General features: G+C 45.3%; 3 protein-coding genes, 1 long non-coding RNA gene and 1 pseudogene across 7 annotated transcripts in view; all 5 read right to left on the bottom strand.

Moving 5' to 3' along the window:
• Positions 1-12,877: 12,877 nt before the first annotated feature.
• On the bottom strand, positions 12,878-84,739 carry efnb3b (ephrin-B3b). The gene is made up of 5 exons (XM_071916263.2): positions 83,456-84,739; positions 48,199-48,488; positions 19,878-19,970; positions 16,312-16,380; positions 12,878-13,317 (listed from the first exon to the last, which is right to left on the bottom strand). The coding sequence occupies exons 1-5, from the start codon at positions 83,602-83,604 to the stop codon at positions 12,878-12,880; spliced, it is 1,041 nt and encodes a 346-aa protein (XP_071772364.1). The 5' UTR covers positions 83,605-84,739.
• A 9,059-nt stretch (positions 84,740-93,798) lies between these two features.
• wrap53 (WD repeat containing, antisense to TP53) lies at positions 93,799-105,922 on the bottom strand. Its single transcript, XM_071916264.2, has 11 exons — positions 105,733-105,922; positions 104,782-105,250; positions 104,474-104,660; positions 104,211-104,306; positions 103,285-103,393; positions 101,877-101,965; positions 99,258-99,481; positions 98,236-98,447; positions 96,750-96,853; positions 96,466-96,609; positions 93,799-95,652 (listed from the first exon to the last, which is right to left on the bottom strand). The coding sequence occupies exons 2-11, from the start codon at positions 105,062-105,064 to the stop codon at positions 95,427-95,429; spliced, it is 1,674 nt and encodes a 557-aa protein (XP_071772365.1). The 5' UTR covers positions 105,065-105,250; positions 105,733-105,922; the 3' UTR covers positions 93,799-95,426.
• A 315-nt stretch (positions 105,923-106,237) lies between these two features.
• On the bottom strand, positions 106,238-111,865 carry LOC144543561 (uncharacterized). Its single transcript, XR_013507996.1, has 2 exons — positions 109,126-111,865; positions 106,238-108,966 (listed from the first exon to the last, which is right to left on the bottom strand). It is a non-coding gene; the product is annotated as an uncharacterized LOC144543561 (long non-coding RNA).
• A 462-nt stretch (positions 111,866-112,327) lies between these two features.
• On the bottom strand, positions 112,328-136,662 carry gigyf1a (GRB10 interacting GYF protein 1a). Of its 3 annotated transcripts, none has more exons than XM_078291755.1 (25): positions 136,461-136,662; positions 133,667-134,272; positions 133,491-133,554; positions 129,931-130,060; positions 129,343-129,438; positions 129,037-129,154; positions 128,140-128,248; positions 127,565-127,764; positions 125,807-126,036; positions 125,288-125,408; positions 124,312-124,497; positions 123,064-123,218; positions 122,089-122,257; positions 121,279-121,445; positions 119,339-119,439; positions 119,074-119,174; positions 118,902-118,975; positions 118,081-118,218; positions 117,060-117,278; positions 116,688-116,908; positions 116,134-116,291; positions 115,633-115,796; positions 114,088-114,132; positions 113,727-113,871; positions 112,328-112,471 (listed from the first exon to the last, which is right to left on the bottom strand). In XM_078291755.1, exons 3-25 carry the CDS (start codon positions 133,523-133,525, stop codon positions 112,404-112,406), a joined length of 3,150 nt encoding a protein of 1,049 aa, XP_078147881.1. In that variant the 5' UTR covers positions 133,526-133,554; positions 133,667-134,272; positions 136,461-136,662; the 3' UTR covers positions 112,328-112,403. The 3 variants fall into 3 exon arrangements, with proteins under 3 accessions (XP_078147881.1, XP_071772362.1, XP_078147880.1); XM_071916261.2 differs by having other exon boundaries at positions 121,222-121,445; XM_078291754.1 differs by lacking the exon at positions 114,088-114,132 and having other exon boundaries at positions 121,222-121,445.
• A 257-nt stretch (positions 136,663-136,919) lies between these two features.
• The window catches only part of LOC139925017 (interferon-induced very large GTPase 1-like), a 10,542-nt pseudogene continuing 3,282 nt past the window's right edge, over positions 136,920-144,179 (bottom strand). The window contains exons 5-6 of the transcript XR_013507986.1: positions 140,692-144,179; positions 136,920-136,978 (exon numbers count right to left, since the gene is read on the bottom strand). The exon at positions 140,692-144,179 is cut by the window's right edge and continues 771 nt beyond it. The product of XR_013507986.1 is annotated as an interferon-induced very large GTPase 1-like (transcript). The remainder of the gene's footprint in view (positions 136,979-140,691) is intronic.

The following is a 144,179-nucleotide window of genomic DNA, read 5'->3' on the forward strand; positions in this document are numbered from 1 at the left end:
TTTACTGGAGCGGGAGGGGGGGGGAGCGAGAGCTATCATTGACCCCCCCCTCCAACACACACACACACATACAAACTCTCCACTCAACTACCAACACCCCCGCTCTCTTCTGCCCCTCCAACTGTTCAAACACTCAACCACACACACACACACACACACACACACAGACACACACACACACACGCACACACACACAGACACAGACACACATACACACGCACCCTTGCACCCGCATCTCTGAAACAAAGCGTGACGAACACCTTTGTCTGTAGCCAGCTGCAGAGTGTGTGCAGCTACCGTCACCCTCACACACTGAAATGCGCATAGTTTGAACGCAAAGCACGCACGCACACACAAAAGCACACACACATACACACACACACACACGTAAAGATAAACTTAATGAGGACTTGGTGAATGTAAAGCACTACCATTACTGATGTCATTGGTACAGTGAGTAGAAGGGCCCCTTTGGTATGCTGGCCACACACACACACACACACACACACACACACACACACACACACACACACACACACACACACACATACACGTCCCAATACTGGGCCTTGTGTTCTGTTTCCTTTGGCAACGGAAGTTCAGTGTTAAAGAGTGCGGCTAGACAAAACAAATACCCCTCTGCTCTCTTCTGTCTCTCACTCCCTCTCTGCCATCACTCTCTCTCTCTCTCTCTCTCTCCTTCGTCTCTCTCTCTCCCTCTCCATCTCCCTCTCTCTCTTCCATAATCCTGATTTGCTGCCTTTCTCTTCCATATTTTCCCTCTCACAGTCTTCTGTCATTCTCCCTCGTCTCTCTCTCTCTCTCTCTCTCTCTCTCTCTCTCTCTCTCACCCTCTCTCTCTCTGCCCGGTTTGCACGCTAACACGGCTCAGTGCCTCCCTGGACACACACCATTCTCCATGCTTATTGTTCCCCCTGACAGCTTTTGTAGTGGGGAGAAAAAGCGACCCCTCCCCCCTCCCCCACCTCTCACCCCCCCCAATTCACCAACAACACCCCCCCCCCCCCTTCCCTGCCTGCCTTCACCCCTCCGTCCCCCCGTCCCCCCTTACCATCGGCCCTCACACACACACACACACACACATACACACAACACACACATTCCACAAGCGTAAAGGTCAAAGGGTGCAGCTGCCTCAATAAAGAGACGGGGGGAGGGAGATAGGGGGGAGAGATGGAGAGGGAGGTGGGTGACTCATTCACTTTCCTCCCTTTTCTGCAGTGGACAGAAAGAGAGAGTTAGTGCATAGAGGGGTACGTTGGGGTGGGGGGGCATTTTTTTGGAGGGGGGGTTGGCTCGTTCTTTGGCTTGTTTTGCAGCGTTTGGAATAGCGGTTATTGTACCTCTTTCTCACACTCTGTTTACTCTCTTTGGCTGCAGCAGATGTAAACACAAATGGTCGGTTACAGCCATTTACCAGAAAAAAAAAAAATCCTTGGCCGTGTCTTCTTTGTATTTATGAGGACACATACCAACACGCTGGATCAGATGTAGGCTAATGGTGAAAATCCACTCCTGCTGGGTGTGTGCTGGAGACCGGAGATACTGGCATTTTATTACATATAGTGATATCAGCCAGTCATGTCGTCCATTTCTGATATGATGGAGGTTCCTGCTTGACCACAGCTACATAAAAACAGTCCGTAAAACCTGCAATGATTTTTTATTTTCTTTGCACTTTTTAATTTTGTCATTGAATTGTTTTTCCTGTATTAATTCTTCATTTAAAGGCAGTAGTGTATCCCAGAGTTCCCCTGCCATTGAATAGTTGGGGTGCCTCACCCTGCCTTAAAGAGCCGCTAACCCTAAAAAAATGTCATTGGTCTGGTTATGAATGGAGAGTTTTAGAGTCCCATGATGGTCTATATGTTGTTTCAGAAGCTTTTCCAGCCTGACAAGCACCAAATTCTGGGGGAAAATGGTCAATTTTAAAGATGTTGACTATCAGAACAAAATGTCAGCTATTGGCAGCTTCAATACAAAAATATTGGATTTGGTATCAGCCTTCAAAACCCCTAACTCTATTCCTAGTGTGTTCTTATAAGGGCAGATAACCAAGCTTCTTTGCAGGTTATCAAAAAAGCGTTTCATGCCAGTGTCACCTACTAGCTTCTAGGAAAAGGAAACCAATCTCTTATCAGTTAGTAATGCTATGTGTAGGCTGTGTCAATTGGGAACCATGCCATCTCTCCCAAAATGATGTGCAAGCATTTTCCCTTACTAAAAGTCACTATAATATCCCTATAGGGACTTATAGTGTATCTGTGGTACTCAATAGTGAGTTTAGAGTGACCTTAGATTACTTTATGGCAATTTTTATCTCCTATGGTATCACTATAATATTCTTATGATATTCCTCTTGGAATTTATAGGTTTGTTGTGACATTTGTATGGTAACCTTGTCAAAATTTTTATAGGATTACTTTGGTTATTTTATGTGAGGGTACATATAGAAAGTTATGTTTGAAAATGACATATATCCACCATTTGATTGATGGCTTTAATATCAAAAACCACTATGGAATATTACTGAAGGTAAGATGAAGTTGATCCAAACTATACCAAGCCCTTTGAATATCAGGTAATAGCTTTTTGTAACACGTGGGCCTGAATCTCAGTAGTTGTCCAAGGGATTATAAATTCCAAAATGAGAGAGTGAGCTAGAGAAATGTGAGGATAGGCTGACATTTTGAATGAATTTAATGGTTTTGGCCCTCGCTGACAACCACTACCAGCAAAAGCTAATGGGAGGCTGCCACAGCAACGCCGGTGTGAAATCCCTCTGGATGGAAGAGTCTTTAGCGGTCCAAAAGCGCGTCTTCCTGGACATCGCTGAGGGTTGGGGGGTGCTGACCAGGATGACTTTGGTGTGATCACATTTAGACTTGACTGAAGAAAAAATTAAATCAGATTTCCTTTGAACAGGATTTGCTTTGAACTCTGCTCAGGCATCATTTAGAGAAAGGTCTCATGACACAATTTGATCGCGGAAATGTGTGCAGGTAGAAATCCGCCTCCCTGTGGTGAATCCTAAACCTTGAACCTGACATGAAAAAGTTCCCAGCTCTTCATGCAACCACTCAACTTGTTATGCACACGCTTCCTTGCGGCAATGATGATGCATTAAAGACTTGAAAGAAGTGTGATGCGCACCAATAGATATGATGAAAACCATTCTGTATCTTGCATGTTGCACACTCCTTTGCAAAAGGGAAAGTCTTTCATCATTAGTGATTAGTTTGGCTTTACAATACATAAAGTTCTAGCAAATTCCTGAGTACTTAAAATGAGAAAAATATACATGCAATGAGCTGGTAATCATAATGTGATGCTATCCCCGTAAGGAAATCCTCTTCTCTCTTGCCCTCCTCCATGGAGGTCAAAGGTCAGGCTCAGCTACAGAACAGCGGCCCCGGAGCTGGTGGGGATTCAGGTCCAGATTCACTGTGTTGTGATCTGCGTGTATTTTCTTGCACTTCAGCTGCTTGAGCTAAGAGCAGCGAGTTCTCGTCTTATTCACGAAGAAATGTATGCAAATCGAGTTGTGGCACAAACAAGCCCACAAAGCCCGCAAAGAGCACTGCACGACCCAAAAGCCCCTTCATCACCAATTACAATAGCAAATTGTGTGCTTCAGCTCTAAGACTAATCCACCGAGGTTGGCACCCTGGCACCCTGGCACCCTAAAGCCCCTTTGTAATTGGAGTGCTCTCTGATCTGACTTGAGATTCCAGGATGGAAAACCCTCTTCCTTGCTGGACTGACTTGCTGGTGACGGAGTCTGCATCTTGCAACAATGATAACAGTCATTCAAAAGATCGTATATGTGCTACAATAATTTGGGGGAGTTGGTGTTGCAAAGCGTTAGTGAATTGGGTGTAATCTCGATTTGCATGGCCTCGCCTACAAATAAATATTATGTGGGCAAAATAATGAGAAAATAATGGGACTTATATATAATTTACATATTATGCATGGTGCTAAGAGATTTTTGGACCAGCACTATTAGACATGCTTTCCGCTCGTTGTGCACAGTTAGTGAATAGAATGGCTTTCTGACTTGGTCATTTTAGTGATATGGCACAGTGATTCTCAACCTTTTTCATATCAAGGAACCCTAATTTATTACACATTAGGCCCACAAACCCCCATTTTATGAGATTTTGTCTCTCAAACTCAAATCTGAGAATATTTTAATGTTAGATACAATTTTGTCCAGAATTCTATGACTATCTGGAGAGATAACAGTGAAACTATGACCAAAACAGTCATTCTTCTACATTCTCTTATTGTGTTAACTTCCAGTAAATGAAATAATGCTGAAGTTTAACAATTGATAAATTTGCTGGGGACCCCCTGGAACCCCCTCAAGGACCCCCGGTGGTCCCCGGACCCCACGTTGAGACACATGCTCTTCCATGCGCAAACCTTTAGTGAATCAGCGCCTCAACGTCTTGCTCATAGACACTTCAGAAGAGCCGTCAGAGGAACCTGAACCCAACAGTCTCTCTAACCACAAGGCCACCCCGACGCCAGCAACAGCAACTCCTCTGCCAGAAAACAGGTCCGTTCCTTTTAGATCACAATGAAGGTGAAATCCAAGTCGATTTTTTTTTAATAAATGAGGCCCCTGGTACACTGGCAGATGGAACAATAGACGTGTGTTTTGGAAACAGACTTCAGTCATGACACGGCCGCACATCAGTACGTGGCGTTTGTTTTGGTGGGTTGGATTGGAATTTCTCTGAGAATGTGGTTTATGTAAAGTATGCCTCGGTTTGTTTGGGTATGTGCCGTGTGTGTCTGCGTGTGTGTGGAATGTGTTTGTGTACAGTATGTTGTACTGGAAGGCTGTATTGTTCTATGTGTGTGTGTGTTATAATCCGATTACTTTCACAGTTACTTTTGGATTACTTTGCCTCCACATTATGGAATATAAAGTTAAACAATTCTTCTTCTTTAATTTATAAATTGTATTTTGAAGTGTTATTATCATCAACAGCTGTTTTTAAGCTAAGAAAAATATTTTTTTTGCCCTTCAAACATGTTTTTTCCTATTTCTCTTATGTAATTAGCTATTTTTTTTAGCATCTCTGATCCAGTTACTGTGTCCAATTATTCTTTTTGTGGTTTACTGTAGTCCTGTTACTCATATTACTACATATTACCACCTGTAATCTGTCACTATCTATGTGTGAAGAGCTATAGACAAAATAATGGAGACAGGGAAAGATGAGAAAGACATTAAAAACAGTAGTGGGATCTTTCCAGAGCAGCTGAGGATCAGATTTAGAGGTAAAGATCTGTAATTGAACACAACCTTGCTAAATCTTTCCCTGCGGCTTCAGTGTGTGTGTGTGTGTGTGTGTGTGTGTGTGTGTGTGTGTGGAGAGAGAACATCGGGGGAGTTGTTTGCGTGACAAACGGAGGCATTACAAAACTTTTGCGTGTCTGCAACAAGAGGAGGGGCCGCAGCGGCGCTATCCACTCAGGAATATTAACAAGTTAATCATCTGAAATTAACGGCTCTTATTCCCTCCAGCCACACGCACACACACACACACACACACTCACCCCACCCCACCCACTGTGCAAACCAAGCTACTTTCTAACCGTTTTCCCATCCCTCTCCCCCCCCCCACTCTCTCTCCCTCCATCAGCTCTGTATTTGCAGATCCCAGCTGCACTTGTCATCAGGCCTGTTATTAACTGTTACAGTGGAGTTTGTTTTTCTCACTGCGAGAGGGAGGGAGAGGCGGAGGGAGAGTGACAGATCCGGGGAGGAGAGGCAAAATATTAGGAGAGACAAAGAGAGGACGGGTAGAGCGTCAGGTGGTGAAAGACAGGAGAGAGAGAGAGAGAGAGAGAGAGAAGGCAGCGAGAGGAATCTTGAGGCATGGAGGAATAGCTGCCAGCATCAATACTGTAAAATCGTGGATTTTCTCCTGATAATTCCTCCTCCGCTGAGTTTTAATTACTCTCCGCCTGGGCTATCTGTCTGCCTCCAGGTCTGGCCGCGCGGAGGAAAGGCCTCGGCATCCAATCACACGGCTTGACCTTTCGACCCCTTCCCTCTCCTCCAATCCTGACATGACATTTCAGATCTGTCAGGTGCGGGCCGCCCCTCCGCCCCGTCCCGCTCGCCTCCTCGGGACGTGGAGATGCTGCACTACATTAATCACTGTGACATTGCAATCACGCCGCTTTTACCCCGGCCGCGCCGATTCAGTATGCAGATTCCTGGGTGTATTTCCTTTGATTTAGAGCGCTAGTCTCTCCGTCACTCTCCCTCTCTCTCCTCTCTCTCTCTCTCTCCCCACTTATTCCGCGCTCTCCTCCTATCCTTGACCTTCGCTCATTCCCATGGTAACTGCGTCTTACTCGAGGATTGTTCCGTTGGTAAGTCAAGTGGGCCAATCCTTGGGCTTTAAGTTGCGCAACGGCGGCGGAGCTTTTCAAAATCTAATTTAGAGGATTATCTCTCTATTGATTTCACTTAAAACTGATTCTTTTCTCTTTCCGTCCTTCTGCTGCTGTGATAAAGTATCGGGGAAGGAAGCGGCGCGTGCGTGTGCGTTTGTGTGTGTGTGTGTGTGTGTGTGTGTGTGTGTGAAGCTTCCCTTCCTCCGTGGAGTTGAGGAGGAGGCTCAGCCCGTCGCGCCTGGCAAAGCAAGAGCGCGCGTGTGTTCGTCTTTGTGCGCTTGGGCGTGCGTGCCGTTCCAACTTTTTAGCGCCTATCTGCATCTGTCTGAGTGTGTTCATGCGGCACACACGCGGCTATCATCCTCCCTGGCATTAATATTCATCTGTGTGCGCATTGAGCAGAACAGATTAGCAGGAGTAATGATGAGCATGTAATGATAAGGGGACCACAGCAGTCCCGATAGTCTAAACAGGCCTCCTATAAACCCTACTGGAAAGAAGCAAGCAAACTCATTACGGCTTAACAGCCATTAGATTAGCATTAGTTCCTCTTTGAAGGGAATATTGCTGGTGGTTTCCATGGATTAGCAACAGTGGTGAGCCATTCGAGGAACATTATCACTAGTGGTTTGGTATTAGAGTTAGCGATGTGTCGGCAGCTAGCTTCCGCTTCACTTCTACTGTTAGCTGTAGATTATAAATGCATACAGAGCATCCAGGTGCTTTGCAGGTAGAACTAATCGACTAGTAGCCCACTGGCATGTTTTCCCTGCTTCTTATAGTGATACCATAGGAGAAAAAAATAAGTATAATAAGGTCGGTATGAGCTCACAATTGAGTACCACAGACACACTATGATTCCCTATAGAATATTATAATGATTTTTTTGAATTAGCGGTTATTTTTAATTGGAATATCATTCGAATTTCCCAAAGGTTAAGGAGTCATATGCTGCTCTGGGTGGTTTTCACTTAATTTTGCATTCCAGTAAGGGAAAGACGAGCTTGTTGGCCACTTGCACAAAAGCAGCAGTGTTGCTCATGTAAATCCCCGTAGGCTTCGACTTGCTATGGACAGACGGTGTCATAAACAACCGGTTTCATTTACAATCAAACCAAGTAGATTACCGTTGAAGACTTCAGCCTTGTAGTTAGACTGGGAAACTGCTAATTATGCAGGATGTGGATTTAAGTTCGGCTCCCTCGGTAGGAAGGAGGCAAAATGGCTGCAGAGGGAAGCAGTGACATGGGCTGAGGGCATCAGACAGATTAGCGTCAGCAGCCTTAGCGGTGCGCTGCTGAATGGATGCGGTGTTTACTGTTTGCCAGCCTTCATTGTACTCGGCCTCCATCACAGCGACAGGTTGTCATGGCAGAGGCAGTGACAAGTGTCTACCAAGATCAATGCCGGTGTGTGTGTGTGTGTGTGTGTGAGGAAGTGCATCAGATTGCATTTGTGTGCGGTGGTGGTTTGTGTATTTGGAGTTGGGGTCAGTGCGCGTGTGTGTGTGTGTGTGTGTGTGTGTGACGGCATGTAATCTACTCTCACACACCACAGATCAAAGGGCAGAGGCAGCTGCCCGGTCAGCTCACCCTGGGCCACCCTGATGGCACACCGTGATCTGGAGAGGCCTGGACGGACACACACACACACACACACACACACAGAGGACCGGATGAAACAAATTTGGTGAGGAAGCAAAAGACGCTAACAGTTGCCATGGAAACGTGCCACAAAGCCAGAGGGAGAGAGGGGGAATGAGAGGGGGAAAGAGGAAGAGAGGTGCAGAGAGAGAGAGGGAATGAAATCAGCTCTGTCGATACGTTGCCAGGCAACACTCAACACTAACGAAGCCAGGTTTGATAACTTGTTGATAACACCACTGGGCCGGTGTGTGTGTGTGTGTGTGTGTGAATTGGCAGCATTATTAGCAGAGGCAGTGAAAGAGCCCCTGCTGAGACAAGCCCAGAGCAGAGATAAGGGGAGAGACCTTCTATTAAAGACAGGGTTACCAGTGGGCCTCTGGAACACACACACACACACACACACACGCACACACACACACACACACACAGGCAGAACAAAAGACCTCCACACACCCTTACACAATAATGAATCACACAACGGGACCAAAAGAGTGGTGCTTAAACATGTTTGTTTTTGTTTTTTTTATTCAACCTTTTTTTTTTTTCCAAACCAGGAATGTACTAGTTTTTTCCTCTCTTTAGAGGTGTGTTGGGGGAGGGGGGGAGGAAGGGAAGGGAAGGAGGGGGAAGGGGTACAGGGGGTCATCGTGATGAGTAGATGGGACAAGGGAGAGGGGGGGAAAGGAGGAGAAGAGGAAGAGGAGGAGAGGACACAAAAAAAAAAAACCTTCTCAACACAGAGGTGTCCTGAAATACAAAGTCTCAACACGTCACGTACGAGAGCCACCTCGCTCCGCGGCCTCCGCTCGCTGGCTATTGGCACAAAGAAACACACACACACACACACACACACACACACATACACACACTCGCAACCAACGGAGAGGTGAGGGAGGAGGCGGTGGCCGCTTTTACCCCCCACCCATCCCGCTTCCACAGAAAAACAGAACACTTTCTCTATTTTTTGAAATGACAACCAGCGGCTGTGTCCATGGGTTTTTTTTTTTTAAAAAAAAGCCGACACCAGTTGAACAAACCAGTCAGAAACAAACAGTGAGAGCCAGAGACACAACGTTTGAAATAACACCAACATGAAAAACAAACTTCCAAAAAACCAAAAAACCAAAAAAAAGAAACACGTTGGAGTCCAAGAGATACTTGACATTCTGCAGAGAAAGGGGGGAGGAGGGGGGGGGAGAGAGGGAGAGGAGAAATGGACTGAAAACAGGGGAGTGGCTTCTTCTTCTTCTTCTTCTTCTTCTTCGGAGAACGGCGCCGTGAAAGTCCGAGAAAGTGGCGTTTTTTTTTGTTGTTTTGTTTTGTTTTTTCACACTCGTGGCAGCGGACATTTGTCAATAAAATACTGTCAGTTTGGCAGGTTGGAGCGTTCCAAAGAGCGGTCGAAGGTGAGAGAGTGGACAGACAACGGCATTTGGCTTGGAGGATATTTTAGGTATTCTGAGCATGTTTAAATAGACACAGACTTACAGTATACATAAAAATAACACAACTCCGCAGTGGTACAAAAAAAGAAGAATTTGAGGGATTTTTTTTTTTTCCCCCTCGTTTCATCTTTGAAATCAATTTTCGATACACTCAAACACAGTCCCAACTCCTCCATGGTATAAAAACAGATCGTCATGTGTTGAACAAATTCATTTAGGAACGAATGTAACACTTAAGTATGAAAGATAAGCTCGTCCTATCATGTTAGATACGGGTACGAAACACAGCTGAGAGGTGGCGGAAGGTCCGGTTTTAGCGTTGGCTTTACACACACAACCAGGCTACATCACAGGAGGCCTAATGAACGCGTGTGTGTGTGTGTGTGTGTGAAAAAAAAACAAAAACACAAAAAAACAAAGCAGTTTCTAAGCGCTCCATAGCCACCCGGTTTACACGTTTGCCATAAACAAGTTTGAGCGACACAAAATAGCTTTATTAGTATGCACATGTGAACGTATTGCGCCTCTGAACGGAGCTTTGTGTTATTGCCCTCCATGGTTGAGGTGCTGGGGGACTGTCAGGTGTGTGTGTGTGTGTGTGTGAGAGAGAGAGAGAGGAGAAAACACACCGCACACAATCGCGCTTTTCATCCCTCCCATGTTCACCGAGCTTAATCAGAGAAACAGTCATATGAAAGCAATCAGCGTTTTTGTGAGTGTGTGTGTGTGTGTGTGTGTGAGAGAGAGAGAGTGAAAGCCAGAGCGAGAGAGAATGTGTGCCATTCAATGCAATCAGTAGGCATTTGTGACAGTCATTAAAAGGTGTGAAATTTGTGTTAGGGTGTGTGTGTGTGTGTGTCCAACAGAGAGAAATATAATGCAAAGGCTGCCTGGGGGATTTCCCTCACTGTGTGCTTGCGCAATCAGTGTGTCTGCGGGTAGCGTGTGTGTGTGTGTGTGTGTGTGTGAATTGGAGTGTATGCCATTATAATCAATGAGAGAGCGTGTGTGTGATATACAGAGATGCATTTCAACTCAAATTTGGGTGGAGAAAGAGGAGCAAATCTGAAATGCGCCACCTCCCCGTAAAGAAAAGTGTGTGTGTGTGTGTGTGTGTGTGTGTGTGAGATGAGATCTCTTATTCCACGGTCAGAGTTCCTCTCCTCAGAAAATCCGTTTCAGCCGCTCGTCCATCCCCCCCCCTCCTTTTTTCGGGAGGCGTCCCGAAAAAGAAAAGATTCCTCTCCTTTTTTCGCCCAGCCACTCTTTCATCTGCTCCCTCCATCCTTCCTCGGGATCCTTCATCTTCCTCACTCCTGCCGCTCCCCATCCCATCCCATCCTCCCCCCCCTCCTCCTCCTCCTCTCGTCTCTTTTTCTTTTTTAGTGTGCAATTCCTTCACAGTCTTTTCTCCTCGTCGTCTCTCTCTCTCTCTCTCGTTTTTCTTTTTTTGAAAGTTCTGCATTCAGCCGCCGCTTTATTCCTCCTCCCCAGACAGCGCTCTCTCTCTCTCTCTCTCTCTCGCCCCGTTCTTTTTCCTTTATTCTTCTTTTTTTCATTTCATCCCCTCCCGTACCTCATCCCCCCCACCGCCTCGACTCACCCCCACCCCACACACACTCCCACCCCCACCCGCCCCTCGCTTCTTTTCTCTTCTTGCGTTTTTTGACGGAAAAAAAAAGCGTTTGAAAAAAAAAAAAAGAAGAAAAAAAAAAAACTTTCATAGATGGTTCTACCTCAACACTTTCCACAAACGAGGTCTAAACTTCAAAACTACAGCATAGTACAAGGAGCTATAAAAATATACACAGAGTTCAGGGACCCTAGAGGGGGAGGGGGGGAGGGGGGGGAAGGGGGGAGCGGGGACGGGGACGGGGGGGGAGTCAATGAGCGAGGGAAGAGAGGGAGAGAGAAACAACCTCTGTTCACCAGGAAAATAAAAAAAAGAAACAAAAAAAACAACAAAAAAGGGATTAAATTAATTTACAACGCAAAGGGAGAAAGGAAAGGAAACAAGGTCGTTCTAAGTTGTGAAAAACAAAACAGCGGGTAACAAAAGGTCTAGCAACAGAAGTGTAGTTTAACAGAGTGGGTAAAAATAATAAAACAATAGAAAAAAAAAACATCTAGAAATTATTTACTGGATATTCATATATATAATCTATAAGTGTTGATAGCGATAAAAAATCTCACTTTTTTTTTTGATATTCGCTCACTATTTTGTGTTTTGGTATTTAAGACAAGTCTAAAGAACGCACGCATACGCACAGGCACTCGCACGAAGCTTACACACACACACACACACACACACACACACTAACTAAAACCCACACGCGCATATGCAAACTCATATGCAAACTTGCTGTACTGAAGCACACTAGCTGCACACACACATTTTGGTGTGGAGCAGCAGCGCCATAATTAATTATCCAGCTCATATGCACGCTCGCACAAACAGTCACACACACACACACACGCACATTATTAAAATATACAAGATTCTGAGTGTCACCATGACTCGATTGGTCAGACCTCCTCAGGCGTGGCGCTCGGTCATGTGACCGCCGCCCGGCTTGTTGATTGGCTGAGTCCGAGGCCCCTGTTTTCTTAGGAGAAACCGTACAAACACAAACAAACTAGAATCCTATTGGTGAGTTAGTGTCAGGGGGGCCAGTCTCTGGTTGGCTGTCGGAGCTCTGAGGGGCGGGGCTAGGCAGACAAGGGCCTCTGGGAAACAGAGTTCTCCGGCACAAGGTGGGATCGGGTTTGCAGTTTTTGTTTTTTCTTTCTTTTTTTTTTTTTGAAACATGATAAGTCCCGAAGCCAGGTCCGTATTTCTAGAAAAAAGACAGAGAGTGTGTGTTGTCGCACACGTGCGCGCGCACACACAGGTTTTTAACGGCGTTGTAGAGACGCCTCTTCAATTCAGCTCTGGTGGGGGCTCGTTTAGCTCTGAGTAACGAGTGGGGGTGGGTGGGGGGGGGCACTCAGAGTCTCTTGCCCATTCAGGAGGGCCTTGTTAAGAAGGGCTATGCACTGTTAGGACGCCCCCGTAGCCCTCACACACACACTTAGTGGCCCAGTTGTGTGAGAATGGGGTGGGGCGGTTTATTCAGCTAGACACACAACTGTGGACTCGCGGGGCAAGGAGGTGGAGGGGAGGGGGGAGGGGGGACAATACTGGTGGTATCGAGGGGTTCGGGGTCGGGGGCCGTGATGGCTAGCTTTGCTGTGGTTGCGTTTGGAGGGAGAGGGGTTGGGGGGCGAGGGAGGGGGCGGGGTGTTTGGTGGGTAGTGGGTGCTGGGAGGTGGGCGGGTCCGGTCGGCCGGGCGGCGGCCGACTCATACTTTGTAGTAGATGTTGGCCGGGCTCTGCGGTGGCATCTCCTGCACGATGTAGACGGGGTGTCCGTAGTCCCCGCTCACCTTCTCGTAGTGCGGGCAGTAGGCCGAGTCCGACGTCCGCAGCGGGATGATGATGTCGCTGGGCTCCGAGCCGTTGTTGTTGGAGCTGCCGATGCCGCCGCCGCCGCCCCGCTTGGGGCTGGTGAGCGACGACAGCGACAGCGGCGGGTGGTGGGTGTCCGAGTGCTTGGCGTGCCGCCGCCGGTAGCACACCACGCAGATGACGGCGGTGACCAGCAGCAGGAAGGCGGAGCCCCCCGCCGCGCCGGCGATGAGGGCGATGTTGGAGGGCTGCAGCGGCCCGTTCTCCCCGCCGTTCCCGCCTCCGCCCACGCCGTTGGTGGGTCCCCGCGGCTGGGTGGAGTTCCCGGCGCCACCTGAAAACAAAGCACAGGATGCTTTCACAGCGTTCCTCCACCAACCGCTGCGTCGCGAGCCCCTATTACAACCTGTTTTCCTTCGCTTTGCATACGCATATCAATCATCGCGGGTATACCAGAGCAATAACACGGCCTGCTTGCACAACTTGTGTTTTCATGAGCTTTTATATACACATACCGATCCTTATGGCTCTATACCACAGTCACATGAGTAATGGTGCTGGTGCAGCTCTGCTAGTGAGGGCTGCAGAGACTTAACCCTGAGGAATGCAGTAAGTATGCAGCAAATCTCACAGAGGCTTATATGCGGTCTCTTTATTGATGTGACTAAGTGGACAGCGTTGCATATAAAAGAGTGAGGAATGTCCGAAGGCTCTGTGTGTGTGTGTGTGTGTGTGTGTGTGTGTGTGTATATATACACTCCTGCGGACAGCCCAGCAAGGCCACAGTGTGTATCAAGGTAACGCACTATATTTCCCTAACCCTAACAACAGTATTTACTTAGCATTACAGCCGGCCACATGAAGAGAACCCCACCGCTCTGCTCCTACCAGCGGACCACACACTCTTTCTTTCCGCCTGCCTGTCTGTCTCTTCGCGTCCGTTTATCAGACCGTCTGTCGTTCCGCACGCCTGTGTTTGTCAGGCGATCGGTCCCTCTGTCTGCCTGAAACCTAAGATCTTCACAGCCTCCGAGCTCACAGTTTTCCCCGCAGGAGGCCGGGTCAGAACTCAGCAGGTGGACGACGGTCTAGAGGTGTGTGTGTGTCTGTGTGTGTGTGTGTTTATAGAGTAGGGGGGGGGGGCTACGGCTGCGGTATTGGACCGTGTGAATGTGTGTGGCGAACTGGTTAAGGCCAGTAATGCGAGTCTCTGCTATACAGAGTCTTTGGATTGGGCTATCATTATTCTTGGCACACATCCCTTTCTTTTTCTCCCCGTCTGTCCGTCTCGCTTTCGTCTACTCCTCGTTCCTCACCCTCCCTCGCTCCGTGGTTCTCTCTATCTCCGGGTTATTGTAGACGTAATGACCTACCTTGCTCTGGGCCCGGCGCCCTGCAACATGCACACACACACACACACACACACACACACACACACACACACGGACATAGACACACATACACAGGCAAAGACACACACGGACGAAGACACACGCAGGCAAAGACAAAGATACAGACATACACAACCATGCAGGCAAATAGACACCGACCACACACACACACTCACACACACACACACACACACACACACACACACACACACGTCTTCCCCCATGCTGCTAGGCCCCCCGCTGCGCCGGACTGACTGAGAGCAAAGCGCTAATGCCGGACGTCGATTACACTCCCTTCTCCTCCACCCGCTTTCTTCCTCCCTCCATTAACCCAACATCCCTCGCTCTCCATCTCCATTACGGCCGCCGCCTTTCACCAGCTCTCTTTATTATCCTCCTCTCTCTTACTCTTCCTTCACTTCTCCTCCTCTCCTCCCTCTCCTCCCCCACCCACCACCCTTCTCGCCCCCCCCCCCCTGTGCTCGACTTCCCATCTTTTTTATCGTTCAGATTCGGAGGCCTTCTTTTTAATCTTCCTTCCTTCCTCCCTTCCTTATTTCTTTAGTCCACCCTTCTCCTCCTCACCGTGGAGAAAGAGACGTCCAGAAAAGGTCAGAAAATAAAGAATAGGTCATGGTTATATCATGATCTTCTCCTCCTCCTGCTGCTTAACCCAACTCTCCTTCCCCCTTCTGTTCCTTGAGGGTAATTCATATTTCAGGGAGAAATACTTTGCCTGGTATAAAAAAAGATTGTTTGCTGTATCTTTTTGGGTTAGTTTCATTCATGGTCTGTTGTTTTGATCGGATTCATGTAGGAGATTAGCGGTTGTGACGTCATCAGGATAATCTCGGTTATATGGTTATATATGTGATTCCACGTCTTCGCCTAATCGTCTAGTGTGAGCATGTTTTACGACCGAGAGATAAAACAACTGGTGAAATTCGTTATGTGTTTTCAAAATTAGGATTTCACATGTTGGTCCCCTAGTTGTTTTGTCTTGCACAATGCGCATTGTTCTCGCTGATTGGACACTTCACACCTACCGATCTCATCTAAGCCAGCCTTTCCATTCAGAGTGATTGGACAATGTGTGAATGCCCAATTCACACGTTTTGTATACTATACGACTTCACAAAAAAAAAGAACGAGACCCCAGAATGAATAGTGGGGAGAGCGAATCGTGTTCTTTCTCTTCCGCTGAATGACTTTGAGTATGAATCCGGCCTCTCTTCCATTTCCATCTCCTTGTTCTCGCCGCTATTCCCTTCCCCTCTCTGCTTTTCAATAATTCTTTTCTTTCTCCTCCTCATGTGCCTCCCGACTCTACCCGCTCACTCAGTTCCATCACTCCTCTACCTCTCTTTCTCTCTCTCTCTCGCTCCTCATCTTTCCGCTATTCTCATTTCTTCCTCTCCCTCAGCGGAGCGACAGAATCCAGGCCGCCCAAACTAATGACAATAATAACTCTTTGAAACGTCGCCGCCGGTCTAGCCCTCTCTCCTCCTCCCCTCTCTCTCTCTTTTCTCTTTCCTTCCTCCTCCTGTCTCTTTCTCCCTCTCTTTTTCTTGTCCTTCTCCCAAGGCGGCTATTAGCCATCCATTCCCCGCCTGCAGCACTTAGCTCTGAGGGCCGGGCGCAGAGACGGGGAGGAGAGGAAAGAGGGAATCAACGGAGGAGAGAGAGAGAGAGAGAGAGAGAGAGAGAGAGAGAGAGAAAGAGGCGAAGGAGAGAGAGAGAGAGAAAGATATGGAATTAAATAGAGAGATCCACAGATGTCACCGCTGCACATTCTCCATCTGTCGCACAGCGTCGCTTCCTCCCTCCCTCATCCCCATCGCTTTTCTTTTCATCTAGCAGCCTTTGCTTATTCTCTCCATCCATTTTGCGGGACGGGATCGGCGGGCGGATTATCTCCGTTCGGTCTCCCCGCTTACCTGAGTTTCTGTTGGTGGCGCGTCCCGCCGGCTGCTCCGGCTTGTTCTTCGGGGGCAGTCCATATGGGCCTGGGGAGGGAAAAAACACGGGGTGGAATATGAGCGGCGCGGCAGAAATAGCAAGACAGCCTCCGGGTTCCTCAAACAGAATAAGCAAACTCCTCTCCGAACTGGAACAAATAAGTGACAGCGGCAAAGAGAGCGCCCGCCAGAAGAGAGAGAAAAGAAGAGACGGGAAGAGCTTTAATACAGGCGTTCCCCTCCCGCTCCATTCCCATTATAGGGAAAAGCACATATTGATTGTGCTTCAGTGTCCCGCGTATGAGCGCTCTTCAATTTGTTTGAATGGGAAACTAAAGAGAGGTCGTTTGTTGTTTGGCCACAGTGAATTTACACAAGGCCATAACGGCTTGTAATCTGTAGCCGCTAAATCAGGCCATCTGTCTAGCAGGCCCTCTGTAATGGCGATGGCATTAAAGTGCGTTTATGTCACACATGCGCGCACACACACACACACGCGCGCGTGTGCACACACATACAAATGAAGCCATTGTAGAAGTCACACTTTTTTTTTACTGCGTGCTTGCTGCACGTCTGCTGCTTCGCTGCTGACAGAAATTGTTAGGAAAATACTCATTTGGTTCGCTTTGAAGCCATTTGTGAAATTAGAGTTTTGTGTTGCAATAAGCCTGTTCAGCTCTGCACCACATATAACATTTGAGGAAGAACAGGCTGCAGTGGCTGTTGCAGTAGTGGGGGACAGGAGTGTGATAGATGCAGGATGGGGGATGTGTTTGATGGCTGAAGCTGTACATGCGCATGCACACACACACACACACACACACACACACACTTACAACATCATAAACCCTGCATCACGCCATGAACACATACACAATGTACATACTGGTGTGTGTGTGTGTGTGTGCATGTGTGTGTGCGCCCCGCCATCATCCTATACGTACTGACATTTAGAGAAGTCTATAGCTATTGGCTGAAGAAAGCCAGCCAATCAGGAGTTAGGGAGTGGGGCTGTCTGGATCAATAGGAACTGCTGTGTGGTCAGTAGGGGCTCAGTGGAGGGAGGTTCAGTGTGTGTGTATGTGTGTGTGTGTGTTTCTGTGACAAAGAGACAGAGTGAAAGCAAGACAGATAAAGAATAAAATAAGAGAAGACAGGTCAGTGTGTGTGTGGGGCATGAGTGCAAGTGTGTGTGTGTGTGAGTGTGTGTGTGTGTTCCTCAGAGCGAAGCAGAGCTCCATATCTCATCAGAGATCTCCATGAGGCGGCACGCTGCTTATTTAGACGACAAACAACACAGACGTGACCTTTCAGCCACAAAGCAGATAAGACAGAGTGAGAGAGATAGGGAGAGGTGGAGAGACAGAGAAAAAGACAGAGAATGAGAGAGAAAGAGAGAGAGACAGAGAGAGAGACAGAGAGAGAGAGAGAGAGAGAGAGAGCTGTAAGGAGAGATGGCCAGCCTGCAAAGTCAAAGGGAGGTGATGAGGACAGGGAAAAAGGGAATTTGAAAAGGAAGTGAGCAATGTTGCTTGAATAAAAAAAGGGGTAAAAAAAAAAAGACAGAAAGGGAAAAAAGCAAATACAGAGGGGAGAGAGAAAGAGAGACAATGAGAGACAGAGGAAAAGGGAGAGAGAAAAGAGAGATAACACGAGAGAGAGATGAGAGTGTGTGTGTGTGTGTGTGTGTGTGAGGGCTGGAGGAGGCACTTCTATAGAGTTGCGTGGCCAGAGAGGGAGGAAAGTGTGTGTGTGTGTGTGTGTGTGTGTGTGTGTGCGTGTGGTCGCACTTGTATGGAGTTGTGTTTTGAGAGAACGAGGAAAAAGAGTGTGTACGTGTGAGAGAGGGAGGTAGCATTTCCATAACGTTGTGTGGTGAGAGAGGAAGGAAAAAGTGTGTGTGTGTGCGTGTGTGTGTGTGTGTGTGTGAGAGGTGGTATTTCTATAGAGCAGAGCTGACTATGCTGATGGTATGGGCTGATAGAGCCACAGCAGCGCCACTTGGCTCTCAGCTGGAGAGGACCTACAATACACAGGGCCAGATAACACTGGGGCTAAAGAAATAGAAATGGGCAAGTGTGTGTGCGTGTGTGTGTGTGTGTGTGTGTGTGTGAGGGGGGTCGTGTGAAGGACAGGTGCCCATTATGTGTAGGAATGTGCAGGTCAGTGAAAATGCTTAAATGGACCGTTTCTTTTTTTTTTTTTTTCACTGCTGCTTTTTGAAAAGATTGCATGTGAGGGTCATTACCTGTGAATATTTTCCCCAACAAAATTATGAGCGTGTGCAGCTATGAGTCATTAAAAATCACTGACTGTGTGCTTTAACGCAGAATGCAGTCATTTTGTTATCACGCTTTGGCTGGCAGGTTTGCTGCGTGGGTATGTGTGTGTGTGTGTGTGTGTTCAGGTGTGTGTAAGCGCATGTGTGCATGTCTATCTGGGTGTATGTGTGCTTGTATGTGTGTGGGCCCATGTGTATGTGTCTATATGGGTGTATTTGTGTTTTTATATGTATGTCAGTGTGTGTCCATATATATGTGTGTGTGTGTGTGTGTCCAGTACCAGTCAAAAGTTTGGACACACCTGATTGAATGTACTGTTTTCTATTATCTTAAAGCCGTTTTTATCTTTATGCGTAAGTGCTTGAAATGTGTTTCTTAGACAAATATAATATTATAATATTATAATCATAATATAATAATTCCATTTGTGTTATTTCATAGTTTTAATGTCTTTACTGTTATTCTAAAATGTGGAAAATAGTAAAAATAAAGACAAATGTGTGTGTCCAAACTTTTGACTGGTAGTGTATTTGTCCATGTCCTTGAATGTGTGAGCATATGTTTGTGCTTGTACATACCTGAGTGTGTGTTGGTGTGTGTGTGTGTGTGTGTGTGTGTGTGTGTGTGTGTGTCTGTGCGCGCGTGTGTGTCCAGCATGAGTCAGTAGTACTTAAAAGGCAGAGTGAGAGAGAAGTCAACAGGCCTCATTAGAGCTGACTGATCCTACACCTCTCCGCTGTTCTCACCACTTAATGAGCTCTAATATGTTCAGTGAGGAGATCACACACACACACACACACACACACACACACACACACACACAGCAGTAGGCAGGTGTGTATGTGTGAGAAAGTGGAAGACAAGAGAGAAATGCTTGTCAGATAACATATGCTGTAATGAATGCGTATTGCTCTGTGCTGTATAGATGGGAGATTATGTGAGATAAGGTGTACTGTAAACAATGTATGGTATTCATACTGTATGTAAAGTGAGCAACTGTGTGTGGTGCATGAGTAACAATGTGTGTGTGTGTGTGTGTGTGTGTGTATGTGTGTGTGTGTGTGTGAGAGAGAGAGAGAGAGCAGAGAGAGAGAGAGACAAGACAAAGTCCATGTGAGGTGAATTCCAGCCATTGTGTGTATGAGAGAGTTCATGAGTGGGAGCCTGAGTATGTACAGTATATGTGTGTGTGTGTGTGCGTGTGTGTGTGTGTGTGTGTGTGTGTGTGAGAAAAAGAGAGTAGTGTGAGGTAAGAGGACTCACTCTGTCCCACTTTGAGGACCACCTTCATGCCTTGCGTGGCACACACTCCGCCTCTCATGCTCTCCAGGCCTTGGCGCGTCCCATCTGACGTAGCTAGAGGAGGGGGGAACACACAAAATCACACAATTAGCAGGGTGGTACACACACACACACACACACACACACACACACACACACACAGGAAACCCATGTGTTAAAGTCACACAAATTCACCCCTCTCTCTCTCTCTCTCTCAATCTATAGCCAACGCCAACAATGGCTTCTATTCATATGGTCGGCCATTCCAGAGAGTCAACGAGTGACATTTGCAGAGGCAGCGATTAAAAACTCCACCAGAAGCTCTGAAATGTCAAACTACGCGGCGGCGGCTCTTTAATAAGTCCTCATTTAGCAGCCCGCTGGAATTCATTAACACCCCCGCCGCGCCGCATGGACTCAACCAGCTTCAATCAACTGCAATTGCTACTTGGGACTGGACAAATATCAGGAAGGGTGGGGGTGGGGGGGTGGAGAGGCACAGACTGGCCGATGGAAAAGGGGATGGTAATCCAATCAAGGGCTCATATGAAATAAATAGAGCCCCAGAGACACAAGAGACTATGTGTAGAAAGGAACTGGACCTGAATAGTTGGAATACAGACTCCGTTGAATGAACACTGTGTGTTCGGTAATGCCCCATTACTGGCTTTGTTTGTGTTTCAATTAAGTGAATTAAAGAGATTTTTTTTTTTCATTTTCAATTTGATTGACTGAGCTGTTGATACAAGCGCCGAAAGCATAAAAACAGATTTTTACATGCATTTCGAGGTTATAAAAAGGTTTGCTTACATTGGAAATGAATGGAGACATTAAGCAGAAACTGTATTTGGAGTAAAGATGGGTTATGAAAGTTGTTCTCCATCTTCAAGCCAAACTCTGTGTGAATGCACTTGACATCAATATGGTCAAACAAAGTCAGGATTGTGCCTTTATGTATCTAAATGTTTTATTTACACAGTGTTAGATTGAGAATATTTACACTAAATTTACATTATATCCAGTTTGCCTTTGGTATTCCTGTTTGGGAATCAAACCCACAACCCGAAAGAACAAAGAGGTGCTGACCAAGAGCATAGGCAAGAGGGTGTGTGTGTGTGTGTGTGTGTGTTAACATGAATCCCTGTAACAATCTCACACCTCCTCTTACATAAAGCATGTCAGAGAATGTATTATAGATCACAGGTCTGCAGGTCAGAGAGGCTGGAGGAGGAGGAGGAAGGAATACAGAGGGCGAGAGAGAGAGAGAGAGAGAGAGAGAGAAACATGAAGCAGGAAAAATAGAGACGTAGGGCGGAGGGATGGGAATACGGAGATGCGGAGAGGCAGTGTGAGAGGAGAGACAAAGGGAAGAAGCACGGAGGAAGAGGAGGGCGAAGGGGCGGAGGGATAAGAGGAAAGCCGGATTCACACCTCCGCCGCCGCGGCGCCGCCAACCTCAAATCGTTTGTGAGCGTTAGGCCCAAAGTACACAAACTTCCAGACGATAAGATGACGAGATTTGAAAAACAGGCTCTCTTTCGAAAACTTGAAACAGACTTCCATCTTTGTCTTTAAAGCTTCGGCGGATGATGTGAAGCATGTTGGCTGAAAAAAAAAAAAAAAAGCGGTAAACGTATTCTTCCTCTCCCTCCTTCCTTCCGCACACCACCCGCCTCTGTCTATCCTTATTTTTCCCCGTTATAGCCTCCGGGGCTAACCCTCACCTCGCCTCCTTAAAAAAAAAAAAACATTTTTCCCCCTGCTCTTTCCCTTCAGGCTATAGATTAGCCTGTCTGAAGCTACGCAGAGAGGGAGGGATGGCGGATGGCGGATGGCGCGAGAAAGAGAGAGAGAGAGAGGGAGGTGTCAGAAGTAAAGCTGCCTCTCATTCACACCTCCCTCTCTCTCTCTCTCCCTCCATCCCTCCAGGACAGAGAGTGTGAAAGCAGGAGGAGGAGGAGAAGCAGGCGGAGGTCAGGGAGGACAGCAGGATGGAGGGAGAGCGGGGAGAGCGGGGATGGATAGAGAGATATATGAAGAACGTAGAAATATACGTAAAGGGGAAAAATATACCAAAAGTGGTACCCATATGGAACAAAAATACATTTCCCACCTATTAATGTTTAGAGATATCCTTCAAAAATGTATTTGGGCTTGTCGATGACATTCATTCAAAATATATCTTGACTGACTGAAATATATTTTGGATGTAACTGCAGAAAATGTATATTTCTAGTGTCCAAAATATATTCTCAATGCTGTTTTTAAATGTGTTTTTGTTCAACTCAAGCATATGTAAAATTGATTTTTTTTGCAGTATGCTTACTCTTCATTCACCTGCTCATAGGTTCCCATCAAAACTGCATATATTTAGATCCTTGCTGAACCAAATCTAACCATCTAAACCCTTTTGCTGATCATCATCAGGCCAACGACCATTATTATAAACAAAAAACCCTAAAAAAGTAAGTAATTAATATGTTATTTTTCTTGAAAAGCTCCTATTTTCTTGTAATTTACATCAGTCTCATTGTATTTACTAAAATATACACAGTGAATTTTCATCACATCTAAATATCAGCCTAAGCAGGAGGCTAAACACTATTTCACAACTAAAAACGCTGGTAGTTTAGGTGGTTTTCCCTCTACTACATGGAGGATGGAAAGATGTACAAACAGAAAAAAAGAGGGATGTGGTGAATGAGAGGATAGGGGGATATATGGCTAAAAGTGACCTAAACCGGAGGGCTAGCAGCGCTGATCGTTGGAACGGAGGAGGAGGAGGAGAAAACTAGCCTGAACTGGCCTGAAAGGGAGAGACGGAGAGCTGTGAATTCGGAGAGAGTAATATCGCCTGACACGCGAAGGAGGACAAGAAGGTGACGGGAGACGAGGGAGGTGAGGAAGAGGAAGCGGAGGAGGCGGGAGGAAGGGGAGGCGGGAAGACTGATTGCCCGTGACAAGCTGTTGCTGATATGATGGCGGCGGGAGGCGATGCGAGACGATGGAGATGACCCGCGGCCCGATTGGACGAAGAGAGGGGAGGAGAGGGGAGAGAAGAGAGAGAGAAAGTAGAAAAGTTAAAAACAGAAAGTAAAGACAGAATCAAAATGATTTGATAGATAGCAGGGAGATAAAAGACTCTAATGTCTCCATTATGGAAAAGTGGAGCGGTAATGGATACAAAGAACAGGGAGACAGAAAGAGAGAGTGAGAGAGAGACAGAGGGAGAGAGAGAGAGAGAGAGAACAAAAGCAGGAGAGCCAAATTGAACCGAGAGAGCCTCTGCGAATGTGATTTTGCAAATGCAAGCTATTTTTTTTTTTTTTAACATCATAATCAACAGGTCACAAATATCACAAAGGCCGGCAATTTCTGTTAAAACGGTGTACTATAACACCATAAATCCCCTTAAATCCATTAGAAACGTTACCGGGGGCAACAATTTTCATGAATCTTTCACCATTTTACTGAACAAAAGCGAACAAAGAGATCATCGCTGCTTTGTCCTTGAATTGAAAAAAATCCCCCCCCCCCCATCTTCCTTGTTCAACAATGAAAACACTGAAAATTACCTTGCACTTTGGGAAAAAAAAAAAAAAAAAAAAAAAAGATGCCACCAAATCGAGGTCGCAATAATCACAGGAAATCTGTGAAATCCTGGAGGCACTGATGAGAGAGAGAGAGAGAGAGAGAGAGAGAGAGAGTGATGTAGGAACGGCATGCCTCAAAATCTTTTCCCACCTCACTTTGGGAAGAGAGAGAGAGAGAGAGAGAGAGAGGGGAAACGAGAGCGAGAAAGAGAGAGAGCGCGCCGAGCAATTTGGGATGAGATGAGAGGAGAAAGAGAGAGAGAGAGAGAGAGGAGGGATGGGAGGAGAGGAGGGATGAGTAATTGAGACAATGATCAGCAGTGATGGGGGGGGGGGGGGGGGAGAGATTTGCGGAGCGCCAGAGGACAGGAGGAGAGGAAGGGCGTCGCTCCGCCACCCTCGCTCGACGGGAAGACAGGAGGGAGAGGCGGAGGAAGTGGAAAAACTTAATTAATGAAATAATACCGCAGTCAACCTCGATCAGACTGCACAGCGCCGAGCAGGCGGGGGGGCGGGGGGGCGGAGTGTGTATCTAGTCTGTGGAGAAGATCCTGGAGTGTGTGAGCGTCTCTCTCTCTCTCTCTCTTTCTCCCCGTTACACCAAGGTCAGTGTCGGGGGGGGGGGGGGGGCCGCGCTTCTCCTCCGCCTTCGTTATGTTATGTAAAATCACATCCCTACTTTTTTCAACTTCTTACCTTCTCTCTCCATTCCTCTCCCCCCATCCCTCCGTACAAGATGAACGGAGAAACAGGAATTTGTGTACATTCGTGTTTTGTTATGTTCAACTCATCCTTGAGTCTCGTTTGTCTTTTGCTGCTTTTTAAAGTCACATTTTGTTCCGTAATTTGACTTTCTTCAAAAATGAATCAGTTCCAGCCAGCGGGATGCAGCCATGGTGTCTTAGGAAGAGGCGACAGGGTTTTCAGGGGTGAATGCCTAAAAATACACCGCTGTCCCATGTTGAGACTCGCTGTGGAAGTTGTGTAGTTGCAGGTTTTATACGATGGGAGGAGCAGACGGGCGGGATTGTTAAAAAAATCTGTGATGGTGTTATTAGTTGGAATTGTTATGTAGGCCTCCTGGTATGCTTGAAGTAACCACTTAAAATGACGCATCCTTTTTCAGAGTGTACAAATGTGTGTGTGTGTGTGTGTGTGTGTGTGTGTGTAGCAGACTGTATACATAAACTGCATTGGCATCCCAAAGTTTGTTTCTACAGAATGTGAATCAGACATTAGCGGGTTAGACTGTATATACACAGTTATAAACAACATTTCACTGTGCATCTGTGTGTGTGTGTGTGTGTATGCTATACATACACTGTGTGGCAGCGGCCCTGCATCAGTCCAAGCTAGCCACCGCACACACACACACACACACACACAGACAGACACACACATGCCTTGAGCGCGAAGTGGGAACATCTTTTCCGATGACAGCTAGATTAAAGGGAGCCAAGACGGGAACGTGGCGCGGAGCGAAAGAGCAGATTAAACGACAAATGGAATAAATAAACAAGCAAACAAGGGCCGGGGAGGAACAAAGCTCGCTCTCGCCGCCGTACGAGCGCGGCGGCGCCCCCGCTCGCCTCTGGTGTGCGATGGCGTGTTCGCCGCGTCGCGTGTGTAAGGTTAACGAACGCAGTATCACATATGCAAATGGAACGTGAAAGACAGAAACGCAAGTGGGTGTTTTGTTTTGCCCCCGGCACCCTGGTGCATGCTTAGGCTGGAGTGGTTTGAATGTGTGTGTGTGTGTGTGTGTATTCGTGTCAGTGTGTGAGTACGAAGTGTTCCCATCTGTGCAAATCAAGTTAAAACCAATGCATTGCTTCACAGTAGCTTTGCCTTTAAAATCCCCCTTTTAGTTCCACTTGTTTGGCTTTTGGACCACACTCTGCAAAAACAACCAAGGAACTAAGTTTGTCACTTGGGCTGACTCAGGGTGTGTGTGTGTGTGTGTGTGGGTGTGTGGGTGGGGCAGGGTGTGGGTGGGGGGGCACGATTTACAGTCGCCTTCCTGTTCAAATTTGTAGTCCTCACTCTCCAGAGGGTCTATGAGCTACGCCTGTGTCATCGAGATGATGAAGAGCATATAACTTGATCCCCTCTCCCTTGAGGGAAAGCTGAAGGATTCATTTGCTCTCACCTCCCTCTCCCTCCCTCCCTCCCTCCCTCCCACCCAACCCGGCTCCTAAAAAAAAAAAAAAAGAAAAAAAAAATCCTGGATCTAGCCCCCGAAATTTCCTGTAACTAAAAACGTCTTCATAAATCTCCTATGACGCTTTTATAACCTGGCTATGACGCATTAACGAAGCTATCGCGAGCCATTACCTCGCCGCAGCGGCTTGGGTGTGTGTGTGTGTGTGTGTCTGTGTGTGTGTGTGGGTTAACTTGTGTACCGAAACAGAACGGGCATTATTTTAGCTCCCCCTCCAAAAAACACAGCGGCCGAGTATTATTTTCACTTACATTCCACCTCTGAATACACAACGCACCATTACTTCCAACATAGCATGAGGTTTTCCAAACTTGTTTTTCTGCAAAGGGTGCAGGAGTTTTTTTTTTGTTTTTTTTTGTTTTTTTTCGTTCCATTGTTGCAGACAAAGGCGTATTGTTGACGGTGTTGTGGTAGCACTGGATCCACGTTGGGGCCGAGTACAAACAAGGACAAGACAGAAATGTCTGCGCTTTTGGCGCCTCTGTTGCACGCCGACATGCTGGTATGTGTGTGTGTTTAGGACGTAGGATGAGTGTGTGAGAGTTAATGCAGGAGTGGAAAGAGTATCACACTCAAGGATACTGTGGTTACTTTGCAGGTATTTTACTTAAGTAAAAGTAAAATGACTGGTGTAAAAATCTGGTTGAGTAAAAGTAAAAAGTAGCTCATTTGAAATGTACTTAAAGAATAAAAGTCTCTTAGTCTCTTTTTTTGCAGTGCTAAAAGGGCACGAGGACAGAGAATTCAAACTAATAATAATAAAAAAAAAAATTACAAAATAAAATAGATATGGTTAAGTTAAATTACTAACTAATGGCATCACAACTGGTCAAGTTACAACTACCATAAGTGCCTATGGAGAATCTAGAATATTTGCACCATGTAATGGATGCGATTTATAACATAGTTAAGTACAATTCTTCAGTCAAACCATACTTAAGTAAAAGTACAATTTCTAGCCATAAAAATTCTCAAAAAAAGTGAACAAAATAGCTACTTGATTACAGTAAAGAAGAATGAAGTCATTTGTTTTTTTTTTGTTTTTTTTTAGTAATTTGTTTTCCCTAATGGATGCAATTTAACATGTAGTGAAGTACTTCAGTCAAAACATACTTATGTAAAAGTAAAATTAATGTCAAGAAATACTCAGAAAAGTACTAAAAAGCCACTCCATTCCAATAACTAGTGTAACTGTAATCTGTTACTTCCATGCTTGAGTATATGAATGTGTGTGAGAGATAAAAGAGAGGCAGCGGGTCAAATTACTGCAGAACTGGACAGACTTATAGGTAGACAGTCATGGTCACAGGTTAAACTCACATGATGGGTCACACACACACACATACAGAGACTCACACGTATGGACTGACACACACACACCCGCGTGCAGTCGCAGAGAGGAATCTCACGCAAACACCCAATTTCACACATGCCTCCATAGAAGAGACACCATTACCTCAAAACCCAGACATCAACTCACACACACGCAACTCTCTCTCTCTCTCTCTCTCTCTCTCTCTCTCTCTCTCACACACACACACACACACACACACACACACACGATGCGACAGGGGGAAAATGATCTCAGTGTCTCTGCTTGCGTGCGGTTGATCTCTCCTCTGTGCTCGATGACATTTTAATTCTCTGCAGTTATTCGCTTTCCATCCATCCTATTCTATTACAATCATTCTGCCCTCCCCCCCCACCTCCCCCCGCCCCTTTTCCCTCATGGACTCTCCCTCTCTTCTACCCCTCCCTCCCTCCCTCCATCCCTCCCTCCATCTCTCCCTCCATCTCTTCGTCATTCAACGTCCCTGTGCTTTGGGGGTGGCCGACTCAGAATCACATCGTATTAACCTCCAACACCAAAAACACACACACACACAGTCACACACAAACTGGGCCACAGCAGCCGCCCCCCTCCCCGTCTCCATCGACCCCTGAGTTCAAAACAGGAGGACTAGAGTGAGGAATGCACCTGCGTTTGACACACACACACACACACACACTGCTGAGAGCCTGATTGCATGTGACAGATCCGCTGCTATTTTGTAGGTTAGTTCTGAGGCAGCGAATATAAATATTGTCGGAGGCCTGAACAATGCTGCTGCCTGCTGCTGTCACGTTTGTTGTTCGCCTCGGACTAAATCCAGATCTAGATTTATTACACAGCATTGTGTTTGGGCTATAGCAATAATCCAGTTGTGTATATTGTCATGTTCTACGCGTGTGTGTGTGTGTGCATCTGTACATGTGCTGCCCATGTTGCACGTGTCTGTCTGTGCGCTCTCGTATGTGTAGATGTTTCATATAGAGTATGTGTGTGTGTGTGTGTGTGTGTGTGTGAGAGTGAGAGAGCGAGCCTACAGTCGATAATCCGGTGTGATGCACTGGGGGTTAATCATGGCTGACCGCTGCAACATTAATACAGTATGGCCGATGTCTGTCCGCATCAACAAACAATCTACACACAACCTCCTAAAGCTGCTTATAGCCTCTATACTAGAGAGAGAGAGAGAGAGAGAGAGAGAGAGAGAGAGAGAGAGAGAGAAAGGAAGCAGTAGACAGAAAAGCAGAGTCTGATTTCGACTGATTTATTCGCACGTGAAAAAAAAAAATCACTCTCATAATTAAATGACGAGAAACAAAACAAGGCCGAGCGAAGGTGAGAGCCTTTATCATAAATTTGGGCCGGCGGATCCAAAAATAATACACGGCGAACGACATGCAAGACATGCATAATGGACCGAGAGAAAGACAGGCAGGCACAAAGCGAGGGAGCGAGGGATGTAAAAAGACGGCGAAAAAAAAAAGCAAAGAAGAAGAAAGAAAGGAAAGAGGGAGCCGGGCCATTAAAAAAGAAAAAGAGGCCTAGTGACTGGGCGGACGAGCCTTGTGTAACGTCAGTAAAGTGCTAGCCATGTAGGACAGTCACGACCAATGTTCCTAACAACTGGGTCAATGTTCCCATCCCGGGGCAGCGAGGGCATTCTGTGTGGTTTTGTGTGTGTGTGTGTGTGTGTGTGTGTGTGTGTGTGACAGAAAGAGAGCGACTACAACCCAATCCAACCGCCGACTTTACACGAAACCTACGAGAAAACTGCTATCCCTGCAATCCCTGTCAAGCGCGCTGCGGAGTGGACCTCCATGCATATTGAATGAATACTTGAATGGCTGCTTATCAATACTTAATGACTACTTATCAGCGAATCCCTGAATGACTTCTGCAGCACTGATTTTTTCCCCCTTAAACTGTAAACGCGAGCTCTCCGAAGGCAGGGAACGCAGCGTGCTTTGAAAGAGAAGCGGCTGAGCGGGTGGTGCGTTCGCGGTCGCGTTTTGGATGCTGGTATTTCGCAGCGCCGTTTGTCGGTTTCGCCGCAATCGCAAGGAACGAAGAGTGACACTTGAAGCTATCGGTGTGAATCTGGCTGTCTGCAGGCCCCGCTCTGTGTGTGTGTGTGTGTGTGTGTGTGTGTGTGTGTGTCTGTCTGTCGGTGTGTGTCCTTGTCTGCCGGTGTCTGGCGGCGTGTGTCCGTCTTAAGGTTCGTGTGTGTGTGTGTGTGTGTGTGTGTGTGTGTGGGTAGCCGTTCCCCATTATATCAGCCACTAGATTGGAGGCCTGGAGAAATGGGTCAGCGCCAGCCTCGTCGTTCCTCCATGTCTCTCTCTCTCTCTCTCTCTCTCTCTCCCCCGCTCTTTGCTCATGTTTTTTTTTTTTTTTCCCAGCCTCTCTTATTCCCAAGTCGCTCCCAGAATAAAACCGAAACACCTCCGGTTGTCCACTCCTCCCGCGGCTGCCTGGATCTGGGTTAAACCGGCGAAGTCCATCACTCACTCTCTCTCTTTCTCCCGTTCTCTCTCGCTCTGTCTCTCTCTTTTCTTTCCCCTTGTGTGTCTCTCCCCTGTCTGGCTCAGGGCCTGGCTCACGGTGACCGGAGCTAAGTGTTTCGTCAAGGTGGCCACACACACACACAGACACACACACACACACACAGACACACACACCTGTTGCAAAACCAGTGGAAGGGGGCGAGGGTGAGGGAGAGGCAGCACAGGTAACAGGATACCATGATGGTTACCTCATGACTAATAGGACTGGAGGGATCTCTCTCTCTCTGTCTGTCTGTCTCTCTCTCTCTCTCTCTCTCTCTCTCTCTCACACACACACACACACACACACACACACACACACACACACACACACATTAATGCCCCCATTAGCTCATCATTCGTCCTGTTGTCGTTTTTGGGCCAGTAAATCCCCCCCAATCCACCCACCCACCCCTCCGCACTTTATCCATGACATCCCATAGGCTATGCCACCCACACAAACTGATGTTCTCACACACGCGCAAACCCTCACACACACTTACACGATCGTTTCGTATGTACATGCACACACACGCACTCACTAAATCCAAGCTCGCAGTCTCACATTAGCCTGATTTACTGGTGCAATTACAGTCTGAATTCCAGCTCTGTGCAGAAAGAGGGAAAAACAGGAGAAAGATACACCTAACTCGCCGTTTCACGTCTCCCATCACTTTGTCATACTTTAATCTACGGGAGAAAAAAATAAAAAAGGAGCCTCTTTCGTCAATCACTCTCTCTTCTGCTCCTCCTGCGGTATCTCATGCCTTCCCTGTTCTCCCCAGCATCTTTCACTCCTTTCAATTATATAATGTTTCCAGCTTTCCCGCCGTCCCCTCTTTGTAGGGGCTTCCTCTCAGGCAGAACCTGGCTGTGACATTGTCTGTCCTTGCAGGATTACAGCGCCCGCGAAGACGCGGAGGAGGGCGACCCTCGCCGCATGCGTTCCGCTCCGCCGGAGGGTTCAAACCCCGCGACTAGAAAGCGACCCGCGAAACGCCGCGTGTGTCTGAAACCAAAACTTCCCTTTGGGACAGTGAGCTGTCTGATCTTCCTATTGTAAGTGACTTTGAGTCAACTTTGTAGCAACGCTGCTGATGGTGACTTTCAGACGATGCGGAGGTAATGCTGAAAAATTGGCAAAATAATGTTGAGAGAGTGGAGGCTAGGGTTCGACCTTTATTGGGTTTCGGAGGCCAATATAAATATTTATGGATTGAAGCTGCCAATTTTTTGTGCTGATATTCAATATCTTCAAATTTGACAATTTTAATGCCAAAAAAGTTCAAAAAATTTCAAAGTAGACTGGATGCTAAAACTCACTTAGGGCAATAATAATAACATATTCCTGTATACTTTTGTGGAATCTGATCAAAATATCAATCACAATGACAATCAATTCAGGCTAAGGGTTTCCATCAATCACACAATAAATATGTAATTAAACAAACTGCATCATATCCATCATATTGGAGACAACACTGATCCATTTTTTAATAAAAGGCCAAATCAATATATCAGTCCAACCACAGTTGAGACAGTATTGAAGCTCTATTTCGATAACATTGAGACCTCTTTGAAGAAATACTTGAAACATCACAGGTGAAGTAATAGTGAAACAAACCTCTTTGAAGGACATACGGTCAAACAATGTTGGGCCTATTTCTCGCTCTCAGGTTCGATATGTAGGTTACACGTCTTTTGGAGAAATGGAGAGCAGAGGAACAGGGGGGGAAAAGGGAAGGGGAGAAGTTGCTGGAGTGAAGGACGAGCGTCTGGTAAAACAGGAAGCAAGGAACGATGCAAAAAAAAAAGAGGGAAGTGGGTCAACGGTCTGAAGGGAGGAACGTGACAGCGATCTGTGACACGTAGCGAGAGAGAAAGAAAGTGAAAAGCGAAAGGGAAGATGGCGAGGGGGGAGAGAGAGGCGGGGTTTCTAAATTAAGAAAAAGGGAAGCGGAGGGGTGAAAAAGGAGGAGGAGGAAGAGAGAGCGAGGGTGAAAAAGAGAGAGAAAGAAGGGAAGAGGCAGAATCCATGGGAGGCAGGAGTTGTTGGAGGAAAGGGCCTCTTAAATGTCACTCCTTTCTGGGTGATATTAATGGCAAATGTCAAAGACTCAGAACTTATAACAAGTTTAGTTCTCCTAAATACACACATACACACACACACACACACACACACACACACACACACACACACAATGTTTTTCCCTTAAGAGGGTGACTTTTGGAAGGAGGCAGTGAGCGAGTGGGCCTGCAGAGCGGCAGAGGCGCTGTACATCTTAAAGACTGTAATTACACATAACTGTCAGTCTAATTAAGGCTTTTAATGAACTCTATGAGAGCTCAGAAAGAACAAAAACCACCAGCCACTGGGACCATGTCGGTGCACGTGCGTGTGTGTGTGTGTGTGTGATAGATGGGTCTCAAAGAGGCATGCGCACATACAAGCCAACACAATCACACTTTTGTGTGAGTGTGTGTGTGCATCTTTGAGACCCACCATGTAACACAGATGGACACACACACACGTGCATGTGTCCCCCATCTCCTAGTGAGCAACCCGCTCCACATACACACACTTCAATACCCCTCTCTCACCCTTTCTGATTGGTTCGTTCCTTGTCTTATACAGTACTTTGTAACTTTATTAAGAAATGTGCTATGCAAATCTAGTCATTTGTGTATTATTGTTATCATTATTATCCCCCTCTCTTATCAGCAGTAGTTGTAGTACTACTAGCAGTACTGTAGCAGTAGCACAAGTAGTGGTGGTAGTCATATTAGTATTAGTAGTAAATGTGGTAGTAATCGTAGTAGTAGTAGTAATAATAGCAGCAGTAGTAGTAGTAATAACAATAGTAATAGCAGTAGTAGTAGTAGTAGTAGTAGTAGTAGTAGCAGTAATAGTAGTGCTAATAATAATAGTAGTAGCAGCAGTAGTATTAGTAATAGTAATAGCAATATTAATGATAGCAGTAACAGTAGTAGTAGTAGTAGTTATAGTACTTATAATAATAATAGTAGTAGCAGTAGTACTGTATTAGTGATAGTAGTCATCTCCTCCTTTCTGTACTTCATACATCCTCTCTCTTTTCTTCACATAGATCAGACATTCTACATTTTTCAGCCCATGACCCAAGCTGGTTAAATTTAGTGTCACTGTGGGATACACTACTACTCCTTTCATGTCGGGGGACCACAAGAAGGACGCCTGCGGTCCATTCTGGGCCTCCAACCCACAGTTTAAGAAACACTAGAGACATAGAAAACACTCTGTCTTCTCTCTTTCTCATCTCTTCCCACTTGCCTTCTCCCGCTGCATGCCATTTTCTCAACCAACGACTATGTCATATGGACAACGGGCACACACACACACACACATACACACACACACACACACACACACACACACACACAGAAGCACTTTAAACCTGGCACAGTTTTAGTGTTTAAATGCACCAGCCAAGACTCGACTATAACACAATCCTGACTAGCATGGAGGTCTTGCTAATGGATCAACAGAGAAACAGTACAATGCAGGAGTGTGTGTGTATGTTTGCCTTAAATGTCCTTGAACCATGACTGTAATACTTGAGTACTGAATCATGCTTGGGTGAGTGTGTATGTGTGTGTGTGTGTGTGTGTGTGTGTGTGTGTGTGTGTGTGTTCTCTGTATGCATAGGCCTGCAGTATATGTGCCTGTGTGCTGGCATTTAGATGTTTTTTTCCTCATCTTTAACAGTACAACCCCGTCCTCTTCCTCACCACCCCCCACCATCACTCTTGTTTCCAAAAGAGGAAAGCGAGAGAAACGCACACACACACACACACACACACACACACACAGAACATGGGAGCCAGCCAGCCGAAATAATACATCTTGACATCTGTGCCTGCACACTGCTCGAGGGAGCGATCGGAGAGAGAGAGAGCAAGTGAGAGCAAAAGAGAGAGAGAGAGAGAGAGAGAGAGAGAGAGAGAGAGAGAGAGAGAGAGAGAGAGAGATTGAGAGAGAGAGAGAGGGCGGAGTGGAAAGAAGGAGAAGGGTGAGATATGAAGGGTAAAATGATGGACAGCAGAAGGCATAGGGCAATTATATGGGGGGATGTGTGTGTGTGTGTGTGTGTGTGTGTGTGTGCGTGTGTGTGTGCGTGTACACGTCTACATGTGTGAAACTGAGTGAGAGAGAGGAAGAGAGTGATGACAGATCTGTTTGTTTAGCTCCTCTGTGATTAAGGCAGCCTGCTAGAAGCTGTGTGCTTAGCTGTATGCCAGTCTGTCTCTATTTTACCCTGTGTGTGTGTGTATGTGTGTATGTGTGTGTGTGTGTGCGCCTGTCTATGCTTTTCAGAAACCTGGGTGTGTTTGTGCTCTGTATGCGTCAGTCTGTCTTAATTTCTGAAGTGTGTGCGCGTGTGTGTATATATGTGTGCGTGTGTGTGTGTGTCTTAAAGCGTGTTTGCCTGTCATGAGCCTGTCTTACTTTTGATGCATGTGAGTGTGTGTGTTTCTGCCTTGTCTGCATCTCCTCCCCGAATGTGTGTTTACCGTCTGATCTCCCGGTCTAGTTTGCTTAAGTGAAATCATCTACGGGTGTCTGGTGCAAGTGAGACTGGAAAAACCTGTGTGTGTGTGTGTGTGTGTGTGTGTGTGTGTGTGTGTGTGTGTGTGTGTGTTAGGTTGACTGAGGGACACGCTCATTAGTAAAATGTTTCTCTAGGTGCTGTCCTGAGGTTTGTTTGCATTCTTGTCTGTTTGACTTAGAGTTTATTTCATCTGCCAGCTTACATCTCTCTCTCTCTCTCTCTCCCTCTCTCTCTCTCTCCCTCTCCCAACTTAATTTTCAAGTTCAACAAGATTTATTGGCAAGATACGATCACTCTTATACTGCCAAAGCATAAGTACATAACGCCAAAATATGTAGAGGTAGATAAAAAAAAAACACGGGTATACCAGCTGTAAATGTGACTCATACTAAAAATACAGAAAACCATTACTATGTGATACTTTATTGACTTTACTGATTGATCCAATCTCACCGTCTAACCATCTATTTTCACAGATAAGTTGCTTTCCAACACTGAAAAACCAGTACTGAAGGACTGTGGACTTCCCATTCTGCTTTAAATAAGCGATACATTCAAAACCCAGGGAGGCCTATTGGTTAGAGACTGTCCCGTAACAGAAGGGTCACAGGTTTGATCCCTGCAGCAGCCTATGTGTGTCCACCAGCATCCATGTGTCCTGTCAAAGTGTCCTTACGCAAGACACTGGACCCACTGAACCCCTCCCTGCTCACTCACTGTAAGGAGAGGATCATCAGCGAAATGTGTAAATAATGATGTGATGCTTCACTGATTCCTATGAGGAAACTCTCTCTTCTCTTGCTGGTAGGGATTCAGTATCGTGCTCAAGGTCCTCTGGTTGAACATGGCCTCTCTCAACACTAGGAGACCCTGCTGCCCAATCGCAATCATGTTGCGTTCGGGTGCTGGTGGGACGGTTCGACATACGGGACTTCCAAGCCGGCTGCTCAACAGAACTGCATTCACATGCTATTTTGTCGGAAAATCAAACCCGGAAGACGAGTGATGAACAAACACGGACGTCTAGAAAAGGATGATGTGTATTTGAGTGCTTCTTGCTTGTAAAAAGCACTTGCTACAATGCTAGCAGTTTCTTCATGAGAACAATGAGGAGATAAAGCATGTCAGGTATGTGAGAAAGTAGGGTTTTTTTTGTTGATTTTCCCACCATGTTGAGGCGGTTAAAGGTTATCATTGTGTCATAACTCAGCTTTCTTCATTATCTGCCTTTGAATGTCATTCATGTGACATTTCCAAGCAGGAAAGCTGTTTTTTCCCATACATCCGATAGCATGTGAAAGCAGGGTGAACCATAACATAATACTTCCCTGTGTCTCTCTTTTCTCATCCCTCCTCCACTCGCTTTTTCCTCGCCGTCTAGAACTTGGTGCAGGAATGCGAGGGAGGAGAGAGAGAGCAGCTCAAAGAGACACAGAGAGTAATAAATGAACAATACAGAAAGAGAGAGAGAGAGAGAGAGAGAGAGAGCCAGCCGGAGACAGAGCGACAGACGCGGAGAGTGACAGAAATAGAGAATGAGACGGAGGCGCAGAGGAGGGAAAGTGAGAGTTTCCCACCTGGGTAAAACTTTTAACAGGGTCAAGTGTGAGGTCCCAGTGTAAAAACAACCCGGTCTAATTCATATTTTAAATGTGCCATTCACACGCAGCGCTGAACAGCACTTCTCTGAGTACAAACACACACAAATATATACACACACAGCTCCCACAGGATCACAGCCCACTGCTCTTACCTCCAAGGACTGCTAGCAGCTCTTTTAAAGGCCTGATGCTTAAACCAAGCGGAAAACACAAGAGCCACGCCAAAACATTGGAAACGGGAGACATTTCTCACTCTCAGATTGACTGACAAAGCCCGAGATAAAAAGAACTGATTCTCCGGTTTAAGGATTGATAGAAGAGTGGTGTACCTCTCATAATCCAACACTGCTCGCACTCGGGGAGCAAAAAGAGTGCACTTCAACTACAGTGTCTTCAATGAGGGGCGCTTAGCTAAAAATATCATTTCCACAGGAGCACTCGAGATAAAAAGGTAGCACAAATCCCACAAAAACAGGCAGAAACGTGTTCGCGTCTCGTATAACGCGTGAGCCCTAAATAAACTATGACTAATCTGTCACTTTGTGTCTTATATTTGAGGGTGGAGCGACCTTCTTCTGTCTGAGCGCTGCCATTACATCTTCGATTACTTAATCAGTAATCCGTTTAAAGCAGACTGCTCCAAGTGCCATAAATCTGTCCCGCTCATCTAATCTTCAATTCATCACGCATTTCCTAATCATACTCCAAAAATAACAAACCTGGAATTACTTACTCGTCGCTTTTTGTGCTGCGGCGAGGCAGGCCAAATGTAATCTATCAAAAGGTTTATGCTGTGTATATGAACCACTAAAGACTAGCAAACTACCCCGTTAGCCTTTTTATATTGTCAAAAAAAAAGAGAAAAATACAGGACTTTACTTTTAATTAAAGCTTCAGATAATGTGAAATGTAACAGCAATAATGTAATGGTGCTTAATGTAATAGCGCTTTCCTGGCCAGGTCAGCATTGTAAAACCAGATCCTAAATCTTCAAAAGGGACAAACCTGGATAAATAAAGGTTAAACCAATAAAACAAGCCGGCCCATTCTCCATTAAACCTCGTCTTTCCTCCCAGGCGGCCGGCTTCCAGAGGCCATGACAGTGGAACTGTTGCTAGAGATGAGGTAAGAAGCCACTGGCCCGTTTACCGCAACAGGGCCCTCTTCTCTCGCGGAGCCACCAAGAGAGCAGCCGAGCGAGGCTGGAGGTGCCAATGAATTAGTCCACTGTTTTCACTCATTATGCCAGACTGACTGCCTCACTTTTTCTCTGTCTTTATTTACACCCTTTTCTTCATCTCCGACTTCTCTGGCACCGCACACACACACACACAGCCAACAAAGACCCCGCTCATAATGAGGGCACAGGGGTGTGTGAGTGTGTGTGTTATTCTGTGTGCAATTAGTATGTGTGTGTGTGTGTGGAGGGAGGAGGATTATGGCAGTTCCAAAGCCATGAATAGGGGCCAGGCTGGGCCTTGGCCCTGGCTGAATTAATTACTCTAATTAGCTTCTTAATTGCATATATTAAACCAGTGGTTAGGCGCGCTGGAGCCACAGTTAGGGCCTGGATCTGGATCTGGAGCTGGTGTTGGGGGTGGGCATGGGCAGACAAAAGGGTATTACAGACACACACACACTCACACACACACACACAGAACCGACAAGCCAGCCCCACCCTCCCCCACCCACTCGAGGTGGGCTGAAGTGGAGAAACGAGACCAAGCGCTCCCCTCCATGGTGGGGCTATTCAATTATCCCACCCCCACCCCACCCTCGCCCCTCCTCATCAATATATAATCAGCGCATACAGCAGCAGCAGCAGATGTGTGGCACTAATATGGACTGTAAACCCCCCAAAGGGAGCAGAGAGGATTAATATTAGAACTACAGGGAGCAGTTGAAGCCGTCTTCATTCACTCTGGTGGAACTCTCCGCTGTATCGGTTACACGCGGCCCGGCGCAGCGCTCCCAGTGTCATTCAAGAAGCCAAGCCCCGGCCCGCACTGATTTGCGCCCCGATCCGCCCTCTGGCCCCCCGTCTGTGGCCCCCGCCGCCACGTCACATAGACTTACACGGACGATGACAACATCAGGGCCATTAGTTCCACCCCCGTTACCCTGCCCGGCTTTTTTGGCTCTCGCGTTTTTGTGCATTCTCAACGATTATCAAAAACTTGGCTCGCCGATGCGGACAACATGCATCAAATTAAGCTTTTTGGCTTGGGTTGACCCTGGAGGAAAAGAAGCCAGGGAGAGAGAGAGAGAGAGAGAGCGAGAAACAGATCCTCTAGCCAATGAGAAAAAGGGGGGAAAGGATGGAGGGATTTGGGGCAGGACGGTGGGAGGCGGAGGGGGTAAAACTGCCGAAAATGCCTTGTTGTATTTGTGAAATGCACCCAAAGTATCTCGCAACAATGTTGATTAGTTGAGAACAAGTAAACAGCCAGTCCGCTAATGACTCTATCTTCAATAAACAAGTGGAACACGCACGCGCGCACACACACACACACACACACACACACACACACACAGAATAGCGCACACACACAGACACACTCAGTGATAATGATGTTCTTTGTGCAGTTTTTGGGGGTAATTAGGGCTGCTTAAACGCTGGTTAAAAAGGATTTGTGGCTGATTGTTTGTCCTCGGGTCTTTGAGCCGCGGGCCCTCCTGTTCAGCCAGAGTGTCAACGCCTGTCTTCTTCTACTATCTTCTACCATCTTCTTCTACTCCTTTCCTCCTCGCAGCCCGCAAACATCCCTCTTTCACCAGCCCCGGCCCACTCCATCCCTTCCTCCGCTTCCCTTTCTCCCTCTTGCTCCAATTATCCTAGCATGTCTGTTTCCCTATAATTTACCCTTTCTCTCTCTCTTCCTCCTCCTCCTCCTCTTCCTCTCTCTCTCTCTCTTCCTCTGGTGAACAGCTGCCGGCTCCAATCCTTCTCCAACACTATAATCTCTCTCCTCACACATGGCAAAGATCACGCCTGTCTACTTACAGACAAGCTTTCCCCAAAAACAACACCAGCGCTGGCTTTCTGAGTGATGATTTATAAATGAGTGTAGTTTACACACAGGGTCTGTCCACTTTTCACACACTTTCCACACACACACACCATTGCTGTGTGTGTGTGTGCGCAGCTACGCGTCTGTCCGTGTGAATGTGTTCATTATGTTGATCAGGGGTCATGTTTGCGTGAACCTAGACACTAAATCAAAGCTATATTAGCAGGCTAATGCATTCTACCCATGGCAGAGGTCAGCCGAGAGGTGCGCTCGTTTTAAACTCCCCCATGTCTGATTGCCGGGAAACACATCTTTCTGCAAAAGGTTCCTCGGCAGAAGGCAGTGGCACAATGACGCCTTTGTCTGTCAAGCTGCGATGGGGAGCGAGAAAAGTTTATGTGTGTGTGTGTGTGTGTGTGTGTGTGTATGTGTGTGTGTGTGTGTGTGTGAGACAGAGAGACAGTGTAGGAAGGTTAAATGAATCATACAATGTTAACCAGGCCCAATCCAATTAGGGAGGGATTCTTCTTGTCTGACCTTTAACAGGAGAGACGCATTCACACTCACTCACGCAATCACCCCACCCCCCACCATCAAACACACACACACACACACACACACACACACACACACACACACACACACACACACACACACACACACAGCCTTCACAAAATCCCACACAAACACACAAACATGGCACTCACGCAAGTGCACACAAACACCCACAAATGCACCCCCTGCCCTCACACACACACACACTCACACACTCAAACACAACATCACACACTCACTCATGCAAGCACACACAAACACACACACACACACACACACAGAGCCAATCTCACAGACAGTAGCACGGCTCTGGCTGCTGACCTAAATCGGCCAGGCGATCTGTCACTTTCTCTTACTCACACTCAGCACACATCTTTTTTTCATCTTTTTCCCTCTTCCTCTCCCTTTCTTTCTCTCCCTCCCTCTCTCTTTTCTTGCCAAAATATCCCTCGCTCTCTCCCAGTGTCACTTTACATCAGCTCATCCCCGTCCCCATCTTCTCTCCTATTTCTCTTTAACAGAAATGCCTTGGCCTCTCTCATAGCAAAAAGCAATATTGGTGTCAGCATATGTTGCATGTTGACAGTGGCTTTGCAGTGATGTGCACAAGAAAAAAATCTCTATATATTAACTGAAACTGTATGTCAGATGCATCTCTGCCTTGATCAATTTAAACACTTATTTTGTCAATTGGCCTGGTATTAAGGTTGTAAATGCATGTATGCGTGTGTGTGTGTGTGTGTGTATTTGTGTTGTTAAAGTACAGTAGAATTATATGATACCTTTAATATCTAATATATCCTTCTGATTGAATGTGCAGAGTTGTTGAATGTATATATGTAGTGATATGCATTTTCTACTTTCTAGCATCTATCTATAGAGGTGCAGGTAAACTTTATTATCCATAGAGGAGAAATGTGTTTGATCATATGCATTAAACAACATCCACATGAAAAATATACATATATATACAATAGTATAAGACAACAATATCATAAAATACACAGGTTAGTTAGGCTGTTCTGGACCTGTTCTTGTATTATGTGCCAGCATTAAAGGTGTTGATATATGATATAAGACCAATGCCTGCACATTTACTATACTAGATCAATAAAGTGTCTCTGATTCTAATTCTGAACTGCATCAATATGAATATGATATTAGTCCTCCATCCAATAATCCACTTCAGTGGTTCTGGAAGCGGGGGTCCGTCAGGGGGTCTCTGGCAAAATGAGGAACAGTTTCATTCCACTGTAATTGAATTTACTTGCAGTTGGAGAATGTATAAGAACGACTGTTGTAAGCATAGGTTTCACTCTCACTGCTATTCTCTGCTCATGTACAGCTGTACAACTCAATACTGAATCAACAACAACTCAAATCTTCCCATATGGGTCCCTGGGACAAACTCAAATGGGGGCTGGTGGCGTAAAGTGTGTCTATTTGGGGGTGCGTGACATGAAAACACTCAAGAACGCCTGATAGAGTTCACACTGCTTCCCTCCTCCTTCACCCCCCCACTCCTCCCATCCCTCTTCCCTCTCTCCTTGCCTCGTATTTACTCCTATCTGCTCCCCGTTGACTGTGGTTGCCTCAGCGCCTGGCGGGAGACTCGAATCGCAGGGCTTAAACTTCCTCAAATATTCAGCAGATATAGATTTCTCCGAGTCCCTGGCTCCCCCACCTCTTCGACCCGGCTCCTCCCCATCTATCCCTCCCTACATCCCTCCATCCCTTCCCCACCCCTTGCTCACTGCAGTCACAAACAAACTTGTGCGTGCGCACACACACACACACACACACGCAGCCACGCACGTACGCACACGGGGAATCATAAACTAACGCAGAGTGGCGGAGGAGTGCAGCTCATTTAGGCTGCAGTGCAGCGTTTCCTTCCGCTTCCTCTCCTCCATTGTCTTTTCTCCCTCTCTCTCTCTCTCTCGCCCTCTGTTTCGCTGTCTTTCCACGTCTCTCTCTCTCTCTTCATGTCTGAATTTCTCACTTTCTCCTCCCTCTGTCCTCCCTCCCTTCCTCCCATCTGGATTCTGTGCTGAATTCTGTGTCGTTTATTTCAGCTTAACCCTGCTAAATAAACCAGTGACTACCTCTGCATTATTGAACACTTCGACACTGCTGTCTGCACGCACTGCGCTGGCACCGCGCTGTCCGACAATTAGACCACACACACACACACACACACACGCCCCCCCACACACATCCAGACACAACCACACACACACACAGGAGACCCAACAAGTTGCACACAGAGACACAAACACACAAAACAGGCAAAAACCAACCAACCAACAAAGACCGAAAGGGTTACACACAGATGCAAGAACATATATACACACACACACACATACACACACACGCATACACAGAGACCAGAATAAAGACAGAGACAAAAAACGCAGAGGAAAAGAGACAGATGGATAGAGGAGAAAGACAAACAGAGGGAGAGAGAGAGAGCGAGGCACAATGCAGAGAAAAACAATAGTGAGTCAAAGAGAGAGAAAATAAAGTTTGCAGAGAGGAGATGCGAGATGCCGTGGTATGCAAATGACTACCATACTCAGGCAGGCTCTTTGCAAACACACCCATATGCACAAACACACCATTAACTTTCTCCAAAACTCATAAACTTATCCCCAAAACACACACACACGCGCGCACGCACACACACACGCCCAAACACGCACAAACACAGAGAGTTACTTCTCTGCGTGTAAAGGCTCCAGTCAGCTCTTCTATTATTCATATTAGTGGGGGTTGTTTATCTCTGCCATTGTGCAACGGCAGCACCAGGCTCTCCGCAAAGCCCCGGGGGCCCTACTCCCTAAACACACCACTGGGAGCCATTCATACACACTCACACACAGACACACACACACACACACACAGACAGTTGCACACATGCACAATTTAAGCCAACACAAATGGTCATAGATGGACACACACACAACGCCATACCTGCAGATATCTGCACCACACACACACACACACACACACTAACCCAAGTGACATCATACCATCTGTCTCAGTATGCAGCAACAACAACACTGCAATCCCACTGCTACTGCCCCTTATACCACCACACAACAGACCAAACTCTGAGTGTGTGTGTGTGTGTGTGTGTGTGTAGGTGTGTGTGTGAAGCTTGAGCTATTTTGAGACCGTGTGTGTGTGTGTGTGTGTGTGTGTGTGTGTACAACCACAAGGCTGCTTGTACGCCAATACGTGTGTGAGTGCATATATTTGTGAGAATGCCCCTGTGTATGGCTATGTGAGCATGCATATGTTAGTGCGTGCACCAAGGAAGAGTGCTGATTGAGTGTGTGTGTATGTGTGTGTGTGTGTGTGTGTGTGTGTGTGAGAACGAGAGCGATCACTCACATATGTGGAGAAATGAGATCATATATATGTTGCCTGTAAGCATGTGTGAGCCTGCAATCATTCACTGGTGCGTGTGCCAGTTGGGATCATGTCTGTGTTCTCTGTGTTCAAACATGTATGTGAGCGTGTGTGTCTGCATTCATTCATTTGTGTGTGTGCATGTGTGTGTGTGTGCGTGTGTGCCATTCCCCTGACAGCAGCAGCGGTGATTGAAAGTGACCGCAGTGTTTCAGTGTCACCCGGTAGACGAGAAGCCGTGTCTGTGTGTCAACTGACACTCACATCCCATTCACATCAACCACACACATCATGACAAACTGACCCCTCTCTCTCTCTCTCTCTCTCTCTCTCTCTCTCTTTCCTATGTCATCTTTCATCCTCCCCCTATTCCTCTTTCTCCATCTTTCTCCATTTTCCTCCTCCCTCTCTGTCTCATCCTCTCTCTGTCCCACCAGCCTTCACTTCCATCACTCAATCTCCGAGGGAAAAAGACATCAGCTTGACTGCCTAGCCAGCCTCGGGTCAAACGGGATTCACAAATACTTTTAATGATTTGTTTCGGCCCACTTTAGCACCAGATGGGCGGTGCTTACCACACGGGACGCTACACTGAGCCCCGGAAAGATCAGACGATTACAGGAAAGTATGTGAAAATCAAGAGTATACGTTTCAGTGATTAGACAATTTACTGGATGCTATCTGAATTGTCCCAGAGCAGTAAACCCCACCCGTCCGACACTCCACGCAGCTTAAAACAAACATGAATTATTTGCAAAACCTCCTCTCTTTCATGCCTCTGTCTCTCAGACATTTGTCAAACTGGTTCAGAAGTTTGGAGATACTGAGCGTTCTAGTTTTCATATGCCATCTGGCAAATCTCATGTATACGTCTTCTCAATTTGCATTTTACACCCACTTAAATAAACATATAAAAAAGTCTATGTCCTGGCACATGTGAGGACCCATCTGCAGAGCTACACTATATAAATAACTCACTTTTATCTTGGATATCAGAGGCTCTACATATTTTCCCACTGATCCCTTGCCCTCCCTTCTCCTGTAATTGTCTGCAACTTTGTTTAACAAGTTATTGATGCGTGGTGAGTGAATATGAAAATATGACGCAGACTGCCCCTTCAACTGTGGATCAATAGGAACCATCTGATCTTTGAGGGTCTGCTTGACCTAACCAGCTGACACCGGATCAGTTTTAATGAAGCAGTCAGCCCTTCTTTTCTTCTTGTGTGTAAGCCTTCCGCTAAGCTGCCAGACTGAATCCAGATCAGCTGCATGGGAGATGGTTTCATCCCGCAGCTCTCGCTATAAAGACTCACGTCATCAAGACCGCACTCTGATTGTGTGTGTATGTGTGTGTGTGTGTGAGGGGTGTGTGTTACACAAGGCCCTGGCGCCTGCTTTCAAAGGATTCATTAAAAGCAGTGAAAGGCTTGATCTGCGGTTCGGGTTGATGTACTGTGCCTGTAGATTTGAATGGTGAAAAGAAAAATAGGGAGAGAAACTAGAGTGGAGAGACAGAGAGGGAGAGGGAGAGAGAGAGAGAGAGAGAGAGAGAGAGAGAGGGAGAGAGAGAGAGAGAGAGAGAGAGAGAGAGAGTAAAAAGGTCGGAGAATGTGAGAAATATAAGAAGGTTTACATAAACTTTTGACCTCTTGCAGTGAATGAAAACAATAATCAATGAGTAGAACTAATCAATTTCCTCTCCCTCTCCCTCTGTATATCGCTCTCCCCCGGGGTTCGGAAGTGAAGGATTACATATAATGAGATTCAAGTAATCTGATTACAAAACAGTGGTAGCTATAATTCATTAGTTACTGTAAAAACACAGTAATCACATTGGAAACGTTTTTAAAAAATAAATTACGTTTTTGGATTACTTGATAGATTAACTTGTCTGATGGGATAAAAAACACATTTAGACTCCAAGACACAAACATTATATTATATATTATATTACTTTGTCTTGAAATTATGAATGATACTGCTTGTAGATGAGGATAACACAAATTTAAAGAAATTGTTCTTTAGCAGCATTTTCTATGGATTCTCTCTCTTTCTTTCTTTCTTTCTCTCTCTCTCTCTCTCTCTCTCTCTCTCCCTCTCTCTGTGTCCTATCAGTGTGTGCTTGGTCCACAGTGAATGAATTAAATCATGCTAAGCTATAGGTTAATTAGAAAAAGATTTCCCCGAGGCAAACGCTTGTGCATACATCGGTGGCCTCACACACACACACACACATGCACGTAACATGGCCAAACGTACACACATTCACACACACTCTCTCACACACACACACACACTGCTCAACATGCACGCTATCCTCCCTATAGAGCCGGTTAGCACGCGCAGGCTGGATATGTTGCTCCAAATGAACAGTAAGATTAAGAGTTATTAATTATCACACAGCCTCATTAAGTACACAGAAGCGCTGCTGAGAGACGGAGGACAATTCTTCATTAACTGCATGTCTTCCTGGGCTCAGTGTGCATTATCGGCATGCTATCCGCTGAAGGTATCAATAAGTTATCAGCCCCAAGCGCTCCCTACAATCAGCTACTCCGCTGTCTCTTCACCTCGCCAAGTCTCCCTCTTCAAATGTGTGTGTGTGTGTGTGTGTGTGCGTGCGTGACCTTGTGCTGCAGCCCCTCATTGATCGGGCTGGAGCTGTCAATCGATCAGTCTGGTCTGTGTGAGGAGATAAAGGTGTTTCTATCTGTGGACACTCCGGTTGCCAGGTGGGACTGGAGAACGGCGATGCCCAAAATAGAGCCTGTGGGGCCAAAATCTGGCCCTCTGCTGAACTCTTTTCGGCCCTCCAGAGTGTTCAGAGAGTGGGGACATATTCTGTTTGCTCTATTGCGATGCTATTTTAGACTGATGTTAAAATAACTTGCTGATTGCTTGTCATATTAACAAAATACCATGGTGATGCCTGCTATGTTACATTTCTAAATTGTCAATGTGCAGTAGCATGTTTTTTACCTATAGGCAATTACTCATGTTATGTTTTGGCCTAAAGAACTTTTGGCCTCTGTGCTGTAAACACTATGAACTGTGTCTAAGAAATAATTAACAGCTAGATCTGGCAACCCCCAAATTTTCTTACGGATATTTATAACTCAAAGTTCTGTGGTGGAGAGCAACACTTGGATAGACCGCTTCGGTCTATGCAAACTAGCGCGCTCGCATGCAAATACACTGAATGAACAAAATATCATGGACACTTTTCATGAAGGGCACTGATGGAGTGAATCCAGGTAAAAGCCATTGTCCCTCATTGATTCCCATTATTAAATCTCTACCAATCACAAAGGAGGAGATGTACAGTAGATAAAGAGAAGCAGAGGAGTTAGAGAAGGATTGTGAAGCTTTGAGACAACTGAGATGTGGATTGTGCAAAAGTGGCTGCAACTCAATATGAGGAAGATGCACCAATATAACTGAAAGATCTTGGCATTTCACAGAGAGATGTTGTATGTTTTCCACTGATAAATATCCACCATAACACACAGCACATTTGAAGCAAACACTGGCGTATTGGCATTATTTCACATTTATACTCTTAACACTGACCAAAAATAGAGAATAACTCAATATATGAGTGTATTTACATGCTGATAAATTGAATTTATGTGAGCTAACAGTTGATTTTAGCTATCAGGTGATCTTTAATGTAGCCCGCTGATCTCAGTTACACATTTGAAAGAGCTGTTCAGGCTCTGTTGTTCAGCATCTGTCATTCACGTAATCAGCAGCAGGTATCGGATAGCATTAATTTTCCTCCCTAGTTATCAGCATCAAACCCTAAAATTCCTGTATTCATTGGGCCCTGAGGTGCACACACACACACACACACACACACACACACACACACACACATATACTGTACATGGTGGCTTACTGAGCTAAGCCACCTCGCCATATCTAATCTGAGAGAAATACTTGTATGCTGATAATGTTGCAGGGCGCAGGCGAAATATGCCCCGCGCCCCACCCCTCTCTCCACAAACACGCCGGGTACGAGGAGCGATAGGGAAAAACCAAGCGCACCTGAAACCGGCGAACAAATATAGAACACAAAAAAGGCATGAGGGACCGAGTTCGCTTCACAGACTTCGAGAGATCTTCTATTCCCTTTGTCTCTCTCTCGCTATCTCTCTGTCTCTCGCTCTCTCTATCTCCATCTCTCTGTCTTTCCATTCACTCCCCCACTTCCTCCTCCTGGCTCTGCTCGTTCCATTGTTTTTTTTTCTTCTTTTTTTTCCCCCCACAGATGAAAAGAAGTGAAAAGAGCATTTGCACACCTGAGTGAATAAAGCTTGCAGGTGCGTGGGAGGAGAGCTGTGGGAATCAAACAGGGTCTCTCTCTCTCTCTCTCTCTCTCTCTATGTTGCTCTCTCTCTCACTCCTGGGGTGTTTTTACAGTGCCGGTGTTTGTATTGGAAGCTCGTGGGTGTGTGTATGCATGCAGGCGAGCGTGTGTGTGTTTTGCGTGTACGAAAAGTGTGCATTATCCCAATTGTGCGTGTGAGTGTCGAAGGCTCTCGGCTCCCTGGCTGTATTTAAAAACAACCCCCAGGTTTCGGCTGACACGACCTTTACTTCCAGATTGTTCCGTGCGATACCGACGCTTGGCCCGGTTCGCCTTGATGACCTCATCAGGTCTTCACACAACCTAACTCCAAACAAACCTCCTGAATAAACCAAAACAAACTGTGCTTTGCCATTCGCGGTCACTGCAAGGCTGGCAGTAACAATAAACAGGCCCGGGGCCAGCTGAGCTGCCAGGCAGGACAGAGACACAGCAGTGATAGACACACACACACACACACACACACACACACACACTTACACAATGACACCGAAACACACATGCAATCACACTTCACTGAACACTAAATCCCACACAAAATGGACAAAGGAAGGGACACACTGCAAAAAATGAAAAGTAAAAGTAATTTTATCTTGTATCCTGACATATAAAGCTTATTTTTAGTCAAATTATGTCACTGCACTGGCAGATCAGTTGGCTAGTTTCAATAAATGTGACTATTTTTCAACTGAAACGAGGCACATGGTCTGAAATTAGTGAAATCATCTAACCGTGCAGTAAGATAATTTGCCTGTAAGTATCCTGCAGTAAGGTCGATGAGTCAGGACACAAAAAAAAAAAAAAAGACTTACCAAGCTTAGGATTTTTTGCAGTGCACACAAGTCGCATATGTGCCCGCGCACCGGATCACACACAATCCTCAAACCTAATTACCCTAAACACACACACACGCCCAATCATCGCCATCATCACCGAAATAAACAAACACACTCAGCCACAATCAGAAATCAACCATGCAATCATAACAACCCCCCATCCTCCCTACGCTCACCACAATAAAGCTCTCTCTCTCACACACATACACACACACAGACACACGCGCACTCGACTCACCGATGATGTAGTAGTCGTGCATGCTCTTGAACTCGTGGCCCCAGAGGTTGGGCGAGAACTCCTGGAACTTGATGGTGAAGCGGCGTTCGCGGGTGGGCTCGTCGCAGGTCAGCACGATGTTGGGCGCGCCCATGACCTCGCAGCGGTCCGCCTGCTCCCGCGACGACACCAGGTACAGCTTGTAGAACTCGTACTCCGGCGTGGACCTGGCGCTGTCCTGCGGCGGGCAGATCAGGTCCAGCCGGTCCCCGATCTGAGGGTACAGGACATAGCCCTTGTCGTCCCGGAACCTGGAGGTACGGAGAGGTGGAGGGAGAAGGAGGGGGGAAGAAAGAAAGAGGAGAGAAGGAAGGAAGGAAGGAAGGGAGGGAGGTTGGAGGGAAGTAATGAAAGTCATGAAAAGTCATGAAAAAAGAGGAAAGAAACGGAGAAAGAAAGGAGGCAAGGAAGGAATGAAGGAAAGAAGGAAAGATGGAAGGGAGGAAGGAAGGAAGGGAGGAAGGAAGGAAAAACAAAGGAAGGAAGAGAGGAAGTAAGGAAGGAAGGAAGTAAGGGAGTAAACAAAAGGAGTAATGAAAAGGAAAGAGAAAAAGTGGAAAGAAAAGGAAAGAAAGGAAGAGAGGAAGGAAAGAAGGAAGGAAGGAAGGAAGGAAGGAAGGAATCCAGGCAGAGGATGGAGGGAGTCGGGGGAGGGAGAGAAGGCAGAGAGTCATTAGTTAGTGTCATTTGCTTCCTACAGCGGCCATATAAACCAGTTCAGAGCCACCTGTAGTTCCTGCTGTAGGAGCCAACAGATGGTTCCTTTACCTCTCTTGTCCTCTCTTACTTCTCTCTCTCTCTTTTCTCTCCTTCACAGGAACAGGTGCTTTTACAGAGGAACTGCTGCTCGCTCAACTGTACAAATAGATTTCACCAGACAAGCTCACGCACTCCCCTGTCGACCCCAGTGATGTGGTGCTAAATCAAAAAGGCAGGGAAACTATGACCTCCGGTTGATGATCATCATAAGGCAAACCACCGCCAGTGTGTAAACAAAAATTGATTAAATTCACAGAAAAGCAATAATTTATGCTTTTCCTGCTTAAAACACCCTATCCTCATACGACTTCCATCAGTTTGATACTACTTACTATGATGTGTACTATGAATTCATGCCATGAAGATTTGTGTCAGCCTCAAAAAGTGGGTAAACTCTATTCTGAAAATAAAAAGGTTGGCAAACTGAGGTAAACTAGACATAAGTGTATCAGGTTCACACATTCTCATATGCTCAAGTGCATAAACAACCTACATTGTATAGTAGCAGAATAGAACAGAATAGAATATGTTAAGAGATATATTTCAAAACATACAAAAATGTATTTGTACATGCAGATGACATTCAGTCGAAATATATTCTGAGTGACTAAAATCTAGTTTAGGAGCTTGAAGCAGTGCATTGGAAGTTAAAGTATTTCCAATATTCACAATATATTTCAAATGAATGTCACGTACTAATGTATAAATACATCGTTTTGGTCATTTTTGTATATTTTGTAACTCTAAACATATTCTGAAGTGGTTTGACAAAATATAGGGCCGGGGTTTTATTAAAAATTGGATATCTGTCACATCGTCCACCTCAGATGTGATGGATGATGCACTGTGTTTGATTACATATTTATTGTATACTTGATCAATGCTACACTGGGGGAAAAACAGAATTCTTGTAGTTTTGGGAATATTTTTGGCATGAAAATGCGCAAAAGATATCAAATATCAACACAAAATATTGGCTATAAGCAGAATCCAAAAAATATTGGTATCGGCCTTAAAAACCCATATCAGTCAAACCCTAGTTAGAAGTATAAGTGAAATGTATTTTATGCAGTATGGAGGGTCTGTAATTACAAGATGTAATGCTCGGCTCACTGTGGCTGCACAGCAACGCTTTTAAAGGTCTTCTCAGAGCGCAGAGCGTGAAACATGGCGGCCAGGGAGACATAAAGTCACCAAATGACTCAGACACTCAGTCATTCCCCTCACAGCACAGGGCCATCTCCAGCTGACAAGGCTAAATGCTATCAGTTAGCGAGTTAAGCTAGCTCAACGCACCTGAGGCCTACGATGACTTTAACGATCCGTGCTAGCATGCTTGGCTAACAGCAGAAAAAACAGAAAACAGTCTATGCGCGCTCACGGTGACCTTATCTCAAGTGCAGGGTTAAAATAAATGTCAGTACTGATAGAGGGAAGGAAACTGCTAACGGTAGCATTCACCTGACACGGATGGGGAGATTTGTTATGGGTTTTCTGTAGCGTTAGCATACTGCCAGCATGTTAAATGGCGCTCCAACTCAGAAAGCGAGGGGAAGAGAAGCCCACTTTCTGTAACCTCAGACCCTAATGTTGAGTTTCAGTGAAAGATAATGACATATATTTCTGTTTCCAACAAAACCATGAAAAGACAAACGCATTATTTTTTTGTTGTAAAAAATGACATGATTCAGGGTCACAAACCATGCAAGGAATTATGATGTAGCTACAGTTGGAATCTCAAAAAGACACAACAATAGCTACCAAGCTAGCATTAGCACCAAGTAACATTTTGCAAGATGTTGTCTAATTTTGAAAATGCCAGAATTGCTGTGAAACTTTCTAGCTTTAACAAAACTCCTCAAAAATAGATTCTAGGTCTATATACATAAAATACAGCATATGCTTTACATCACAGTATGCAAGTTTAGCTGCTAGCCAGTTAGCATTTTAGTGGTTTAAGACAACCAGATTTTACTGGGCCACACATTTGTTTCTCAAAAGCAACAAGGAACAGTTATGAGGCCAGGAAAAGTTATGAGAGCTTCATTTGGAAAAGATAGGTGAATTTTAACATTGGTGTAAATGGGGAGTCTCTGCTTCTTTTTCTGCTCGCGTCCTTCCCCTCAGTGTAGGCTATATCTATCTTTTAGGACTGCGAGGGAACGGCGTGCGCCCGTGGTAAATTGAGATGTAAGCTTTATCTGTTGGCGTGTTTGGCTGGCGGCGAACACCGGGGGGAAACGGAGACTGGAGCACGTCGAATGAATGGCGGAGGAGTTTTAACCGAGGCGGGCCCAGAGGCCTGCTGGGAAGCCGCTGTTCCACTTCTCATTACCGAGGTCACCCGGGGTTATCACCGAATACTTAGACTGGAGAGGAAGGCACTCAGCCTCACTCAACACACACACACACACACACGCTTCACCTTTCTCTCAGTCCCAGACAGGCAAGCGCATGCACTCGCACCATTTATAGAATATGAATTGTAAACATTGGTGGGGGTTGCTGAGGCTTCTCCAGCGAAGCCTAAACAGAAAGAGCTATACACACACACACACACACACGCAGGCCCATACAAATACCTTCCTGCTGACACAAAAGGTTTGCCCAAACATATCCACCCACATCCAAACACACGGGTTTAGCTTTCCCTAAACATGCACCCTGAGACACACCGACACACACGCACCGGCAAACACATGCACACACACTCAAAAAAAACAAACACCTTTTGCTTCCTGCATGACGCATTTTTTGAGTGGTATCTGACAGCAGCCTGAGTCACAGTCGACCTGCACTGCAGAATGGCAGAGCAAACAGAGAGAGAGAGAGAGACTGAGTGTGTGTGTGTGTGTGTGTGTGTGTGTGTGTGTGTGTGTGTGTGTGGAAGGAATACGTTTTGGAAAAATGCCACTGGGCAGGTGCAGTGGTCGACACAGAGAGAAAAGAGGGGGAAAATCGGCAGCGCGAGGGAGGGAGGGAGCGGGGAAAAGGCAGAAAATATTGAACATGTCAGGCAAGGTATGTAGCAACAACAAAGAAATACAGCGAACAAGCTCAAGGAAAACAGACAGAGAGAGAGAAAGAGAGAGAGACAAAGGGAGAACACTCGGCAGAAAGAAAAGACCTCCAAACATAACGTGCAATAGCAAGGGGAAAAAGACAAAGACCGACAGAGAGACGGGGAGGAGAGAAAGAGCCGAGATTAACAAAGAGAAAGGAAGGAAGGAAGGGAGAAAGATTATAGAAACTAATAGTGAATTCCAACACAAACAGCGTTCCCGGGACAGAATTCAATTTTCTGATAGGCCCCATGTTCACAGTGTCAGATCTGCCACGTTAACCCAAGTTAACCTAGCGTGTGTGTGTGTGTGTGTGTGTGTGTGTGTGTGTGTGTGTGAATGAGTGTGTGTGTGTGTGTGCGCTGTAAACAGGGGCAGGTAAGAGGGAGCTCGTCCCAATCTAATCGTATGGTTGAGCAGGAAAAATAGTGTGCATTTATCTCAAAATTCACATTCTCCCCCCTGCTGCCTGTGTGTCAACAAACCTGGACTGCATTCAAACGGCCAGCCGTTACTGCACACACGCACGCACGCACGCACACACACACACACACACACAGCTTTGTCTGTAACTTGGTGTGTAACAGTCTACCTAAAGATTCTGTCCCGATAAAAATTGCAGGACAATTTGTGAGCCTATAGCGGACGCCGTAAAACCCGGAGATGCTATGATGCTATGAAACTGCACTTCCAAGGAGGAGGAGGAGAAGTGGAGCGGAGGGGGGGGGGTGGAGGATGGAGAGAGGAGGAGGAAAAAAGTGAAGTGAGGTGAACTCATAAACAACTTTATGGAGTTCGTCTGCGACCGCGTCTAAATAAATCATCCCATTCAGACGTACACAGCCCAGAGCGACATTACGTTCTCTCTTTACTCTGTCTTTCTTTCTTTCTGGCCACATCGCTCTCTCGCTCTCTCCGCGCGTCGGCCCGTCTCTATCTCTCTCTCTCTCTTTTTTCTCTCTCCCTCGTCTCATTTGCTGTCCTCTCTCTCTCTCTCTCCCTCTCTCTCTCTCTCTCCCCTCTTTCTCGGCCGTTAACAATAGTGCCATTCATGTGGCCACACTTTGAAACATGGCGTTCGGGGGGGGCTCGGAGGGGGCCAGAGGTGACGCCGAGAGAAGGGGGGAGGAGATAGAGGGGGAGGGGAGAGGAGAGGAGAGAGGGAGGGGGGGAAGCTTTCCTCTCTCCTTTCTTCTCCCCAAGCCCTTTTATGAGGGCAGAAACATCATTTTCTCAACCCGAGCGTCGCCCCGCCGCGACCCCGGGGCCGAGCTGAGAAGACTCAAGTGTCAGTCTCCCTGACCCCCCAGCCCCCCCTCCATCCGACCCCTTACACCTCCTCCTTCTGCTTCTCACCCTCCACTCCTCCACCTCCCCCTCTACCTCCCCTCCTCTCCCTCTCTTTCAGCTCAATTCATTTACTTTATTGGCATGGCTGTTTTATCAGGAACATTATTATTGCCAAAGCAGTATACAAAATGTTCACTTTAAAAGCCAACGCACAACAGTTTATCCATTCAAACCACAGTGGGATGGGTATTTTTTTGGTTTGAAAACATGTACTGCATAATAGTACATAATCATCAATATCCATAATAACACATAACAACTCCAAATGTAGTTATGTAGTTATGCAAACCATTCAAAAGCCAGTAAGGGCATATTGGGCATTGGCATAACAACTGTGAGTGTTCTCTCTCTCTCTGTCTCTCTCTCTCTGTCTCACTCTCACTCTCTCTCTCTCTCCCCCTCTGTGTGTGTCATCCATCTGTGTGTTGTCTACCTGGTTTGGGCGGCGCATTGGACGGCCCAAACATTTCCCAGATTCCACAGCGGCAACCCGAGCCGTGTCCAGACCAAAGCCGGGCACACAGGTGCAGCCGGCGGGGAGACAAGGGAGGGTGTGTGTGTGTGTATGTATATGTGTGTGTGTGTGTGTGTGTGAACATGAGAATATGAAAGGGGGAAAGGGGGGTTGCGGGAAGGAGGGCAGACGAGTGCCGAGGCTCTGAAAGCATTGATTCCATGAGAGAGAAAAACCCGAAACGAGAAGCACATACCGAGTAACAACTATGGAGAGAATGAAGATGGCAGAGAGAGACGGACAGAGAGAGAGAGAGAGAGAGAGAGAGAGAGCGAGAGAGAGACCTCAAAATGAAAAAGTTTAGAGGCACCAAAAAACCCCCAAAACTAGACAACAGCAGAAGGACAAAGACGGACCCAGAGGGCAGAGAGATAGCGAGCGAAACAAAATGTGGCAAAATAAATACCAATGCAAAAAATAGAGCGAGAAGGACAGAGGAGAATAAAAGAGAGAGAGAGAGAGAGAGCGAGAGAAGGACAGCGAGGCTTGGGATAGAGGGAGCGCGCGAAATAAACCGAAACGAAAAACCAGCGGAGAGGATTTACTTCAAACTCCTCCTCAACTTTGACCCCCTCCATCCTCGGTGGGGGTTTTGTCCTTGAGCTAACCACAACCTGGTGCTGAGAGAGAGAGAGAGAGAGAGAGAGAGAGAGAGAGAGAGAGACAGCGAAGGACCGATCTATTAGGGAATAATAAACGAGCGCGGTATTCGGTTCTGCGGTGGGGAGATTTATGGCGGGGGCCGCGCATAAAGCTGTCTGCACTAATCTCATGGTATACACACCGTAATCACACACGCAGGGGCCCTGAGTGGTCCCCCCCCCCCACACACACTTTTAATGTACACACACTGTCAGACGCACCGCGGGGGGAACACACGCGCACCGAAGAATAACACACCGGGATAGACACTCTATAGGGCAAGCGCACACACACACACACTTACACACACACACACACCCACAGAGCGGCAACACCTGCAGGCCATCTAGTAGCTGTCTCAAGTAAATCCGGTGGGTCTCATTTGCGAGAGCGGTGCTTTCCAGAGAACGCCACACTGTGCTTGCACACACACACACACACACACACACACACACACACACACACAGAAAAATGTCCATCCTAACATGTCATTTAGGCTTGTATTCAGCCAATGGGGTGAGATAATTCCACCTGTTTCCAATGCAATTTCACTTAAGGCAAATCCACTAGTATCAAGAAAATGACACTTGATTCATGAAAAAAAAGTCAATTTGCACTGTAAAAAAAGTGAAATTATCTCACCCCATTTGCAGATTTTTTCCACTTATTTTAAGAAAAATATGATTTTAAGACCCAATGGATTGGATAACTTGGTAAAATGGGGATTTTTTTCAGTGCACACACACACAGCAGAGGGACTGCAAGCAGCTATCACTTTCCACTGTTCTGCTGGAGCAATCGGTACATAGTGCCAACCGGATCCATAATATAAAACATACGGGCACGTAAAAACATAAGAAAACAAATTCACCTCATGCACAGTCTGTCTCGGACGCGGTATCTGTCTTCTCACTCCTCACCCCGCGTCTTTTCCGCTGTTAGCTTTACAATAAAACATTCAGAAACGTTTCGATATTATTCATGCGCCGGGCTTTTATCCTGACACGGGTTCTGTAATCAAAAGAGGATTTCTGCTTTTGCTTGTGTGAAGTACATTTGCGGGTTTGAACCTGTATCTGAAAAACGCCTGTTAAGAGTCTGCAGCTGCATCAGAGCGCCGGGTCAGCGGTGTTAAAACATCAATAAGTTAGTTCTTTCATCGATTGGAGAACAGCAAAAGTGGGAAACCTGCAGAAGAGTTTACATTTATTTTTAATCATAGAACTTTACATAAGTCTCTGTTTATGATCTACTATGTAAAACCCCATATATTTCTTTTACTCAAGTTAAAGAAATTATCTACATACGTAGCTAATTCCTGTATTGTAGCCTACAATCTGTCTTTGACACTCATCTGAACCGCCGCCAAGTCGTCTTAAACCTCTTCTGCTGTAATTAATAACCAATGATCATAATTCAGTTTGTTTGAAAGTCATATTCTTCGGTGCGTCTGGCAGGACTTTTTGCATGCAGACACTGTGTAAGCTGCGGCTTCCATCAGCGCACAAGAGCAGACGGTTTTAAAATATCCATAATCATTATTACTGTCTTCATTAAAGAACCATATACCCTGGAGAAGCGCTGTAGAAGTGGTCTTTGACTGTGTATATAGAGCCAGAAAGAGATGGAGAGACATTTTGGAAGAGAGAGAGAAAGAGAGAGAGAGACAGAGAGAGGGCTATAATGTAAATTGATGAGAGTTTGAGTCTCTCTAGAAGGCATGGCCCAGATACCTCCCCACATTTTTTATTATGGATGAAACACCGAAATGGATGTGAGATCGACGAGGGGCATGAGAGAGAGAGAGAGAGAGAGAGAGAGAGAGAGAGAGAGAGGAGAGGGAGAGTGAAAGGGAAAGTTACTTGGGCTTTCCATCCAAGTATGTTGTTTTTTTGCGAATTATGATCTTTTTTCTAGTCGGAAAAGATGAATGAAAACGGCAAACTTTGATTTAAAAAAAAAAGACGTCCTCTATATCGCAAAAGAAGCTTTTAGGCTATGAAGCAGAATTTGTTTTGTCGATAAAATGAAATTGCGGGATAAATAGTAATGGGATATGCATTTGCCGAATAAATAATGATGTAGGCTCGGCATAATGGGCCTGACAAATGGTTCGATCTCATTGCACAACAGCTGAAAAGTGGTTTTGGACGTTTTTGAAATGTTGTCTAAAATGTCTGCCCACCGCGACCTCCCGGTAATGTCAAACACGCCGGCTCTCCCAGCTACAAAGCCCCTTTTGTGGTTCTAAGGCCATTAGTTAATGCATTAGAATATTGCCAAGTGCATTTCTAATGAAAGCATGAAATATGTCCAACGTCAGCTGACACTAAAGAACAATAACACATTACCTAATAATTCATGAAAGACTCTTTCCAGTTTTCTGGCGGATGCGTTGGAGTTTTTTTTTTTTTTACATTTAATGGCTTCCACCCAGCTGATGGAAACACACCTAATTCGCATTTTATTGCTTTTGGACATTTCAAAAGTTTGCGTAAAATGCCACTTGACACTGTTGGATGGAGAGAGAGAGAGAGAGAGAGAGAGAGAGAGATGTAGGCAGCCATGAAGAAAGAGCGGTGCGAACACGGAGAGAGGAGCACAAGGTTGTTGTAAAGTCAGCGAGCGCTGGAAAGCCCTCAGGAATGTTGGTGGTGAGAAACGACAACGGCGGTAATAGTTTCCATATGGCGAGAGAGAGGGAGAGAGAGAGAGGGAGAGTGAGAGAAAGAGAGAGAGGAAAAGAGGTGAGGCAGAGAAAGGTAGAGTGACAAAGGGATTGATGAGGAGAGAGGGAGAGAGAGAGGAAGAGAGAGAGGTGGCAGTCAGCAGGTAGGGATGCACAGCCTTGTTTGAATAGTTAGTCGGCGTCATGGGACTTTGAAGGTAACTGTGTCCTTGTCATCACACACACACACACGCACACACACACACACACCTTCCTCCTGTCCGGAGGCGGTCCAGAATGCCGCAGCGTCGGTGTCACATCCAGTACATATCACACCCGCCGTAACCACGGAGACGCGGGATGCAGGCGCGCTGGATGTCTTGGCATTTGCAAAGAGCACGTATGCAGGCACACACACACACACACACACACACCCTCCATCTTCCTCGTTGCTGCGCTCCCCGCTGTGTTCAATACATTCCATACAATACAATGCAGCCGACAAGCATATCACATCAGGCTGAAACTCGTAGCCGCACGCTACATTCATAAAGAGAAACTGGAACTAACGAGCCAACTATGGGAAAAATACTTTCTCTCCCTTTGAACAAAGCCGAACAACGCAGCCATATTCAGGTCAACAGAAACTTTTCCTCCACCACACTCTCCCTCTCTCTCCCTCTCTCTCTCTCATTTGCATCCTAGTTTTTCTTTTTTCGTGTTGTTTTTTTTCTTCATGTTTCTGCTCCCTGCTTCTGCAGCTCATAACTCGTGTTCGCGGCTTTCTTTTGACTTCTCCAAACATCGCTGGGAGTTTGTTCTAGAAACTGCTCCGCATTCAATCTCCCCCTTTCACCGAACTTCCCCTTTTGCTCCGCTCCTCACTCCTCCGTCTCTCTCTCCACACCTCTTCCCTTTCTTCTTCCCATCCTCCTTCCCCCTTTTGTCAACTTCTGCCTCACTTGTTCGCGGCTTTTCTCCAATTTTAGCCAATTCAAAAGGCGCTTTACTGGCACGAAACATAAAAGTACTTATTGCCAAAGCAAAAACAAAACAACCAGATTCAATTAGCAGCCATGGGAATGTGACAGTAAACAACAAATGGCTCAATAATTACATGTTAATGAATCCCTAAATCAACAATCAAAGGACATATGACTTTTTTTTCCACTGTTAATGCCCTATCTGAAATTGTGCTAATACATATTTTGGGGCATTTGCACTTTTTTCCTTCTGGACTATACAGTAATTTTTCATTAGTTTCAGCTAATGCCGGCCATATTTCATGCTTTCATCTGAAGCCGAAAATGAGGAAACGCACTTGGCAATATTGTAATGCAGTAACTAAACAGCCATACAACCACAATGGAGAGATTTCAGAGCGTCCAAACTGTTGCGCAATGAAACTGAGCCATTTGTCTGGCGGCTCATGCCAAGCCTGCATCATTATTGTTTAACTTGAGGAAGATAAGTTTCTCCTCCTCCTTCCAGTTCGCTCTCCGTCTCTCTACCTTTGTTCTCTCTCCCTCTCTGCCCTCGCTCCCGAAGCCTCTAAAACCGCCATTCGTTCATCCTCCTCTTCCTTTATCTCGCTCTTTTCCTCCCCCCCCCACATCCCTCTTTCTCCCTCCCCCACTCTCCCTCTACGTTTTCAGCATGTACTCTGGATGATTTGCAGCGGTCTGGATTGGTCCCATTAAGGTGGTCTAGTGGAGGTGTGTGGTGATGGAGCACCACGGGTCCTGACAGCTGTGTGTGTGTGTGTGTGTGTGCGTGCGTGTGAGAGACAGAGCAAGAGATGGAGAGCCCCCCCCCCCCCCCCAGTTCACAAAAGCACACACCCACACATACTCCTCAACAGAGGCTGAAGGAGACCCTTGAGACACACACACATACACACACACGCTATAGCCCTCCCAATAACTCCCAGTGAGGTCTTTAGTGGCTAAATATATAGGTTGCGATGACACACACACACACGCACGCACACGCACACACACACACACACACACACACACACACAGGGATAGTGCCAGCTGGTGTTTATGCCTGGTGTGTGAAGAGTCTTTGAGGTTCAACTCATTCACTCCAACTACCTCACTAATTTAATTAGGTCACCCAGGACTCTGGAGGAATGAAGGATATAATGCATGCAGTGGCTCCCTCATTCTCTGGGCTTCACACACACACACACACACACACACTGAGAAACCGAGAACCACCCAATAGCCGTCCCTCAGGGAGTGAAGGAGAGAGGTGAGACGCTGACCTGCCAGTGTGGGTCACCTACATTTCCCTGTGTGTGTGTGTGTGTGTGTGTGTATGTGCGTGTCTGTGTGTTTGAGTGCATCCACATGCGTTCATGCATGTAGGCGTTCTCCCAAGGGCCCCCCTCCTCACCTGTGACCCGCGAGGGGCAGTTGTGTGTGTGTGTGTGTGTGTGTGTGTGTGTGTGTGTGTGTGGAGGCTCAACTTTGCTCTGGAAAGGCCAGAGAGCGCGGGGAGGCTGAAACTTTAGCTAAAGGCGACTCGACTTAAGCTCCGCCGGGGCTGTGGTGTCAGCGGAGCGGTGTAATCCATAGGGGGCCCCTAGGGGCCGCAGAGTATGCGAGTATGCTCCTGGGATGTGTTTTTTACCAGGAGTGTGAGTGTATGTGAGAGTGTGTGCACACGTTTGAGTTTTAGACTTTTGGAGTGAAGATCCTCACTTCTTCATGCTTCTAGTTGAAGGTGAGGACTTGGGTTGAGGGTAAAGGTTAGAGTTCGGGTTAGGTTTACATTAGTTAGGGAATCGTCAATGGAAGGTCCTCGTAAGGATAGAAGTGCAAGGATGTGTGTTTGGTGTGTGTATCAATCCCAACAGGGGCCTAGTGTATCTGCTGCAGCGCTTAATCCACCGTCCTAAATGGGAACCTGGCTTCCATTCGGTTTCCCCACAGGCTCCGCGCAGCGCTACCCGACTCCCAGACTCTCAGCGACTCCCGACTCCGGTGGAACGCATCTTGAAGCGATTTGGGGGCTCAAACCCTCTCGCTTTCTACCCTCCCTTTTTTTTTTCTCTCTCTCTCTCCCTCCACCCTCTCCCTCCCCCTTCTTGGCTGGCTGAGGAAAGGTTTAAGGGCTTAGGGGAAAGCGCTGGAGCGGCGGTCCCGGCTCGACCCAGAGGTTGCGGAGCCCTGCGGTAAAATCAACAGTTTCTACCCCCCCCCCCCCCCCCCCCCGTTGCAAGAAGAGGAGAGAGGAGAGGAGAGGAGAGGAGAGGAGAAATCAAGGGAGGGAGGAAAGGAGGAAGAGGAACGTCCGCGAAAAAGTAGGACAGGCAAGGTCTAGGGCTAGCTGATGGCTGCCTCAATTGCAAACAGACACACACACACACGCCATCACATGCATGTGCGTATATACACACACACACACACACAAACACACGCTGAAAGAGAAAGCCTCCCAGCCCTCAAAAATCCTATTCAGTCCTGTCAGGATATTGAAGTGTGTCATGCCAATATTTCAGTGCTGATAGCTTTGCCAGAATGTGTGTGTGTGTGAGTGTGTGTGTGCCCGGCATGTGGGTGTGTGCTTGAGCACGTCCGCGCGTGTGCGTGTGTGCACCTCGCCACTTCTCTCCCACTTTATTTTCTAAAGAGCTGTCTTTTTCAAAAACAGGGGGCCCGGGTATTTTCAAGGGGCCTGTCTAATTCATGCAGGTGAAGTGTTTTAAAGTTCCATTCCCGTTTACCTGCGGGGCCCGGAGAACACACAACAGAGGTGTTGAAATAACACTTCCTCCCTCCCTCTCCCTCTCTCCCCGCCCCCCCCCCCCCCCATCTATCCACTTTTATCACGACTTCTATCCTTTTTGTCCTTCACTTTCTTCCTGTCCCTCTTTACCTGCCTATTCTCACCGCGCTCCTTCTCTTTCTTCCCGTCTTTCTCTTTCCCCCCTCTCATCCGCCGGCTCGTTCTCTCTCCATCGCTCCTCCACTCTCTTTTCCCCCTCGCCCATCCCTCTCTCTCTCTCTCTCTCTCTCCCTCTCTCATAGTGTTTGAAGCAGAGTGTTTGTCTCTAGGGCTGGGTGATTGACAGCTGAGAGAGAGCCAGGCAGCTCTCTGGTGACAGATAAGGACTTTGGCTCTATTACTCACTGGGCCCCACACACACACACACACACTGTGGGCACACATGCGCACACCCACCCACACACACACACACGGATTCACTTACTCGCACACACAAACACACACTCCGGGTCCCATGCTGCTCCAACCGTTCGGCGGGGAGCAGACAGACCTATTTGCATTAGGAAGCAGCGTGTAAAATAAATAAAGAATCGGATGAATCAAGGAATAAATAGACAGGAGGCACGGTTGGGGATGAGTATGACTGATTTGCAGTGTGCGTGTGTGTGTGTGTGTGTATCTGTGTGTGCAACCTCCAGGTTCCCAAGTGGGGGAGAGCGGCAGTGCAGCAAAGAAACACCCTGCACACCCTGTTGAACACACACAAACACAAACACACACACACACAAGCGCAAACACACACGTTGAAATATACATGAAAAGATTCTACAAAGCCCAAATCATTATGGTAATGAAAAATGAAAGGGTCTAAAAATATTGTTTTATTCCTCCGTTTGTTCAGGGGGGAAAGTCCAAGGGGAGCACTCACTGACAATGAGAGAGGGAGGGAGAAAGACAGAGAGAGGGAGAGAGAGAAATATTTTTTCCTATCTACTTTCCCAAGAATCTCTCCGTTTACAGCCACACCAAATCTCTGGATTGCAACGTTCCCCTTCCCTCTCCTCAAAGAGAGAAATTGGACTGATTGCGAATAGTTCAAACTGGGTGAATGTTTATGTGCTTGCCAACAAACTCAGTGACTTGTTGATTGACAGCTGAGAGAGAGGGAGAGAGAGAGAGAGAAAGAGAGGGAGAGACGCAGCAGGCGCTACCGCAGAAACGAACAGGAAAAACAAAAAAAAAACAGGAAAAGTGAGCAAACGCAGAATTACAGAAAAAAAAGGAGAGTTTGGCACTTATGCAAGTTCGTGCAAGAGTGAAAAATAGGCTGAAAAAAAGGGAAAAAAAGAGGGGAAAACGACAAAACAGAGGTGCAGAGCGGGAGAGAGAGAGAGAGAGAGAGAAGTAGCGCGACAGAGTGAAGGAGGGAGCGATGGAGGGATGAAAGAGTGAGAAAACGTCCTGCTGAGTTACGCCAGGTGTCTGCATCAGGGCGTCTGTATCAGAGAGAGAGAGAGAAAATGGAGAGAGAGAGAGAAATGGAGATGAGTGGGGAATAATTAGGCCGACCCCCGGCAGAGGAGAGTGGCAGGTGAATGGAGGAAGAGAGGGAGAGAGAAAGAGAGAGAGAAGCAAAAAGAGGAGAAAGATGGATGGATGGAGGCGAGATAAAGAAGGGAGGGGTTGAAAGCGAGGACACGGTGTCATAGCAAGAAAAAAGACGGAAAGAAAGGATAAGGCATGACTAAAGAGATGGCAGGCTCAGCATGAGAGAGAAAGAGAGAGAGAGAGAGAGAGAGAGAGAGAAGAAAGGAGAGGAGGGCAGGCCGGAGGACAGAGGTTTAAAGTGAGAGGAGAGACAGGGAGACAAGGACGGAAAAAAAAGGGAGGAGTGAGAGAGAGAGGAGGAGGAGGAGGAGGCGACAGAGATAGACGGAGGGCATGAAAATGGCCTTTGTCATCCTTCTTCCAACACACAGCCTGGAGACAAAGGGAGCGGGAGAGCGGAGGGGAAAGAAAAAAATAAAAAAAAGGAGAACTGCTTTTTCCAGCATCTCTTAGATGACAATAGCTATTTGTCTCCTCGTCAGAAAAGAGAGGAGAGAGGAAAAGAGAAAGTAGAGAACACAACGTTCCTCATGTCTCTTCGTCCTCTTTCACTCCTCATCTCCTTCCTCCTCCATCTCCCCTTTTCACCCCCCCCCCCCACACACACACACTCTCCATCCCCTAGTGTTCAAGACACAAGAACCCTTATACAGCCTTATACAGATTCACTGTTTCTCTCTCTCTCTCTCTCTCTCTCTCTATGCATGCGATGGATCTAGATAGCTCTAATGGAAGCTGAGTGTATGGGGTGCAGGCACCGCCCCTCCTCTCCCCCCCTCCCCACCCCTAGGAGAGGTTAGGGGTGAAGGGTCACTCCAGTGCTGATGGTGCATCCAGCCAGACAAAGCAGATTAACACACACACACACACACACACACACAGAGCGAGCGAGCAGCGGTATGTCACCCCTCTCACCCCTCCCAGCTTGCTCCCAAGCCTCCGCCCTCATTGGGTAGGACAGTATCATATGTTGCCGTTTCCACCAATGGGAGGTCAAGGCCCCCATTGTTGCGGGCGGGTCAGCGGTCAAACCGCCTCTCGCCACGAGGCGGTGATGTCACCGCCGAGTTAGTATTCATTGCGAACAAATCGCAGATGAGCGCCGGGTGTCATCGGGTGCTGCGGCGAACAGCGGTTTGATTCTTGACACATTTGCCGTTGGTTTCGAACCCCCAACCCTGCCAGTGTTGCTCCCTGAGCCACAGGATCTCAATTCAGCCTCTAAACTCAATAAGAATCACAGGAATGTTATCTGTGTTTTGCTGTGAATTAATTCCATTTACTCATTTAGTCTAACCACGTTCTGCCAGATAAGATTATAAAGTTGCTTAATTTGGACACTCGGTTTATGTTATCAGTTTAAATACTGTCATACTTTATTTATCCCCGTAGGGAAATTGTGTTATCGCGCTCCCACCCCCCTCCTCCTCTGCAGGGAGGTCAAAGGTCAGGGTCAGTTACAGAGCAGCACCCTGGAGCAGGTAGGGATTCAGTGTATAGGGTCTGCAGTTGAAGGACAAGCTCTCTAACCAATAGGCCAGCCTGCTGCACCCAAATTAAAATACAGTAAATTATATTTTAAATTGACATGATGGGTTGTGGTCGATTTTCAATTTTGCACAATTCAAAAAGTGAATTCATTCTCAATAATGTCTTTGTAGGTTGGATATAAGAACATTTTTATGGCAAATGTTGCCAGTTCTTCTGACTTTTGAAGAAAAACTCAATGTCCCTAATTGAAAGTGTATTCACCCCAGGAATGCGACTTACAACAGATCAGTTCTTCATGTCCCCGACTCCACTGTTGAGACTCAGTGTGTGAGGTCTTTCTTCTGATCTGGCATCAGTGGGCAGCACTGACAGTGTGTTTAGAAGTGTTAAATGCCCCCCTGACCTGCTGCAGTCTGTTATTAGGCCTACTGACTGCCAGGCCCGCTAACTCACACTGGCACAAACGCCCACGCCTGGCAACACACACACACACACACACACACAAATGGGTACAGGCCAGATACACAAACTCACATGTGCAAGCACTTATAAACACATACAAACATCTCGCATTCACACACACGCGCACACACACACACCCGACGGGCATTCAGCAGAGGGTAAATAGCCAGTGATCCTCCTCCTCCTTCCGCCTTATCAGTGAGTCGCGTTCCGCCTTAGCCGCGCATACTGTACAGTCATTAATCATGATTCTCATTAATTATCTATGCGCCCGGCTGGCTAATTAACACATCAGCTCAAGCAGAACTAATGCTGCGTGCGAGTTCACCTCCCACTCACCCCCCACTCCCACATACACCCACCCCACACCCACCACAAACCAACTTCGAACCCTCTTCTCCCAAACTTCTAGCCAGTTGCGAGGCGGAAAAGGACTTAACACTGAATAAACTGAAAATTCCTACGATTTCGCCGTCCTCAAACGCCCCAACACATCCAGAAGGCTTCATATATTTAGGGTAAATTTAAGAGAAAACCCCTCAGATACTCTTACGCTGTTAGATCTCATCAATTTATGATGTTCACAGTTTCTGTGTGTTGGAATTTACTTTTTTGGTGATGAAGCTGCATCGGCTGCTTCTACTTCAGCGATTTCCTATGTTTCCCAGAATGCCTTCCAACAAGTATCTAACACCATCTGATATGCATCTGCCCCTTCGCACTTTACGCGAGCTCCTGTCGCCCTCGCACCCCTGAGCGTCAGCGGCGTATATTCATCCTACTCGGCAAATAAACCCGTGATTTCTGACGTCGCCGAGGCAACGGTTTCCTCGTCTGGGGTGCCGGAAAAGGTCACAAAGTGTGCGAGATAAGGAAGCGGCGAGGAGAGAGGGAGAGTGACGGCGAGTAAATAACGCGGCGGTGCGCAGCAGCTGGAGCCACTGAACCGGATGGAATGGGAAGGTCTGCTGGGAGCCTTTACTCAGTGGGGAAGTGCAGGCTTTAACCACCCCACACTAAGCGCCAGAAGGGCCTGCTTTTAATTTAGTCCGGCTTTTTTTTCCTTCCCCCTGACCATTTTTTAAGGCATTTCTGCTTGGTTAGACCGTATATGGAAAGTAGCGACGGGACAAATGGGACGGATTCAAGCCTACGCCATTCAGAATACAGGATAGGTGCCGTCGCCCACCGGGAGTACCAAGCGGTTTACGCGCAAGTCCGGCTTCCACAGTGTTTACTTCCATTTCCCATGAGGCCGCGGGGCAGAGGGAGAAGCGCGCCTGAGGGTAAAATGGGAGGGTAATTCACACTCAGACTGGGAATTATAATGTTTCCACGCATGAAGCCGCTGAATAATTTACAATGTTCAATGGCTTAACATTACTCATCATGTGGATACGCATGCACGTACACACACACACACACACTGACACACACATGTCCGGAACCGCCCAGGCTGTGGCGCGGATTTAGTCATCCCCCCTCGCCTCACCAATCTCTCACTGGTGCATCACTAAATACAGCCCCCCTCGCCTCATTCTTTCTGACAGGCTGCGCGCCATATAATTACGTCCCCCCTGAAACCAGGGCAGTAATCTCGCACACTTGTCTGGCCATTATTATGGAGGCTGTGGCTTTTCTCTGCCCCCGCCCTGCCTCCCCTCCCCTCAACCTCTCCTCCTGCACTTGTTCTCTCCGATTTCTCTATCTCCACTTCTCTCTCTCTCTGTCTCTCTCTATGGGCCAAAAAGCCTGAATGAGAGAGAGAGAGAGAGAGAGAGAGGGAGAGAGAGAGCGAAAGAGGTGCTCTGACGTTAACGAGATTGCTCGTTAAGAAAGGAGGGAGGGAAGAGCAGGAGCGAGGAAGGGAGGTGGAAAATGGAGTGGCTGTAATTGGGAGGCTTTTTTTTTTAAAAGGAGAGAAAGAAAAGACAGAATTAGGTTTCCATCCAGGGGCCTGTCTGAAAGTGTGCGCGCATGTGTGTGTGTGAAAGAGAAAGAGAGCGGGGGGGGGGGGGGGGGGACCAACTAGAAGGTGAGAGAATGACTTGTTGGATTTCTGGAGAGGTGCAAAAGGTCACACACACCTATCAATCAGGCGAGCACAAAGACTGGTCCGACTCTCTCCCTCCCTCTCTCTCTCTCTCTCCCTGTCGCTCTCTCCATCTTCTCTTCCGGAGACAAAGAAACACTTAGGCTTTACAGTAACAGGCTTCTGAAGATTTCCGCCCGGCGCTGGTGTCTGCCGCACTGTCAGCGGGGCCTATTACACAAATGCATTCCATTGACGTTTTCACTTCTTCGTTGGACAGGAGCGGCTGGAAGCGCCTCACAACGCATCCTGGACCGTTCGCTTCATAGAAAAATAAAGAAATGTTTCCCTTCTCCGCGCGGATACAAATATTTACTGTCTCCCTCTCAACACATCGCAGCTTTCCTTTAAGCCTCGAGGACTGGATACATCTTTTCTGGCTGTCCTTTTTTTTTTTTTTTTTTTTGAACGATAGAATCCGTGTTGAAACTTTTCCCGGCTCATAATACTTGCTAATAAATTTATTGAAACTGATATTGTAGTGTCTGAATGAGCAAAAGCGCCCCCAAAATAAGCCCGCGCGCGGCTCCAAGCATGGGGCTTTGCATTTCTTAATGTGCAAATATGTGCCAGTAAGTGTGTGTATGAGCCTCCGTGTGTGTGTGTGTGTGTGTGTGTGTGTGTAAATCGGTGTAATCCCTCGCTATGGGACGCCCTCCCTCCTTCCTGTGCCAGATGAGAAGATATTCTGCCAACGTCGATGGGAGAGCGGACTGCCAACTGCTAACATACAGACGTACTCTCCAACACACACACACACACACACACACACAACATACACCCACACGTGACACATGCATAGGGACACAAAGAGGCGTGTGTGTGTGTATGTGTCTGCACACACACACACAGTCTCTTGGGTGGGTGTGGGCAGGTTTATTCTAGTCTATAGGTCTGGAAGAAATGTTGGGGGGGGGGGGGGGGGATTAAGGGAGAGAGCCCACAGAGAGGTAGATGAGAAGCTATGGGGAGGGATGGAGGGATGGAGGGAGAGGTAAAGAGCAAGAGGAGAAAATGAGAGATAGAAGATGAATAGAAACAGAGAAGAAGAAGAAGAAGGAGAGCGAAGGAAGGTACGAAACGGTTAACGGCCGTGGTTTATACAGCAGGGTGGATTATCTCTACCTCTCTCTCTCTCTCTCTCTCCTTTTCCACACACACACACACACACCACCACTCCACCCTCCAATCTCTCCATTGTGTGATTGTGTGCCACTATAGAGCTCTATAGAAGCGGCAGTGTAGGGGGGGGGATTGAAAGAAATTCTCTCTCTTTCTCTTTCTCCAGCTAAATTAATAATATGAAGCTCTCTATCCCTCTCAGCCCGCTTTATCCCTCCCTTTCCCCCCCTCCTCCCCCTCCTCCGCTTTATCTCCGAGTATTCCTTGATTCTATTATTCCCTCGGCTGTATGCTAGAGTTATAGGAATACGCCGCTGTGTGTGTGTGTGTGTGTGTGTGTGTATTCAAAGCTAGCTTTGACAGGCTGCACACCAAACCGAGCATGAGAAGTTTTGCTGGTGAGAGACTGCAGGGTATGAAAGGGAGAGCGGAGGAGCGGTGAGAGATACATCCACGTGCGACAAAGAGAGAACGGAGGGAGAGGGGGAGAGAGAGAGTGGGGAAGAGGTATAGAGAAAGAGAGGAAGGGAGAGAGAAAGTGCCGTGCGAAGGTGTGAAGTGAGACCAAATACAGTTTCTAGGTGACACATTCTCTCTCTCTCTCGCCATCTTTCTTCCTCTTTCTCTACTCATTTCTCTCTCAATCCCTCACTTTCTACCTTCCGCCTCCTTTTTTTCTTCCCTATCTCCCCCTCTTCTTCCCTCCTTCTGTCCCTCTATCTTCCTCCCTGCCTCTTCATCTCTTTTCTCTCTCTCCCGCTTTCCCTCCCTCCTTCTTTCTCTCCCTCCATGTCCTTTCCTCTCTCCCTCCCTCTCACTCTCTCCCCCCTCTTTCCCTTCCTCCTTTCTCCATCTCTCTCCCTCAGTCTCTCCTTCTCCCTTCATCTCTCTCTCTATCGCTCCCTTACTCCTCCCTCTCGCTTTCTCTTCCTCCTTCTTTCTCCACCTCTCCCTCCCTGTCTCTCCTTCTCCCTCTCCCTTCATCTCTCTCCATCCCTCCCTCCTCCTCATTCCCTTCTCATCTCATTTCATTTCTCTCCCTCCACCTCTCTCTCTCTCTCTCTCTCTCTCGCTCTCCTGCCAGTGAATGTGTGTAATCAGAGCGTCAATCAGAAAGCGACGTGCGTAAGAGAATGAAGCTTAATCCAAAATGCGATACACAAGATAATACAGCTGTTAAAGCCACCAGCCGCCTGACAGATAACAACCCTGTCACCCACATTCTATCTCTCCCTCTCTCTCTCTCTCTCCTCCCTTTCTCTCCCTGCCGTCGTCTAATCTCGCTTCTCTTAATGGTAAAATGTATTCCTGTTAAATCTCAGCATCTCTCTATCTGCATAACTCCTTTTCCCATCTCTCCCTCAATCTGTTTTTTTTTTTTTTTTAAATCAGCCCCTCCTTTCTTCTCTGCCCTCTCTCCCTCTCTGCATCATTGTCTCCTCGGGCGTTATTATTGTTAACTGGAAATGAGACTAAAATCTAGCCATGAAAAATAGATTTTGGTAAATTGAAATAAGATTAAAAACGATGGAAAGAGAAAAAAGAATGGAATCTTTAATCTGTACCTCCAAAACTAAATAAATAAAATAAAATAAAATAAACACATTCTTCTCAGATTCATTTTTGTCAAACTATAGAGAGAATCCTTCAGAATCATTTGCACTGATACATACTATAACCATTTACAGGGCAATGCTACATGCATTGAATAGAATAGAATAGAATAGAATAGAATAGAATAGAATAGGATAGAATAGAATAGAGTGGAAATTGGCCTTATCAGTTCTACTTCAACTTAAACTTTTCACAACAATAACCATTCAAATACTAAAACTTAAAGACAAACTAAAACTAGACCTAAACACTCAACTAAAATTGGGAAACCAAATCTGAAAACAACCGGAAATCAAACTGAACTTCAATTAAAAATCACACACACACACACACACACACACAATCCAACCCTGTGAAAACCTGTGAGTGATCTGTCAGTCCATCAGGAGGAAGAGTAATGTGCGGCTCTCCCATGCGGCGGATTACAGCGGCCAGATTATGCGTGGGATTGCGGCAGATTAACCAGTTAACCCCCGGCAAAGAACCGCGACCTACTGGCCAAACTGATCAGATTAACAGCGAGCAGAGAGAGAGAAGAGAGGAACAGAGAGAATAGGCAGAGAGTGAAAATAACAACAAGAGGGCGAGAGGGAGGGATAAAGCAGGACTAAAGGTGGGCGAACCGGTTAAAGGAGGTGCGGAGTGACGACTAGCCCGACTACTGACAGACTGTTAGGGCTAAACAGACACTTAACGGACAGATAGACGGAGAGATAGACGGAGGGGGATAGAGGGTTTTAATGGGGAGCGGCGGCAGGAGGAGGGGCGTCTGTCACCACATGTACAAGCTTATGGAAACAGCGGTCGGGTTTAAAACAGCACGGTTAAGGACTAGGAGATGAGATAAGACCGCCGGCTATCTGTCACATTTATGGGAGAGTTGACATTTAGCTCGATGACGGCTGGGTCCATGTGTCTGTTGAGGGTGGCACAGGCTGAAAATAGGGAGAAATGAGTGTGTGAATAATGTGTTTTGTGTGTAATGCTGCTTATATGGATGTGTCTTATTCATTAGATTTGAATTTATTCTCCCTTTTATGAGACTTTGACCTTATTCTGACTTGTATGTGGTTGGTCTGCAACTTTTATACTCGTTTCCTGGCCAGATTTCCTTTGAAAAAGCGATTCTTCTTCTCAGTGGGATATCCCTTCATAAATAGGCCATCATTTATAAATGATGCTATATGGTAGGGTGAGAGATAATGATAGTGATGATGATAAATGAAGAGATAAATGAGAGTGAGCTGAATATTTCTCTCTCTTTACCTTCGTCCCGCTTTCACCTCTCTCTCTGTGTGTGTGTGTGTGTGTGTGTGTGTGTGTGTGTGTGTGTGTGCGCAGGTGAGAACACGGCATGGGCTAGTTCTTGCCCGTTTTGCTCAGTGTGACGGTGGCTGACACCTGTCATCTCACCACCCCCCCTCACCACCAAACACACACACACACACACACACACCTGTCTCTTCTCCAGGAGAGAAGGAATGTACGGGTGGGACGAAGAGATAGAGAAAGAGAGAGAAGGGCTTTAGAGAGAGAGAGAGAGAGAGAGAGAGAGAGAGAGAGAGAAACGGGGCTTATGGAGGACGGAGGGAGGACGGATGGAAAGCTGAAGATAAACTAAGCTTCAGACAGCAAAGCAAAATGTGTTTCGGGAGAAAGACACAGCGTCCACTTTGTTGCAGGAGGACGGGCGGGACAAGGGGACCGAGGAAAAACGCGGATGGGAGGGTGAAAAGTTTGGACTGGAGAATGGGGACGGAAAACGGACGCAAGAGATGGCCTGAGAGAAAGAGGAGAAGGAGGAAAAGAGAGAGAGAGAGAGAGAGGGAGAGAGAGAGAGAGAGGGAGGGTCCACGGGTCCATAATCCCCTTACAGACAGCTTTGTTGAGTGATTGACAGCCCAGCGCGCCACGTTAGAGCCCGACCGCAGGGGGGCCGGCATGGCTGGAGGGATTATCCCCACCCTCCACCCTCCACCCTCCACCCTTCGCTCCCCTCCTAATCACCCACCCAACACCGACCCCCCTCCCACCCCCCCCACTACAGGGTCAAGTGGTACAGGCCGGCCCTCTGTTGTTTTCACGCTCTCTTTTCACGCTCGGGCCCAATAAAACCTCGCTTTGTCTCGCATGATTGTGTTGTTTTGCAAATAATGCTTAATGTGGCGGTGGAAAGGGAAGAGAGAGAGAGGGGGGGGGGGGGGGGGTGCACAAACCCACGCAGGCCATGTATACAAGCACACGCACCCACGCAAATGACGCGCGGCTGACATCCGCATGAAATCGCACTGGCACACACACACACAGACACACGCACACACACACACGTCCCTCTCTCTCTCCAATGCGCAAGGGCATCATAAGGGTACAGAAGCACTTCAACAAGGCCTTGAGTGAATTCTTTTGTTCTAGCTAAGTGGCACCATAATGGAGTTAGCTCGCCCGTCACAAGAATGATTAAATTTAAGAGGAAACATAAGGGGAAAACAAAGGCTTCGATTCAAAAAGAGATAACCTGAAAAATCCATTTGAATTACAGCACTTACGCACAATGGCTGCATTGTTTGGCTGTGTGCGGCGGCGGGCTACTTTAAGGCCCGCAGAAATCAGATAAAATGAGAGGCACAGTGTGTATGATTTGCCCAGCGCCAGAATACACACCTCTGCGACTGGACGTGTTGCAATGCTCAGCTGTGTACACACACACACACACACTGACACACACCGTATATAACGGCCACCCAAGACTTAGGCTCCAGATGGGCTAGGCCTAACTGGGACTGACTGGCTTTACTGAAACACACACACACACACACACACACACACACAAAAAAAGGAGAACCAAACACAAACACCACAGCAGCTGTTTGTGTGTTGGGAAGGAGACACACACACACACACACACACACACACACACACACACCAACAACTTCGAAACCCAAGACCACACAGCCAGAGGGTTATCAGTGCAGAACCACCGTAACGGAAATAAGCATCAGGCACAAATATCCTCGTGCACACACACACACACACACACACACACACACACACACGGTACAGGACTCCACATGTCAGACACAGTGACCCACAGTAGTGCCACCCATCCATCAACTAAAAGCCAAAGAACAGAGAGAGAGAGAGGCTGTCGAAAAGGAAGGCTTTTGTCCCATCTCCCCCTTTTCCCCCCACGGACCAGCATTCTTCTGGCTTGCTTTTCTTTGTGGGGGGAAGGAGTGAGGGAGGGAAAGAAAGCAAGAAAGAAAGAAAGAGAGAGAGAGAAGGAGAGAAAGAAAGAAAGAATGGCGCTCCATCTGTTTTTTTTCCCCTCCTGTGGCTGGGGACCTGCACTACAGCTGCACTCCCATAGAGAGAGGATGGGGAAGAGAGAGAGAGAGAGAGAGAGAGAGAGATGTAGAAAGGGAAAGAGGGAGCGATAGAGGGAAAGAAAGAAAGAAAGAAAGAAAGAGAGAAAGAAATCAGGAGGTGGGGAAGACGGGATATCTAATGAGTGAATAGCTTTTTTCCAGGGAATTGGGAAGGAGTGACACATCTGCTCATGCATGTGTGTGTGTGTGTGTGTGTGTGTGTGTGTGTGTGCGCGCGGGATGAGTCGAGGAAGCGGGGTCGAGCTCTGGTTCACAGGAACTCCCAAATTACTTTGACACCACTCTGATAGGTAATCATGACTCTTCATCCTGTCTTCACTACAGAGGATCTATTTACTGGTGGACGGCGATGGGAGGATGAGGAGAGGACGAGAGAGAGAGAGGAAGAGAGACTGCAGATCAAAACTAGTCAAACCACCCACAAAGAAGAAGAGAGACAAAGGGAGCCGGCAGGGGGGAGAAAAAAGAGAAAGAGAATGAGAGCAATTTAAAAAAGGGAATAAACTTTATCGTCTGCCAACTAGCTGTAATGCGATAGAGGCTCGGGTATGGAGGGATGGAAATTTACACTGGCCCGCTGTGGTGAGGCAGAGAGAGAGAGAGAAAGAGAGAGAGAGAGAGAGAGAGAGAGAGAGAGAGAGAGAGAAAGAAAAAAGAAAGGAGAAATGAAGGAGGAGGAGTGGGGGGATTAGCGAGGAGAGGTGGACGGGTTTTGCAAGACGACGGGGGGGGGGGGGGGGGGGGGTTGCGTGTACGAGTGTGGGAGAGTGTGAACGCTGGAGAGAGAGAGAGCGAGTGTGTGTGTGTGTGTGTGTGTGAGGCGCTTTCAGTGAAGCACTGGGAGGGGAGCTCTTTTGTTCGCAGGGAGCGGAGGGAGGAGGGATAAAGGGGAGGGGGGGTGAGATGAGGTGGTAGTGGGGGGGGTGAAGAAGGAGTGGAAGAGAGAGAGAGAGAGAGAGAGAGAGGAAGGAGCGAGCGATACGCTACTGAAGGAGGGGTGGGGGGGAGATGGGGGTGGGTGGGGGGGAGATGGGGGTGGGGGGGGGAGCTGTGAGGAAACTTAACCCCTCCACTTGGACTTTGTCCAGCACTGGGAGCAATAACATTTTTCATCTGGTGCATGCATGAATATGTGTGTGTGTGTGTGTGTGTGTGTGTTGGTGTGTCAGTGTGTGTCGGTGTGTATGTATGCATGTATGTATGTATGCGTGCCGGTGTGTTAACGCTTACCGCAGGACAGGAGGACAAAGGGAAGACAGCGAGAGAGAGAGAGAGAGAGAGAAAGAGAGAGCGAGAGAGAGAGAGAGAGAGAAGAAGAAGGGTAAAACCGCTATAGAAAGCCGCCTTGTAGCTGCAGGCATGCACACTGAGCTGTGTATTAGCCAGTGCCGGGGTATCAGATGATGGCATGTGGATGGGGCAGCAACCCACTGCACCACTCTCTCTCTCTCTCTCCCTCTCTCTCTCTCTCTCTCCAACATGGATCTGGTTAGGGCGACTTGTCCTGGACAACAAAGCACTGTGCTCCGCTTTGTGCGCTGCCAAAAAACAGAAATGACCATCTTGAGGTATTAAGGCAGTTTACTCTTGTATGCGGCCGCAAAGCGTCGCCGTCGGGGGGGAAAACCGATCCCTAAACCTATTCCTATCTTCAACATGTCCACTTCTCAGAAACTAAGAGAGTGTTTAGCTTTCTAGCAGTCTAGTGTTTAGCTAGATGACAATGCATTTTTGAGTCGGGAAATTTCTCAATCCATATAGGAGCATGGAATCCTTCAACTGAAGTGAAGTTGTTTTTCAGTTGTCCTCATTTCAACGGCAGTGAATACAAGCAGGAAAAGAGATGGAGGAGATTGCCGTTTATGCACAAATGCAATTAAGTCGTTTTGAAACGCAAAAAACAACTTAAACAGAATCACCTGGTATGCTGTGATCTATCTTAGTATGGCATCTCCGCTAAGTGAGATATGAAGGACAACTTTAAGTGCTGGCTTAGCTCCCTCACACGCAGGCAAGTGTTTATGTGTCCAAAACTGAAGAATTACTCCTGATCTTACATTTCCAACGCCAATTCTACTTGAATTGTGTTTTAATACAGGCCCGGCAAATGGAGCATGATTTTTCCCTGCTCAACTAGCCAAGGTCACAGTTTCCCTATAGACTGTTACAGCTATGGGCTAATGCCAAAGCCAGATGGGCTACTCTCACAGTATGGTCTTTTACCTCCTAATTAGAGCTATGCATACATGCACACACACACACACACACACACACGCATACACGTGCATCTGAAGGAAGGAGCGTGAAGGCTGGAAAAACAATCAAGGTGGTAAGACTTTAAGGATGGAGAATATTACAAGATATGAGGTAGAGAATTATGGCTGTATTCATATGGGGTAATAAATACATACTTTCATACATAAGCCAAGTTTCAAGAGGAATGGCTGTTATTATAGTGGAACAGAGTGGGACAGGGTTCCCCACCGAAAAGCCTCTTAGCGCGAGGATCATCTCTGGCCCGTTGCAAGTCAATGGGCAAAGATTATCTTAACGCTAAGATGCTTTGGAGTAACAGGTCTCCTATCTCCCACGCAGGAGGCCAAATATCTACTGCAACAGCCAGAGGACTCCCTCCTCCCGCCCAAACTCCCCACACACACACACACACACACACACACAACATAACACAAATAAAAGCTATCTATCGTTTTTGTAGTTTAGCAGTGAATAGTTGCACCTCTTTGTTACCAGGCTCCTTGCAGGCATGGTGATTCATGTGTGTTTACTTGCTACTCTCGGTGCTTGTTATAAGTCACTCTGGATAACAGCTTCTTAGGCCTAAAATATAAATGTAAAATGAGCTATTAAAAAGGAAAAATCCACCCGTAAGCACTTCAACAAAGTTAAAAAAACAGCTAGTGGCGATGTACCTTGCATTTCTGGGCCCATTTTGTTGTTTGGTGGTGTATCAATGGTAAACGTCAGGTTTTGGTGTCAGTCCCTCAGAATCAAAGAGCAAGGGCTTCTTTCTAGACTCACCATTTTGCACCGACGCTCAACAATCACACAGGGAGAAATCCATTGTCGAGGATGCCGAGAGCTTCAATAGACCAGAATGCAATGCAGCCACAAGACGGAGGGTACGACTCTCGCTTTTCCTTGACTGGAAAAACTCTCGCTCTCTTGCTCTTACTGTGCTATCTCTATCGCTACTACAGTATATCTACATGTGTAACCCACAGCTGAATGCAACCACTCAGGCCCGTTCTCTGGGGGTTGCTGAAAGGCATTCTGGGGAATGTAGGAAATCACTAACTGGGGTAGAAGTAGACGAGGCAGGTTGAGGGAAAGTGGGTACACCACGAAAAGCAATTGATTATATGAAACAGTATCAGAGTATCCAAGGGTGGAACTTTCCTTTAAAGGAGCTGATTTTGTTTTTGGCAAATTGCGTCTTTGATCAACTTACTGTTGATCGGTGTCAATTCCACCTCTGTCAGCCTTGTATATATGTAGTCTACACTCTAGCACACTGTATATGTTCAGTAACTGGCGCTTTCGCATCATCTCGTCTTATCATATGCATCGTAGCGTACCGAACACACCGAGGGGGGAAACTGCTCCCAATCTTCTCATCGCTGCACGGTGAGTTGATCAAAGAGCTCATTCTGCCCAAAAAGTCAATGCGCTCCTTTAAAGCTTACCGGGTTTTGGGGGCTGGGTAAATATTATGGGATGTGTCAGTAATGAGGAATGGGGGGGGCGGCGAGCAGGAAGCGGCTCGTCATGGCGGTGACCTATAGACCATCAGTCACTCTCTATCTGGGCCGCGTCACATCAAACTCTACTACTGTCAAACCCTGCTGCACTCCCAAAACCATCCATCTCTCTCCTAGAGGTTCCTAACTCTCCCTCCTCACCCTGTCGTTCATACTTTCCAGTCCTCCGCCACTTTCTCTCCCCCCTCTCTTTCTCCGTTTCTCTCTCTGACCCTGTCAACCCCTCTGCTCTCTTCCTCTCCTTTCTTTCCCTCCCTCCATCTCACCCTGACAGCCCCCCCCCCCACCCCCCGCTTCTTCTCTTTCTGCCCTCTTGCTCACGTCGGTCGGGCGATGTTAGCCAAAACGTCAGCTGTGACAAGGCACAGCTGTCTACCCGTAAACACGCTCATCTGTCTCTCTTGTGCCGAGTTATGAGCACACACACACACACGTCTCCGTTTAACATTCAGTTCTAAAACAATTTTGGGCCGGAGTCCAACCAAAGCAACATGTTGACCCACGGCGAGGGGGAGAGCGATGGAGCTTCGGGGGCCGATGGAAACGACAGGACGCGAAGACCGAAACGGTTTGGAACGAGTTGTGGCTCCCGAGGAAGTGACTGGGAGATAAGAGAACAAGACGCTTTGTCTTTTGGTTTGCATTTTACAAGTTCTGCATAACCGTGAGTAGGGCTATGCAAATGGGGGCCCCACCTTGATGTTGCTTGAGGGGAGAATGCAGGCACACACACACACACACACACACACACACACACATACCTGCTCGCATGCATGCGTACCCAAACAGCTCAGATCTTCTTGTAGATCTTTCCACCGAACACAGTTTAGTATTCACAGCACAAACTCACACACCTACCACTTCCTCTGTCGCAAACAAGAACCCGAACACACACACACACACACACACACACACACACACACAAGGTGACAACAGCATCAATTCCCTCCCTGCTATCCGGTTTATCTGGACTGGTGTCGGTGCCACAGGGCAGCTAACAATGAGCCCATCCTAATGTTGTTGAGATCTGCAGAGCAGCAGAGCCGGGAGCTGTGTGATCCTCAGGTTAAACAAAGCCAAGCAGCCAGGAGGGCCAGGAGAGAGAGGGATGACAGAGAAGGAGGAGGAGAGGGGGGGGGGGTGAAAGGAGGGAGGAGAGGTGAGGAGATGGGTGAGAGGAGAAGAGAGTGAGACTGCAGGGAAAGTGAAAATAAAAGGACGGAGGAGGTGAGGAAAGGTGTGAGAGAGGGTGTCCCGACATTCCTCTGGGTCTCTTCTGGCCTGGGTTCAGCTGTCAGCACGTGGCATGCAGAGTCCAACCACCCCTCCACACACACACACACACACACACACACACAGCCTCAGACTAGCTTCCCATCCCACCAGTCCGCTCCTCTCACCCATGGGAGGGGGGATTGACCTGGACCCGTCCAAATGCCGCCAGGAGGGTTGGATGATCCTGCTTAGGCAGGGTGTGTTGCGAAGCAAGCTAATGAGAGGCCGGTGTGTGTGTGTGTGTGTGTGTGTGTGTGTGTGTGTGTGTGTGTGTTGGCTGGCTTTACTAAGGGGCTGAGCTCTGGGTTCAGCCACCTAGGGCAATCTGCCCAGTGATGCTGGGACACACATGTGACCCCTTCAGACCTGCGGCCTGGATTACTGTTACCACCACCCTGCACCGGTGTGTGTATGTGTGTGTGTGTGTGTGTGTGTGTGTGAACATATGTGCATGTGTGTTGTGCGCGCATGCGATTCCAGAAGAGAGTTAGTTGTTTCTGCATGCGTTCCAACAATCAGCATTAGCTCACCCAGCCACACGCTTTTAATCTCCTTCATCCTAATCATCAGCACTTTTAACAATTACCAAAATCCCAAAGTCACTTCTAATGCCCAAGGGACTGTGGAAGTAAATTAGTTCTTTAGCTAACCCCAGCATATTTACAACGCCGCTTTATGGCTGTTATGATGTTGATGAATGCGCGCTGCCCCTGCCAAATAAACTTATAATCGAGTGATAAAATAATGAATGAACTCCGGGTGGAACAACAGTCCATGACGCCTGCCAATTTCCTCACCTCTTTGTGTGTGTGTGTGTGCGCGCATCTGCCCCTCCTGTGTGTACCGTCTAGGGGCAGTGTGTGTGTTTAATGCTTACACATGCAACAAGGGTGATATATCAGGACCACACACTCTTACACACATGTCCAGCAGAGATGGGAGGAGAGGTCAAGCCCCCTGAGGCTCATCTCTGTGTGTAATGTGTGTGTGTGTGTGTGTGTGTGTGTTTAGGCATCTGTCCAGAAGTTGTGGCTGCGATATATTTGGATGTGTGTGTTCACATGTGCATAATTTTACACATGGGCATGTTCAACTGCATACCTGTCTGTCCATCTGCCTGCCTTTTTTTGCCCGAGGCGTTAGAGAGAGAGAGAGAGAGGGAAAGAGAGAGAGAGAGAGAGGGAGAGAGAGAGAGAGATCCCAGCCTCCGGCCTGATTGGCTGGCTTCTCTCTCTCTCTTTCCCCTGGCCTTTCCATTCTGCCACATCAGCTGAAACCTCTTTTCACAGCTCCTGTTGCTCTCAGCTCGTAAACTCACACACACTTCGCTTTTTCACTGCAAAGCAGTTATGGGGGAAAGAGAGAGACAGAGAGAGAGAGAGAGAGAGAGAGAGAAGGGGGATAAGGCTCTGCTGCCTGCTTCCTTTAACAGGCAGCTCCAGCAATATGGTTCATATTCTTTCCGTCGCTCTCCTCCCTCTGTGCGTCTCTCTCGCTCTCCTTTCTCTCCATTGCATTCCTTCTCTGGTCTTTATCCTACCCCCCCAAAAAAGAAAAAAAAAACGACCCAGTGGATATTCTCTAATCATTTAGCCTAAGGATGCATGTAGGCTTACCAGGCTCCTGCTTACTTATCCATACAGCCCAGAAAGCCTGGTGCAGCCATGCATTATTCATGAAGGGGAAACCTAAGGGTGGATTGGAGGGGGTGAAACCGGGTGTGGAGTTTCGAACATACAAACAATCAATAAACGGGTGTAGAAATAGCGCTCCCTTTGATACGACACCCAATTTGACCTACTAACACTCTTATTCCACTCTCCGTGCTCAATCCCCCGAATGCCCTCCCAAGAAGATTTCCAGCAATTTTTTTTTTTTTTTTTTTGGGAGTCTTTTCTCCGTTTTTTTTTCCTCCTCTGTAGTTGAAACACTTAGCCTAGTTAGCTAGTCTTTTATCCGGCGCAATTAGCCGGCGATTAATGAATTATTGAGAAACGGGAAGGGGGATTAAATTTTAATGTGGATCTGAGAGGGAATAGTTGTAGTACAAGTCACCCGCGAGCAGCGAGCGAGGAGACGCCCACCCTCGGCAGCCGTTTACAATAATCTACAGCCGTTTACTAAAGTATGGAGAGAGAGAGAGAGAATGTGAGAGGAGGGGAGGGGGTAAACGGTGGATGAGAGAATGGCTTTGGCCTCAAGAACAGAGGGGGGGGGGGGGGGGGGGGGGGTGGGGGGGGGGGGGGGGTGGGGCTGAAATCAAACTTGCAAAAAGGGGCCAAAAGCTACAAAACTCCATATGCTGTGATCGGCGGAGTGACCAAAGCCAACATTCTCTCTCGGTTTCTCTCGGTTTACCCTTTGTGTGTGTGTGTGTGTGCATCCTCCAGTGTGACCTACTGTCTTTGATCCAGGTGTGTGTGTGTGTGTGTGGGTCACCGCCCCCCCCCCCCCCCCCCCCCCCCCCCCCCCCCCCAAACTCCTGTGCAGTAATGTAAGATTCGATCTTTCATTAGGGCGGCCGTGTAAGGCCGATAATAGGAGATGCTGAGATAAGGATAATGTATGTCTGGGGGGGAAAGCTCTTCCAAGGTGATCGTTCTGGTTCAATTCTCCCTTCCTCAAGCAGAACCTGTATTGGCACTTGAGACTTAACCGGTATTGATTTACTTAGGGTTAGGACTGGCTCTCCCCTCCCTCCTTCCCTCCCCCCTTCCCTCCCCCAACTCTGCTCTCTCTCTGTTTCTCTTCGCAGCAACTATCACCCATTGGTGCCTGTCTTTGTTACATCCCTCCCTCTCTGTCCTTTCCCTTCATCTCTCATGATAGAGTAGTCACTAACATCAGTCAGTCGCCATAAACTGAGCCGCCATCAAAGCAAACGAATGCAATTACATTTTCATCCCGCATATTCAGGCAGCGTATACCATGCATGACTTCAAAACTGGCGGGTAAACTCCACTTTGCAGATAAGCCAAGTCCGAGGCTGTATCCTCCGCTGGGCGCCTCCTCTTCCACTTCACCTCTGTCACTCCGCAACGCGTCTTCGGGTGCGTTGGCGGCGGCTGCCGCGGCGCTATAATTAGTGGCTGATGTGACACATGTTTCTAATTTGCCACGTCTGGTCAGTGCTTCGGGAGGAGTGACGGAGCGAGATAGAGATGGAGACAGACGGAGAGTGACAGGAGGAAAAAGAGGCAGAGAGGGATGGAGGGAGGGAGGGAGGGAGGGGAGCTGACGGAGGCGACGGAAATAGAGACGGTACGAGAGGAAGAAAAATATGAGGAAGGGGGAGGGGAGGGTGTGAAAGGAGAGGAGAGGAGGAAGAAGAGAAGAGGTAGAGGAGGAAGAGAGCGGGAGCCAAAGATTGCTCACGGAGGCGGAAAGAAAGATGGGAGGAGAGGCGGAGGGGAAGCTGCAGGTGGACGGTGGAAACTTCAAAGCGGCACATCCAGCCGAGGTCCAGAGGTTAACAACGTGACAGTCCATTTGCTACACAGACAAGATGTGAACCATACATGCGCTCCTGCGCCCGATTGATACAGCCTACTGCCTCTGCTTACTTTTCGCCTCATTTTCAGAAGTACAAACCAGATGTGTGTGTGTGGGCTCGGGGACTTTGTCCTTCGGAGATACGCGCTATTTGGACAGGCATGGAGTTCTTAACATATTTCAGCCAGGGCCAAAACCTAGTCTTGCCCTGAGGCCAGACGAAACTAGTGCTAGTCTTGTCGTGTGGAGGCCCCGGCAGAAACAACTATGAGGCTGCGTAAAACGGCCTTTAAGCATCCAAGAAAATAAGTCTTAATAAGTTGATTAACAATGAATTAAGCTTCATATAGTATACAATAGGCTTTGCATTTGGAAGATATAAGCAGGCAAATGTGCGAGAATGATAATGGAGGCCCAGGCCTGCGCGGCGTCAAAGCCACCACCCCTCTAATTGTCATCTGGGCCCATTCCCTAAACCATGACGCCCACCTCACAAAAAACCTCCATTAGGAAACAATGGGCGCACAATCACCTGTAAGGCCTCGAAAAGCCCAGACTGTTAGCTTCTCAGTGAAAATTACCCTCCCGTGTCCAACTCTACTCCCCGCGGGGTGAATCCACCCACCGCTGACAAAAAGCCCTCATTAAGGGCTTCATGCCTGGCTCCACAGCGGGGGGCCCGCACTCACGGTCACATCTGTGGAAAGAGACAGGACCGGGGCAGGCTGCAGCTTACAGCACACGGGACGCACTGAGAACCTGTTATGTCGCCGAAAGAGCCCCCGGCATGGGCGTCAGCTGGGGACGACAACCTTAACCTACCTCAACCTAACTGAGTCCGACTTGATCTTGCTGCTCTTTAGCATTAGAATGGAGAGTAAAGATCAAGAAAAATCACCTGTAATGTATTTGGAAGCTACAGACTAGTATAAAAAAATCACATCAGGGGAGAAATCAGGACCAGTGTTCCCTCCAAGCTGATAGTTTGGTGACTTATGTCTAATAATTTATCAAGCTGACTAAATAGTAATATCTTAGTCATTAGTCATTGATCCACTTTGTACCCAGAAATGTAGTCCAGCTATAGCCTATAAGTGGGTTTGGAGTTTTTAAGGCAAATGATATTAGATGCAGAGTGTAGTGAATTGACCATCACTAATAGCCCCACATCACCTCCACACCAGCCGACTTGTTATTCTCCACCCCCCCCTCCCTCCCTCCTCCAACCGCCACCGGGCGTCCATTCAGACACAGGGAAATTGGCAGAGGTGTGAGGAAAGTGGTGTCGGTCGTTAAGGCGGACGGCTGAGAGGTGTTTAAAATGACATTTCCTCAGCTAATGCCTGACACCTTCTCCAGGGGAAAAAAAAAAAAATGCAAATGAACGCGACGGAGTGGCCAGACGGGGCGGTTTGGAGGCCTGTGGGCCAGGGCCTGCACTTTAATCAAGGTCATCCAGCAGCACCAATTAGAGCATCAGACCGGTCTTTATTATCCCGCACACACCAAACAGGCCTCGTCCACTGGCCCGAAGCTCATAAAGGCAAGTGCTTTTAATATAATAAACACTGCAGCAGGCATTTCCATTATATTCTACATAAGTGTGACAAACTCACAACTTAAATATTGCCCGCTGTGAATTAGGACCGTTTTCAGTGCAAGTCTAAATGTATTAAATGTCTTAGTTTCTTTATAGATTTTTTTTGCGCTCTTGTTAAATTATTAACAATTGGCTTTGTGTTATTTTAGGAAGAAGGTGCCACGAATTAATGGAAACCCTAAGGAAAAATCACTAATATTCCCACAGGGACTTATAGTGTGTCTGTGGTGCGTGATAGAGAATTTATAGCGGCCTTATCGCACTTTATGGGTTTTTTATGTCTCATATGGTATTACTAGCCTATACTATTCCTATAGGGACTTGTGGTGTGTGTGTGTGTGTGGTGCCCAGTAGTGAGTTCATAGTATAGTGAGTTAACTTAACGTTGAGAAAACGTTGTCATAAAATCCCCTGCTCGCTACAGATCTTGCGTTTACTAACGTGAAATGACACTAATTAGAGATTTTTGCGTGGGCTGACAACTTGGCGTGTAAACCTGCAATTAATAGGCTACTAAAAAAAATAATAAATAAATAAAATAATGTCTGCAAGCCACAGAACTCTTACCTTTCGTTCAGGGAATTCCAGTAGATGGGCTCCATATTGCTGGCCGTCGTCCCCAGTAAATCCAGTAAGAATACCAGCAGGATCCCCAATCCATTCCCACTGCCTCGACACGCCATTTCAACCCCGACACCCCGAATATGTAGCCCCATTTAAAAGAAATGGGATATATTTTCTATAGCTTCTATGCTGTTGCAGGGAGACTCTCCAAACAAAGGATATTCGACTATAGCCGAGCAGGCTATAGGTAAAGACAGTCAAAGTGTGAGGAGAAAGCGTGCCTTGTACAACCGCATGGATATCAGCCCAAAATTAAACAAATCAAAATTAATCAAATCAGAACCACACGCTGAAATGTACAGGAGAAACTTCAATCCGTGCGTCTGGACGGACGTCTCCAAATTCGACGCTATTTTCTGCGCGTCCACGGCCGTACTATTTGAACGCCAATCCCATGACTTTCCAATTATTTTGTCGTTTAGTCCCTCTTTCTTCCGAAGCAGCGCTCCTTAGCTCGCATATAACTCCAGTGAATCGATTTCTGAAATTTATCGCCACCCAAGAGCTATTTCTGTTGCCTTTCGGTGCGCCCTAATTGTCTTTTTCCAAACAATGTTCCCTTGTTCTCGGTGCCGACTCTGTGTGATTTCTCTCCCATTACCCTGTTTTCTCCCGCAGAAATCCACCTCCCAACAGATCAGGCTGGATTGAGAAGAAATATAGTCAGTCTGTTGAATAGAAACAGTCGAGATCAAGCCCAAACGGTGAAGGTACGGCGTTTAAAATGGAAAAGATGTGACTCCTGTCCACAGCTCCATCCTCATAAGGACATGTTGATGCTCGGTGGGTTTAGTCAATGCGCATTACAATCCTTACTCTCCTCTCTGAAAACACATAAAGGCAGAAAATACAGGCTGTAAATCCGCAAATCCTCCAGCAGTGGATTCTTTGAAATTAATAAAATCACACGATCCAAGTCGATGATAAATCCAAGAATCAACTCAATCTACAAACAGAGGAAAACGGAGAAAAGAAACAAACTCAAGCGCTAGAAAAGCATCTCCAGCCTAATAATGCCGCACAAAAGCGCAACATGAAACTTGTGAAGTGCTAAAAAATTAAAAATTAAAAATAAGCTGCGAGTTGTGCGCATCGGTCCCTCTCGGTAAAATTGACGCCTATCTGATGTGGCGCATCATTTGGAGAGCTGGACGCGTCGCTTCTCGGCCAGAGGAAAGCGCTTCATTCGTTATCTCCTCCGTCTCTCTGCCTCAAAATCCCACTGGTTTGACTTGCCCTAATGCTCGCAGCGCATTGACAGACCGACTGGCTTGTTTGAGAGAAGGGGGAGGGAAAAAGGGGACGTGGATGAATGAAAAAAAAAAAAAAAATCCCCATCCTCCGACTGGCAGGCAGGGCGCACTGACGGAGCGCAATTCTTCCAGGCTTTTTCGGGGGGGGCGGTATCGAGTCCCTTTCAGCACCTCCTCCCTCCCTCCCTTCTCTCTGAGTTTCAGGGGCCCCCCGACTCGGACCCCCGGACTCCCTGGCGCTCTATTCTGCCTCCTTTCAAACGCTCAAGAAGACCGACACCCCCCCCGCCTTCCCCCCCCCCCCCCCCCCCCCCCCTCCCCCTCTAGACGCTCACCACCATGCGTCCTCCACTGCTGAGCGCCATGATGGAAGAGCAAGAGCGCCCTCAATGCATTTACCGGGCATTTCACATGTGGCACTGGAAAAGAACTATACTGTAGTAAATGCTATATAAAATTTTACAAGGATACTACGCAAATATCACAGCAAAGCTCTAAATCCCTGTAGGAGTATTATAAGAATATTATAGTAATACCATAAGAGATAAAATACCATAAAGTAGGGTAAAGTCTGTATGAGCTCATTATTGAGTGTCACAGTCGCACTATAAGTCCCTATAGGAATATTATAGGAATATTATAGTGATACCATAAGAAATAAAAATACCATAAAGTAGGATAAGGTCACTATGAACTGGTTATTGAGTGCCACAGTCACACTATGAGTCACTATAGGAATATTATAGTGATACCATAGCAGATAGGAAATAAAATAGCCTACTATAAAGAATTATGAGGTCACAGATGCTCATTGGAAACAATGTGGGACTGGATTGGTTTCCTCATCATTCACCTCATAACTCTGTAGCCCAGTCTAAACAAGAAAAGAAAAGAAAAGTCCCCCTTTCTCTCTGTGTGGGTCGGTGTGGCCCTCCCTGTCCTCCCACCCAGATCCAGATCCCCTCCGCCTGCTTGACAGAGCCGGGGGGAAGTATGGCCCGGGTCCCGGCTCCCGGCTCCCAGCGCTAAAACACTTCAAAGTGGTGCGTACAAGCTTGATGAGGTGCAGGACGGCCTGGGTGACAAGCCCGCTGAGGGCCACACACACGACTGTTTACACTGGGGCCCCGGTCGCCAAGAACACTGACACTGACACACACACACACACACACACAGGGCCATGTACCAGATGGATGATGGGAAGAGACTGTCAAAACTTTGCCTGCACTGCCCCCATGTGGTAGATATGGCGCACAAACCAGTCTGTACTGTACTTTACTACTGTATATTAATATTAATGGGTGGTTTAATATTAATTAATATGAAACCAAATAAACTACAATATCCTAGAGTCCTGTAGTTTCCTATAGTTTCAGTCTATCCTTCTATATTCTTATAGTTTTTAAAGGCTGCACTTGAAAAAGAACAAACACACCTAATATATGTGTGAATGCAGGGCTAGTTGAGGCTCTTTGGCATGTGATCTCAGGTGGTGTCACGTCTCAGGTCAATGACATCATCAGTCTGCGCGGAGGCCTCGGGTAGCTTCAGCGGGTAGTCGAGTGCAGAGACTCCGTCAGATCCACAAACTGTCGACGGAGAGAGAGAGAGAGAGAGAGAGAGAGGAGAGAAGAAGGGAGCAAGAAAAAAGAAAGGGAGGTCAGAGGTCAGCGTCTTGCTCAAGGGCACTTCAGCAGGGTGGATGTTTGCTGACGCAGCAGCTTGAACCCGGGGTCCAATGGTTGAAGGCCAGTCTCTCTGAGTCAGACAAAAGTCTGAACATCTGCCTCCGTAATGCCAAAGTCACAGTGTATTTTCTACAGGAATTGTAATTGCATGTTATGAGATCCAAAAGAGGAGGGAATACAGCGGAGAGATTTTACAGAGCTGGTCAGAGAGAGAGAGAGAGAGAGAGAGAGAGAGAAAGAAAGAAGAAGAAAGTATCTGTGCAGCGCTGACCTCTGGAAGCCTTGGCAGGGCAGATGACAGAGCTAAATGTAGTGGAGGAAGACAGACTGGTTTAGAGACAACAGCAGCTCAGAGGTGGAGCTGGCATGAAAAACAAACCTTCTGCTCCGTCTGGGAAGCTATCTGTGTGGGAAACTGGCTGGTTTGGCATTTCCGATATATCAGCGTGTGTGTGTGTGTGTGTGTGGGTTGTGTCAGAGATGACTTACTCATTTTTAAGAACTGTAGAGTTATCCCATACCTTTTACATCATAGCTGCCATACTGCTAAATTACTGAATGTAAAGATGACCAAGATGTAGTGTAAGTAGAGTGATATGCATAGTCTACTTTCTATCATTGACGTTCCAGTGTGTGTGTGTATGTGTGTGTGTGTGTGTGTGCATTTGTGTAAGAGAAAGGAAGAGTTTGTGTGTGCGCGATATAGAGAGATGATGTATATGTCTGTTTATACACTTATAGCTAGCTTTTAGTGTGTATGCATATGTATGTGGGAGAGTATGTAAGAGAGAGAGAGAGAGAGAGAGATAGAGAGAGAGAATGAAAGAGAGAGATAGAGCTAGTCTCTGGCTGATGTGCTGGTGTTTAGTAGTGTTCATTTATTCATGCTGACCTCATTAAGCGAACTGACCTTCAACTCTCTCTCATACCACATCTTCTCCCTGGTGACTCTGGCTAAACTCCGCTCCAGCTGCCAGACCCTACCACACACACACACACACACACACACACACACACACACACACACACAGGCATGGGCAACACTTACGCATTGCACATACATATACATGCAGACACACACCCAGTGATCACTTACAGTAAGCACAGTGTTAATGTTAGGCATGTAGCGATGAGGGTTAAGGTTAAGGATAGGGGTTAGGGAATGAATGCAGTTAATGTAGTGTGGATGTAGTGTACACACAAACACGCAAGCACACACACACACACACACACCACACACACACACGCACACACACATGCACTACCACTCTGAGCCTATCTTGGCTCAGTGTGAATTTCATATCCCGGCAGGGTGCATGTTTTCCTGTTTCACGACTGGGTAATGTGGCCACCGTGGGTGTCTGTGTTTGTATATCTTAGTGAGTGTGTGTGTGTGCATGTGTGTGTGTGTGACTACACGGTATCCTCGCCTGCTTTGCATTTGATAGATCTCAGCTGCATGTCTGTCCTGGAGCATTTGTCTGTCATTCTGTGCTTCCTTCTTGCACTGCTGCTGCATACACTCCTCCACCGCCGACACACACCTCCTCACATCCTGCTGAGAGAGAGATAGAGGGAGAGAGAGAGAGGGTGAGAAAGAAAGACAGGGAGAGATGAGGGGTTGCACATGTGATGTGCAGTTCAGACATGGAATGTACAAAATGAACTCGCTGATTCTGCGTCAGTAAACAATTTGTACCTGACAGTTGATCTCTCAGACGCACACCTACTTGCATTTGCATAATTAGGCAGTCTCTCAAACACACACACACTTGCATGCACACACATATGCTTGTTTTGCTATACTTGTGAGAACAATTGACTACATTAATTCCCTAACTCCTAACCCCAACCTTGACCTTCACCACTACATGCCTAACCTTAACCCTAAACCCCTGAAACTAGCCTTAGCCTTAAAGCTGCACTAGGCAAGATGTTAATGTAAAAATACAGCCGTCTTATTGACCTAAATCACATAGTGGGGCTGCAATAGAGAAGAGCGTCCCATCCCCACTAATTGAAATGCCATAGATTTTCCCTATTTGCCCAAAGTAATTTCAGGTGTCAGGTATGGTCAGTGATGTGACATCTTCTCTACGCACAGCAAGTGATGAATGAAAACATAAGAGCGAAATACAAAACTGTCTCCTAAACAGTAGTGAGCAAACGCCCCTTCCAGAGAAAGCTGGACTCACCATCAATAGCTGAACCTCTTCACCACCCACCCATAAGCCATGAAGGAGAAAAGAAATGAAGTCTAAGGAGTGCGGTGCAGTTTACTGACGTCACATTATGTAATTTCTGGGTATTGCAGTCCTCAAAATTCAAACTTGCCATCTGTTATTTGCTGGTCTTTGGTGCCAGGTGATGTCACCATCTGTTGTACTATGTAGAAGGTGACATCACCTGGTACTAAAGATCAACCAATAGCAAATGGCCATTTCAGTACCCTACTTTTCACCATTAGATGTCAGGCTTCACAACAAATTTTGGTTTGGGGTTTAGTTACTCTTTAACCTTAAACCCAAGCCTTAACCCTAAACTAGCCCCTTGTAGAAGTGAGGGCCATCCAAACTTTGGTCGAATATTCTCATCTTTCTAATCTTGTGAAGACAATTGGTGCAAGAAGACACACACTTTCCCCCAATTGGGCTTTGGGTTCCATATCCTCTGTTTGTCTCCATCTCTCCTCCTCCTCCTCCTTTATTTCATCCCTGTCTTCAGCAGGCTTCCTCAGCACCATGCAGCGCTCCACCAACCTGCTGCTACACCTGTTCCCCGTGCCTCTGCTCGGCCTCCAGCCTCCCTAAGCCTCCCCAAGCCTCCCCTCCAGCCGCTGTGGAAGAGGGGGAGGGAGGGAAGGTGGCGACGGAGGGGCGGAAAGGACGGACAGACGACGGTCAGAGCAGGGACAAGTGTTGGCCGCGTTGCCCGGGGGCAGGTAGACGGAGTCTAGGCTCTTGCTGCTCTACCTTTCCCCAGAGTGCAATTACACAAGCAATTACCCCGACTGGGCCCCGCACCCCCGCTAAGCCGCCAACCACACATCCAATCTGTCAGGGCCGGCCGGGATACTGGGCGCTTAATGTACTTCAATAGGCTCCCCTTCATGATAACTAGCTACGGAGATCGCCAGAGGGGAATGTGGAGCGGGAGGAGGAGGAAGTGGAGAGTGCGAGAGGATGAGAAGAGGAAGAGGTGAAGGGTGGGGTGGGATGGGATGGGGGGGACTCTAGAAGCACACGTGTGAGTACATATTCTAAGTAGATATTCTATATGTATGAGGGCTTATATATCCGTGAGAGAAATATCAATGCGGAGCTATACTCGGCTCTACATGTCAGCTACAGTAGAACGTGTGCAATACGGTGATATGACACATCTTTACTTATTAATCTCCTCAGCTATTTCAGATGGAAATCCATGGTGTGTGTGTGTATTTCTGTGTGTGTCTCCACATCTGGAGTGAATAAGAGGGAGATCAGACTGCGGAGTGAAATGAAACCTCTGGTAGTGTTCTTTTTCCCCGGGTTCAGAGCATGTGGAGGAATACATGTCGCTGAATAGGTGCCAATTATTTTCACTTCTAATGTAAACCAGAGAACAAGGACGCGTCAATCATCGGCGCAGCCTTTTGGAATGGAAATGGGATGTATTCATAGGAACGCGGCTATTTTGGCGGCTGATGAAATGTGTTGGATGGGACTTGTAAAAATATCCCTTGACACTTCATGCGGAGATTCAGGCTTTGTAAGTAGAACCTCAGTTATCTGAACCTCAGACTTCAAATCCGATCGGTCTGTCTATAATGAGCAAAAAATGTGGCAATGTGAAAATCATATTCTATTGATTGTGAACAATCAGAAGTTTCCTTTTTGATATGTGCACATAAAGGCACCTAGATTTACTTTTTGGGGATTTAGCTCTTATTCTAACTAGTGCAAACAGGAGAAAACATTAATCAATATAACTGGCACTCAAGAAATGCAAGCGACAACAATACAGTGCTACGAACTGGAAAATGGTTGTCGGATAGGTTGTTTAGAAAGTCGAGTCAATAAACATAAGTGCTCTAAATATTTCATTCTCCCAAAAATACCCTTCAGTCCTGAGGCAGTTAAATAAGTCCCATCCCATTCCTTCTTATATGGTTTGCCTTTTGTTTTTGCTTGGCAGTTTTTATGTGTATCAGTAGGGTCTACCTCTTTGTTGTTTCAGAGCCTGCTCCTTTTCTTCTTCTGCTCTCTTCAGGAGGTCCTCCATCCAAGGTGAGACCCCTTCTGTTTCCCCCACCTCATGCTGCTCTGACTTGGGTCTGACAGGTGGAAAACCTGGCTCTTAGCCGGGCTTTGTGGATCTGCGGTATTAACCACCGGAGGGCAAAACCTTTCTCCTATTGCTGTCAGGAATTGACCAGATGAGTACACCATGGGTTCCAGATCATACTGATTGTTTTGGTGTTAGTTTAATATACACTCAGAGTCAGTAGCCACTTTATTACCTAGCTAGTACCTGGTTGGACCCCCCTTTTGCCTCAAGAATAGCATAAATTCCCCTAGGCATGGCTTCAACAAGGTGCTGGAAATGGTCCACAGGGATCTTGGTCCATCCGGACTCGATGGAAACGTGGAGTCAGTTCCTGCAGATGTTTTGGCGGCACGTTCATGCTGCAAACTTCCTATTTCAGCTCTTCCCAAAGGTTTCTATTGGGTTGAGATCTGGGGAATGAACTAAAGCCACTGTCACATCCGTGGAACCATCCTGAGACGACGTTATCCTCCTGGAAGGGTCACCTGGTCAGTTTAGGTACGCTGCGACATTCAAATGATGCTGCATTGGTACAAAGGGGCCTAATGTGTACCGAGAAAACATTCCTCACATCATTATACAACCACCACTCTGTATTGTTGACACAGGACAGGATGGATCCGTGGACTCACGCTGTTCAAATTCTGCCCCTACCCTTTGTTGGACCAGGGAATGCTTTTCCTCTCTTCAATTGTCCAGTTTTCTTGATCACATGCCCACTGTGGCCCCATCTTCTTGTTCTTCGCTGACAGGAGTGGACCCTGGCGTGGTCCTCTGCTGCTGTAACCCATCCGCTTCAAGGTTCGACGAGTTGTGTGTTCTGAGATTCCCTTCTGTACACCGCTGTTGTACTGAGCTGTTATTTGCATACTTGTGGCCCGCCTGTCAGCCGGAGCAAGTCTTGCCATTCTCCTCTGACTTCTCTCACCACCGAGGTGTTTTTCACTCTCAGGACTGCAGCTGACTGGATGTGTTTTGTTTATCACACCATTCTTGGTCAATTCTATAGTATAGAGAATCCTAGGAGGATAGCCGTTTCTGAGATGCTGCATCCGGTGCGTCTTCTGTGTGTAAACTTTTAGTCGAACAGTAACTGAACCTCTCGGCCCTGTCTGCATGTTTTATTCTTATTGCCACTCAGTGTATATGTAGAATTACATTTGGTTGGATATAATCTATTAACTATATAGAGCCGGGTCAGAGCGAAGCCCTTACTCAGCACCTACTGAACAGATTCAAAGTCTCCCTGAGATGAAGGACCCAACCCTCTGACATTTTGAGAAATGTCATGTATGACAACCTCTAAAAGCTGCAGGAAATCTGTTCCTTTTGCTCCATGCTCTAAAAAGCCTGCTCCTCTCCAAAGCAGCGTCAGAGTGACAAACCAGAGAGTAGTTTAGACATTTAGCATCTTCGGCTGCAGAGCTGCGCGCTCCTCCTCCTCTCCATGCTAATTTAGCCAGGGTCAGACCAGTGAGTGTTTGCTTGAGTGCTTCCTCTCCAGGATTAGAAGATTCAACAGGCAGACAGCCATTTGAATAATTGTTTTCAAATGTCTTTCTTAACATCAAGATGCCATTACTTGCTATTCCACACACTCTCTGGTGATGAGCACTGGGACTGTGTGTTTGCCTGTGTGTGTGTGTACGTGCGTGTGCCCGTCTAATGGAAAGCACTTATGCAAGGCCATGGAGAATCACTCAAAATGCAACGTAAATGGAAGCACAGAAACAACACTTCATGTAGATTGGCTCATTAACTACAGAAGTGGAAAGACTACATTGCAGCTACCTTGGGATCAAGGTAACGACTTCACTGTCGACTGCGTGTGAGAGGACTAGGGTTTGACAGATATGGGTTTTTGAAGGCTGATAACAGATTTTTGGATTGAAAGTGATGATAGCCAAACTTTTGTGTCTGTATTCTTTACATTTTTACCATTTTCAATGGCAAGAATTTTTAAAATTGACAAGTATTCAGTGTTTCTCCCAGGATTTCAGTGACACTAAAATTCTCTATTGAAACCAATATCTATAATAATAATAACATTAACAATAATAAATCATATTCATTCATACTTGTGTGGAATCAGATCAAAAGTAAAGCATTTTACTCAATTCAGGTTAAGGTCTTCCCATAGAAAACCAGTGTAATATTGATTGAAATTATACAATAAATATGGAATCAAACAATCTGCATAATATCCATCATTTCAGAGGTGAACAATATGGACTGGCCAATATCTGATTTTAGTAAAGGCCAAAATCGGCCCAATAAAAACTAACCTAATGACTGTTTTCTGTTTGCATCAGTAGAAGGGAGAACAGAGTGAGTCAGAGAACATGGCAGAAGCAAATTGGGCAAAAAGGAGAGAGGAAAAGAAAAGCAGGGAGGGCATTGGAGGGACTCTGCAGTGTCTCACCTACTATGTGTTAGTGCAGGACTCTGTGGGTGGACACAACGGTCCGGTTCAGCATCCTCTCTAAAGACTCCATGGTGTCAGATGTCATCCTCTTGTCACAGCCAAAGACTTTCTGTCCCCAGCAGCCAACAGCAGACACCCTGGGGTGATAAGGATGACACAGACAGAGACAAGTCCAGGCCACCCCGCCACCAAGTGGCAATCACCACACCACTGGATCAGTAATTACACTTTTTTTTTCACACTCTCTCACTCCACTTTCCCTTCTTGTTGTCTCTCACCCTACTTTTCTCTCCCAAGGCGGAGATGGTCGCTAGGCAACCCGCACAACACAACAGCAGAGCTCTCCAACTTGGCTCTCCGCTCGGCCTGCCCCTGTGGTTTCAGACAATCAAATACATGAGTGTGTGCATTCACACAGAACGTGTATGGGAAAGGTGAAAGCTATGAATAGTTTCCATCTCATAAGCGCAAGTTAATAGTCCCCTGAGCTTTTAAGAGCCGCCTCTTGACTGGAGAGTGTAAAATCATCTTGCATTCATCATAGAATTATTACAGGGCATCCAAATCGCCGTAAAAAGAAAGAATGGAAATGAATAAGAGAGTAAATTTGTGAAGAGAGATGCTTTTAATTCAGTCCGACTTGAATAAGACCATCATAAAGCCACTTGTTGTAGACAGAGCCATCCATCTACAGAGTGATGTGAAATCAGCAAGGCCAAGACGGTTCCTAGTGCTGCCTGGTACAACGTTTACAAGAAATTTGTGTTATATTTTCAGGCAACAAACACATTTCAAGACATTAAGCGGAATAGTTGCTGATATTGCTTGGCAACAAAATTTAGTTCCAAGAAGTAAAACCTGAATCACTGGAGGCTTATAAAATTTCTAGACTCCTCAATGTTGTAATGTCTGTAGATACAAGGCTTTGGCTGGGCAAATCCTGAACCTGCAAAGAACCCCATGGATAGCAAAATAAGGATTGAACTGCGTTACATTATTAATGCACTTATACAAATACCATGTTGTGTGCTGCAACATAACCGTTCACCCAGATACAAATGTAATCTGAGCACAATCTGTATTAACGCATACAACAGAGACAGCTGTTACATAAGTGCGCCCACTCTGAATATATTGAAAAAAAAGAATTTCACAGATTGTTATGAGGTTACAGTAATCAAGCTAGCTGCTTACAGAGTACATTCGAAAACTAGAATGATCATCATGGCTTTACAAAAATATACATTTCATGGGCGTGCACGGAGCGACACGACACCTTGGCACATACAATAGTTAAAAAAAGAAAATAAAAACAGGAGATCCCATCGACCGGTTTACAAAAAACACAAAGCTCGAGAACGAATGGCACTTACTGTAACTATAGCAATTAGGAATCTCCGGGGCAGCATTACAGCCACATACAAGTAAACAAACACTCCCACAGAAACAACTCAGACTGGAGGTACAATCAGCAGAACGGACACTGGGCTAATCCGCTTTCAATTCAACCAATTCAGGAAAAGGATTCTCTAGAAAATTCAAAAGTGGGAAACTTTGACTAAACGTTGACTAAATTAAATGAAAATTAATGCTCTATCTTTAACCACTGAATTGACAGAATTGAGATGGATTTGACCTTGACCCCGTCCACATGCAGCTCCATTCCCTGTTGGGTCTCAACCTGAGTATGGGTGGGGGCCTTTTAAGAAAACTTTCACACTCCCCTGCTTTCCAACATTGACCACAGCCTTGGCATATAGATTCAATCCTGGAATTTAGTTACCACCTTGGCAGCGGCATTAGAGGAACAATAACTGAGGCTTTCAGACAGAGAACCCTATCGGTCCGTTTCATATTTAGAGATGTGTGATATTTCCAAATCCTTTCATTTAAACACTGCAAGTAATAGTGTATAGTAAAGATAGTAAAGGCTGTAACTAGTAGGTGATGTGTTAACATTCACTCTCCAAAATTATTTGGATTGAATATACAACTTTGGCTGTATATGTACACTGCAAATGTACATTGGCTGTTAAAAAAAACCACAAAAACAAAAATGGTTCTTCATCTCAAGACTTCATGTCACTGAATGCAAAAGAACCTGACTCTAACTAACCCACGATATGCTGTTAGCTCTCACCACATCAAAAAGTCCCAAAATAAGCATCACATGGCAGGTGTAATTCAATTTGATCCAGACCAGAGGAGGAGGGGGGTCAGCTGGTTGGAGTAACAGGCACTTAGGCCTCAACCGCCGCTGTATTCTGCTGCTGGACGCCCTCTGCGGCCGGGCCGAGCGGGCCGGCCCACCACAGCGTCAGGGCGTTGTCTTGACGCGTCTCCCGCGGCGACATCACGGCCTCGCCCGCCTCGCCTTCTGAGGCCGAGTCGCCCTCGCTGTCTCCGGGCCACAGGAACTGGCGCTGCCCGCTGGACGACGCCAACAACGGCATGAAGGGATGAATGCTGGAGGAGAGGCCGACGGAGAAACAGAGGGAGAAGATATAAGGAATACTGCACAGTCCCATGGCACATTCATGGCGATGCTATATAGAACTAATTAATTATGAGTTTATTTGAATGTGATCTCTGAACTATTATCAAACATATTTTATCAAACATATAGTCATTTGTCACACTACTTATATTACTTTTCCACTACACCTCCAAAATTGCCAGGTGTATCCTCTCTTATTAGAACAATTCATTTGCCTCTCCTGTGCTTTTGTGTGAGTGAGAGGAACCAAACAGCGGCGCAGTCAGTGACAAGGATTTAAGTACCCAAATTTACAGAAGCGTTTTACACATATCCACATACATTTGCATAAGTAATTTCTCTCTGCTGCCTAGAGCTGTTGGTGGCTGCTCTCTGCTTGTCCTTTTCTTTTGCCAACAGTTTGGTGCTTTGGGAGAGTTGACATCTTGCTTTTGTTTGTACCTTTTTGTAAGATTTTTTTTTTGTACCAGCACACAGTTTACAATTGACAGCAATGTTCTTTTCATCCTTTCGCTCCATAAAATGCAGATAGCGGGAATACTTCCACCCAGTTCAACTTTTCTTTTTTCTATGTAGTCATCTAGTCGCAGTGCATGTCTGTGTCAACTGAGAGGACAATGACTGTTTATGACAAAAACAAATTGGGGGATGGTGGTGGGATATAGTGTTCGGATAAATCGACTTCAATCTGATATTCAAAGGGGATGATAGCTTTTAGATTTGTAACTTTCTACATTACTCGTTGCTGTTGGGATCAAAGTTACATTTCTTTGCAACAATACCTGATGCCGTTGGTGCAGTCCCAGTGGCCCTGGAACTGGAGCTGAGGTTGCAGTAGCTCCTCACTGCCATCAGAAGGAGCTGTTTGGGTGTCCCATATCGACACCACTCCCTCTGTGTCCCCGCTCAGCAGGTACCTGCCTGACCTAGACACACACAAAGAAACCTCCATGGACAATAGATATAATACAACTGCCAGAGGTGAAATCAGCCCTGTGACACAGTTCAAGCTCACACACCTCTCACTGAGTAGCGTTCTGGCTGGTGTAGAGTAAAGTAAACTTACATGTCCAGGTCGAAGTAGATGCGCTGGTTAGTGGCCACGTTCCTCTTGAGAGAGAACACGACCTTGCCTGGCTCCCTTAGGTCCCAGCACAGGATCTCTGGATCCTACACATACAAACACAAACACACACACAAATATGCAATTCACAACAGCCTCTTGTCCCTGGCTGTGCTCAAAGTGGGCATAATGAGGCAAAGCAGTACTTACTGTGCACCCACATGCAAGGCCAGAGTTTCACTGCTCTATGATTTACCTCCCAGACTTTTTAGACAATAGACATGACATTCTGAACGAATTAACAATTATTTTCTTCGTTGATGTTCCTATGGAGAAATGCTAAAAGTTTCTCACCTAACCTAAATGCAAGAACATGTAGATACTATTGAGGTTTCCATTCAAGTTTCCAAATGAGGTTAATATAGTAAATAAATAAAAAATAAATAAAAAAAAGACAAAAACTAGGTGTTAAAAACCATTGTCGTAAAACTGAAATATGAATACAAAGACCGTGAAAAGACTAAAACTGAACAAAAATTATGTTGTCTACATAAAATAAAAATATAGTCAAATGTTTTTGTCTTTTTGTTTATGTGCAGGATAAAAAAAATAATTAATTTTGGGCAGAGAATCTTATTAATTAGAATGATCTTTTATTACTTGTATTACAGAATACCAGTTGCAAGCATATACAAAATACCTGTTCTGAACTTCTATCATTATAACTGTAAATACACCACCCATGCCAAAAATACAACTACAACTGAAATTAAATAAAAATAAAACTTAAAATTAAAAAAAAAATTAAACTAAACTTAAAACTACCAAACCCTACCAAAACCCACACTGCAAATGAACTAAAGCTAAACTGAAATTTTAATTAAAATAATTTAAAAAAAGGAATCTATATAAAAATAAAAACTAATAAAAAATCCATAACTATAACAACATTTGTCTACTAGCATGTAAATGGAGCAACAGGTGGGGTAGTGAGTAGGGAGACTACCTTCAACCAGAAGGCGCAGGTTCAAACCCCTGTGACAGCAAACCTCTGCCCTGCTGAAGTGTCCATGAGCAAGACACTGAATCCCTACCAGCTCCATGATCACTGTTCTGTAGCTGACCCTGACCTCTGACCTCCCTGTGGAGGGAGGGAGGGACAAACGAAAAGAGCATTTCGCTTTTGGGGATCAACAGAAAACCACAAAATATTTTTAAATGTCTACCCTCCTTGTCTTAAACCTCAGCAAAGCACACAAAGCTCTTATCCAAAAACTTTGATAAATGCTATAATGCTTGTGTAAACTGGTTTTGCAATGCAATATCTGAGCAAATTAATGCGTTTCCTAGTTAACACACAAAGCCCACTGATGGTATGTGTGTTCGAGAACAAAAAACCAAGCGAAGCAGCATTTCTACAGCCATCTCTCTCCTCTGCGTGTTGTTGAATGCGAGTATGTGTGTTTAATATGTGTGTTGGTGCCCTCACCTTGCGCCCGCCGGTGTACAGGTAGTTGCCGTCGGGGGAGAAGAGCAGGTGGGTGAGGCCTCCGTGGTGGCGGGTCGGCAGCAGTGCCAACGGGGTGCCGTCTTGGCAGGAGTAGAGGCCGGCGCTGCGAGAGTAGGAGCCACAGGCGTAAACAGACAGGCAGGGGCTGAAGGCAAAGCAGGAGATGATGCCACTTTGGCCCTGCTTCTTCACTGGAGGGGAGACAAGAGACAGGAGTGGCAGTTGGCAGGGTGTTCAGGCTTTCAACAGGTTTGCAGGACACAACTCCCATTCATTTCTAATGAAGGCCCACTTTTTGGCGGCTTTTGAGTTCCCGATTACATCCCTGAGAGGAACAAATACATTTTTCATGCCTGAAAGATACTCAGTACTGAAGCCCGACTTGTATCGGTTGTTTGTCCATTTCATGTTTTTACCCTCCTCACTCTGTCTTAAGAAAACAAAATATTTTACTTGCAGAAGCAGGGGTTTGGCACAGACCTCACGAGTATCAGATCACCTGTTTTTGAGATCGGCCGTACACCCACACGTAATTCCCAGTTATTACGCATCAAGCAGAGCTGATGGAGCCAAACGGGGAAAGAAATCATAGACAGCAATGTTCTTAGCCTGAGCAGGATGGTGAGTTGCCCGTGCAGCAGGGCTAAGGCTTACTCATTACCTTCAAAACATCCCTTGTGTGAGTCATTTTGTATCTTGTTACCACGTTTGATGAGTTACCATTCCTCATAAGGGAATAACACCCAGATGACTACAGATAGTGGTTAAGTACCCTACCTACAACGTATGACCTCCCTGGCCTAGGATGGAATCCTATTACAGTCCCTCCTACTTTGTGTCCCTCGCTAATTCCCACTTTATAAAGAATTAAAAACACTAAAAAAAAGGTGAGGAGACTGTCTGCTCTCCTTTAGATGAAAAGAAAGAAAACATTTTAAGCTGAGCCCAGGCTCTGTCTAGCCCCAGTAGGCCCCGCTGTGAGAGAGTAGCTGATGGCTGACCTATGGTGGGTCTCTCCTCACAGTCTCTGCCGGGACGCTCGGTGTAGAACACCCGGACGGTTTTGTCGAAGCCGCAGTAGAGCTGCGAGCCGTCGGGGGAGAAGCAGAGGGAGTGGGCCGCCGTCAGCTCGTCCAGGTGGTTGTATGGTCGGAAACTGGCCCGCACCTCCCCGTAAAACGCGTCCCACACGTGGACCGGGTTGTCGCGGCTACTGCTGGCTAGACTGGAGCAGGCAGATATCACAGAGACGAGTGAGTGAACAGAGAAGAAGAAAGGCAGAGAGGGAAAGAGAGAGAGAGAGATAATAAGACAAACAGATTGATGGAGAGGGATCAAGCAATAGAGAGTTGATGATGAATGATGAAAAGTTTGTAGTGAGAGGGTAAAAATAATCCTGAGAAATAATATTGAGTGAAGTAAATTTTTATTGTCCCTGAAGGGCAATTTGCTTTACAGCTAGCACTCATTGAAACATGGTACAAATGACTCATGTAAGAGGTTCAAAACACACATATAAAACCCAGAAGGACGATGTAGTGTGCAGTGAATATAAGGGTATAGGTCAGGATCAGTATTTGTTCATTAAAGCTGGAGGAATAAAAAAAAATAATTTTTAAACCTGTTGGCTTCGCACTTGGAAAAGCTGTACCTGTGCCACAAAAGGTGCTACTTAAATTCATATAAAAAGAGGTTGCTGGGATTCCTTTAACCTTGGTTATGCATTTCCATCACTATTTTAATTTTCTTGTTTCAAAACCCAAAGGCACCAGCCTTCAGAATGCATCAACACCAATAAATCCACAGCAATCATCTGAGGTCACTAATGTATGAAAAGGATATCCGTCACCCCTGCCTCCATTACGGAGGCAATACCACAGCACATTCTTATTTATTCAACTCAGGGCCAAAAACAGAGGCATGCCTTTTTAACTCTAATTGTTGGGCGCTGAACAAATGCTCAAACATCACTGCAGCTCAATTAGACAAAGGAAATTAGCCCCTACCGCTGCTGCCGTGTTCTGTTACGGCCCCTCTGAGCCGCGGCTTTGTTCCAGTGCAGGGAAATGCCCAATTATAATGCTAGACTGCTGCTAGCTTGGAGCCCTGCCTAGAACTCAGCGCAACTTAACCGAGCCACAACAGTGGCCCTTCTTCCCTCTCTACAGGAGGGGCATCAACAACACACGGCTTCTGGCAGATGGAACGATCAAGGAGGGGAGGGGGAGAAGCAGCGAGAGACAAAAGGGAGGATGTGAAAAGAGGGGGAGAAGGAGGGAGGAAGGAGAGACAAAAGGTAAGAGATAGATGGGCTTAACAATCCCAACCTTTTATCTGGCTGAGCATTACAAGTCTTGAGCAACAGTGCCAACTTCACCCCGTAAAAATGTACTCTCAGCATGTCCAACCACCTGTCCTGCAAGAGCCGGTCTCTGAAGTGTAGCAGTGATCTGAATAAGATAAAGGGCATCCGCTGTCAGCTCCTACTAGCATCCTCATCCTCATTACAGACAGAGAGATGGTGCCCGGCTTTGGCAGACACACACAGGCCTCTCAAGTGGCTCATCGTGCACATTAATCGTACCCTCGTGCTGTTTACACAACTCTCATCCTCGGACCTCCTGCCCCTGACCTCCCTCCCCCTTCTCCTCTACTCTCCTCTCTTCTCGCCCAGGAAAGGCTGTCTGATGGTGGGGTGGAGCGGCACCCACGCTGGGCCCCGATCAGAGGGAAGCGTCGGGTGGCGGGGGCAATAACTGGTGGATGATGGGAGCTGGGGGTGGGGAGGTGGCGGCGGTATACACAGCGCATGCCGTCGGCAACCGGGCTTCGGCTCGTTAGCGGGTCTTTACCTCTTTTGCCATTGACGATGGGCATTCTCCACGGTGACGGCTGGGTGTTATTGATGTTGGCTTTGCCTCAGCGTGCACGCACAAACACACGGCAATGTCATAATTATGGCATTTTAAAAGCCTCCAGACACACACACACACACAGTGGAAGGGAGAAACAGATGAAAAGAGAACCCCCAAGTCGGGGAATCATGAGGCCCTTTAGGTGGTGTCTGGAGTGCTGTTAGCGGGCTGAGTCATGCTGAAAAGCACTACGGCCCTCAAACAACCGAGCGGGTTTGCGACAGAAGCAGAGGCAGAGGCATACAAGACGAAGGCCAACTCTTCACTCATAATGAGAGACATAAGAAAGCTTTTACAGCCTCTCTCCACGCTGGCAGCCGGCTCCCACATCCAGCACAAATACCACGGGGATCAAAGTATGAGTCAGATGCACACAACACTATCTCCTCTATTCTGATAGTCTGTTAGACAGGCTTAACCACACAGACACGCACACACACTCTCTCTTACACACACACAAACACAGTGACTAACCAACTCCAAAAACTTGAGGTCTGGGAATTTATAACACCAATCACTCAGTGACACGACCCTCAATAAACAACCTTATACCCTTTCTGCCTACACCCTTCACCAGCTTGCAGGTTGACCTTCAGAGTGAACTTTAAATGTCTTGTTTAGCTTAGCCTAGATCTATCTGTGCGGCTGAGAGGTGAAGCGTACAGAATGTTCTGGGGAATAGCTTGTGAAAGAGGCTGAACTCACAAGCAGGAGTCTGGGTCCAGGGAGCTCATCTTGGGGTACCAGCAGTAGTCGTAGATGGTGTCTCCCTCCGCCATCCTCAGCACTGGACTCTGCCACAGGAAGGAAAAGGAAAAAAAAAGATGGCCAGGCATGTGAGGAATGAAGCACAGGGCATGGAATCATAGTGGGTCAACTGACTGGCATCATGGGGACGCACCAGTACTGACACTGGTGCTGGATATTGGGCTGACACCAGGCTAGAAGAAAGAATCAAGGACTGTTCTCAGTGGTGAAATTCATTATCAAGAGCCACTGGTAACATGGCAGAAATAAAGCAAAGACATCAAAGCTCCATTTTCTGCCTATTTCACAAATAGAAAGATGTTAGATCTCTGTAATGGAGGAAAGTGGATTATATCTCAATCATTTTTGTTCAGTGACCCCAATCTACTGGCCTGTAATATAATTAAGGGATTGGCTTGCCACTTGATGTTGGCCCATGCTTAAATACAGAATGCAGAATGTATTTAATCAGCTAAAATTGGGCTACATTCCCACATTTTCTTAAGCATTTACTTAAACTGATTGAAACACACTTTTTTTCTTAGCTGATCATTACACAAAATACATGCAGAATTGATGCTCAGCCATGACATACTGTGAGTCTTTGTATCTAAAGCTCAGACAATATATTTCACAGTAAAAAATATATTTAACACAATAAATCACTCTAAATAAAACCAGTAGCAGACAGCAGTGGTTCAACATGAGGTACCAATCTCTTATTATGGATTTGGGTCTTGATGAATTGGTATCAGCAGTGAAAAAGTGGTATTGATGTATCCCCATTGACAAGTATATTGACAGATATTGTGTTTAAACACTAAATCCGATTGGCCAACTAATGAACACAGCCTGCTCTCTGAACACTCTGGATCTATGTTTGTACAAGGAAAAACACGAGCTGTCACCAACTATCTGACAAGCTGAGGGTTGCATTTGATTTCTGTCTGCAACTAGTTACACATGACATATCCATATATAAATAGACCGTTTTCAGTGCTTTTCATTTATGCGCTATAGTACTTGCCCAGAAAAAACATCCACTTAAGAAACCACAAACTGGAAGCATAGTGTATATTAACAAATGAATACTGGGCTACTACGGGCCAATAAACATATTGATAAAAGAAATCTGTGATTGTAACGGCTCAAAAAATCCCAGTGGAGAATCTCAGGACATAATGCAAGCTGCTGATTTGCGGTACTGTATGTTTCTTCATGATTCTGGCATCTTTAACCATCTTAAAACAGCTCCAAACAATAGCAGTGCCAAAAGATACAGACTCCAAATAGAATATTTCGGAAGCTGTTTAACAACGATCGTAGCCAAACGTTAGTCGGCATGGTAAGCTATCAGTGCGCTCACCATCTCAGGAAGCAAGTCCCAGTTGTAGCTGTAGATCTCTGGAGGGAGGTTGTACACACGCAGCACATTGTCTGCACTGTTGGTCAGGATACATGAACCATCAGGGGCCCTAGGGGATGAAGGGAGAGAGGGTGAGTAAAGGAGAAAGAGATAGATGACATACCAATAACCAACCTGCAATCGCCTCCTGGTTTCATGTCGCAGCCACAACAGTCAGAAATAAGCAGGAGAGGACTGCAGAACACAGCTGAGCTCAGTGGTTAAGTTAAAAAAAAAAAGTACAGGAATTAAGTCCTGTGTAACTCAGCAGTACTGTGAATTACTTTAGATTAAAGGTGCTGCATGTAGCATTTTTAAACATCAATGTATGACTGTCAAATTAACTGACATGGTGAAATTACCATAAACAAATGGTCAAGACAATTGGTAGCCTCTATCTCATGCCAGTGGTATTGTTAGTGCTAGTGTAATTTAAGACCACACTTCCCATACACCCTGTTGCTTCCTACCACAAAGAGGACATTTGTTTGTTTTCTCTTTGGCTTTACTGAAGCAGATAAACATGTCGAAGTGAATTTTCCATTTGCCTTTCACTCGTTCCACCATGTGCCCTTTGGCAGAAACCTTGAAAGCTTTAACTCTATTTGCACTGGAAGAACAGCACCTTCTTCCTGTTTTGTGCTGTAAAGCAATCCAGCAGATTTCCTACGAAATTTGACCAGTGACACACAATGTAAAATGCAGTGTAGAGTCCAATAGAGACTGCCAATCTTCTCGGCGATGGTTTTGTATATTTACGGTAATTATACTAATGTCTCAAAGTTAATATGGTAATGATTTATTGACGTTAAAATGCTACACATAGCGGCTTTAAAGCCTCAACCTAATGGCATATTTTGTGTCAAGTTAGTATTAGGAGGAATTACCATTTGCAGCCTTTGAGGTAGTTCTCTGGGAAGTTGGAGTACTCAGTCCAGGAACCAGTCAGCATCTGGGGGTTCTGGGTAAAATCTAGACCAAGGCTGCAGACAGGATGGAGAGGAAGAGAGTGTAAAACAGAGGGATGGACAAACAAACCCCCAAATCTACTTCCCAGCCAGAATATTTCCTGAAATAGCTCGCTTGCTAGGCTATCCTTTACATCTATTTCAAATTAGAGTGGATAAAAAAAAATGTTTCCTCCACATACTGCTGTCCTTCACTGGGGCTGTCTGCAGATCCATTAGTGCTCTGCTCCTCCTCTGGTTTCGCCTCTCCTTCTTCTAAAGGAGCATCATGACCTCCATCTCCATTCTGATGGCATTCGACTTCACATCCTGCACTCGCAGCCTCCCCCTCCCCTCCTTGACATCCCTCCTCACATTGCAGGGGCGCTCCTGTTCACAGGACCACAGAGTAAATTTGTGTAGGTAATGGAAAGTAAAGCTGGACAATGGTATGGACAAAGTAACAGTGTTTCAGAGAATAGATGCATCATCATGGCTAAAGATACTCCACCTTGTGCTGGTGGGGCTGGGTCTTCCTGCAGCAAGCCAGCCTGTGCCGCAGTTTCTCCATGCGTCTCAAGGGGCTCGGCAGTCAGCCCCAGGTCCTGTTCCTCCTCGCTCAGCCGGGGCCGCTTGGCAGACGGACAGGCCCCTTCCTCCGGGGTCTCCCTTGGCTCCAAGCTGTCACCCTCAGGTAACGGTGGCATCTGTTGAGGGGGCTCATTATCTGCCTCTGCGTCCTGCCCTACACCTGCCACACCGCCGCTTTCACCGCTCCCCACCGAGTCAGACATCTCTCTTTGTTTCTCAATCTCTCCTGTCAAGTCCTCTACCTGGTGTCTGAGTGCCGGCTTTGTGCCTTGTATCTGCTGGTTGGCTGTCAGACGTGGGTGAGGTAAGTGCTACTAGGGTAGTGCTTCTTCCTGCAGTGTGGGTGTTTGAGTCTGCTGGGGGACGGGGACATCACAGCACCCGCTAGCCTGAATACAGAGGGGCAGACAGGGGAGGGGAGGGGACCGGGCAGGTGAGATCACTTGATAACATAATAACATGGCAACACACACATTTCAAAGCAATAAAACAATATAAAAGCACTTCTTGCAAAAAATGTAAATACAGCTGTCAGTAAAGAGCCTGGTAGAAGTGCTTAATGAGTGACGCTAAACTACACAAACAAACACTAACAGACACCTGTGGCTAGCCGTTGACGTGCCCACCATTTCAAAAACCATTAACGTTAATTTAGTCAGGTAAAAGTTGGCGATTTAATAGTTACCTTAGATTACCTTACACGTTTATTATTCTATATACGTAATGCCGCCATCTTATAACTTAAATTGTATTGGCTTTTAAGACAAAATGCTTCAGTTTGCTTCAGCGTTTCGCCCCAAACACCGACCGCCTAACAGTAATGTTTGCTAAAGCTATCGTTAGCAAATGCTAGCAGCCTGATGCTACCTACCTGTCTGTGTTATGGCTGGCCTGGCCTCTGGTTCTGCTCGGATTTCGATCAAAACACTTTTCTTCTCAGCGGTGTCAATCTTTCCCCTTAAACCGGAGAGTATGAATCACACCAAAACGTCTTCGAAGTCTTTCTACTTGTGGACTTTGTTTTATTTTTATTCACCAGATCATTACGAGAAGTTGTAAACACTGGGGGGCGGCCATGTGGTTGAAACTATCGCGAGAGTTCGTTTGATGACGTGAGGGGTGTAATACAGCTTTGAAATTTCGCAATATTATCGTGCTGATGGGCTGATGCCCGAGACGAGACTTTGGTTGATGCCTCTCACTCTCACGCACATACGCTTTCATTCATTGACCAACATTCACTCTCTACTGCGCGCGCACGCGCACACGCACGCACACACACACACACACACTCACTCACTCACTCTCACTCACTCACCATATCCCCCCCACCCCCTTCATAGATTATGGAGTTCATTAACAAATGTTGAGTCAAACACTGTTAAATGCTATTTTATTTAATATTTTTTGTTCTTCAAACAAACAAAAGCCAAACTATTTACAATTCTTTCAATTGTTCTTTTTCCAAAACATTTTCATTACATGTATGTTGTCATTTCAATAACATTCAAAAATGTTTTAAGCAAAGGAGCTGAGCTGACTGGGGTCACATTTCCATGATTTTATAAAGTCGTTGATACCAATCAAACTTGTTATCAATATCCTTTCGGCCACCACTGCTGGAACGTTGCTTATTGAACTTGTGATAACTGGTGTCCAGAACCAGAGGTGGATGGACTTTATACTCGCAGAGAACAGACATAATCGACAGGATCTTTTGAAAGGTTATAACCAAACATCCGAGAATCTGTGACAACACAATATCGCAGTTTAACTATTCATAAAAGCCTTTTTGTAGTACAGTAAAATAACCTGCAAACCAGTATGTTTTACTCTTTTTCTCTGGACACTGACAGACCAATAACTGAAGCTCTAATATCACAAAATATCAGTTTTTAAAAATGTCAAACAGAGGTATTACGAAACTCATTCACAAAATGTTCAATAGAGAATTGATAGCATTCTGGCGTATGTTTGACATTGCCAAACCTCACAGTTTTGACCACTGTTTGACAACATTAAACTTAGAAACCACTTGGTATCAATTCAACAATCATCAGATACTGGAGCCTGCTGTGCCTACTTCAGTTTACGCACTTGACCTTAGATATGGCACATAACTGGCATTCCACAAATCCTCAGCTGATCAAAACTTACAAAGTTTATTACGACAAAAATGTAAGCTGAAGGTATTCAATGAATATCAGATCCCATATGAATTAACAACTGCATACTGTTTAGTCATCGACAAGGATACAAAAAAGAAGCCACCGGCTGACTAAAAAGATTGATGCCTCCGATCCAGTTTCACTAAATTAGGCAAACATGGGAAAAGATACTTACTTTCCAAATCTCAAGTGACATGGAATTTCATATTAGACGAAACACAACCGACCGGTCAAGGTCAAATCTATTCAGTGCCCTCCGACATAGATGGACAGCGACACCACCGAGTGCATAGATAGAGCACACAGGCAAACTAGGCCGACTTCCGACCCACCTCAAGGTTCAGTGACAAACCCACAAATACTACAAATCATGCAAGCTTGCTCCAAGAATCATGCTTCCACTTCTTTCGAACAAGTCAGTCATCTCAAAGCTGTAAAAGTACCTAATCTTTCGAAACATTAAAGTCATTGGGAGTGTAAAAGAGAACCAAAAACCCCACCTTTTTATCTCAGATTGAGGATAACCAAGTCACTCTGCCTCAATTTTGCCTGTTCTAGAGTAGTACATCCACTGCTATATCGGACACCATGCGATGTTATCACGTAACATCTCCCTGTGTGTTTTTAAGTCCATTCGGTGCGCCCGCCCAGTCAGCTCAGCTCCGGACAGTACAGACTCCAGCCCTTTATTAAGCCTGCACCTTCAGCGATAATCTAAACAGGAAATCTGAACAAAATCCACTCTTCATTTAAAGGAAAACAAAAGCAAACAAAACAAAAATGAAAAAAAAGAAGAAAAAAAAATGAAAACCACCACCAAAAATCATCTTAATCAAGGACTGCTCGCTGCTCTATTCTGTAGCTAACTAGTAACTTTCATGGTGATCAGATGTACGTGTTATCAGGTTGACACAGAACAGACAATAGTTTTGTTAGCCAACAGAAAACAGTCTGGTAGAACGCTTTCCTTTCTCTCTGATCAAAAGACAGATGACGAGGTGGTTTCTAACTTAAATTTGTCATTTTTTTAAAGAACATTTTCAGTTAGCCATCCAGGACTGAACTATAAAACTTAAGGCATGTGAACAGATAACTGAAACAAAACTCACTAGGAGAGAAAAAATCAAAACACAAACTTTTACATTATTTACAAAGCAGAGCGCTCACGTTTATATTATTGAGCTTTGCTGCTTGCTCGTGTGTGTGTGTGTGTGTGTGTGTGTCATATCAGTTCTGATACTGATGTAGGCCCCTCAGTTATGTGCGTAGATGTGGTTCCAGAGGAGAGCCAACATAAGTGAATGTAAATTGCTTTTGCTGTGGGTGTGCATGTAGTGTGTCCGGGACTCGTTCCGACTCTAGAATCTACATGTGAAAATCTGCGACGTGTAGCTATGTGAATGTTTATATGCATGTCTATGTCATGTTGAGAAGTCTTTTTCTTTTGTACAATTCTTTCAAGTTCTTCTACTTCCACAGCTGCAGGGATCTCTGCTAGCTTAGGTGTAATCAGGCCAGGTCCAGCCAAACCCAACCCCAGCCCTCAGCCTCGGACTTCTGGGCAGGAGGGGCAGGTCTTCCGCCCCGCTGGTGAGAAGACCTCCAACCGCCGAAGAGTTCCAGGCTGAGGTGGATAATGCCATCTGAGCAGTTAGTGCCTCTTTATCGTTGCGGAGGAAATTTTGCCCTCCTCTTCCTCACCGGAGACGGTCTGTTCAAACCCCAAAACCTCGAGCAGCTCCGACACAGATGGGATCCACCGTCGACTGCATCCGGTTCGCTGTCTGACAATGCCAATGGCCTGCCCAGTCCAAGGTCAAGACAGAAAGGGTCTTGGGGTTCCAGTTCAAAGGGGGGCAGGCGCTGGGGTTAACTGGTTCAAGGGTTGGTGGTGGATCCTCCTCGCAAAGGGCAGCAAATAAAGAACAGCTGGAATCCTGTGAGGAGACATAAAGATAAGCACAAGATAATCATCACCACATCGTCCAGTACTGTTAGCAACACTGACGCGCCAACCAGATTAACCTGGAGTGAATGAATCAATGAAATCATTTGAATGCAACAGAGCGAGCAGAATAGCAGTAAAACAGTCTTACTGAAACCAAGGCTCTTTCTCATGTAGTCGTTGTATTGCTCTCCAGGCAGGCAGCAGGCTAGGTGATGAAAGTGGAAGTCAAAAGACAAATGTCCTTCCCAACAACCCTTCGGACCGTCCCTCGTCTGCCTCTTTTCAGCATGTCTGCTGATCAAACACTCGAGGCCGGGCAATCTGTAGCCGTTGCAGCATCCATTTTGATAAATAGCTATCAGTCAGTCTTGGAGCCACTGCAGCATGTCCCAAACCTCAGTCCATGTCCATGTGGTTTTCCCTCCCCTCCCTGATAATTGCAGGGTTACTGGCAAACTAAGGGAAACCCACCACAAGTTTATCTCAAACTATATTCAAAAAGATTGGTTTTCTCGAAGAACATTCACTCCTTATAATCAATGTCTCATGAATTTTCCTTCATCCGTTTGCAAATCTTTTTTTTTTTTTTTCCTCTGAAAGGTGATACAAAAATATGGTTATGTACAGGAGGTGGAAGAAGACGTGCTTCTCGAGTCTCTTATTTCAGTTTGGGAATATCTTGTTTTCAGCGACTCCGTCAAAGTCATAGCAATCCTCCTGTTGTAAATTGTGCTCCCATCCCCAAAATGGTACCTCACAGCTTGAATGAACAAAAGTGCATAGGTGAGTTGGTGAGGGCAGGGTGTGAGTGCTTAAGAGGGTTGAGGTGAGGACAAGTGCACTAACCAGGTGTACCCATGTTGCCCTCTCAGTCCCCTCCAGGGTTAGGTATAGCCCTGCACTCCACTCTCCACAAAATAAAGACAATCTTTGATTTTTCTCCTCCGCTCCTTGGTTGATCATAAAGTCTCGGGGATCCACGACCGCGCGAAAGGTCCAGTATGAGGATCTTGTCTTCTCTGTCTTATTGTGATGCCATGCCACTCTTCCTCAAAAACCAACACCACTCGATGTCCATATGGCAGAAGCGCACTTGCAAACCCCACCCATCTGACGAAAAAAAAAAAAAAAAAAAAAAAAAAAAAAATTCAAGGAAAAAAAACTGCACCCACAGAAATCCATGTGGTTTGTAAACAACCAAAGCTCCAGTATGGAATAGAAAGAGTCCTTTCTTTAAATTCATAGTCATTGTTTGTACGACCAGGATTGTAGAGGCAGTGTGTTCAACTGTATCCATCCCGAGTTCTTTTTTCTTCTCCTTTGTGTAAATAAAAAAAAGACCTCGCTAAACTCTTTGAAGCTTTTTTGTATGTTTGTTTCCATTTTTGAAATATTTTGAGGAAAAACAAATCTGGTATCAGCACGGTTTTCTTGTCATTTTTTTTTTTTTGGAATACATTCAATATTTTCTTAAGAAAAATAATACAAACACACTTCACATGGCGGTAATGAAACAAAACAAATGAAAATAAAAAAATTAAGGAAAAAAAAAATTAAAACAAACAAAAATAGCAGCCCCAAGTGCTCATAATCTTAGTCCAAATACTTTTTAAACTTTGTATATAATGTATATATTCATATATATTTTTCATTAAAAAAAGAAAACTCGTCATTATCAAATTGCAACAACGAATAAGTAACACAATATGCTAACATATCATGCACCATCCTGTGCACTTGCACATTAAGATGCTGTATTTTTTTTTTTAGCAGAGTCAGAAACTCGACACCTTTCATTCACAAGTTCGAGAGCTGACAAAAGGCAACGTGATCACACCCCAGGAAAACAGACTGGACTAACCTTCCGATGGATCACCCCCAGACTAAACTAGAAATATTTACGATATAAAGTTACATACATTACATACACTGTGCTGAGCACTGACACAGGTCACACTCGCTCTCAAAAGAGTTAATGTCTCAATGGCCACGCACCCTATCCAAGTTCTTAGGCACAAATGTGCATTCATACACATACAAAAAAGCACATGCATACAAATGAGTACCTGTAGTCTCAACTCATTTCTATGAACAGTAAATGAACATGCACGCTCACACACACACACACACACACACACACACAAGGTCTCACTCAGACGCGCACACAGTAATGTCCCTCATGATTTGCCCTGTCTGCCAGTCCTCACAGGTCTAGAGACAGCTCCCCGGGGGGAGGAGCTAAGGGAAAATTCAAACAAACGAGTGGTGGTCATCATACGATGAGCGCAAAGCTAACATTTACAAATGTATGCATTTCTATTATGTCTATCTGGGGATGAAGAGCTGGTGAGAGAAAGGATGTGTTGTGCAATTGCCCCCTCTCCCTCTCTCTCATTCGTTCACTCACTCACTCTCAAAACATACAAAGCAAGTCCCCGTTTGGAAGAGGGACGCACACATTCTACACATGAGAATACAAAATTATCATTTGAACAAAAAGACAAAAAATGGCCTCTTATGTTTCATACATCTTGGTAAGCAATGAAAGAAAGAAAAAAAACATTGTGCAGACTGGTATATTACTGATACGAACCAACCATCACACAATCAGTCACTCTCACAGTCACTCGTACACATTCACAAAAATATTCATTTCTATAACTAACCCCCATTTGTTTTTGATTTTTTTTGACGTTTTTCTTATTCATTTTTTAGGCAAGTGCAAATCTTCAAGTTTTTTTTTATAATCCATTTTTCAATAGCTTTACTTTTTATATAAACGTAAAAAAAAAATGCTAAACAAGAGAGAAATATCAACAGTGTTTGTCTTTCGAGAAAGGATTTGCTTTCTGATAGGGTTTCAACTAAAAAACGGTCCCCCTGACTTTGAAAACCTACCAGCCCCGACCGTCCGCCCCACCGACTTTGCTTCACCCCCCCACCCTTCCAGTTCCGATTCCCACCCATGCGCATAGGGAATTGTGTACGTCTAATACACATATACCATATGCGCACTGATTCTGAACCCAAAAAAACCAAAACAAAACAAAAAAACCCTATTCAAATCCCATCTCAATAAAGTGCATTAGTTCAGTATAAGGTGCTTAATCTTTTGAGTGCCAGAGGATACCCATCTTCCTTTTAACCTCACCCCCCCCACCCCCCTCTCCCCTGCTCAAGTGATCAACTGGTTGCAGCAGGGAGCCCTTTTTTTTTCTATCCCGAGGGAGGGAAAGGGGTGGGAGGCGCAGATCCGGGCGCCTCCACCCCGCACCTCCCCCCCCGCGCTCGCTCGCTCCCCTCCCTCCTCCTCCCTCCCCCCCTCCCCCGCCCCCGGTTTCCCCCAGCAGTGCACATTCGTCATCAGGTTTGTCTGATTAAAAGACAGAAGGCCTCAGGTAGCTATTGCTGCTGCGCTGCGTCACATCAGTAATCCTCCACCATCTCCATCTCATTCAGGCTCAGACAGTCGCCCGTGTTGTGGAATGAGTACCCTGCAGGGGGGGGAGGGGAGGAGCAAGAGGGAAGGGAGGAGGGGGGAGAGAGAACGGAAGACAGTGGGGGCAGAAGCGCCAGCTTAGACAGTGTAGGGTGTGGAGTAAAGATGCAATCCAGTAATTATTTGACCACATAAATTTGGATACAGTCGTCGTGTTCTTGAAGTGTTTACATTTGTTTACATCAACAAATAGAAACTGAACGTTTACAGACTTGGTATGTCAAATTTATGTCTAACTTCCCCTACTTGTCAGTCCTGTTTGAATATAAAAGGTTTTCAATACAACAAATCATGCACTGCAAATACAACCTGGTCCTTTACACAAAGGAAGCAAATTTGACTTAACTAAGCCAGATGTATTTTGAGATCTGCTGAGGTAAATCACAAATCATTTGTAATATACCTGGATATTGTTTATGATCAATATTTAGCTACTACTTAGTTTAAGATACTATGCATAAATCAATAGAACAATCTGTGGTAATGTAGCACAGTGTCCCTAAGAAATCGTACTATACCAACTTAATACGTTTTTCCATAGCTGTTTATTTTGTACCACACTTTTATTTACGTTATATTCGCTATTGTCATCCAGCATAAAATTCACTCTCACAAATGTAAATCCTTGTAAAAATTGTAACATTTACACACAGATTAAGCTTTATACTATACTTTAAGCTTTTTACTTTATTTTATGCTATGATACAAATAACTTTATTTTTGTGCTCTGCTGTTAAGTCCAGCATGCAAGAGCAGGGAAGTTGAGCCAGTTTCCGCTATGGGGAAACGTACTTTCAGTTCCCCCTCTTCAAAAGTACTAGCCATGTCTTTCTGAGGAACCTACTGTCACAACTATTGTTATTTCATGTATTTTAGGTCATTGTTTTAGTTTTAGTAGATTTTTTTGTGGTTGTGGTATCATCTTAGAACCAAAACCATGATATTTGGTCTCGCATTGGCACCCAAATAAAAACTGTTGTATAGTGACGATGCTAAATCTTAAGATGCAATTTATTGTAATTCAAAATCCCTGGGCAACTTCACTAGGACTCCACCCAAAGGAGAGCATGGTGCACTCGGATTAACTTCAGATGCCTTATTAAAGGTGCAAGATGTGCAAGATCCTCACCCACTAGCTGCAATTTATTGTGTCTATGAAACCTAACCATCTAAATTCTAGCCATTTACAGATGAATGAAGCCAATGAATGAAAATCATTCAATCATGTAGTAACTGGTGAGGTCATGTACCTAAGATGCTGGGGTCAGAGTGCAGCATCATGGGCTGTTTCTTCTTCATCTTTCCTCCCTGGTTGTCATAGAGACCAGCCTTGCCCATGTGGGCGGCCTGGAACATGGACTGCAGGGTGCTGGGGTTCATACTCCGCATCGAGTCCTGAGAGAGAAAAATGGAAAGGGGAAAACAAAAAAGGGAAGATGAAAAAAAAAACAGTCAGAGAGAGTCAATATGAAGGGATCGACAATCTGAAGAAAAATCCTCCAAAACATCATTAAATGAGCAGTATTTTCTACCTCCACTCCTCCAAATGCACCATCTATTCTAACCCCATCAGTGTTTAGTTGTACAGTAGAGCGGCATGTCAGGATTTACCTGCAGTGGGAAGTTCATGTTCAATCCAGCCACTTCCTTTGATAACTAAAGAAGACAAGAAGAGGGATTCAAAATGGTCACACTGAAGCGCTGCACTCTCAAAGGTTTCTCTTGTAGCCAATGATGTACAGTCACAGCCCGGGAATTGACACATCAGTGTGTGAAGGGCTGCTCCCTTTTAGTCAGTTGTCATGGTCTAAACAGTCTTTTTATGACCATTAGTAAGTTTTATTATATTTAAATATAAATTCATATTTTATAGTTAGGGTTATTAAAAGCAAGTCTCTCACATCGGAAGGCAAGAACTAAATGTCATGATTACATGCATCTATAATAATGACTTGTCAATCAAATGGACTAGGTACAGAACTGTTCAAGTCGTAGTTCGGTATGTTTTGGAATGTTTTTGGCACAGGTGGTTACTGCCAGTAAAGGAGCTTAATATTACTTCCAATGATTCATACTATGAGCTTTTTTGTGTGGGGTGCAACTCTTGGAAGCTGTTAATCGCTTTCAACTTCCAAATAGACAGATGTATTAACACACTTCAAATCTTTGGGCAGTGACATCAAAACTGCACCACCCAAATAACTTACAAAAAGCCAATTCTGAAGCTGTTAACAGTTGATACCGCTATTGGGTGGCTTCCTGGCTGCATTAATTCCTGAGAAAACCCTCATTGATTTTCCCATTGACAAATGCAAACAAATTTGTCATGAATAATTAACTGCATGAACTTTACCACAGCAGCTGTCTTTGACTAAGGCTATAAACTATAATCTGTTGAAGTTCATTGCAATAAAACCTTGTACAAACTATTTAAATAACTGTCCTTAGAAGCCACACAAGAAATTACAGTGCATAAAAGGAAGACTGTTTTTAGATTAAATTAAAATCAATGCCATGTTCAACTCAATGTACTTACTTAGTAATTCGAATTACATTTTAATTAAAATTTTCTATGCAGAGGTCACATCTTTTGTCACTATGCTTTGAATCCAGCCACCAGAGGACACATGATGACCTCCCTTCCATATCCCACCGAGAGAAAACCAAGTCTATGCCAGGATTTCACATAACTTTCCTGCTCACCTCTAACCCACAGAGAGATGAAGAGTTTTAGCTGTTTGGATGCAAAACACAGGAATGCTCTTCACCCATTGTAAAAAGAATATATCTTTAGACAGCATTAGCAATTACTTTGAGCGCTTAAATGTATCTATTTACTGAGTTTTATGGAGTTTGAGAAAGCCTTTCTGAATTTGCAAGTTAATGAAGAAGGCACTGAAATGTAACACTAACATACTGAAGCAAAGTAGCAGGCCTAACACATAGTTTGCAGAATCATTACTTTTAGTGGTAAGAAAATAAATTGAAACAGCCAGTGCCTGATTTACATTTCCAGTAAGTGGCTGTTTTCCTGATGTTGTTTGTTCAGTTGTACGTCCTTCATTCTGCATATCGCATCAAACCAGGTCAGCTTTTTTTTTTTTTATACATACACTGTTCCAGGCATAAAATGGACCACTCGCCCACTAGGCCTACCTGTTGCTGCTGTCTCTGTTGGTTGGCTTTCTGTTTGGCACGTCGCTCCAGGAACTGTTTGGCGAACTCTTTGGCTTCCACTGTGTCCCCTAGGTAGGACCGGATGAAGTCCAGCACGGCATAGGGAGACTCCACCTCCTTCAGGTACGCCACAATTGTGGCAACTTCATACAGACACACACACGCAGTTTGAGTCATTAGCAATGGTATGAGTGTAAGGACAAAGAGTCAAATATGATTGGTGGAAAAAAAGACAAGTAGGTGGAAAGGTTAAGTGATGACAAAAGTGGCTAATGCAATTCATTACAGAAAATTACAGAAATTAGAGTCGGGGTCATTTCACAAAAGAGGTGGCTTTTGTTAAAAACAAAACAAAAAAAAAGCCCTCTGTCATTTAGAAATTATTTGCATTTTCTCTTTACATGCCAAATAGACTGAGCTGAGGGTGAATTCACCACACCCTTGACACAGCTTAATACATAAAAAGGCTGGGCAGCCTACCATCCAGAGAGGAGGAGGAGTTGTTGGCGGAGGTGTTGAGGGCGTGCAGCATCTGTTCACACCAGGTGGTGAAGCCGTCCTGAGGCTTCATGCCCTGCAGCAGCTTCAGCAGCTTCTCCTCCTCCTCTGTCCGCTTGCGACGCATCATGTACTGATCACTGTGGAGGGCAGACGGGGAGACATGCATATTCGTTATGTTCATCGGCTGAGAGAAATATTTGTAAACAAGCGCGTGATTCGTGATGAGCGGCGACCAGCTTGGCGCTTTGAGGAGGACATTTGGAGGGGAAATCCAGATCAGGTGGGGGGCAGGGTGCTTATGAAACGAACTCCTATTCACTTCTAGCTACCAGGCATACTGCTTCATATTTGCCAGCAGTAGGCTACATAAACACGAGATAGATAGAGAGACAGAGAGAGAGAGAGAGAGACTACTACTTGGGTTGGAATGGACGCATGCTAACACTTTAACACACTGTCTGTTTAGCCCACTTATCTCAAGAGCACTAAATACTGAAGGTGAAACTGTTTCCCTTCAATCTGGCATCCTGTACCTGAGAGAGGGGCTGCTGCGGCTGTTCTTCATGCCCATGTTGTTGTTGCTGTTGCCACGCAGACTGGTCTGGTTCTTCACTGCCTCGTCCCACATGCCCATGCCGCCTGCAGAGCCTCCGCTGCTAGCCTTACCCTCCATACCTCCAGGCCCTCCCCACATGCCAACACCGTCCACCCACTGCCCTCCCATGGAGGAGCCCCCCATCGACATGCCAGGGTGCTAGAAACAGACAGAGAGAGATGTCAGGCTGATTACATCACATTCAAAATGACCTGCACTTTTCTATTTGCATTGCCTGCAATGGTCTCTCTCTATGGACTATTTCTGTAGGAGTCTTCAGTTAGAAGCTATAATTTCCTCTGTGACTCACGCGGTCTCTCTGCTGCTGGGCTCTCTGTTGCTGCTGCTGCTGCTTCAGGAGCCTCTCTGCTTCCTGCTGCATCTCCAGCAGGGCCAGAGCCGGGGGCTTTCCTGCCTTGGCGAGCCCGGAGGATGATGCCCCGCTCCAGCCTGAGCCGCCTGCCCCGGGCCCCTGCTGCTGGGGGGTCTGCTGGAGCAACTTCATGATCAGCTCCTGCTGCTGACGACACTAGAGGGAGGAACACATGATGAGGATTAACACTTTAAACATTAAAATTATAAAATGGACAGCTGCGGTCCTCAGTTCTGATTAGCTGAGTTGCTTTCAAAGCAATTGCAAAATACCTGATAAACATACACCTGTGAACATATTACAGTTAATTTAAATATTAATAATATATACACACACACCCCTCATAGTGCATGATAGTTAATGTAAATATTAACAAATTAACTGAATATCATCACTCATACTGGTACTAATGGGTCACTTAAGAACATTAACATTCAGTTTTATAGAAGAAAATTATGATAAACTCCAATCTCCTTTGTGTAGGTGCCTAGGAATATAGAGAAGGCATCCAAGAATGAAGAAATTCCATCACAGTGCTCTTGCAACGTACAAATTTCCACACTCTGATGAAGGTCTGTGTGGACCAAAAAGTTAATTAGTAAAAGAACTGTATACACTACAAGAGCAGTGTGTGGCAATTTCTTCATTTTTGGTTACCAGAATAAAAAAAAAAGCAATTAACTACAAGAGGCCTTGATTTGCAAGTGATTTTAGAGAAGCTAAGAGGTGTTGCTACATAACAAGAAATGGATGAAAGCATGATCAAACAGAAGCAGATTTACACATTAAACAAAAGGACATTTGACATTTAATTTTTCAAAACGTTCAACAGAGTGCAAACCCTGAAAACCCAGTCCAACTAAGCAAAGCTTGAAAGGTACCTGCCCAAGGCAACAGAAGGGGGAAGAGAGAAAAGGCAGATTCATCCCCTCTTCAACACTTCTTCCTCTCATCTCACCTGCTTGCGTCTGAAGAGCTCCTCCTCCTCCCTCCTTTTCTGCTCCTCCTGCTGCCTCCTCTTCTCCTCCCTCCGCTTACGCTGCTCCTCCTCCTCACGCTTCGCCCTGAGTTCAGCGTCTCGCCTCTCCTGCTGGAGCTGGAAGGTGAGAGGTCAGGGGTTGAATGGAGTAAGGCGCACAGATTGAGATTAGATCAATATAAAAAAATATTCCTTTAGTCAAATCCTGGCTTTGGCATTTCTCAAAATCATTGCACAGCTAACTGGCTAGCTGTTGGACGTAGTTAAAGGCAATCATTTCACACCCATATTCATTAGACTGAAAGGGGGCGGATCCCGAATCCCTTATTTGGGCCGAAAAATTATGTCACGCTTGAGAGGACAATACGCATCATGTTACAGATATGTGGTCAGCAGCATTATCAAGGAGAGAGCTTCCTGCTACTGAGACTACTCACATTAACAGGAAATGGTACACCAGATGTACCTTGGGAAACAGAGTGGTAAGTGTATACATTTACCATTTTCCCACATTTACCGTAACATATACACCAGATCACCTTGTATAGTTGACCTAATATTTAGTTGAGATGTTAAAAAGCACCCAGGTATGTAGCTGGTATTTGTGCACCGAGTTGTGTGGTAAAATGTGTTACTTGCATCCAACCTTGGGCTACACAATTAATTGTGTATAATCATATATTGCCATTTTAGTTTCCATGTTTTATTTCATTTAAAAAGGTCCCCTGTAGCTTAAAATAGTTTAGAGAAAGACATGATTGTGCAGCCATAATCCAACCTGCAGGGGCGACTGAACTCACCTTTTGAAGCTGTTCGAGAGTTGGACCCTGAGTAGAAGAATTCATTGTTAAGTCCCAAAGACTGGCTTCACCGCCTAAATAGAAACAAAAGAGTTATTTTAGCAACATCAGGTACAACAACAGGTGTCATTTTGAGTGTGTGTCGATGTGTGTGTGCGCTCCCAAACTGTACCTGATGGCTGTGAAGCTGAGGTATGCATGTCCCACATGGACCCTGTATCTGGCACTGACATCGACCTGTTCATCGAAGGCATCATACCCTGCTCACTGCACCTGGAATGCACAAAGCAAGGCCACATCATTTAAAAAAAGTCATACAAAACACTTAGCATGTTATATACAAGTTAAAATCTCCTCCAAACGATATCCATGAACATAGTATACAAACACTAATGCAGACTGAAGCCACCCACATCCACACACAAACACACACACACCTGTTAATGAGCTGGAATAGCTGCTGCTGCTGGAGCTGCTGATAGAGAGCTGCTGCTGCCAGCTCCTGTTGCTTCTTCAGGCGCTCCTGGTCCAGGTTTCCCTAGAGGGAGGAAGAGGAGAGAGACCAACAGTATTAAACATATTTGCCTCTTCAAACAACATATGGAATAAGACCAAGACAGTTGCCCATCTTTTTTTCTCCCATTGCTGTTCTCATTCTATACATCTACAAAGGAAAGGTGAAGTCATTTCCCATCATTTTTTGTAACTGCAGGCTATGCTCTACAAATTAGTCTAGTATGTTCTGCACACACACACAGAAACATGTAAATTATTAATTAATTATTAATTATGTTTTTCCCTCTAAACAATGGCTCCTTAAATGTAGGTTATAGTTCGTTTTGGACAGAGATTCTTAAACTATGGGGCTGGATTTAGAGTTACAGCTTCTAATGTCAAAATAAAGTGTAAAAGAGTGACTGAATGCATTTGAGTCCTGGGTGGGCAGGAAAAAACACTTGGTTTAGAGTGTGGTAAGCTTCTTCTAGTCGCATAGAGATATGAGAAGCACAACACTCGCAAGTAGAGATCTAGTGTTTATTTCTATGCACTGGTATGGAAATTGGCCTGTTCTGCTCCATTTATTTGAAGCTTACATGCAACCTGTGACCCTCACTGGAGGGCACTGCATAATGTGGGTATATGACTGTGATGTGGTTTGAATGATGATAAAATCTTCCCCACTTCCTCTGCACTTAGCACTGTCCGAGGTAATGCCCCATTTATCCACACGGGGGAGCAAAGCCACTAGTCTGGGGCACTGACATATGAGCAGGGTGTTTAAAAATGGCTACTGCAGAGGAATGTGTACTTTTATACATTATCTATCGCCGCCAAAAGAAAAGGTTGAAGAGAAGATGGTGAGTGCGCCCCTTTTAATAGATTGAGAATGGTAGATGGGGAATATTATGCCCTTGTTTTGCCCATGCAGGGAAATCTCACACCATGCATTTTCCACTGTATATCTGTCGGCATGCATTGGTGTTGAGATGTCATAAATATGCCTGTATGCCCGCACCAGTTCAGCCAGTGTCTCTTCTGACTGAGCCACCGCCATTTTCGTGTTTATACTGGAAATGACTCTTCTTTTTTTTGTCGTTGTTCATTTGACAGTATTTGCATGTAGTACACACACCGTGAAATTGCAATATGCACTGGTGTTGCATTACAAACTTGGACTACACATTTTACTATGCAGGAATGCGAGACACACCCCTTGGGTACCTCTTTGAGTTGTTGCCTGAGTTGCTTCCATAGACTTTGTAAAGGGCCCCAAACACAATGACATAAAGGGTCCAAAATTTACTTTTGGGTCACCAGCCAAGGGGTGGTAAACTAAAAAAATGTACCTGCCAAGAATAATTTCTACCAGCCACGGCCAAAATAAGTAAAATACATTTTTCAAAGAAATATTACCCTGTCCATTTTCATTGCCATTTCATGTATTGAATCAGGTACTGTGTTAATTTGCTAAATCAGATACAAAGTTTATAAGATATAAGATAATATAAGACAAATTTTAGCTACATTTGGTACTTGGCAGATGGTAATTTTAGAACCTGGCTATAAATATCACTGAATATAAAATTTTGAGGTTCTGTCTCTATGAATCTCCCCAATATACTCCCATATGTTTTCTCTTGACTTACAAATTGAAACAACATTCACCTTTATGATTTCCAGCATCAATTTCACATCTTCTCTTTCCCTCGTCTTAAGTACTCCCCAAACACAGCTGCCTATTTCCAAGACCTGTCTATCAACCTTCCCTCTCCTCCATCCCCCCCTCCCCATCCTGTGCATTGACTGAGTTCTGACTCACAGTCCCGGCGGGCCCCCGGGTGGGCTGCGGGCGCTGCGGTGGTGGTGGCTGTCTCACCAGCAGGGGCGGCGGGGAGGGCCCCGGGGCGAAGGGTACGCGGCCCCACATCTTGATGACGTCCCCCAGGGGCTGGAAGCCCTCATCACAGCCCCGCTTCACCAGCAGGGTCATGGTGAAGTAGCCAGCCTGGAACCACTCGCACATCTCCACCGTGGTGAATGGACCTGGTGGACAGGGAGGAAAGAGCTATGAGTTTACAATGCAAACCCTGTGTTTGTGTATCTGACCTGGTGTACCTGTGTGGGTTTAATCTAATGCCATCAAGAGTATTTTGAGGGGCTGGAGGCAGGCTTTTGTTGAGAGAAGTGTAGTAGATCCAAGATATGACCACAGGTCTTCTGAAACTCTCTAGGATCAGATTTTCAGTGAAAATATATTTATTATGTGCACAGCAACAAAAATCCTAATAGGATACATGACAACAGCCACAACTGCTGACATGAACCAGGCCTATAACGGTTCCCGCTCAGTTCATGAAGTTTGCATTCAAGGAGAGGAATCAACATGCCCTGTGAGCTTTTGGGTTGACATGCAATTGAATACAAGTCTAATTTAACTGGCTACTTATGGTAAATGTGTTGTGCACTGCATCATTTCAGCTCATACCTGTATTAAGTCAACAATGCAGGAAATAAATTCAGGCCTACCCGATTCCAATCAGTCCAGACAAACAAACTGTAGTAATCCACAAATGGAATAATTTGAATTCCCATCCCTAGCTGCTGTATGCGTGTACCCATCGATGAATATGTTGTGTGTGAACGTGTGGGTGTAAAAGCCACTGTATATGCCACTGTGTGCCAGTACCCTGGATCTCTCCCTGGGGGTCCTTGTAGAACCACTTCATGGCGGCCTCGTGCGACAGCGGCAGGGCGGCTGCTGTATTCCTGCTCTCCTGCTGCTGTTGCAGGGCCTGGGTGAAACACTCCTCTTCCAGAGAGGTGTCCTGCAGCGATGCCACCATCTTCTCTGCCTCCTACACACACACAAACATACGCAGGTTATCACAGTCAACCTGACCAGTCCTGGCAAATCCATTTATATGTTTAGATTGATAATTTTGACATTTAGCCAACACAGTTATCCAAAGTGAAACAGTAGTAGAAGCTTCAATTCATTGATAACCAAATATTTTGAGTAACCAAAAACCATGAGTGTGAAAGTCATGGTCTTAGTGCCATTATAATATTCCTATGACCACAGAGCCATAATGTAAGAGTAAAGTGCGAAGAGATGAAATAAGGTAAGAGTCAAGGAGAGAGAGGAGGTTTGTTTTAATTGGGCTGTTATAATTAACTTGACAGATACATTTGTGTAGACATTTTGGGCTTTGGTCAAATAAATGCGTTTAAATTATTCAGTACATTTTGTTACACTGAAATGTTGTTCTCGATCACAGATTATTCGCATACTCAGTGTAAACTTCAACAGATTATACTAAAACAAAAATAATCGAGAGTTGCAGCCCTCCTCCAAGGTTGCTCAGACGAGTGAAATGCACGGATGACCAATATACACTGAAAGAACGCATTTTCAAAATATGAAATGACGTGCAATTACATAGCATATGCTATCCAACATAGAGGTACATTTATAGTAACAGAGATACAATTATATGAAACTTCCTCCTGCAACTTACCTTCACATCCCCTGAATTACCTGAACAACATCAGGTAAATCTCAAATCAACTTCGCTAAGATTTTTACCACTGCAGTTCCCTTCATCCATTCATACAATATCACAGAGAAAGATGCTTGGAAGGTGCCTCGCGTTGTTCCTACCTGCTGTAGGTGCTTCATGCCCTCGTCATCCTCGGTGTCTCCTCCAGATGGAGGGAGGAGAGGAGCAGCAGAGGAGGGAGGAGGGGAAGGCAGAGTGGAGGAGGTGGCGGCGCTGGGGCTCAGCTGAGTCTTGGAGCCCCCTACTGGAGCCACGTCTGACACAAAAACAGCAAAGAAGTGTTTAGTAAAACAATGGGCCCTATTTATAGTTTTGCTATTTAGGGAGTGGTGTTGCTGGGTCAGAGTGGTAGAGCCACCTACTGGCTCGGTGTCTGATACAGCAGCAACAACAGGTTCAGTAAACAGGGTATTAAATGACGTGGGGCTGAACATATTGTATATCAATCAGAGACTAGCCAAAATATCAAAAGGGTGGGAGAATTCCCTCTCTCGCACTCCGCGTTACATGACTGAGAGGGCTTGGCTCAGTGTAGGAGATCACAAGTTTTAAAGTAACACACGCAGGACACAAATATCTTTCCAAGTGCAAAACGCAGAATTTGAGTCTATCAATTATATGTCTATACACACAGGTTTTTGGATGGAAAATTATCTCCTTGCAACATTCAGACAACACAAATATGGGTCCACCACATTGCTCCACTGCTTACAAACACAAACTTAAAGCATTTACAGCTTCAGAATATATTTTCAACTCATGTTAAGCGGTGACATACTTTAGATTCTTGCATCAAGAGATAAGTGAATCAATCTGACATTTGAATCACAAACACAATGTCTTCAATGAAATAAACCAAAACATAAACAAAGCCTACAGCCAACAGTTGCTCAATAGGTAGTACCAAACCATCCACCGTTCAATCTAACAACTAAATTCCCTATGGTTCCAGCAAAACAGTTCAATAATTTGCAAAAAAGTATAAATACATAAATCAAACAGTCAATAATTCTCAGAAAAGAAATACTCCAAATCCACCCGACTCACAGCCTCCCTTACCGGAGTGCCTCTTTAATTTGGGTCGGTCAGTCAGTCAATCAGTCAGTGAGTCAGTTTCCAACACACTGGTTGGCTCTCCTCCAGAGTTTGTCTGAGTCCTATCAAAGGTGTGCTGATCGCCTCCACAACATCCAGATCGCCACGATAAATAAGCAATTAACTGAATTTGGTTCTTGAAGAGACTGACCTTTCTAGACCAAAAGACTAGTTTGCAAGACTTGGACAAATCCACAGAGCTGCAAACTTTCAACACTGTAAAAACACAGAGAAATAGGGAATTCCGGGTGTACCTTCACTTGGCATGTTGCTGGCCTTGACAGAGTGGCTGTTGCTCAGCTGAGGGATGTCCACCAATGGGCCAGTGGTGCTGGGCTGGGGCTCCAGGGCTGGAGGGGCAGAGAAGGCCGGAGGAGAGGAGGAGGGCGATGCCGGCTTCACCTCACCGTCACCCACAGCAGAGCCGGCTTCTTTACACTCTGTGAGGTGAGGAGTGGAGGAAAGGAAAAGGGTCAAGAAAAAGACAAAGAACAAGGTGCCAAAAATTAAGATTGGCAGTTTTTTTCTCTTTAATCATTTTGCAGCAATGTGTTCTTGTTTTGACCCTAGGTTTTCTTGATTCTGGTCGCAGCACTTACACCAATTTGAATATTGAATTATGATAACTCTCCCTTCTAAAGCCAAATCTTGTTTGCAGGTTTTTTTGTGGAGGGTATGTTCTAGTTGTGATCGCCTATAACTGCTTAATGTATATACACAATGAATATACACCAAGTGTACTAACCCCGAGGAGCACCTGCACATTTCATGGAATATCCCCATATCACCCAGGTGAAATATCGCTTATTGATCCCATATTTACTAGTTAAATGCAATTTGATTACAAAAGGCAGGATGTAGATGAAAGGAAGAGAGATTACAGAAGAAATTTTAGGCCTCTAGACAATTGAGATATGGATTGTGCATATGGAGGCGCAACTCAACAAGGTGTTGATAATGTTTTATAGATTCACTACAAAAAATACTTGTTTTCACACTACTGCCTACTTTACATTCGATGTGGAGAGGCTAGCAGGGAGAAAATGAATCTTACAGTTTTATTGCTGGCATGAAAATAAGGCTAATCCTTGTCTAAAGACATTCAATTAAGATATTGGAACAAAGAAACACAAAAAAAGCAGGAAAAAAAAACTCGCCATCAGAAATCAAATATTGAGATCAGATATGTGTGCAAACATCCTGAAAAAAGGGAGATAAGTCTTTCCTCACCTTTGTCTTTGTCTCCTACAGCATTGTTCCTCTCAATGTCAACAAGGCTCTCCTCCTCTTCCTCCTCCTCTATCCCCTGGAAGTCCAACTCCTCCTCCAGGATTGTCTCCTTGCCACCCTTCTGATAGAGGGAAGGACAGAGGGGAAGCAGAAGAGATGGAAGAGTGGAGAAAGACAAAAATTACAAATGGACATTCATAAAGGCAGACAATAAAGGACTATGTCTTGGTAAATAAGCACTGTGTTGAACTTACCGTGGTGCAATGATGCTTTTGAGATGAGACTAAGGTAGCTTGTGCCATCAACTAAGAATTTGCATGCATCATAGCAAACTAAATTAATACTTGACACAGAGCAGCAAATTATACTGTCTTGTTCCTGTACTTGTGTTTTCTGCCATATAACAATAAGTTCAACACATGACATATTTGCCAAAAAAGTAGTTGTGTTCCTCCAATTTGTTCAAAGATGACAGATGTTTGTTAACTCATACAGGTATATGTGGTCATGAAAACACACCTTGATGGGCATGAAGGCTCCAGAAGAGTCAAAGGTGCCCATCTCGCCGTCCTCCTCGTCCGTACACCACTCAGGCAGGCCGTCCCTGTCATCCTCCAGTCCCTCGCTGCCTGTGCGCCGGCGACCGCCGCCGTGACCCTCAGAGTCCCGGAAGTCAAAGTCGAACTTCCTGCGGCGACTCTCGCCTGGACCGCTGTGGTCCCGCCAGCCCGCTGAGCGAGGACCGCCATCTGAGAGAGGAAGAGGAAACAGACTATAATCAGTTTTGAAGGCATCATGAGAGAAAATCAGAGGAGCAATGACAGTAACATCAATGACTTTACTTGGGCAGCAATTTCCTACAACAAAGTTAATAAAGTTCTTCAAAATCTAAGGCACAGAATCAAGGTTGCACAAGAAGAAAACAAAGACATAGTCATTAGGGTGGGGGTGAGATACAAACCCTGGTTATGGCCTAAATATACTTCCTTCAATCTGCTTCTAATTTGGTTTCAGACGTGTTCTGAAAGCTTGATTGCTTGTTGTTTTGGGGGTCACTACGTCCGACAAAAATTGAAACTTTCCGAATCCACAATTCCAATCATTCCGCCCACACGCCACCCAAATTTAGCAGCAACTGGCCAGGTTCTTTTAGGTGAGAACATGGGCAGTGTTGTCCAATTTCTGCTTGCTCACGTCCCTAATGCCAACTTCTGGTGACTTGTTGTGCAGAGCCATGGTGAAAATGAACAACCTTGAAGAGAAGCTGTCTGAGGCTGTGCGTTTGTACCCACATCTTTATGACTCATCTCAATATGACTATAAAGACACGCAACAAAACAATCGATTCATGGAAAGAGATCGCAGATGCTGTGGGGTGCAGCCATGAGGAGGCTAAAAATAAACTGAATAAATTACATGACAAATTCACTAAAGCAAAGGCTGTGTCCCTTCGTCAAACACCGGGAAACATGTACCAGTGTGCTGGACGATGTGGGTAGCCATAGCTTTGCATTTGCCTCCAGTAGTTGGGCCTTGGCCAAGCTGAATGAGTATGTTTTTTTCCCCCCTTTTGTCATTGAGACCGTTGTCATATTATGTATACTGTGTTGGTTGGATCAGGAAAACAAGTGCGTTTTTACATTTGACCTATGTGACTACTTCCTGTTTATTATCCCACCCCTCTCTTTGACGGACAGCTTCTAAAAAGGCATGCCCCGCCTACAAATTTCATAATTTCAGGGGATCACGGTTTCAGAAATGTGGTGAAAAGGCTTTTAGACGTGTTCTAAGATACTATGCTGCGGCCTGTAGAGTATGGGGCATACCCTACATACCATTAGGCTGTGTTCGCACTATTCTGCTTTTGTGAAACTGCCAGCGCCTTTTATGAATTAAAGCCAATGGGTAGTGGCCACAAGGCAGTCAGAAATCAGCCACTTTTAGAAAATGCTCAAGTAGCAGTAGAAACGTCGGTAGCAGTTGTTACTCTGATGATAAAGAGACAGCATGGGAGCACACTGGCTGAGTTGTGGGAGTTTCTGTTCATACAGTACGTTCTGCTGAATGTAGCAGCTACTGCAGCTCATCATTCTGGAAGCAAAGTGTGTGTCGCCCAAGAAACTGTGTTTTAGTGGTAACCTAAGGATCTTTGCTTGTGTATCTGTGGTTTTCATTATCAACACAAAATGCGGTTGAGGCAGTACTTACTACACACTCACAAAAAAAAAAAGTGTAACAGTGTGAACATGCCCTTAGGAGAGTGTGCATTTCTCATACCATCCCTGCGGGATCCAGCCAGTCTCCAGCTGCTGCCTGGCTCCCCCTCCTCCTCCTCCTGCTCCTCCCGGAGGGTGCGCCAGTTATCGCTGTCGGCCCTCGTGTACTCCTTCCTCCCTGGACCCACGGGACCTCCAGCCTCCTCGAAGCCGGGACGCCCCACCTCCCGACGCAGCGGCTTCTCAAAACGCCGCTCACCCCTGGGGGATGGAGGGAGACGGAGAGAGAAAATCATATCAGTGGAGTGAGAAAGCGAGAGAAACAAGCTGGAAACATTAACAAATTTTTGCAGTAGAGGAATTTTGCTGGCCAAAACTATCATCTTGTGATAAAAAAAAAAACATTTTTTTCTCATTAATATACAAATTTATGCAGCAAGGTGCTCAAACCACATTATAAATGTTTTTGTTGTTGCTCACTAGTGCCAATAGTGGCCAAAAACTCTGTTGGTCATCTTTAAATATAAGGTTAACCTCTGTTGGGTATTATAGGGTATAATACTGTACAATTAGAGACACACTTCTAAAATAAAGCTAGGTAGTGCCAGAAAAGTGTAACAGTGCTTGTTTACTTACCGGTCATCCCAGCTCTGGCTGCGGTGGATCTCTCGGACGCTGCGGCCGAAACCCACCTCTGTATCTTCAATACTTCTTTGGTAGAATCCACCTTCTCCACGGCCTCGGCCTAGGTCACACACACACACACACACGCTTTACATCACCATGTAGCTGTTTTATGAGAGAAGGGATATACAAATAGTTGTCTATTAATGTTATTTATTTATTACTACTGTCATCATCTGGGTGAGAGAATTTTTCATCAACAATTAGGAGTGACCAACAAGCTAAACCATTTGTGTCAATATTGTTTCACTCTCTGCGGTCCTATATGCTCTAAACCCTTTTCCTTATATCAGGTTTGTAATTTCTTTTTATTTAAATATTGTTCTAACTTAACTAAATTTCTTTATACTACACCACTGTTTAATTTGCTTATATCTCGTTCAAACTGCAGATAGCCAACACACATAAACACACACACACACCATGAAAACCGCACTCCATCATTCTTCTAAGTCGTTTCCTTGGCTGTCCTGAACCGGACGCCAAGTGTTTACATTGGCCATTCATATGCTAACAGCGCTGTGGTGTACAAGGTGAGTTCATAAGCCCAGCGGTCTTAGTCAGGTGTGGTCTGACAAAAGAAGGACTATTTGGACAGGCCAAGAGGAAGCGTGCTCCATCAAGATGGCAGAAGTAAAGGGGGAAATAAACATTACAAAGGATGGCTTGAATAAACTGTTTTACTTTCCCTGGACAACAACCAAGGGCTTTGGGCAGGATTTTCTGTTGCAGTTGGACGGGTGTTAGTTTGAGCTCTAGTGGTTGTGGATTTGTCATGATTGCGTGATGAGGTTGTGTCAATGCTGTACTTAATTTGTGGTCTTTTTTATTTTATTTTTATTTTTTTACCTCGACCTCCTCGTGTGGCCCCTCGTCCTCGGACCACTCCAGCCGGGGCGGCCCCACCCACTCCTTTTCCCATGAGCCTCAGCACCGCTACACTGTTCACAGACATGGAGAAGTTCCTCTGCAGAGAGAGAATGGAAAGAGCAAAAGAGAGGAATGTTAGGAATGTCAGCTCACTGCCATGTTTGTCACACAGCAGAATAGCTCGCTTTGAACCAAGTGTGTATCTGGGTGTTATAGGATGAGTTGGAATGTGTGAACAACTGCATGTTATCGGTGTGCTTGCGAGTGTGTGTGTTTGCAGCAGACCTGCTCCTCCTCAGTGAGAGGCACCAGTGCCAGTGGCTGCATGGGCTCATCTTGCAGAATAGCAGCAAACTCCTTATCCTGCATGTCCTCTGGGACCTAAACACAACAACAACATGTAAACAATGGTGAAATCTGGGGAATTTCAGCACATCACAGATTCAGCTTCAGGAGACAAAAGCATCTTCTGACAGTTTTACCAGGCTGGCAGAAAAAAAGAGACTACCCTACAAAAAGAGCTCAAGGTTCAGGTTTTTAGTAGCTGGGACCAGGAGTCATTGAAGTCCAACAACAAGCACTTGCAGCAATGCTGCAGTTTGAGATATTAGAAGCAGGAATCGTTGGCATCTGTTCGCAATGCTAGTGGAAGGCAACAGGGTTAAAAAACATAACTCAAAAATTAGATCCATGTTGTAAATTGGTGTTCAGATGGTGGTGGATCATTTTTAGCACCATTAACATCCTCGAGCATTACTGAAATCCGATAGCCATGACAAATCAGTCTTCTTAAAAATCTGAACTATTCCTTGAAGCCCTTCTTATTCAATCATTAGTTATGGAAGAGGAAGTGAACACAATTCGCCTACTCACCTTGTTGTCTTTGATATAAAGTGCTAACATCTCCTCTCGGCCGTAGCGGTACTCGGCCAGCTTGTACTTTGGCATGGCGGGGGAAGGAGGGGGGGACGTCACACTCCCCCCACTGGACAGTGCACGGAGCCTGGGTGAGGAGGAGCACAGGTATGGTCAGCATGGGAAAAATCCATCTTTACCTCCGCCAAGGAGGTTATGTTTTCGGTGCCGTTTGTTTGTTTGTCTGTTTGTTTGTCTGTTAGCAGGATTACGGAAAAACTACTGGCCCGATTTTCATGAAACTTCGTGGAAGGGTGTAGCATGGGCCAAGGAAGAACCCATTACATTTTGGAGCGGATCCGGATCTGACTCACGAACAAGCAATCACAGCACAAACCTTGGCGGAGGTCTGCGCTCTCCGAGTGCCCTTCTAGTTCTTTAACAGGAAACGTTTGTTGTACGGATCTCGTTAAACAGACAATCTGACTTTTTTTGACCATCTCAGTGTTGGGTATGAAGGGTTTGACTTGTAGGGGGAATATTTGCTGTTTGGACACATGAACCACTATCTTACCAAAGCCAGTAGCCAAGTGACAGCATTTCAACAGGGGGCGCCATACTGCAATTATGGCTGGGCCTTTAAAATTGCACGTCTCTAGCATCCCTTTTTCTGTCTACCGACTTGAAATGTAATGTAGAAAATCACCGATATAAATAGCTTGGTGTGAATTCCCCTCTTGGCACTATATACACAAAAAATGAGAGCTATTGTGCAACGCTGATGGAATTCCTTTTTATCTGAATTGGAAAAAAAAAAATCTAATAGCATCCATCTTGCACCAGGGGAAAAAAAATAAGTGCATGTTCTGTAACAAATCAACCATCCTCCCACGCAGGTCCCCTAGAATTTACTTGGCTAAACACAGATGACATATTAGCTTTCCAATCTCAAGATTTCATTTTAAAATGCTATTACTGGCAGGCCAGCTTCCAAGGCCTGCAATTTAACAACGGCTCCATTCACATGCCTCCACACAGTGTGTCACATTGACTAACAGTCCCACATCAAAACCATATGTAACTCTAAGGGGTGTGTGTGTGTGTGTGTGTGGTAGAAATGCTGGCCAGGTAGCTGTACCCGGCGACTACCAGGATGGGGCATTGTCAAGCTACGGCGAAGGGGGAAAAGGATGAAGTGGGATAGAAGGACCACAGAGGGGAAAGCTGCTGCAGATGTGTGAAGGGAGGAATATTCTGCCGGGCTGGCGCCGCACCAAGAATGCACACAGCAGTCACAGGCCATTAGAGATGGAGCGCTACCAAACCAGAGACTACGCCTCCCATTAATCTCTACACAAACATTTACTGAGAAGGAGGAGGAGCAGAAGGGAGAGAGGAAGAAAAATGGATCGGGAAGTGTTGTGACAATATCAAAATTTTGACTTGAGGTCAAAACGGATTTACCACAGCCAGTAATTGCAAGTGAAACAATATTTCAAAAGTCATGAAAGCTATGAGTGAAAACATAAAATAAATAAACCAACCCAGCAGACAGTTTTTTTCTTTACCAAAAGCCCATTGAAGTCCAGATCATTACGGTTATTGCCTTATGAATGGCTGTAATAAGCCTTAGTTTTAAGGAATTTATGGGTTAGGGATTACAGGCCTATGTGATGGTTATTATTGTTATAGCCTGGATTCATGGAAAGCATTTCATTTCTGGGGCTTAGGGGAAAGAAGTGTATGCATTAGTGATGTAGGCCTGAAACCTGCTGATCCACAGTCATACCTGCACAACACGTTACTTTCTAGCCATGCTGCAAAGCCAAAAACGTAGCAATTTTTGCATAATCCCTTGCATGGCTGCAAAGTCTTGAGTAGGCTGTAATTAATTTATCACTTAACACCAAGTTTCTTATTAAATAATTACCTTATTTAATAGTCACATGTCAGAATGTAAAGGTTAGGATGCATATCAGACATATTTTTGCTAACAATTGACTTAGTGTCTCCCTTTCATTGCAAAACTTTACATGTCTTGAAAACAGGAACATTTCTGCATTCATTTGTGTTGTAGGCTACAGAATGTAAACAAAGACTAAATTTGAGGCGGTAACATGACATCTTGTATAGAAAGTGCACAATGCTAACAATTTGAACCGCTAGAGGAAGCAATATTATGGGCTCTGTAAAAATAATGATTTAGTCAAATATGCACGGCAATGCTGAGTTTTTTCACTGTATGCATGGCTAAATAGAAAGACATTCAACTCAATAATACACTGGGGAAACTCAGCATAGCAACAGAGCATCTAGCCTGGTAGTGGAGTCTTTTCTTTTGTTTCCAGCTACAGCTCTTGCACCTCTGTACTAACCCTTGTCCTGCTTGTGTGGCTTCGCTTCATTATCAGTGGTAAATATGATATCACTCACTATAAACACATTATAATTTATTACCAGCATTCCTACACTTATGTCAACACTGGACAAAATGTATGATTTATGAGAGCACAGTTGTCAGGGCCGTGGGGCATATAAACAGACTTTGTGTTTTCTGTTGATAGACTTGCTTAGCTTTTCAAGAATGGCTCCTACATTGTTTCCAGATGAGAGTGGCTGACTATCATATGAGTGATCGTCCATGTGTTATCCTGCTGTCAACATTTTGTGTTCATTGTTAAGAGTTCTTTCACTTAAAGTTCTTGCTAATTTGTTTTCTGAACAAATTTCTGAAGAGCTAGCACCAATATAAACAAATGGAGCCAAGTTGAGGTGATAAGCGGGTTTACGATTTAAGTAATGCTATGATTTTTTTTAACATATTTAAGTGTGCAATATCCCTTGAAAGCACAAGGCTAAGTAGCATGGCTACATTCTGATATCACTACAAAAAATATATTTGGAGATGGAAAAAGGAGAAGGTATGGGAGATATGTTGAATAATAACACCAACTTTTTAATAAATTGGTCCTGGCATTCCTGTCTTGTTTTTTATTTTTTGGCATGTTGCCTTAATTAGTTGGGTTACAGTAGAGAGAGCCAGGAAAACTAGGGAGCAAGAGGGGGGTGACATGCGACAAAGGTCCCAAGCCAGATTCGACCCAGGACATCGTGGTTACATGGTATAGCCAACAGAGCCCCTAGGACGCCTCACTGGCATTCCGGTCTTGATAGGAATTATATTATTTTTCAGCATCTTCCATCTTCCAAACCAATGCCAAAAGCTTCTAGTGTATCTACAATTGTACCTTAAACACACTTGAACCAATTCACTGCTTTTCTGGGAGATGCGTGGTAAAATAAAGGACAAATCAGAGGTTAGCATGGCATGCCCCTCAGATGTAATGACTTTCATGTATTTTTTGAGGCATTTAAGATAAATTCTTATATCCTAAAAACCTTAAGGAAGCTATAAATAACCATAAAAAAGACAAATCAGAGATATTAACTCATACCATGAAAGAAATGACACAGGTCGCACGTCAGAAAATAGCTAATATTATCCTTTCAGAACTGGAAGAATTGGTGTTAAAATAAGTGAATAACAAGAAGACACTGTGAGAAACCAGATCAGTTACCATTCTGGGCCGAAGTTGAGAGTCTCAGCAGTCATATTCCTCACGTCCTCACAGAACTGAGTATCTGAGGAGAAAATCAAGGTTAAGTTTTTATTGTTTAGTGGGGGAAAACATGTAAACTACTCTAAAATGTAAGAGCAGAGGCATAAATGTGCTCCACCTGTCTGCTGTCTTACCCTGTCCAGATGATCGGAGCAGGCTGGACTGGGCTGGACCAGGCTAGGGCTGGCTGGCTTTAGTTAGGCTTAGGTGACTAGAAGGCTGAGTGGTGCTTTAGCTGTGGTCACAGAGCTCCCCAAACACACAGACACAAAGAGAATAGCTGCCAGTTTCAGGTGCTTGAGGAATACCAGGTTATCAGGTCCTACTAGATAAGGAAGGGGTTTGACGATAGTTTGGAGATTGGAAGCTCCTGCTACTCACAGCCGAAAAAAGTTGTTAAAAAGAAAAAAAGAAAAAAACCTTGGAATTGAATGATGGAACGAAATAAAACACTCTTGATAGTAATAATGTTTTTTTTTTAACAACAGCAGTTATATATCACATTGAAGTTAAAAATATGAACTGATTCATCAAAAAAGATAACGCAGGAACGAAGTAACAGCCAAAACAATGAAACTGGCTGCTGGAACAGCTGCCAAGAGCAGACGCGACTCTCACTCCTCCTCTCCCTTCTCTCTCTCTCTCCCTCCGTGCCTCGTTCTCTCGCTCCAACTGAAATGTGGATCGACGGAGACCCTCTAGGTAACTCCTCTATTTCCTGTCCTCCTCCTTTTGCACCACTGGAAGAAAAACAGAGTTGGAGAGACTGGATCAGAGGAACAGAGTGATTAGGAGAAAGGCTGAAAGAACAATGTTAGAAGTGTGCACTTAATAAATTAACTGCTAGTGAGACACACTTTCACTCACTGCTTGGCAGCCTGCCCATGTCGTGATAGGCAAGGCAGTGTAATTTGATTTTCTGTTGTGTAGGCTTGACACATTATTTTCAAGGCAGCTTGCCTTTGACTCACTGATAGGGACCGGCTATATTTGATCGATTTGTTTTAGCACACTGAGCTGAGAGAAAAACGCTGTTGTATTCCTTCACAGAATAAATGAAATAGCAAACAGCCTCGTCCTCAATCACGGCCCAGTGTTTCTTTTGCTCACAGGAGATTTTCCATCCACAAATCCAGGGAGTCTACTTTGATGATGATGTGAACCAGCTCATAGACAAAGCATGCAGTTGGTAGGAGATAGCACCTGCAAATGTCATGGCAACTAAAGCAATATCCAGGCAACTAAATTCCACAACGGTGGTAAACATTCAGACATTCTTTGCTTCCTCGCCTGTCTTACATGCAGCAAACAGTGCATCTATGAACTGAACAATGCCCCAACACATCCTTACGTTTAAACCTTCGTGCACAGAACACGTTTTCCTGTTATCTTTGCAATATGTGAATCAGAGACATCACATATGCCACAATTGATACAGACACATGTACGACTCCTTTCTAATTCATGACAGCATCAACTTGCCTGCTTTAACTGAGAGCTTGGCACTAAGAAGACGACCTGCTACCATTATTCACTATGCTATACCAATGTATGTAAAACAATTTAGATGAGGCTTCAGGCTGGTCCTCATTACTGGACCAGGACTTCACTCAATCACCTATAAAGTCCATAACCTAATGTATGATGAACTCCTTTAGGATAGGGTTGGGAAATACTAGAGAAATAAGAGAAAATATCACAAATAGGAATGATACAGTGACAGTCAACCATACTTTGATAAATGTTTTGTGATTCAATGAGTATTGTGACTTGCCAAGAGTACTTTTCTATTCATTTATCCATTTAACAACAGCAAAAAGTAAACTATGTTCTTGATGGCAACTAATATCATTTAAAACATGTCATAAGTGAAAAGACAAAGGAGAAGAGAAATTCAAGACCTTTCAGACTTCCAAGCAGTCTTTTAATGACCCAAGAAACTATATTGATAGCAATTATTTGATAAAAGATTGCAGCAATGAAAATCAAAATATGTATCCAACGCATCTTTGACCAAACTATTTCTGTGGTTATTCTGGTTTCAAAAAAGGCCTAATTCACTGCTAAAGCTCATGCACAACAGACTCCAAGCAACAGGCAAGAGTTGACATCTTTATTGTACTGTACTAACTTTACGCTGAGGGAACTGAGGTCAGGTCTTGAGTGACTAACGTTAGTTGCAGAAAACGCTTCCAAGAAGATGCGCAGGCATTTTAGCATTTGCAAATGTTCTACACTTAAAACATGGCGAAACATCGATTTAAAACTGCGAGTGTGCTAAATGTAAAATAAAACTAATAAAACTAGAGTTGAGCTGTACCGATTTTGAAATTTACCACACTGAACAATGCTGAATTGTTAGGCCTGAAGGTGGCTAATATCTACACCGACTAGCTAAAGTTAGCTACCGTTGACGGTTGCTCGCTGAATTACATTACTCAACTTTCAAGCTAACGGCTGCAGATAGATGGGTAGGCAAGGGGCAACCTTTCTGCGACCATAAACCGATCGTTTTAATGAAGTATTTGCCCCACCATATCATATTTCAGTTGCATAACCCTACCTCGCTACCTAGCATAAGGTATGCGCTGGTCGTAAAGGCCTTGGCTTGTAGGTTCAAATGACACCAGATATGATGGCGGAGGGGGCGGAGTGTGTAGATCGGTCTCCCCGGCCTGCTCCGCCAATGTGCGGGCGACCACCTCCACTCCGCTGCTCGTTGTTAAATGTATGCTTGTGCGATGTAAACAAAGCAACGAAAATAACGACAGCAACAACAGAGTTTCAGATGCGATTCCAACTTAGTGAAAACGCCTTTCCCACGACAATTAAATCCAACCCATTTAGCTGCAAGAACCGACGTTAGCTTGTTAGCTAACATTAGCCAGCTAGCTAAAAGACAAGCTGCAAAGAGGAACCATGGCTTACCTTTACTGTTTATAGCTATCAGACTGGTTGTCTGCACGGTATGTCTACAGCCAATAAATTTTATGCATTGGTCTCTTGAATCTCTGTAAACGTTTTCATTCGACAGAATCGTACTTTCAGAAAGTCGTGCTCTGTATTTTATTTATTATTTTTCCCTCTCCTACGGTCGCTGCTGCGTATCAGTGTGTGTCTGCTGGCTCCTAGTCGCTGCTCTTCTTGTTGTTTGTGTTTCGGAAACATGGCCGTCCGTGTCACACCACGTGACTTCACATTGACAAGCGGCTAGCCAATGTTGTCGCAGGGCAAACACACCCCTATTTACCAGCCTGGGCGCCTGTGTGTAGCGCACTTTGCATTGGTTTTGTATGTTTGTAGCGATTGAGATGGGCTTAGTTAGGAACCGGACAGCTATAGCATGAACAAGGTCAACTATTTCTACATGAGCTTGGTTTTTAGGCGTCAGCCGAAAACCTCCAGCTCAGCAAACAACTCGCGAGACACCAGCGTGAACTTGTTCACTGAATAACGAAATACACTTCCGGTCAAATTTGTCTCATAAACTTCACAATAAAAGTCTTAATGGTTGAAAGGAATAATGCGGTATTTTCTGTTTTTAGACACCACACAGCAGGTAGCTGACGAGAGAGCATGTTGAGAGACCATTGTTGAACTGAGCATGTGCGATACTTTTGTGGCAGTATTATTCATAGGTCAGCAGAGGGCGCTGTTGAATTTCATTTGTGTGGCAGTGCTACTGTTTATTACTGTACTGTACTAACATTCAAAACAAATAAACACACACAGCAAGCTATTGAAGTTAATCCACCCAAACATTAACAACTGTCAACCCTTTCTACATTCATTCAGACATGACTGAACACTTGCAAAGACAATCTGAGGATTGTCCTTTTCTGTATTGCTAAAAAGAAGAATTAAGAATAGAGAACAAGTCAGTCTTTACTTTCTTTCGTCTTCACATACATTCATTAATATATGAACAAAGAGTGAGCATATCCAATAACTGCAGGTGAGAATACAACAAGTGGCAAGACATTTCTAATCAAAATGAATGGAATGTAAACAGGCAAGATGTAACTAATCATATAATATAAAATAATATAAGATAAATAAATAATAACAATCTCAATGATATACTGATAGGACAAACTGTAAGTGATCATATTGAGTTGGATGTCGGAGCACAAGACATTTTTTAATCAAAATAAATTGAATGTAAATTGACAAAATGTTAAGATGTAGCAAAATTGATTACAAAAGACTGGTCGGGGCATGTTGTGGTGTTTTGGTGGATCAGCAGGTTAAGATGAGTAATAATAGTTTCTGATGAGCTTTGCTCCTATCTTTCATGTCACTCTCCAGACTGGCTACTAAGCAGAAATGCAATGAAAATAAATGTAAGAAGTTATTTCAGACGTCTACAATTAAAAGAAGATGGGATGCAGTAAAGTAGTAGGCTGGAAGTAATGAAAAAGTGGCAAAAATATAGAAAAGTATGCAATCACAGAATACAGAAACACAGGCAGACACATTAAAAGAGACAGACATAGAAATGCATAAACGCTGTAACTATAATAATGCAGCAAGAAGTTTACTGTTCCAACTCTATCAAATGAGGGTTCAAAAAATAATTCATCAGAAGATATTATGTTAAAATAAAGTGTTAGATACTCAGGGATCTTCTTTTCTGAAATGATAGTCATGGACATTGCATTTTATTTAATGTTTACGTTTTCTGGCATTTTTATATATAAAGGAAATGTTTCTTGAACCCTTCAATTGTGTGCATAGCTAGAATTCCTTCCAGTGATGTTTCTGTAAAAGTGCAAGGAAGGTCACAGGATTTGATGCTGAATGAGTAAAACTCTGATTGTACTGTTCTGTCTTTTGTGTTATAATCTTGGTTATATCGTAAATATGTATACCATGAATAAAGATTCTGTGAGTCAATAATAATAATATTTCAGTATCGCCCCTTGGTGACTTTGTCTTGACAGGAACATCACACATCACAATGATGATGTCACATTGGTCTACATTCCACACACTGTGAACCTGAGTGACAGAACTTTGGATCACTCCTTTGGTATCTGAATGGTCAGCTATCTAAACCGTCTGTCACTCACTGACATCAAAACACCTGGAGAGCTTTTCCTTGTACCAGGTTTGTAAATTCTTTATTTTTATTTCATTATTTAAACACTGTTTCTAGTTAACTAAGTATCTTGACATATCTTTTTCAAATTGAGTGCAAGTGACTGATGATTCAACCTTCAACTATCAAAAGCTTTTTTCTCCAGTTTTTTCCAGTAGTTTTCAGTGACGGTATCTAACATCATCGGTATCTCAGATCAGTAGTATGTAAAGTCAATCTGATTATGACACACAAAACGCACCAAGATGAGTCTGCTTCATGTAAATTAGAGGATCATTTAGAGATCCTGTGACTGGACAAAGGTGCATTGAAGCACAGATTAACACCCTTGGATGGCAATCACACACACACACACACACACACACACACACACACACACCCCTTCAGCTGGATATCTGCTTGGTCTTCATAGCGAAGTTGCACCTGTTGTCTTGTTTTTACATTCTTTGTTGAATTCAGAAACCCAAGATTTGAGATGAAGAAAAATGTCAAATAATGGAATTAAAAAAAAAAAAAAAAAGTAAAGTAAAATTATATAAATAAATACAGTGATGACATTTCTGTTTACTTTAGAAGTTATTACACACTGTATGCTGTGATTCTGATCTGGGAAATATTAAAGACATTCATAGCCAGTCTGCTGATTTTGTCTCTTTATTTACTGTGCTCTCAATGTAATGATTATTGAACCAATTAACAGAACAAAGTAATGTATATATAGTAAATATAGCAAACATAGACTGTTTGAATGGTCTTAATATTTTTAAAACTGTACAAATATTTTCCTGAAACAAAAAACAAACATATTTCTAGATTCTGAAACTTACTGTCGAGTAGAAAAAGATCGGAGATCGTACTGAAATTGCACTGAAAACCAAATTTTTTAACTTCACTATTCTGCCACTTTGAAGATGCACATTAAACAGACATCTTGTTGCTTTAATTTACTTGTTACAGCATTCAAACATTAATGTAATGAACTTCCTCCACAACAACAATCAAAACATTAATGCAAACTCTGATTACATCAAATTGGAAAGAAATGTGCGCTCCTGAGATACACTGACTCAAAGCACAAAAAGGTATTTAAGAGTATAACATCAGAACAACCACAGTAAGACAGACTATGTAGACTGTGTGAATGGTCTGAAATTATACAGAATTACATAATAAAAAATTTAACTTTGCTAATCTGCCACTTTGCACAGACATCCTGTCTTCATTTACTTGTTTCAAACAATGTAATGAACTTCCCCCACCACAACAATCAAAACATGAATGCAAATTAGGAACAAATGCTGTGCGCTCCTGACATATACTGCACATTGATTCAAAGTATGAAAATCTATATAAGACTATAACACATTAAAACAAACAGCCACAGTTAATGCTGCTCCTTTAAGAAAGGTTTTTTTAAACAGTAGAAGTGACAACCATAGAGGTACTGTATCAGGTAGTGAGAAGCACTATTTGCAGTGACGTTCTATTATGTTCCTGGATTGTGTTTTAGCAATGACTTACACCTTGTGATTTTATATTTGTTACTATTTGTGACAAGTATTGTCTGCCATATCAGAAATTGTCATAAGATCCCAATATCCCTCAGTAGAAGTTGTAGACCTCAGCTCAGTCAAAGAGCCTCTCACTTGATGCCAAATGATTCTTTGAGGCTTTTTTCTGCTTGCTTCCTTGTAATGTCTTTCCAGGGTTGAGGAATATCAGCAGGCTTTGCATCGTATTCTTTGGCAAACTCCTTGTTGAACTTTGCCATCATATATTTCCAGTAGTCTGATGCCTCAAGGCTTCCATCTGGAGGAATTTTCCAGTCAGGGAAAATGTTGCTGTAATTCTTGTAAGGGTGATGTTTGTCATTTGTAGAATGGCAGCAGAATGAGCGCTCTATGGTCACAAGAGAAGAACATATGTCAGTGTCGAGTTTGCCTGAGTCAGTAAAATTGAATTCCCCAAGACCCTCTGGCCAATGTATTGAAGCCCAGTGGTGAGTATGGGCTTTACCTCCTGCCTCACAAGGTGCTGTGCAGAATGGACACTGTTTACCACATCCAATCACCTTGGTGAAAAGCTCATTCTGGGGATTGACACAAACTTGTTTTAGTTTGACCTCGTCTGTTTTTTTAAATGTCTCCCTAAGAGCTTGCCCCATGTCTTCCACACATGCTGTCAGCCAATGGTTTGCATTGTTTAGGATCATGAAAGCTCCGAGAGCGTCCTGTGAACTGACCAGTTCATCACCAAGTTCCCTGCAGATATCTTCAACAAATTTCATCAAGTTGCCATTCTTGTCCATTTGGGCCTTTGTGATAGCATTCTTTATACTACAGATACTTGCTTTCAGATGTCGATCCTCCAATTCAAACTTTGTAGACCCATTTGAGGAGTGTTCCACAATTTGGTCAAATATCCAGTTCTTTACATAATCTTCATAAGAGCAAATGTAGCTCAAATAGCTCTCAAATTTGTCCATTGAAAGCAAATCATTTAAAACAGAGTACTGGAAAAATGTCCACGTGCTAAATTGCAGTGAATTTTTGCTCGTGAGCATTTCCTCAATAATATCTGGACCCAAGGAACTGTTGACATAGGCTTCCACTGCAGGCTGCAAGCAGAGGTTGGTGAATTCTGCTGCTTTCTTCTGGCACTGGTCTCGTGCATGGAACAGATCTTTAAAATCAGCACGATACTTTCCTTTGTATTGATTGAGACATCTCCAAGGATCATTCTCTTGTATGAAGTCTTCATGCATTTTCTGAAACTTTCTGGCTGCAACTCCACAGATGTGCTGTTTTAGAGAAACTTCAAACCCAATATCGATCTTAATCTCTCGATTGCTAATCAGCCTCTCGTCAATCATGTGTAGGATCTCCAGGATGTAATTGTCATGATAATTGGTTTTCCTTTCCACTTTCTCAGTCACAAACTGTGTGCAAGCGGCTATGATGCTGTCAGCCAATCTTTGTACTACCATTGTGTGATCTTGGTTGTTGAAGAACATATGTATCATGTGTTTATGTCGGTTATAGAGTCCCTCAGCTGTATATTTGAAGGGCTCTATTCCACAATCACGCAGGTTTTTTTGAGACACTAATTCACTGGCATGACTCCCCTTGAGTGTTAAATTTGTCCTCAGGTGGTGATACACCTTAGCAAAGATGTCAGTGGTCTTCAATTCAGCCAAGGATAATTCATTCACCGTTTTATCCCACACCTTATCAAATTCTCTGTCTAGCTCTTTTTCTGTCCTCTGGGCTTTTCTCTTACGACATTCCTCAATCAATCCAAGCACTTTCTGTTCTAAGATGTTTGTATGGCTCTCCTTGATTCTATCAAGTTTTTTAATTCCTTGTCTGATTTCAGCTGCTGCTTCAAGTTGATTAAGTACAGAGCTCTCCATTTCTCGTCGAAGGCTTTTTGCACTGTTTGAGAAGTCCTCTCTGTATCTCTCTACTAGATGGACATGACCCTCTGGTTGTTTGAAGTACTGTGTCAGATTTTGAATGAGAGTTTTCTCCCATTTAGATAGCTCTGAGCAAGCTTCACTTTTCAAATGACTGAGAAATTCTCCCATGTCAGATATCTCAGATTTCACAGCAACCGCACCAAAGTTTGAAATTCTTCTTTTAGCATGTGTAACCCATGTGTACATATGTTTCTTGAACTCCCATTCCCATTTGTTGAACTCTGTGCACAGCCTCATGTAGGCATCAGCCACCAGGCTATTTCTGAAGCTGAAGATGAAGTTCTCATGTTTTACTGCATTCCACAAGCTTGTTGTCCACTCCATAAACTCCAAGATATCATTAGCAGATGACTCACAATCTCCCAAAATTTTGATTATGTTCTTCTTGAGATCATAAACAGCCTCACTGTACCCTGCATTAACTGGTGCCATTGGTGGATTCCCATTCCACAGTCCAGGGATGTACCAGTTCCCAGTGTCCGGATTGTATTCCATCACATCAGTGAAGCTCTTGTTCTCCTCTTTCTTTTCCATTTTGGCTGCTGCCTGGGTCATCTCATTCAACTGTTGCAACAGTAGTTTCCTGTCCCTTAAGTTCTTGTCATGGGCTGACACATCTGACACATTCTGGTGAACAAACTGACATTTGGACTTTTTACCCACCTCTTTCATCCTGAGAAAAGCATGGACTACAATTCGTAGGATGTCCCTCATTTCTGTTGAATTTTCCATTGCAATGTTGATAATTGTGATGTCAGTCAACCCCACAACAAGGGTCGCAAGTTCATTGTCATGCTCATAGCTATCCTCCAGTTCTGCAAGCTCTGGTGACTTTAGGCCTTCAGTGTCAATGATCACCATGAAGTCACAGTTTAGTACTTTTTTGAAGTCTTCGTTGATTCTGATGAGCAACATAAAGGCACCTCTAGTGCATCTACCACTGCTGACTGCAAACTGCACTCCAAACATGGTGTTAAGGAGAGTGGACTTTCCTGTGCTCTGAACTCCAAGAACTGTGACTACCAGTATCTTGTTGTTTGGACACACCAAGGTATTCAGCTCAGAGAGAACATCACTCACCCATCTCAGAGGTATGTTGGATGCATCTCCATCTACAAGCTCCAAGGGAAATCCATCAAGGAGCAATTCTGCACACAGTTTGGGCAGATGCTGTAGTTGTTGACATGATGGGTCAGTTTCTGGAAGGGAGACTGAAGCCTCATAGATTTGACCCATTTCACGCAAGAAGTGTTCAGTCCCCAATGAGCTGTTGGAAAGTTGTCTGTCAAGGTCTTTAATTTCCTCTTTGTTTTCAGACTTCTGGCATTTCTCTTTGTACTGCTCCCTGAGCCCAGAGAGTTTTTCACGAGACAGGTTATCAAGGTTAATTCGCATCCATTTCAGGAAATAGGATCTCTCTATCCCTGGGCTTGATATTGCCCTCATGAAGCATGTCATTGCATTTGACATGTCATAACAGTTCTGCTGTTCCCAAAGTTTTTTTTTTCTGTACTAGGAGATCACTTTTGTACTTTTCTATGTTTTCAGCCCCGGCTTTTTGAAGCCTACATTCTTCCTTCTCTAAACGAGTCAATTCTTTCCATATTTGGCCTTGCAAGGGAAGCTGGGCTTCTTTGTACTGTGGGATGTCTTGTATTTCTGCAGTGATGGCATCTGCATTTTGCTTGGCACTCTGACACTCTAGGGAATCCTCATCAACCAAGATTCCCAGTTCATGGGCAATATCAGCCATCTGCTCCACTCGCATCTTGGTCCTTGAGTTCTCAACTACATCCCTGACTGTTTTTTGCATGTTTTTGACAAAGTCTGCATCATTCATCTGCTTGGTCTTCAAAATGATGTTGCTGTTTGTCAAGTTCAACTCAGATGCTACTTTTTTTTAGAGCATCAAGACTGAAACCTTTGCTCTGATGGTTACCCACCAAGAACACCTGTGCCTTGTTGTGTTGGCTGGTCAGTAGCTTGTACTGAGAGTCCAAATTGTCAAAGAACACAAAAACTGCTGCAGATGTCTGGCACAAAAAAGAGTATTGTGCTTCAAACAAAG

Source organism: Centroberyx gerrardi, chromosome 23 (assembly GCF_048128805.1).
Source record: "Centroberyx gerrardi isolate f3 chromosome 23, fCenGer3.hap1.cur.20231027, whole genome shotgun sequence".
In the NCBI taxonomy this organism is placed as follows: domain Eukaryota; kingdom Metazoa; phylum Chordata; class Actinopteri; order Beryciformes; family Berycidae; genus Centroberyx; species Centroberyx gerrardi.

Bases quoted from the DNA above. Each gene is read 5' to 3' on its own strand.
- efnb3b (XM_071916263.2), bottom strand. From the start codon at position 83,604: ATGGGGCTACATATTCGGGGTGTCGGGGTTGAAATGGCGTGTCGAGGC. The intron at 48,489-83,455 runs GTAAGAGTTCTG...CCGTACCTCCAG, and splicing joins TGGAATTCCCTGAACGAAAG to GTTCCGGGACGACAAGGGCT. The intron at 13,318-16,311 runs GTAAGCGGGGAG...CTTTGTTTTCAG, and splicing joins CGCCACCAACAGAAACTCAG to GTGGCGCCGGGAACTCCACC.
- wrap53 (XM_071916264.2), bottom strand. From the start codon at position 105,064: ATGTCTGACTCGGTGGGGAGCGGTGAAAGCGGCGGTGTGGCAGGTGTA. The intron at 104,307-104,473 runs GTATGTGGAGGA...TCCTGTCTGCAG, and splicing joins AGCCCCAGTGAAGGACAGCA to CCTTGGTCTAGATTTTACCC. The intron at 98,448-99,257 runs GTCAGCCATCAG...TCTCCCCTCCAG, and splicing joins TGAGGAGAGACCCACCATAG to TGAAGAAGCAGGGCCAAAGT.
- gigyf1a (XM_071916261.2), bottom strand. From the start codon at position 133,525: ATGACTGCTGAGACTCTCAACTTCGGCCCAGAATG. The intron at 125,409-125,806 runs GTGTGTTTTCAT...TCCCTCTATCAG, and splicing joins GAGCCTTCATGCCCATCAAG to AAGGGTGGCAAGGAGACAAT. The intron at 117,279-118,080 runs GTGAGATGAGAG...TCCTCCCTCTAG, and splicing joins AGCTCTTCAGACGCAAGCAG to TGTCGTCAGCAGCAGGAGCT.